Below are 144,179 nucleotides of genomic sequence, written 5' to 3'. Positions count from 1 at the left end.
AGGGAACCAGGCAGATATTATAGCTGGTTCAAAAGAAAATCCAAAGAATGGACACATTTATTAGATCAGGAATATTGAAATGATTATACAAATGGAGGCAAATTTGTGTTGTTGTTTTTTCAGGATGGTGGAGGATTGTCCATTGAACCTCTACTGGACAGGACAGAATTTGCATGTATAAAGACAAAAATTATTTGGCATGTCTATCAGTCATCTACAATTTATGAAGGTGTAGAATAACTTTCATAATTTTCATAGAATCAGAATCATGTAATCCAGAGGGTGTCCTCTAGTCTCCACAGTGCAGACTTTTCCATGGAAGCACAGATTTTTCCTTACACTTATGTTGCTCTAGCTCCTATTTTTCTTTAAATTCAACAAAACAATGATAAATACAGAACTGAACACTGGTATAGTCATAAAACTGCCATTTAACATTTTAAAAAGTTTCTCCATATTTGCAAGGATTAATAGGATATCTCAGTAAACACCCAGGTTACCTTAACTTACTTACGAAAAAGAAAAGGTAAGCATTGAAAGTATGTTTGATGTAAATGAAATTGACGTCAGTGGTTTGCTAACCTTTCCACCTCCCTCAGCCCTACCTCCACCAAGTTTTCAATCTTATATAATCTTTGAATTTATTAGTTCCAAATCAGTTAATAAATTCAGATTAATTCAACAAATGCCAACTTAATTCACAAACCTGCTATACGCATGAAAATAAAAGTAAAAGTATAGAATCATTTGCAGAGATATTATAGGCTAGTTGAACAGGGCAAGGGGAATATATGCATAGACATATAACAAGGCAAAACATAACTCATTTAAAGGTGAGTACACTATTGAATTTTTTAAATTAGTTAGTATTTTAGATTGGAAGAGTCAGATATAAATTAATGGGGATATTACATTTTCACAAATTGTAGCAGAGTATAGAATACTCATGGAAAATAAAGCAAAAAGAATAACTCTTAGGTTAGAATAGTTAGAAATATTTCTGGGTCATTCAAGGATGTTGAATGACAAGGGGAAGAATTTTTATCTAACTCATAGGTGAAGGAAAATCATGGGAAGTTTTGAAAGTTTCACTTACATGATAACAGCAGTGTTAAGATTAAATCTAACAGCTGTGAAGAATGTTGCAGAAGGCAGACACTGGAGAAAACTTTACCTCCACTAAAGTAAAATGTATACAACTTGGCAGCATTTTTGTGTGTGTGTGTGATGGGAGAAAGTGGGGATGGGAATGGACACTAGAGAGAAAAAAATATGATTCCATGTATTAGTTTTCTAGGGCTGCCCTAACAAATTACCAAAAGTTGTTGGGCTAAAACAACAGAAATTTATTCTCTCACTGTTCTAGACATCAGAAGTCCCAAATCAAGGTGTCAGCAAGTCCATACTCCCTCTGAAGGCTCTAAGGAAAAATACTAGATTCTTGTAGTACCTCTGTGTCTCCTTTTCTTTTTATAATGACAAAAGTCATTGGATTTTCAGACCCATCTTAATTCAGTTTGATCTCCAACTATCTACAAAAAAAAAAAAAATTCTAAATAAGGTATCATTCTGAGGTTCCAGTTGGATGAGAATTGGGGGGAGGGGCACCATTCAACCCATTGCAGGTAACTTGGAGAAGGGCAGAATCATTAATGCAAATAAATGTTCCACCTCATCTTCTTGGAAAAGCAATTATCTGGGAAAGTAGATTCAAGTTGGAGTTCTGAAAGCCAGATTTGTGAATGATAGAGGCTGGAAAAGGCTGACTCTTGGCTACAAAATGTAGATCCAAAGATGATGATGATTTAAAAAAAAAAAAAAAATAGATGGAATCAGCAGTAAAATTAAAATTGTGGAAAAAGCCCTGGCTGGTATAGCTCAGTGGTTGAAGCCTCAGCCCCCGCACCAAAGGGTCTCAAGTTCAATTCCCATTCAAGGGCCTGTACCTGGGTTTTGGATTTGATCCCTGGCCCATTTGGGGTTCATGAAGCAACTGATCAATGTGTCTTTCTCACATTGATGTTTCTCTCTCAATCTTTCTCTCTTCCTCCCTCCCTTCCACTCTCTCTAAAAATCAATGGGGGGAAAAAAATCCTCCTGTGAGGATTAACATAAATAAATAAATAAATAAATAAATAAATACATAAATAAATACATAAATAAAGTAAATAAATAAATTTTAAAAATTATGAAAAAACAGAAAACATTTTTAAACAAAGATTCATTTTAAATTAGTGAGGCAAAGACAGGTGTCAGATAAGAAATATATAGTTTCCTGGCTGCCCAAATACTACTGACATGATCTATTGGCATGGCAAGACCATGTTTGATGCTTACTGTGTAAGGAAGAGCTCCACCTCCACAGATCTTTGGGAGTGTCTGGAAGCAGGAGAAGGTAAGGTCAGAGTTTATTGACAATGGGAAGTTGGTTTAAGGTGTAGCTTTCAATTCAGGGTCTTGATTAGGATTGGGTAAGAATCACATACAATGTCCAGGACTGCTGGAAACAGTAAAGATTTTGAGGAGAGAAATTTAGAGGATCTTAGGGCTCAACCTATTGATGCTGTCCGTTGAAAAGTCGATGGGTCTTTTCAGAAAGTTCTTGTAATGAACCAGCAGATTATGTGCCTGGGTAAGAGTCTCCAGGAAAAGTACAGTAAGGCTAATAAAGACAGTAAACTAGCGCATTGCTGTTAATATAGAGAGTGGTTTCTATTTTCAGTGTCCTTTCTGAATATGAGGGTAGGTAGCTTCAGTTCTCCACAGCAACCAGATACCAAATCATAACCAGTAGGTTTAGAACTGAGGAGTCAGAAAAAGAAACTAGATGAATTCTATGAGGTTCGAACCACAGAAGCTGAGGTAACTTTCTGTTTTTGTTTTTTTTTAAAAAGGTGTTTGCAACCTTGGCAGAGGTTTAAAAAGGATTTCCGAGTGTACCCAAATTTTGAAACAGAAATAGTGCAGAAAGAAAATGATAATAAATTGAATAAATATAAGGCATTAGGAAAGTATTGTTATATTTAAAAATAATCAGGTTGGTTTCAATGCAGCGGTATGGTAAACATGACCAAAACTTCCCAATATCCGACTCTTTTCTTTCTGGATTTGTGGAACACTGTACTTACCAAATCTCTTGCAGCAAAGCCATGAAATTAGTTATGACCAGTGAACTCTGAGCAGAAATGACTCCCGTGTATCACTTCTGGGCTGAGGCAATAAAAGTCTGTGGCATGGTCCTCCACCTTGCTCCTTTCCAACCATTGTGATTGTGGTGGCTGTGTATGAAGATTCTAGTTGGAACCCATCTAGGTCCCTGACTTACTTGAAGGGAGCTACTCTGGAGAGCAACTGGCTTGTAGCAGACCTTCACCAGGAAAAAATACACTGTGTGTGTGTGCATGTGTGTGTGTGCATGTGTGTGGGTGAGTGTGAGAGAAGAGAGAGAGAATCCATACCTGTGGTGATACTATATGAAAAATTGTAAGAGTGACAAAAATTAATGTCATAATAAAATGGGTGAAAAAATCATAAGATTATTGTCTGAGTAACTTTGATGATGAAGAAAAAGAGAGAAAGAGGGCAGTTTTCAAGGTCTTAAGAGAAAAATGTACATTTGTGATGTTTTATTTCATTTTCTAAAATTTGGATAATAGAGCTGGTTTAAGAAATTCCAAATTAACATCTTGGATTTTTAGATCATAAAATTAACCCCCTTTTAGCAGATAAGGTCACTCTTTACCTTCCGACTTGGTTGGAAACGCCTATTAGAATTCACACATTTGGTGATTTGACAAGAATTTGACCTCATTGAAACAAAGACCGACATTAAGTCACATTATTTTTGCCAAAAATATTGTCTGCCACTGTATCCTCTAGATTATTGAAATACATTTAGGTAGCTTTTGCTATTAAAAAACAACAACACTTTAAATTGTTTTAAATTTATCATACACAATTTTCTTGGGAGATTGTTTTTATACCTCTCCCACCAATTGCCTGTTGAGCACAATGTGTTCTCATAATTCCAGGAAGTAGTGCTATGGCTGTCAAAAATGATGTGTTGCATAATCAGTAACAGTAAATAGGCTAATTCTTTGAAGCTATTCCTGCTGGAAGGTGTAGAAGACTATCCACTGGAAAGTGCCAAAGTATACCTGCCAACAACTGAAACCCAGGAGTTGAAAGAGTTAGTGAGATAAATAAGGAAATGTGCTGTAACTGTCTTGAAATATTGAAATATTGGACTGGGAAGCATTGTGAAAGTACACAGTGATCCCTTGTTTTATGTGGCAAAGTCTTCTGGTGGGAAAAAAGTTATCTAGTATTAACCCACTTCTGCTGCTGCATCCTGAGAGGGTGCTTTGTAAATTAATGGCAACATGGAGGAAAACATACTTTCTGCTACCAGATGCCTGGCCCATGATAGGCACTCAATACATTTTTGGTGATAAAATGATGAAAGACTAAGTTTAGTCACTGAGCAATTGTTTTTAAAAATGAAAACCTATGTTGCATAAAATTTTTAAAAGGCCTGAAAAATTAGGGTTCCAGTTTATATTGTCAAAGCTTTAGACAATGGACAATCTCTCCTCCTGGAAAAAATAAGGGAGCCGGCGTGCTAGGTTCAGGCTTGAGTAGTAACTGACTGAGCTAGGTTTGGAAATAGGGACAGGACCTCTTGACTGCAAGCTTCAGTGACTGAGCCAAGATGAGGCTGCGATTTGAGTGGCAGTCTTGAGAAGAAGCCAAATCAGAAGTAAGGCAAGTGTCCAAAAGAATGACCAGAAGTTCTTTTTTGAAACAAACAATAAAAAAAAATCAGGTTAAGGCGGTGGAGCAGAAACCAGGAAGAAAGTGGAGGGCCGGGAACCAAACAAATTCTTGGAAATAAAAGGTAATAATAGCAGTAACTTCTAAGAAGATAAGGTGAGCGTGCTGTTGCGGAGATTGCTAGCAGTATCTCGTATTCCCCCCTCCTTTCTTAGTAATAACAACCTTGATGTTTAATGACACGCTGCAGTCCAAGAAAAAGTCTGGCCATTCTCCATCCTCCCTTGCAACTAGTTATGGCCAAGTGGTTACATTTTGATGATTGAGCTGTCGTAAAAGGGTTGGGCTTTATATATACAAAATCTACTTTAAAGGATTTGGATATACCTTTCCTGGATTTTCCTCCATCCTGCTATGGAGATGCAAATGTGATGGTTAGGGCTCTAGTGGCCATTTGGATCATTTGATTGCTATATAGAGCAGAGAAAAATTATTTTTTTTCCTATATCATGGTGGGGCAAATTTTATTTCTTATTATTAATGTTTTAGAAATGATTGTTTCAGATTTTCCACTTGTTTTTGGATATATGCCACAAATTTTTAGGATTGTAATCATACTTCAGAAAACCTCCATCCAGTTTATTTCAAATGTGAGCTGTATGATTTTTAGGATATTTCATGTTTTCTTGCACCATGATTCATACTCACCTTATCCAGAACATCAGTGTCACTTATGACAGTGTCAATGCCCTCAGTGTAGTGGCATTATATGAATTGTATGTGTATATATATCTTATTGATGTTAGTGTTTCATGTGCAATCAGCAAAAAGTGATAAAATCCTGAATAGTACTGACAAGGGTAAGCCCATTCTGGGCCAAGGGAAGTGTGTGAACAAAGGTGTGGCCTGGCAATAGTAAGGCACCCAGGTAGACTAGCAGATCGTGCAGAGTAGAGCTTCATTAAGCAATTCGATCATAAAAGTGTGTTGGGCCAGGTAGGAAGGTGGAGCATAGTATCAACTGCTGGTAAGTCATTTGCGAATAGACTGTATTGCCTATAAGTTAAGTAATTAAAAGCCTGTTAATAGGTCACAAAGACAGCATAAGCTAATATAATACATTGTTAGGATTATGAGAAAGTGAAACATGGCTCCTCTGGCAGCCAGTCCATGATGTTCCAGGCTCACATAAACAATGCTCGGACGAGAACAGTTGACTCTGCAGCCATAAAAGGGACTGAACATTCCCCCCTCCGCACTAGCATGAGATGCAGACATTTCTTTACAAGAATAATTCTAGCCCCACTTTCACCCTCTTGCCTCCAAGATAAAAAGAATGAAGATGCTTGTGGCCTCCCCGATGGTACACCGCTCAGACCTCCAGCTGCCCATCTCTGGGATACATTCATGTGAAATTTGGAAAGTGGCTCTGTGACAGAAGCCATTGTCTTACTGCTATGTTCACTTGCACAGAAAGCCTCAGCTATGTTGGGGTGTAAAGATAGCTGCAGCAGCTAGACTTGATATTCCAGTGTCTTGGGGACCTAAAGGCAGCCCGAGTAACTTCAGGAGCCAGGTCGGCCTACCTGGGTCTAGCTATCAGCGCCAAGCGAGTCTTTGAATTCGACAGACCAGGAGCAACCCAGTTATCTCCTCCCCCAACCTTTCTGTCATCTTGTAAGCTTTCAATTTTCAGTGTTAACCCTTTTCTGCTTAAAATGCCTGTTTTCTACATGAAATTCTGGCTGACACAGCATGGTCAAAGGCAGAGAGGTAGGAAAAAGGTCTTGTGGGCAGGGAATAACTGGCTGCTAGCTTGGTTGGAGCCAAAGCTGGGTAGTGGTAGAAAATACGGATGTAAGAGTATGTTTTGCAAAGCTTGTGAGCATTTTTAAGTTTTGTTTCTCGCAAATATTTGGCATCTAGCAGATTGTCATTAACTGTCAATCGTATGAAATTATTTTTAAAACCTTTAGACTTTGGTCTTTGTCTTATAGGTACTGAAGACATGGTATAGAAGATTTTTACCTAAAGGAATAATGTGATGGGATGTGTGCTTCTCATTTATCATTCTCTGTGGATATTTTAGGTAAGGAGTTGGAAGTGGCCAAGCGTAGAAAAGTTGTCACAGGTTGGTCTGTAGCTTAAATGAGGCTATTGAACACAGGTTCATAAAATCAGTCACATTTTAGGCAAAGTTTATTACGGGATTTTAAATAGTTAAAATATGAACGATGTCACACTTTGAGATATTGAGGATCTGAAGAAATTAAAAATAGTTATCAAGATCACATACTTTTAAAGCTACCAGGCAGAGGAATCTGTAAACTATCTTAACATTGTTGCAATACGGTGGCACCAGTTTGGCTGGTAAATAAGCCTGCTTTCCATTCATATTGTCAGGATCATGTGGATTTCTTATGGCCTGTAGGTGATTTGGGGATATGGGGCTGCATTTGATCACATAATATCATTATGTTGGATACTTTTATATCCCTTACCAGTGTCATCTGAAGGTCATTTGTAGTAGTGGCATTATTGCATTTGCTAAGTAACTTGTCCACAAACTTTGGAATGAAAGTTAAATGTGAGAAAATGCCAAGAAGGTTAAATGCCATATGACTTATCTTGCTAATTCATTCAAAGGGGAGGCTTTAAAATATTGGACCTAGGTTGAGAAAATGAAAGGGAAGGTTCAGGCAAAAAGTTGCTGAAATAGTTGGGAGAGTTACAATATCCAGGACATACTTCCTCTAACTTACATTTACTTTTATGGGAAAATTAGTAGAATTATGTAAATTTTAATTTAAAGTCTTTGGGAACTCCTCTATTGAATAAAATGTAACTTCTCGCATGTACCTCTCCCATATCACTTACCACACTGTATTTTAAATATTTTCTTATAGGACCATGTGATAGAGAAAACACTGTGTTCTTTATCAACCCATTTCATCTCTTCCTGGCCAAATACAAAGATTTTATTTAGAGTCAGATCGGGACCATATAATGTACATAACAAGTAGGTTTGGCTATAAAACCCCTTACACAATCTCCTATATTCTGTCTTTCTTTTTTCCACTTAGAGCAATTTTTAAGAGCTCATGTTGAAGGTGATGGATCCACTACATAGAAAGAGCCTGAGTTTCTGAGTCACTGCATGGAACACCATTCCCCTTAAGAACTTCTACCCCCTACCACACACAAATCAATCCACATTAGCTGTGATATAAACTGACAATTAACTTTTGCTATGTTCAGCTGCTGAGATTTTGCCATTGTTTATTATAGAATTAAACCCACTTTGTCTCATTACGCTGTGTGTGCTCCTGAGCTCAGAGGCCTTGCTTCATTTATCTCCACCTCTAGTTCTTCTGACATATCTGGAACAATGCCTAGCAAGGAGTAAGTACTCAGTATATGTTGAACAAATAAGTGAATGCATATTCTAGGCAAAAGAAAATAGGTACCTTTAACTAAGACAATGGCAGAACACAATTTGAGTAACTACTTAAAGATATCTTCATTTTAAATTATTTTTTAAAAAGCATAATTAATTTTTAAAATGTACAGTTCTTTAGAGAACAAATTATTTTTAAAATATACTAATTTTAAACACATAGCAAATACTGTGTCAGCATTAACACTTTTAAACTTTTTTCTGAATGTATCTGGGATTGATACAAAAGAAAAATTCATGTGTAACAAAATTTATTATCATTTATAATGTGGAGACAGCTCAATTAATTTTAACTCATAATGCCATATGTTGTAACCTAATTAATTTTCTACACAGCTCTAACTTCTTAAATTATTTTTCTTAAATTAATGGACTTTAATTTTTTGAGCAGCTTTAAGTTTACAGAAAAATTGAATATAAAGTACAGTTTTTATATACTTCTCCTTTCCCCACAGTTTTCCCTATTATTAACGTCTTAGCATTAGTGTGCCAAATATTACAGTATGCAAGACGTGTATCACTATTTGTTATAATTGATGAGCCAATACTGATACATTATTACTAGCTAAACTTCATAGATTACATAAAGCTTTGCTGTGTATTCCTGAGAGTTCACTCCTTTTGTTGTGTTGTAAATGTATCCACTATTACAGTATTATACAAAATAATTTCTCTGACCTAAAAATTCCACCTGCTCTGCATATTAATCCCTCTCTCCCTACATCCTTCTAAAACCCTGGCAACCGCTGATTTTTTACTGTCTCCATAGTTTTGCCTTTGCAACTTGTCATATAGCTGGAATCATACGGTATGTAGCCTTTTCAGATTGGCTTCTTTCACTTAGCAATGTGTATTTAAGATTCCTCCATGTCTTTTCATGACTTAACTAAATTCTTTTTGTTATTTAATAATATTCCATTGTATGAATGTACCACAGTTTATTTATCCATTCACTTATTAAAAGATAACTTGGTTGCTTCCCATTTTAGCAATTATAAATCAAGCTGCTTTAAATATTCATTTGCAGGTTTTTGTGTGAACATGCATTACCAAGGCAAAAGATTGCTGGATCATATGGTATGAGTTCAGTTTTGTAAGATACTATCAAACTCTCTTTCAAAGTGGCTGTCTCATTTTGCGTTCCCATCAGAATGAGTGAGAGTCCCTGTTGTTCTACATCTTTGTCAACATTTGGTACTGTCAGTGTTTGGATTTTAGCTATTCTAATAGGTATGCAGTTGTTCTTAAATTTTTTATTTCATGGTGCTTAATTCTGTCATTTGTTTTTAGACAAAAGCTCTCCTTCTTACATATGAAAAGTGGGAGAAAATGGTAGAGAACTGGGTTTTACTTCTGACAATCCAGGTTTAGTTTATTTGGGTCTCAGATCACCTTTGAGTCTTAGACTAAACTTTTATGAACTAGAGGAGACTTCAGGTGGACATGCCTCCAATAATTAAAATCCTGTGCAATTGACTTCACTCGTCGCTCCAGTATTTTCTGGCTCCCATCCAAGTGCTGGTCAAGCCTCTGCGATGAGTGAACGAAATGGCACCGTATCCCCGAAGAACCGAGGAGACAGTCCTAACTCTGGAACGAATGGCCCCACTGTTTGCTTTGGAAGTAGTCATGCATACCTCTCCTTGTAAATCTGAGCTTGTTATAAAGTGAACAGGTGGGACACTGACATCAGCAGCTGGTATAAAATTCCTTTAGAAGCAGTGAATCTTTTACGTGTACCCCTGCAGTTATGAGGCCTGACAGATGGGTAACATAATGGTCACACGACGCTGAAGACGAGGACGCGGCCACAAGGCTAATGGCACAGATACAGTTGCTGGCTGCGGAGCCAGAGATCTGTTAACGTTCTGAAATGACTATCAGGTGCTGAGTGAGACTTTTAAAGGTGCCGAGAATGGATAAGCTAAATTCCTCTCGGCGGAGAAGCACATTCTGCCGTGATTCACACTTCCCTTCTGGCAGTGAGCTCCAGGATGGCTGAGCTAAGTTTGACCCTTGTACATAAATATTATTTGAAGGATAGAGGCTAACAATTTTATATAATTCAAAAGAATTCCAAACCCCCCGCTCCTGGTGCTGGGAGGAGACAATAGAGGGTGGGTAGTGGTCATGTTACAGAAGAACTTGTTTTTCTTCCTTTCCAAATGGAAAGTCAGGGTAAAGCTGGTTGACAGGCAGCCTCATAATATTGTGGTGGGCAAAAGCCAACATATTTGCTAAATATATTTCAGTGCAGCACTCTGGTGATTTAATGATATTGAAATTTGTTCAAAAGGGTCATAAATTCACTTTTATATGTTTTGACATTTTATTTTACATCAAGAAAGTACTGTCTCTTCTCACTGGTATCTTAATCATGAGTAACACGTGCTGTCCCAGATATAAATATCACTATCGCATGCTCCTTCACTTAAGGATATGTGCGGTAGAAAAGTTGGTTCACTATTTTAATAAAGACACTTATAGAGACTAGGAATGTTTCAGCTCGGTTTCAAAATAATAAATAGTATATTCAAACTGTTCTGTAAAAAACAGAAGCAAGATATTTTGGCTTCTAATTATTAGTTATATATTATGGATGCTTATCTGTCACCCTTTCCTTTCATGGATTTACATCTTAGGAAGGACAGTTTAGTAACTATGATAAATTGTATTATTTTTTCGCAAATATTTAATGTTCTCTCTTGCCACTGAGAGAAATTCACTTTTCCGTGCTGCATCGATGTTGGGCTTGGTCGTGTAACTTGCTTTAGCTAATGGAAGGTGGCAGAAACAACCTTTTGACAACTCTGAACTTTAAAAGACAGTACAGGTTTCTGCCAACTTGCAGACGACACGTATCTAATTCTCAGCCTGAAGCACAGCTGCAGAGCACAGTGACAGCCAATGTCAAGCAATGTGAATAACATGTAAGTATCTGTAATGCAAGTCACTAAGATTTTGAAGTTTTTTTCTATTATTATTATTATTTTTTTGTAATGGAGCATAATGTACTTGTTGCTGACAAATATCGATACACAGAAGTGAAATATTTTTCACAATGACAACAAAGAAATGGATAGATCTGGCAATGGCTTGGGGCTGGTTGGTGTGTGGCAAAGAAAGTTACAGGTGTCTGGAAAAATGGCAGATGGCAGCCCCTGTTATGCAATAAGAAAATATTTGGCTGAACTTTTGAATGAAAATATGTGGGAGGCTGAGAACATACTTAATAACGTATTTGGTGTTTGAGGTTGGTTGTCATTTGATATATTTCTAAAGCTAATACAAGAAAGAACAAGCTCAGAAAAGATCTACACTGTTTGCAAGGGAGCATAGACTCTCAGGACACCTGGAAGATTGGAAAATGAAATGCTTTCTCATCTCTAGTTAGTCAAAGATAAAACTCAGAAATCCCTTGAGCCACAAATGCCAATTAATGCTCATGACACAGCCTCAGGGAAAAAACAAATCAAGGTTGTGACAATCACAGATTTTTAAAAGATTTTTGATTGGATTCCTGTGGCCTCCAATTCCTTTCTTTTGGATAAAATGCCCCAGGACCGGTGATAAAGGATTTTGTCCCAGGGAGAGCTGATAAGCAGAGTACTTGTAACCCAGTCTAAGGAGAGAGACATGACTCAAAAGGAATTTTGACATGGCTACAGCCTAGAATAAAAACATTAGTCAACAAACTTTCTGAAAGAATTGTATTACTAATGGTTCAAGTCTAAAGGGATGTGTAGTCAGTAGTAGAGACTATTTCTCCAACAAAAGAGTGAAAAAGAATTTGCATTTCCAGCCATCATATCCTCCCCCCCACCCCTTATAACACGTTTTCACTCATCCACATCAATTAACAACCACATTAAAATTTACTTACACATTAAAATTCTTGCAAGCAGCAGCTCTGCCTTATCGTAATTGGGTATCTGTACTAGTGTCTCTGAGATTTGGCCCATTGTATACGCTCAGTAGTAAGCGCTGAATAAGTTCATGAAGAGTGACATGTATATATCTTTGAATTTTTCCCAAGGTTCTCCTCAGTGCCCAGATTTTAGATGCTCAATAAATTTATTTTGAATAAATGAAGGAGACATATATATCCTGTATAAAAAGTCTACATAAAAGCTTACCAAATTAATGTAAAATGTAAATGCATACACACATAATTTTTTTACCACGTGGGTAAAAGACTTTCAATTGAGACGCATTGAAGAAAATAGTTGGAAGTTCCAGTTTTATCTTTCAGTTTTATACACTCTTTTGGCCAAAATAGATAGTGACTTGAGTCAATAGTATTTCTGACGAAGGGTAGAAAGTACCAAACATTTCAACACTTAGGAAAAATGCTTTGAAGATAATCTACCAATAATTTTTTTTTATAGTGTAGCCAGAAGTACAGAAGAAAAGGTCTCTTAAGAAAATTCTTGAGAAAAGTTATTATGATTATACTTATTGAGAATTTAGGAATTTTTTTCCCCCAAGTTTACTTGGTTTGTCAATATATTGACTTACTCTTCTGAGTTTGCATCAGTTTAAAACTCAGGGGATGTGAAATAAAAGTGCCAATATTGTGTCTACATATTCATGCAAACCAAATGGAGCTTCAGTCTTGTAATTTGTAACAGGACTAAAGGAAACTGAACTTGTTTCTCCCCCTGCTCCTGTCACCACCAGCTATAGAATGAGCAGAAAGAACTTAAGGCTTCTAAACTAAATTCCAATCATTTTAGAAATTCCTTCCTTATGTATTAATTACATATTTTACTTTGATGCTATGTTCTAAATGTAGTCTCACTAAAGAGACTGAAGATGTTACAATCCAATTAGAATTCTGTCCAGAAGTGCCCTGGCCAGTGTGGCTCAGTTGGTTGGAGTGCATTCTTGTACAGGAAAGGTCGCAGGTTTGCTTCCAGGTTGGGGCACATGCCTGGGTTGTGGGTTCGATCCCCAGCCCCGGTCCAATCAATGCTTCTCTTACTCTCTCACTCTCTCTTCCTCTCTCTAAAATGAATAAATGCATGTCCTGGAGGGAGGATTAAAAATACACATATATTTTAAAATAACAATTTTATCCAGGAGAGATAAATCCATTAAAAATGAACATATATAAAAAATACATTAAAAAGTTTTTTAAAATTTATATAAACAAAAAAATTTTAAAACATTGATTATAAGACTAGAAGTGTGTCTTTCCAATGCACAGTTCAACATCCCTTTCATTGTTATTCATGAATTTTATAAATTTCCTTGGCTTTACATGTACTAGTTTCACCTTTTTTTCCCCTGGACCTGTGTGAAAAATTAACTATCTTTCTATTATTTTACTGATTGTAATTTATTATTCAGAGTTTAATCCCCATTTTGTGTATTTACTTGTATAATTACATTTATATTAAAATATATAGGTCAAAATCTTCTTAATTTACAAGGAAATTAACTGTTCACTTATATAATATTTGAGATATTTAAATTTGTTAGAATTCAGAGGAGTTCAACTCTTTTTGAATGACTCAGTAAAAATACTTTCAGAATTAAACTTCAATCTTAATCAAAATTCTTATTTTAATAGAGACAGCAGAAGGGGGGCAGATTTTCTAGTAAAAATAAGACTTTTCTGCCAGTAGTTTAAATAATTAATGAATTGAAGTATTTTCTGCTGGAAGCTATCAAATTAGAATAAAAGAAAAGAGAAAAAAGGAAAAAAGAAAATCACATCTAACTTTATGAAATACCAGTTTCTAAAACTGTAAATATACTTAAATGTGCCTTAGAAGATCTGAGTGTAAAGTTGATAACTGCCTTCATATGTTTTTGACTTGAAAAAGAGCAAATCACATTTATCAATTAATAAATATATAATGAAAATAGTAAGACTGATTTGTATCACCATGGAAAGAAGGCACAAGGAAGGGAAATCATGTAAGGTTGCAGAAGGCATTTCATGTGCCCTGTGACGTATGGACATCTGTAAGTGGAAGAATAATAGTGGTGGGAGGGAGGTGTATGGGAATAATTCTCTGGTTTTTCCCAAAAGCCTGTAGGCAGTCTTCTGTCTAACACATTTGTATTTTTAAAGTGTTTATTGCAGATGACATTCTTGTATATATCTGATATGAACTTTGTAGTGATAGAAAAAAATACCATAATATCCCTTGGTTTCTAAAATTTTAAAAGGAAAGAAGCATACATTTAAATGAATAAATTCAGACAATTACATAATATTCACAATATTAAATTGATAAAGTGTTGTACATTCTTTAGGTATATCTTCTTAGAAGTTTTATAAAATTAATATTGTAAAATTAGATTTCAAAAAGAAGACTTAGAAATTGGCCACTGATGAGGATATTGTCTAATTATAAATTTCTATCTTTTTAATTAAAAAAAAAAATCTGGAGTCAATACAGTGAGCTAAAGTTGAATAATAAATAGAATGGAACATTCCACCTAGCTAAAAGTTGAACCACAGACAAAGGCCAGAGATTTTGAATAATTACAAGGTTCTTCTCCCTCTATGTTACCTGCTAACACCTCTCCTTCCATACTGTCTTTAGGCACTGAGTCTTGCAATATTATATATATTGTAATATCAGTGCCTTTCTGGAAAATCTTACTTGTGAGAGGACTTTAAGTGGTGGACTTACTACAATTACAGATTTGCAGAGATTAGCGTAGTGAGCATTTGCCACACTTTCAGGCACCCATCATTTGCTGATGGTCTTCCTAAATTTTGAGATGTGATCCTATGTTAAAATGTGAGGCCGTTCCTAGCTGCATTGCCTTCAGGCATGATTCCCTGTGTATTTCGCTGTCGCAACCAAGAATACTTTTTTCTTCTGTATCTCTATCTCTCTAACACACACACTTGACAATAAGAGGAACACATTAGCAGATGTTGATTTACTTAAATACATAAGTTTTATATATGTTTTATAGCATTTTCAAAAAGACATAAAAATTTCTTGAGTAGAAAGAATTATAAATAAAAAATATTTCACCATTCATCAAAATTAACTCATTTTTTCTTCATGTGCTAGGCAGTGGAGTTTGATAATGGGGATAAAAAGAATTATTTCAATGGTGAGGCCAATATACAAAATTTTTTTCTCATAATGCTTCATTTACTTACCAAATATCAAACTGGATTAATTAAATCCCGATGTGATTCCTTTAACACATACACTCATTACTGAGCAATTTCTGACATTATAAAGAGCATCAGCTGCGTTGAAAATGAGTGACATCCATTCTGCAACAGAACCGGCCGACATGCAGTATTTGCAGAGTGGTCTGTGCACCATTTACAACCGAACCGCTCAAGGTGCACATCTCTGACCTACTAAGACAAAATCGCCAAGGCATGGAGCTGAGAGATTTTTATTGTTAATATTCAATCTCTGGATGATGCTAAAGCACACCAGTCAAAATTTGAGGGTAAAATGTAAATTTCTTTTCATAGAAAACTTAACTCTTAAAATGAAAAGAGTTAGGATGACAACATTCTCCCCAACCAACAGAGAAGAAAACCATGGCAAATGGAAATTGTTTCAAATCGGAGGAGCCCCAAGATTAGAATTAGAATACAATGCTCCTAAAATTCTAGTTGTGTGCACAGTTTAATTCAATTTAGATTGTTTAAACAACTTCCCCCCCCCCCCCAACAACGTCATTATGTCAAGCTTCCACAGTGAGGCACAGAATTGGGGCGAGTATCTATGAGACCAGTGTGCTCCATCACCCCAAAGTGTCTCCATGCTCTATTTAATTTGACTATGACAACTAATCCAGCTATAAAATTTCAACAAAATGTGAACAGTTACCCAGAACCATATTGTGGGGTATCTCAACTCCATTGCAGCATGAAACTAAATACTCAAAAGCATACTTTATTATACCTGTTTTTGGTAGGTTATGCATATACCTCAGTCAGTCCGAACTTTCTCACAGGCCTGACCTTTGCTATACTATTTGTCCTGGTTGAGAATCCATTTTCCAGTGTTAAGTTCTGCTTTATCTTATTGAGAAACACCTGTGTCTTTAGCTCCTTAACTCACTACAGAGCATAATTAGCATTAACCAGCATTACAGTTAACCGTCCAATCAGGCAGACCAATTCACAACATTTCCCTTCTGACTAATGCTACTTATCTGCACACAGAATCACAACTAGTGCAAATGAATTAAGCAAGTATCAGAAGGCCCTGAAGAGTCAGTGGGATGGTTTGGGGTTTAAAGTGTTAGAGATTAGGGGAAATCCTCCATTCTGGCTTGGTAATATATTCACTGGGATCATGTCCAAATCTCTCCTCAGAAAAGGCAATTGTAGTACCAACTCTTAACCTATGTTTTGTTTGTTCAAAAGGTTGATAGGTGACATCCTTTAGAATAGTCATGTAATGCACCAACAGCATTGAACACATTCATTCTTTTGCGTATTTTTTTCCCAACCACATCTAGTCTTTGAGGGTGATCATTTTTGTTGGCTCATTAATTCAATTTTCCTTTGTTCAATAAAATCCCCAAATTCTGATGTTGAATTGCCCGGAATAAGAATACTGATGATAGAAATGGCACCAGAGAAATCATTGCTATTCTTGGCCACAGACATTTCCAGTCTGAACAATAGCTGTTTTCTTCATAGCTTTCACCAATGTCATATTTTAAGCAAGGATTTTGTGAGCTCACACATGAATGGAAAAGGCTGTAAAATATGTTGCAGAAATCTTTCACAGGTAGGCAGGAAGTTTGGAATAGATTATCAGAACGGAAAGTTATAAAGAAATTTCTAGGTCAAAAGACAAAGTAAAACTGCTGAAGTGTGTGCTTTAGAGTGCAGTGTGATTCAGTCAGCAGCTTAGCTGCTATTTTCCCAGCTGACATTGAACCCTTTGCTATATGGAGAATCAAAGGATGGAGGTCAGAAGATTGGGCTATTTGAAGATTTAAAAAATATTAAGAATGCAAGATTCATAAGAATAGAACTATCTTAAAGTATTTTAATTTATAATTCAATGCTATGAACTTCTTATATTTTTAAATGATAACTACTTTAACCAAATTTTTCACAGATTGCAAATATCCAAACAGAGACTGAATTCTAGATTTTGATGGCTATGAATGATAAAGAATTAGAGAGGATAGAAGGAACATGCTCATATTGTTGTTACCTGCCTTTCCTGGCTTTTCTATCAAAGCAGGAATGGGAGGTAAGACATGCAAAAAACAAACAAACAAAAAGCACTATATCTAATTATAAAAATAGAAATGCAGAGTAATAAGAGCTTTTCCTGAAAAATACCTAAGACCTGGGGAAATTTCCTAAGTTTTTTCAAATCTTCATCTTTCCTTTTTCTCTCCAGAACAAATCTTCCAATCTTCTAAACCTTTCAATCTTTTAAACATTTCTCTTGTTTTGTTTTGTTTTATACTGTTCTTTTTCTCTTTCCTCTTTAGTAACTTCTTTATTATGTGAATCAAGATAATCTTTCATAGACTTTTTCCTTTAGATCAGCACCATTACTCCTAGCAACAGAGGTACAAGTAAAAATCATTATTATTGGATGATAATAGTAGTGGTGGTTAGTCTGGGGGGAGCAGAAAGACAGATTATATTTCTTTTTTATCTCAATATATAAGTAAAAATTTCCTGGCCTAAGATTTCTACCTCTCGAGACTCTTAAACACAGACCAAACTGAAATATGTTCCTTGTTTTCCTCCTTGTGTGAAATTTTTACAAAATAATTAGTGTTCCTCCTTTTTAATTTAATATGACATGTGATAACTGTTGAATAATATGCCCTGGAATGAATTTCATATTATGAGACAAAAATATTAAAACTGGATAAGATATTTGTGTTTAAATTAAAATTTATCTGAATGAACATCTATAGTATACCAGTGAATTACACACTTAATAAATCATAAAATGTGATATAAAACTAATTTATTATTTTGATTTATGCCTTTTTTTCCTATGTGTTATGCAAACAAAATCTTCAACTTTGGATATAACTATTTCTAATAATAAATTCGATGATACAGAGAACAATTAGAGTCACTTTTCATAAAAAAAATTTGAGAAGAAAAGAAAGAAATATAGAATATAAATAAGCTAAGGTAACAGCACATTTTTCTTCTGTTGGAATAAATACTATGTTAAGGGAACTGGGTCATGTTCATAAAGCCAACCAGGTAAATTCAGTAGTTGGTAAAGCCACTAATCTGTGAATCTCATAGACGGCCTTTTTCACAAAGAAAACAAAGTCTTAGAGCTACATCAATCCTAGACATCTCAGTGCACATCTGTCCTCAACTCATCACGTCTCATTATTGTCATAGGCTGTGGTGTCCTGAAGTCCATGCTCACGAGAGCCAATTACTAAACATTGTTAGATACTTTGTGAGCCCATTGTTAAACAAAGCCATTAGCAAAAAGCTAATTTATAATAAACCTTATAATTAAATAAATTCTATTAAAATCAAATGCAATAAATAATTATAACTCATTACTTTTTAATTATTTTACTGCATGGCACCATTATTTATTTTTTTGAGGAAATGAATGTCTATTGTATATTCACGGTGGAAATACAATAGAAATTGGTAATATCATACATCTCTTCCCAATTCCATAATCAAAGTGTGATGTCAGACATAGAGTGGGACTATTTTATATAAACTATTAAATGCTATAAATCAGAAATGTTTCCCCTCAGAAAGCTGGTTTGTTAAACATTTACTCGCACCCCACTAACTATAGGTCAACATTTCTGTCAGATTTCCGTAAGAACATGATGACAATGACCTGCATAGAATAAGTCACATCCTCATCTATTCCAGAAATTATTTTTCCTCTGGGCCATAGTTAGGAAAACACCACTCAACAGGCCATCCAGTTACAATGAGGGAATGGAGATTCCCACGTTTCTTTTCACGATGCATGAGAGCTTTTGCTCCTCGCCACAGCGCCCACTGACGTGCAATTCTAGCTCGTTGATATTCCAAGTTTAGGTTTCTTCCGCATGAGAATCTGACTAAGTGTGCTTTTGACTGCACAGCCAGAGCATGTTACACAAAATCTAAGTTTCAACAAGGAGGTGAGCATCTTAGTACTGACCTTATTGTGTCTCAAGTACATTTAAGTGACAAAAAATTGCAACTGATATTTTAATTTTATTGTTAATGTATCTTGTGACGTTTTTCATAAGTCTAGACTAATTGAATATTCTTCCTGCCCCCCTTATATTTTGTTTCTTCAATGGGAAAGTGAGAAAATCTCTGGAAATTTTATTAAAGAAATCCAGTCCTACTTAGAGTAAGTGGCCTCCTAAAAGTGTCAGAGAGTGAAATTCTTTGGTAAGTGATTTGAAGACTTATGAAATGAATTAATTAATTCAAATAAAGGTACAAGTTACCATAATTATTACTTTAGATTTCTCTTTCAATATTTTTTTAGATATTGTCTCTCTAAAGAGAAAAATTAAATTCAGTATAAATTCTCCTAATAAGAGAAACTAAACACTAAGGAATAAGATTGTGTCTGATAAGACTGGTCTTTGGGAACCACAGGCCACTGTCGCATCTATGTGTTTGTTATCTTTGCCTCACCTCAAAAGCCCATGTTCCTCCTGCTGAGGGCAGGACCACCCGCGCTGAGAGTGCACATATACAGGCTTCATTCTGAGGGCTTACCTCGAAAGGTCAATTTGTTTCCCTAGTTTAGAAAACATGCTTCTTATTAGAGAAAGCTGCTTATTCAGAGACATCACGTACATTTATTGAATTAGATTTGAAACTTTCAGTTTTCAGACACTGTTTGATGTCTAGGGTTATCGTATTCACTTTTGGAAGTCTGGACAGCAGTGTTCAATAGATAGTCACTAGACACATATGGCGATTTATATTTAGTTTACATGAACTAAAATTAAAAACTCATTCTCACCTGCCACAGTTCAAGTGCTAAGTTGTCAACTATGCCCTGTCCCTATCATACTGGAAAGCACGGATGTACAACATTTTTCTCATTGCATAAAGTTCTGTTAGAACTCTGTTCTAGATCATCCTACTCAAATCGTGTTCCATGGACCAGCCATGTCAGCCTCATATAGGAGTTCATTAGAAAAGCAGGTTCCTGGGCTCAACCCCAGCCTCACTGCGTCATAATGTGCTCTTTTCACAAGATACCTGGACTTTCACATGAGGGTCACAAGGAAGGCACTTTTGAGTCTGCCTTTGCACATTAATGTCTTTGCAGAAACATCATATTAAAATGTGCCTAACTTAAATTCTTTTTGTTAAATTTACTGGGAAGACATTGGTTACAATGTGCCTAACTTTTGAGATGTAGAGGTCAACACTCTGAGCTTTTACTTTCTATTCAATGCCAGAACAATAGTTAAGTCATTATAAGTTTAAGGAAAAGATAATTATATGTTTATGATTTTCCAAGTTGTCTTATTTAATTAAACAAGTTAATCATGTGCTATAATTGTCTAAATACACACATCTTTTAAACTTGGAAACCATGCATATTTTATTAGACCCTTGGGGCAAAAAAAGAATGCAGCAAAAAGGAAATCACAGACAAAGTGCTCCTCATTATGATGGGACACTTTTTTGAATCATAAAAATACTTTGGCCAACACCTAACAACGGCAGCTCTCTGGGAGTGGAACCAGGTATCCAACTTGTAACAGTAAAATGTAATGGGCTTAACCCAATTAAAAAAACACACATTAGTCTGAATCCACCATTACATATACAAACCCAAAGATATTTAATATGTTTATAAAATCCTAAAAAAAATTTCAGTTCTCAAAGTTGCAGAACCACTCACTATGGCCTCCTTTAAAATGAGAAAACCTTGCTTCATATATATTGTATGATAGCTCTTCCCTTTTTACATTAATAGCACATTGTTTTATTACAATAAAAATTCTTAACATGTCAAATATCAGAATTATTACTGCGAGTCTTTTTAGATAGATTATCGAATATAATTATGTTCTACATATTTGTTCTTGAAGAGGAATATCCATTTCTTTACAAAAAGCCAAGATTCAAAGATAAGCAGTTCTCATAAAGATATATAAGGCTTTGTTCAGGCTCCGAAGATAATTAGAATGTTTCACAAATGGGCTGGCCCTGAATTCCAACTCTTGAGATAACCAGGAATCCAAATAAAATAAGCTAATCTGGCTCCAGTTGTATAAAATCATGCCAAAATTCCATCTTTAACTGGTTAAAAATACAATATAGTTTGTGGTGGCCAAACAAAAAATAATCACATTACTTTATGGTAAAGACTATCGTCCATGTCTTTCTTTGAAGTGAGATTAAAATTATTTTTTTTTCTGGCTCAGCTTCCTCAGTTAAAAGATGGTATTTTGTGTAGCTGAATTATTGAAGAAACCGTTCAAAGTGAAATAAAAAATCTCAGACTCTAAACTCATGGACCCTCACGAAGATCTTTCACTCACTCTCACAGAGGTCTCTCCCCTCTCGCTATATCTGATACTACTTTTCAAAGCTGAAAGGCAGGATATTAAAAAACATATGTATATATGATAAAACTCAATGTACCTCTTTCTCCTGGCCAATTGATTCCCAATTGGCACGCTGCACTAACTAAAAATTCACCGTTAGGAATTTATTACTTTATCCCAAGTCACATCATCTCTAAACATCAGTTTTTATGTCGTGAAGTCCTAGGGTAGTTTTCATTTACATTCTACTGTATGAATTCTTTTATCAGATTACTTACCTCTAGCTGTGACAGGCTGCTTGGGTTTTAAAGAATGTGACTGGGAATAAATGGGACAGACAGGTAATGCTAGAGCATAGAGCACTACCTATGGCTGACAGGTGTGGCCAGGGACTAAGAAAATAGCCTGAGCTGCCTGGTGCTCTCAGATGCCGTGCTGAAAAGCAGAGTAATTAATATAGAGAGAAGGTGAGGGAACAGGCTCAGATTTTACCTATGTCTCATTTTGCCCAGGACTATAATATTGGGAAAATATTAGTTGTGCTAGAGCTTCCTAATTCAGTCAAGGACCCTGTATTTGAAGTCTGAAGCTTAGTGAATTTTAAGGACTAAGCTTATTAATTAAGCAGATAACATTTTAATTCAAAGGTTGTGCCAAGCTAAGTACACAAAACAGCAAAGGCTTTTTATACACCAATAAAGAAAATTTAAATAACCACTCTATTGTTTTTCTATTTTGGATATTTGTGAGAAAATAATTTTTGGTGTGAATTATCTGCTGATAATTCTCTTAAACATCCACTTCACTGTAAGCAAGTTCATGGCCCAGGATAGTAGTTGGGTTATAATTCACAAACTTCGGGACATAATAGAATAGTAACTGCAGTCTCACCAGTGACAATATCACAGTAAACCACTTTAATAAGGAAATTAAATCAAAGAAAGAAATATATTTAATAACTGAAAATTAGAAACTTACGCTGTTCTGATATGTTAATAATATTACAAATTGTTTTTGTAAATAAACAACTGCTTGCTATAATTATTTATCCTATTAGTTTAGAAAAAGAATTCTTTTCTAAAATCTCAGAGAATAACACATATAAATAAATGCATAAAGAATAAAGTGACTGAATAAACATGAAAAGCAGAACTGATAGTGATATAAATTCTAAGAGAAGACAAAATAGCCTATAAAAATATTAATAAAATTACATTTATAAGAATCACAAAAATTTACCTGGGTGAAATGTAACTATATATGTGTGTAAATATATATATAGTATATGTCATGATACTTAAAGGCTATATAGATTCCTGTCTATAAAACCTTGCATTTGAAAAACCCAACTCTCTTTCTGTATGTTTATGATATAATGCATCAATATAACTACCTTCTGCAAAAAGTTATTAACAACAACTTTGAAAGTAGAACTGTTTTTATAAGTAGTTCCAAATTAATATTGTATGCTGTTTGTAAATTAATAGAAAATTTTAAGCATTTATTTTATTCACTGGAGTTATTAAATTCTCCTGGGAATCCTTACAAAATACATACACTGTAAAAAGTACATTAATCATTTCTAATTAGCACAAAAACATATACGCTTACGTAAGCATTTTTAAAGTGTCATATTTATAGATAACTAAAACTTGGCTAGTTAACATTCTGTTCTTTGGATTCCAAAACTATTTTCTAGGGAACATAAAGATATTTTAATCTTTACAGCCTCTCACAATTGTATAAATACTTTAATGTTGAAAACAAAAAGTTATTTAAATTATATTTTGCATGGGTACTATTAAAATATACTGTGCATTTTGTACACATGTTGTATAAATATTTTCGACACAGTACTTTACACCAAACTCATGTGATATACTAGTGAACTATTAAGATCTTTCAAGGATGTTTGACGGGACCGTATTTCTGTTTTGCACACTACTTTAGAATGTAATTCTGGTTTAAGATATGTCATCTCTCACGATGAGTTATTTGTAACAAAGTTTATTCCAAGAAAGGTAGAAATGTAGATGCTAAATCTTCCAATCATCTCTCTCTCTCTCTCTCTCTCTCTCTCTCTCTAGTGGTAGGGAATTCTGATTTTTATAGTATGAAATTCTGAATAATTAAGAAAAACGAAGGTCAAGTCCTTTTGACGCGGTAACCTTATCTGTCGGGGTCAGGAGCTTTTAACTAGGAGAGATTTAATATAGGAAATTAGCTCCCAGGTGTCGGAGGGCTTGGGAGCAAGGCGAGCACTAAGGCCACCGCCCGAGCTGCGGAAGCGCTTAGGGGACCAGCCGAGGCAGCCCTGGGGACGGCGGCCCCTCCGCAGGAGGCGCCCGGTGCTCAGACCAGCTGCCATTGCTGGGGGGATGGTGGCAGGCGCAGCAAACAACCAGAAACAAAGAAGCCCCCAGCTCCCAGTCGCCTCCAGTCCCTCCTTCCCACAGACACCGCTGGGAAGTCACCGGGGAAGAGCCGGGGACGTAGAACCTCCAGAGGGCCAGCTACAGCTGGACAGTGTTCGCCGCAGGGCAAATTTGGAACTGAGATAAAAAGCCAGCCCCACCATCAAGCAATAATTGACAATGCTTATTTATTACATCTTTTGAATATACCTATCAAAGTTCATTTTGCTCTGATTACAAATCATATTTACAACAAACTAAGCCATACTAATAAAGTTGTAGGGTTTTTTGCTATAAAGCTACAACCCTGGTACTTAAGTTAGACTCGAATTCATAGACTGAAAACTTGTATATATTATTGATGTTTAACTCTACGTTTCATTAAGAGTTATTGACATAGCAAAATCAGTGGAGATTCTGTCTGTCAGGAAAAGAGAAGAGTCTGCTAGAGTCACAGGCTCCCTCTTGGAAGGCCAATGCACAAAATTTCATTCCCACCCACTCACCCTGGGCCCTGGCGGAGAGAAGGCAAGACAGACTAGAGTTGTGTGAGGAGAGTGTGGTGTTTGTGACTCTGGGGAGAGAGCTGAGGGGACAGCTGTCAGGGCTCCTGTTCTGAGTCATTCTCCCCTACAGCAGATGCCATCTTTCTTGGGTGAGCACTCCCTCCATACAGCAGCAGCCTGGGGGAAAGAAAGAACCCTATCCGCTGGACTCCCTCTTGCCCCACCCTGTGGATCTTATGCCCCGCTGAGGAGTCAGCTGCCTTGGCTGGGGTGTAGAAGTCTGGGCAGACTCAGGGGTTATCAGTGATTGAGTTGTGTGACTTTGGGGCGTGAGGACATTCACCCCACTTTCCATGAACCTGACTGGAGCTCCTACCTCACTGGAGATATGATAGCCTTCCCCTCTGGGCTCCTAGTGGCCCCTCCATCCCAACTGCTGGTGGCTCCCCTTGCTGAGAGCTGGGCAAAATGCAAGACAGAGTTGTGTGGCTCTGGGCTGGTGGCCACATTCCCTACCTTCCTCTCACTGGAGATCCACTAGCCCCATTCTCCCAGCTCTCAGAGGCCTCACCCTGCTGAGCTCTGGCTCCTCCTGGCAGAATCTGGGACAGACTGACTTGTGTGGCTTCTAAAATTAAAAATGGAACTTCCTTATGACCCAGCAATTCCACTTCTGGGAATATATCCAAAGAAAATTGAAACACTAGTTTGAAAGAATATATGCACCCCTATGTTCATTGCAGCATTATTTTCAATAGTCAAGATTTGGAAGCAGCCCAAGTGCCCATCAGTAGATGAGTGGATAAAAGGCTGTGGGACATTTACACCATGGAGTACTACCTGGCAGTGAAAAAGAAGGAAATCTTACCCTTTGTGACAGCATGGATGAACCTGGAAAGCATTGTGCTAAGTAAAATAAGCCAGTTAGAGAAAGACAAATATGATTTCAATCATGTGGAATTTAATCAACAAAATAAACTGACAAACAAAATAGAAACAGACTCAAAGATAGAAAACATACTGACAGCTATCAGAGGGGAGGAGGTTGCAGTTCTGGGTAAAAAGGTGAAGGGATTAAGCAAAAAAAAAAAAAAAAGGAGAAAAAACAGCCTCATCGACACAGACAACAGCCATGGTGTTTATTACCAAAGGGGAAGAGGGTAGAGGGAAATAGAAGAGGGTATGGAGGGGAAAAATGGTGATGGACGGAGACTTGGGGTGGTGAACACATAATACAATATACAGATGATTTACACCTGAAACTATATAATTTTATTAACCATTGTCACCCCAAGACATTCAATAAAATAAATAATACGTAAAAATGAAAATCTAAAAAAAATAAAATAAAGAGTGCCTTTCTTCATAAATGTTATGATATTGGGGGGGATACCCATTAATTTGAAAATTCAGTGAACAGAAACTACTGAATAATCAATTTAGAGCATAGAAAGGGATTGAGATGTAGAACAACTTAGCATTTGGAAATCTTGCCAATTTTCTGAAATGTTAAAATAAGAATCAAAGTGACATTAACCAAAAATTGGTTTCTAAAGCAAGAAAAAATATACTATTAGTAAATTAACCAACTAGACAAAAATATAAAAGAAAAACCTGGAGTTTCAATGCTGAACCCAAGCCATTATGATTCTGGAATTTATTAAAAGGAATAATTCATGGGACATTTGGAAGTAATCTTTCTGCTATATTATGCATTCATGAGCTTCTTATTAGGATATTGTGGCTACTTTTGGTCACTACAAGTTTTAAAAGATGTGGATAAACTGGAAAAGATCAGGGAAGAATGAAGAAAATGTCTAAAGGGATAGAAAATAGTAACCTGAGGAAATGTTTGAACAATTGTGCTGCTTATAATAGAGGAGAAAAGCCCACAGGGCAGTCTGATTGTTGTAATTAGATATGTGAGGTATTTCCACAGGATTATAACTGATTATTATTTTTTTTCTCCACACGAATGTTAGCTGGAACAAAAGAGAGGTGTGTAATTAAAGAGCATTTTATTGTATATAAAATCCCCCAATTAAATTTGTGTTTATTTTTCCATTTCTTTGATCTAGTGAGAGAAGTGCTGGAAAGCTACCTCAGTAATCCTTAGCAAGATAAATTTCCTTTGAGACCTGAAAATAGATCGAACCTTCTTTCTGAGAAACAGAGCCGCTTCGTTGGTCTAGGAAGGGGCTCTACAGGCATCTTCTGTGTTTCGGATGCTGTTGGTCCAGGACATTTAGTCTGACAGTCCTTATGAGGGTAAGTGGGTGAACTGGAAAGAAAGGGGCCCTTGGAGCTTTGAAAGTTATAAAGGGCAGGCTCTGGGCATGTTCAGAACTGCAAAGATAGTTACTGAAAGAATCTTGAAACAGGACTCCCAGAGTGGAGGCAATGGTTGAACGCAGTTGAGAGAAACGAGCACAGCGGCTGGGTTATGCCAGTGAGAGCCGTGAGGGCCCTCGCTCCATGCAACTCTCAGAGCAGCCTCCTTCCTTGGGAATTCAGGGACTCCACTAGTTATCAACAGAGACACCATGTGGCGGGGGGAGGCAATGGCAGTAAGAGGAGGAGGTGTGAAACCCAGCTTTCCCTCAGTCCGGATAGTGGAACCCCACTAATGAGAATAATAGGGCTTGCATTCTAATATAGATTGGCTTCCTTCAGACAGTGAGAGAGATGACTGCGTTTACAGCCCACCTCGGGGGAGTAGCTATGTAGAGGACCAGCTATCTCAACAGAATATTTTTAAAGATTAAAGGCATAATTAAAAAGTATAAAGATCAGTTGAAAACATTTAATTATTTACAAATGTTATGTCCTCACTAACGTTGTCCCTAATATGCTGAGATGGGATCAAATCTTCCCATAACCAACTCTCAATGCACCATCAACCACTACTTAGAAATTATCAAAATTGAAATTTTATATTCATTGCTATATTATTGGTAGGAGTTTACCTCCCCTTCTAGAATATACATTCCACAAGAGCGGGCTCACCGTCTCACCCTTAGGCTCACATGGTCACCACTACATCATCAACCTCCATCACAATGGTCCATGGCATACATTCAGCACATAATCTGCTGGGTAGCATACGCTCCATAAAAAAAAGATTGCATATCATTTTTTAACAGTCTAAAAGTGAAAAGTGAATACATTATTACAAAAACCCTTCTCACAGTAAAAATCCCAGGCCCAGAAAGGGTGTATCACTGGTGTATCTTTCCAAACATTTAAAGAAGAAATGTAAATAAGAAATGACACAGGCCAGATGTAAATTATTTCAGGAAATAGAAAAAAGGGAATGGCCTCTGGGCCTATTTATAAGAATAAAATCCAACTCTTGATTCAAAACACTGTCAAGGAAATTACAAGAAACATTACAGACCAATCATGAACCTTGGTGTGAAAATCCTTAATAAAATATCAGCAATTAGAATTCAGTATATCGATATATATTTATATATAGATATAGACACATGCATCATACCAGGTGGAGTTTTTCCATATGTAAGGGTAGTTTAACATTTTTTTTAAAAATCAGTGTTATTTACCACACTAAACAAAATGAGGTGGGCAAGGGGAGAAAAAACACATAATTATTATTATAGCTTTAGAAAAATCATTTGACAAAATTTGACACTTACCCATCATAAAAAACTCTGAGAACACTAGACATAGAAGGGAAAGACCTTAATCTATAAGTAATCTATAAGAACATTTTAAAAATCTCACTCAAATATCTTACACAATGGTGAAATATTAAAAAGCTTTAAAAAAAAGATTTTTTAAAAATTTAGGAATAGAACAGGGATTTCACTGTCAACATTTCATTCAACATTGTGCTGGAAATTTAGCTGGTAAATAGGGCAAAAAAACCCCAAGACATACTAATTGGAAAAGAAGAAATAAAATGATCATTATTCATAGACAGATGATAATTATATGCTCAGAAATTATAAAATGCTTACAGACAATTAGAATTAATAAGTGAATTTAGCAAGCTTATTGGATATGTGTTCAATTTAGAAAATGTGTTTTCATTCCAGCAACAGAACAACAAACAATGAAACAGAAATAATATCATTACAATAACTTCAACAAATATCAAATGTCTAGGAATGACTTTATCAAAAGACATTCAAAGCCTTTACATTAGAAACTAAATTTCTTATTAAGATTAAAGAAGACTAAATAAATTAAAGGATCATTTATGTACATTGGAAAGTACAATATTGGAAGGCACAGTATTGTAAAGATAGCAATTTTCCTCAAAGTATAGATTCAATGTAATCACAACCAAAATCCCAGTAGGTTTTTTAAAATAAAAAATGATAGGCTTATTCTAAAATGTATATGGAAAGGATCAACAATACCAGTAGTGAAGACAAAAACAATTCTAGGCACTACCAAATATGTCAAGACCTACATTAAAGCTACAGTAATTAAAATAATGTGATATTTGTGCAAGGATAGAGAAGCTGAGTAACAGAACAGACTAGAAAGACCAGAAATGACCTCCATATATTGTCATCTGATTGTGGTGGATGCTCTGATGTGCAGCTCATATTAACCTTAATAAATGAAAGAAATTATTTGAGCTACTAGGAATGGTTGGTTCTCAACTCTCACACTTTTATGGGAAAAAAGTGTGGCCTTGACTGAAGAAAAGTGGCTCCTTTTCTGGGTTTAGTCTGTATCTAGTTTGATCAGCACAGGGGCAATAAGGCCCAGCCTCCTCTCCCTAACTCAGGCCAACTCTGCTTCAGACCTCTCCATGGAGCCCACAGAAGTTTTTGTTGGGACAGCATTACAGCTCAGCTTCTCTTTCTGTCCAATCCTGTTTCCTTTCTCTCTCTTCTACAGTTGTGAGTTCCTAAGAGCCTTCACAAATGTCTGGCAAGCTAATCTTTAACTTAGAGTCAGCTTCATAGAGAAGCCAAATCACAGCAGTTAGTGCCAGGAATATTCCAAAAAGCAGATGCTAAGATGCAATTTCAGAGCTGGATCATCTGCCTGACTGGAGGATGACAACGGACCACTGACTGCAAAGTCAACCCAAATAGTAGTCCAAGTTGCAGCTGCTGGGCCAGATGTGATTATCTTTGCTAGAATTGAATAACAGGTGCATGGCCATCAATTTAATAAATGTATTCATTTCCATTTTTATCAGAAATAGGATCATAAAGAATTCAAATTTACTTGGAATAGATAATATGTTTATAGACATTTAGAGTTTTGTCCTAGGTCTAGGTTAACTCCCTTGTGCTATGCCATGCTATAGACCAAAGAGGTCTGTACCTTTGGATATCCCCCAGAACATCACATCAATCCACTAGATTAATGCCATCACTCTAACTGGACTGGATAAGGCAGAGTGGCTAGTAGATTGGAGGCCTTGATAAGACCCAGATATTCCAAAGGGTGAGATATAAAAACCTACAAAGATGTAGGGATCCATCACATCAGTAAAAGTTTTAGGGGTCCAGGGATCCTTTACTCTTCAAACTAACAGATATATTTTTACATTTGCACCACTAAGAAGGAAGGACAATGTTAGGTAGGCGCATTTGTGTATGGAGGCACCAGGTAGCACCTTGGGGAATACTGCTGTGCCTTTTGTACCTTGTGACTAAGTGTCAGCCACCTTTCAATAGGCCACTTATTGATATCTTGATGTTCTCCACCTGAAATGCCACCATTTTTCTTTCCCTGAGTTTTAAAGTAATGAATTTTAAAAATAAAGAATTAAAAATCTAGGCCAAAATTATAATATCTATACTTGAAGATGTATCTTGAGATAACCAAATAGGTTTACTACTTAAATCCCAGAATTTGGCAAATGACCCACCCAGTCACAGTCCTTTCCTTAACTAAGGGGACACAAGAGGTAAATACATTATGCTTTTCCCCTTATTATAATCACAAAGCCCATAAAGAGAGTTGCACCATAAAAGCCATGGCATGAGATGCCACCACTTCAGTTTCTCCTTTCACAATGCATTGTCTTGCATGAGAAATGCTGCTCCCTGCAGAGATCCCTTGTAAAGAGACCCTTTTACAAGATTGTTCAGTTTCCTACTTCTCCCTAAGACGTATCCTTTGGCCCCAACCCTTCAGCCTAAGTTCTCAAAACACACACATACACACACACACTACCAGAGAGGTAATTTTTTAAAAAGAAGATTTATTAGTAACACAGGAAGCCAGCTTTTAGAATCTCCTGTTAGTTATTAACTTTTTCCACCTTCTCAAATAACAAAAATTAGACAAAGTAACTCTTTTATATTGAAGTTTGTTTAAATACAGAAATTTATGCCTAAAGAAGATCGAATAATTTTTATATTTTGTCTTTTACAAATAAAAAAGATCCTAACATTTGAATTAGCTAAAGTAAAGAAATATATTTATTTCTGTGTATTAGGAAAGCTCTTCAATTATTATTTTGTGCCTGGCCAAGCTAAAGTCCTTAAATCAATAATGTCCTATTTTTCACAAAATAATTTTATCCTGATAAATTGTGGAAATGGAGAGGCCTATTTCTTGAAGTGTATTTTTGCTTACTTGTCAATGTGGAGATAATAAAATACATTGCTTCAAACACAATGGAAAAAATATTACATTTACTGAGTTTTATTCACATGTTAACATTCCTATTTCCTCTGTCTTTCTTAAATTTTGGCATACTTCACCCTTCTTGGCTTTTTTCATCTTCTTCCAGATCCAAATTCCCATTTGGATCTACATATTTGTTAAAAGCAGCATTTAAGTGTTCCTAATGAAATCAGTGAAACTGCACTAAGTGCCACTTATTGTAAATTTTAAAATATATTCTTTCACTAGCCTAATAAAACCACTATTGTTTTTAGCTGTTCCATCAATAACACTGTACCCGGTTTTGGCATCTGGTTGAGACATCTTCTGCCTTGCTTTTCAAATGGAAACAATTAATTCAATCAATTGCATGTAGTTTCCCTAGGAATTACACTAACCAAAATAGGATAGCAATAAAGGATTATTTCTGGAAATTCCTATATTTCTTTTGACAACACACTAAAACACAAAGAAAAACCCATAATTTCCTAAGAGGCATAGACTCAAGGATCATATTTACTTCTTTTTATGTACTTGTTTTCCTAAATATATATCATTATATTCTATATATTTTTTTAAAAGTAAGTATATCCTTATGAAATTCAAATAAGCGATTCATCTGGAAATTTTCCAGAATCCATGGACAGAGATTTATATTAAATAGTTAGGAATTCTGACCTTATTTTGTTACAGATTTCATGAAAACTTAGGCAGGTGAAATCTTGAATTCATAAATTGAGTGGGAAAGATTCCCTAGGGATGCTCCAAATCTCCAGTCTCAGACATAAATGACGCTCTTCCTCCCTTTTAAAAATTCCCAGTACAAGCCTGTCTACTACATGCAAATATATAATCCCCTTCCTTTTGTACGCTTGCCTCCTGTACTTGTATCAAACTTCTAGTGGTTTAGCAATCTAAGGTTACTGTCACAAGAGTAGAGGTGGAAGTTCCTTGAATAACATTGATTTGTGTTAGAGCAGCCTTTCTTGCCAATACCATTTTCATTTTCATTTTTTAGGAGGACAGTTATTTAACAAACACCACTTGGATAGAGCTAGTTATCAATTGAAAATATAGATTTATTGACACTCAAGTTTTGTACAAAATTAATAGAGCAATTTAAATTTCTAAAAATTTTTTTATAAATGACCACTTAAATCAGTTTTACAGCTATTTAATAAAAACACCAAAAATGAATTAATACAGTGCAAAACTGTAATAACCAAAGTGTGTTATTTGGGAATCAAAATAAGTTACTTTGAAAGAGATTTACTCTCAGGACAAATTCATTGCATTGTTTGCTTAATCTATTTTAATGAAATTCTTAAGTATGTGGAAACAATTCAAAATCAACACGTTCTTTTGCTAATCACACTTCTTAAATGCAAATCTGGTCATGTTTTATCCCTTACTTACAATCTTCAGTGGTTCTCCTAGTCTTCAGAATAAAGTAATAATAGCCTCTTAGCATGGTATTCAATGTTCTTAACGACCTGATCTTATTTACTTACTTCCCTGGTTATATCTTCTTCCATGTTCCTACAGTGTTCTAGCCATACTGTAGTTTTGAATACCCACCAGCTTATATTCAATTCAAATGCCCATATAACATCCCGGTCTGTCTGTTTAGAAAAAATATCTGCACTAGAAGGAGTTTTATCCAGCTAACTCCTAATTATTTTACAAGGTTCGCCCCAGTCGTCTCTTTTGGGAAAACTTCATGATTGCCCAGAACGCTAGGGGCTTCCAGAGTGCTCTGTACACACCTACGTGATAATGCTTGTCTACACTATTTTTTTAAAAGTCTGTTTTCCCTACTTTGAATAATAAATCACTTTAGTGTAGGTACCATTTCTTACTTGTTTTTATATTTCAGTTGCCTATACCAAGTTTGGCCCATAGATATCCAAAACATGTTTCTATTCAAAGAAAAATAAAGTAATAGCAAGTATTCTTTCAGTCTCAATGAATAGTTTTCTTATTTAAAAAGTACTGCATAATGTTATTGTTCTAAGTCTCCATCATTTCCACCTTCGTAAACTTTCAATTACCAAATCCTAGTTTTCATTAATTTACAAAGAAACTATAGGAAACTGAGTTTAATTAATTAGAATTAATAAATTTAAAAAAATTGAACCCAAGAATAAGAGATAAATATTTATCAAAAGTTCAAATAACTATTTTTGTCTTGGGATACAAACTTTTCACTTGGGACTATCAATTTTAACTAATGCACTTCATACACACTATGGAAGTCTCTTATTGGCGCTTGATGACCTACATATGATGTTGAAAAATGTCAAACTTTGCTTTCTATTAATGACCTATTGACTTCCCCCTTGGCTTTCCTCTCCCTGCCAAGCCAGCCTCAGAACTGGGTCTTTATCTACCAGCCCTCACGTCCTCTGCTGACGCACCACCCTAGCACAGTGTTCTCCTGCACCAGTACACAGGCGCGGCAAAGTAGGTTTACAGTTGTAGGAGAAACACAGTTTATTTTTATTTATTAATTATTATGTTATTTTCCATAGGAGCAACTATAAACCTATTTTTGCCACACCCTGTATATAAATTCTATTGCTAAAGTAAGTTTTAAACATTAAGTTAGAGATATAGACTCTTTAAAATCACAGAAAGATTAAGCTACTTAGTGATGAGCCTAATTTGCTTTGTGAGCTTGATTTTAAGGTCTCATTTCAAAACCATAATAATTAGATAAATACCATGGTTTTATTTCTATAACTTATTTTTAATATTTGTAGGACCATTATCCAGCCACTTGCTTATTCTAAAATTGCTTATGCATAAATGCATACCCTGTGGACACACAATAGTGTGGTGAAGGCCTGGGGGAGGGGTGGGTGTGGGGGTAGAAGGGGTCGGTGGGGAAAAAAGAGGGCATCTGTAATACTTTCAACAATAAAGACAAATTTTTAAAAATTGCTGAAGTAGAATAATGATTTTTATTCGTAATCTCTAATGCCATGTACATAAATTATAAATGGAGTTTATTGGTATGATAAATATGAAACATTTCCCATAAAGACACAGATTTAGAATCCATCATCTGCCTGCTTGGGACTTTCAGTTGGTCTAGCTTGATACTAGAAAACCTAGAGGAATACATTCTTAATATTCTCCACAGATACTACTTCTCCAATATTAATTTTTTACCTAAGCTTTAGAAAAAAAAGAGAAAAAAATCACCATTGGATTGTTCACAAGGTTTTAAAAGAAAGATATTTTGGATTGCTTTCTAAACTGATATTACATATCTGCTTTCAACATCAGAGGAACAGAACATGTTGTCTTGAACATTTAGCCTTGAAATCCTGGCTGCTGGAAGATATGACCTCTCCCCAGATCTGCAACAAAGCCAGTCGGCAAATTCAAAGCTTGTCAAAATTGGTGACTCTAACTTTGTTTAGACTTGGTAAAAACGGCAAATACTTTTGGAAGAGATTCTGTTTGACTGGAAGATTTGTGGCCCTGGGTTACTAGTCATCTGCTTCTGCCACAATAACTCATTATTGCTTCAGAGGGAATGTTTGGCTTTGAGCAGTTCTGAATGACCTGACGATCACATGCTAACCATAAAAGAATTAATAACTCACACGAACAGATCTGTGGATGACGTATCTATAATATCTGTAATATCTATCTGGACGTGAAGAGTTTTGGCTAAAAATCAGTGATTTTGATGTAATTGATACTGGACTAGCCTTATGTCATTAACATAAAGGTGAGTCATTTTCTCTCTTTTTTTTGCTAAAGACTTAGGACATATGTTTAATTTATTTAAAAGCCGTATCATATCTTGTGGGTGCTTTTGCAGCAAATACTCTGAATAAAATGTCAAAATCTTAATATCTATTTTGAGCCCATGCACCTCCAATCACAGATAGTTCCTCCCCACGGCAGTAAGGGCTGATGGTGGGTGGCAGATGGTACACTGGGCCTTTGATTGTTCTGACCTGTTTCCTGCAATGCTCATATTCATAAGTAAGAAGAACTTATTTATATCTCTTCTCTAATCTTCTCATAATATTATCACAATTAACGTGTTTTGGTTGCATATTAATGTAGTTCTGGGTGTCATGAGATATTATTGAATGAACAATTTACAATCACATGAAAAAATATTTTAAGAGCTCACTTTCTTAAATCAGAAAAACTTAGGTGCGTAGCTCCCTCAATCATTTATTAGCAAAGTGACTTTGGAGACGTTATATGATGCTTCTGGACCTTTATCTCTAAATTGTAATAAGAATAGTATCAACCCCATAAAATTGTTGAGGAGATAATAAATTTAATGTGTTTTATGTAGTATCTGGAAAATAGTATACACTCAGTCAATAATGATGATAACAATTATTATTGGTATTATTATGTTGAACAGAAAAAATTAAGTGAAAAATAATTCACATATTAGTTAATCTTTTGGGCCAAATTGGAGTTGGGAGAAAGGGCCTGGATCTTGTACTAGAACAGCCTCTTTGATTTCAATTTCCTAATCTGCAGCCAGAATTCTGTACAAACCATGTCTATGTCTACAAACCTAATCTGCTTTCACTCTCCCATGTATAACTAGAATCAGAGTCTTAATGTTGTGATAGGACATTAAAGATGAAACTTTCTCTTCCCCTTCCAACTCTATTATCCTGGATAAGTTAATTGCCCTTTCTTAACTTATAGTTTCTCATGAGAAATGTGGGTATAAAATAACTTCCAATGCAAAGATATCTTGAAGATTTTAAAGTATAATATAAATTACATTTATTGCAAGTAGCAAATAATCAAAAAAAGGTAGCTATTATTATTTAAAAGTTTGTTTTAAAATAATTAGGATATTGGAGAATATTTTAAGGATAATATGTTGTGTGTGAAAAACACATGGAAGTGATTCTAGGTTATAAAATGTTATTTGCATTATTCTAATACATTAAGACTGGCTATTCATTAACATTTCCCAAAACAGGTTTTGCTGTCTTTTAAAATTTATGAATAGTACTTAACAGATGCCAAGTAAAAGACCCATTACCCTAATCAACCTCAGTAATCTTCTCTTTATTTATATTTACATTCCAACTGTTTATTTTTCGGACATTTTTATTTTATTTTATTTATTTATTTATTTATTTTATTTATTTATTTATTTATTTTTTTAAATATATCTTTATTGATCTCAGAGAGAGGAAGGGAGAGGGAGAGAGAGAGATAGAAACATCAGTGATGAGAGAGTCATTGATTGAGCCCGCAACCTGGGCATGTGCCCTGACCAGGAATCGAACGCCGATCTCCTGGATCCTAGGTCGACGCTCAACAGCTGAGCCATGCCCGGCTGGGCATATTTTTCAGACATTTTTAAAGAGGATGATTTGGGGGAAAACTATCTAAAACAGGTGAACATGCTTTTTAAAAATATATTTGATGGGTATAATGGCATATGGACTGAAGTTTCAGTGAAAAATCATGAATTACTATTAAAATTCAGGCCATAATTAAAGAGTAAATATGATTCATATACAAAGAAAATGGAAAATAAGTAAATTTACATATTTAAGACTAATGTTTTCTAGCGATATAAACAGTAAGCAGCAAGAGTGATAAGTGCTTACATCATATGAACAAATGATTTGGTGAGACTAACCTCTCTTCTTATAATGTTAGATTTCTTAATCTAACAAGATATTTAGGACAGTATTTAAGTTTCATGAACAAGTAAAATAAAATTAATATATTATAGACCATATGAAGCTGAGGTGCATAGAAAATAGGTCTCCTATTGAGTGTCTTGAGATAGGCCTACACAATGTTTCCACATACATGTAAATAAAGGGAAAAATAAAAAGAAACAGAGAGAAATGTGTCAGGATCCTATTAATTAAAAATCTATAATGTCACTAAGCAAACAGAAAAAAATAAAGACAGGAAAGGTAATTATTTATGGCCCCTCTTCTATATAACAAATATTTAACATAAATTAGCTGTTCAGTTCTTAGAACAATTCTGCAAATTATGTACTGTCATTTTTATTTTACTAAAACAAAAACATGAAACTTAGAGAAATTAAGTAGCTAGGCCAAGCTTTACTCAGTTATTCAGCACTATTCCAGGTGCCTGGACATCAATGGACAAAAACAAAAATCTCTTCTTGAATTGAGCTTAAGTTTTAACAAGAAAAAGAGGCAACAAATACATGAATAAATTGTATAATATTTTAGAAGATAATAAGTACTATGAAAAAGAGAAAATGCAGTCAAGAGGGGATCAGAAATACTTGGATGGGGGATTTAGGGCTTTTAAACAATATTTGCTAAATCTCCTTGAGAGGGTGACATCTGAGAAAAAACTTAAAGAAGTTAGGGAGTTAGACATGAGGCTCTTTAGGGGAGCATTTCAGGCAGAGGGGACAGCTGGAATGAATAACCTAAGGTGGGCTCCTGCCTAGCACAGGCATGTTGGAGAAGCAGCAAAGTGGCTGGAGCAGAGAGCAAGGGGCAGGGGGAAGGGGGGAAGAAGGCAGAGCTATTGGGAGGGGGGCATAACAATTGGGACCATGTAGGCCATGGTGAGCACTTGGGTTGAGAATCTGAGTGAAACGGGGATTGCTGGGTTTGGGGCTGAGGATTGACATAATCTGACACATGACATTTTTAAAAGGTATCTGGCTGCTGTGCTGAGAACACTAGAGGATGCAGAAGGCAGTGGAGGAGGCGGGGGAGCTATGGCGATAATCCAACTTAGAAATGATGGTGGCTCAGTCCAGGCTGGTTGCAATAGAAATAGTGAGAAGTAGCGGAATTCTGGACATGATTTGAGAGTAAAGAGGGTTTCCTTACAGATTGGACGTGGGAAGAGAGAAATCAAGAACAACTTCTAGAGTTGTGGCCTGAGCAACAAGAAGACAAGTGTTGCCATCAACTAAGAAGGCTGAGCGTGGAGCAGAATTTGGGAAGAGCATTAGTTCCACTTTGGATATGTTCTGTTTCAAATGTTTATTGACTATGCAAATAGAGGTGTCAAGAAGGTATTTGAATATGAGTCTAGAATTCTGGACAGAGGTCTAGTGTGGAGAAATAAATGTGGGAGTCATTAACATGGTACTTAAAGCCATATGACTGGATGCAATTACTAAGGGAGTGAATGCAGATAAAGAAAAGGGACAGAAAGCAGATCGACATTTGACAGGATTGGAGAAAATACATTATTTCATGACATTATTTGGAAGTTTCCCCATTGACAATATAATATAAAACAGCTAAATAAATATAGGTGAGTGGATTATCTTCACAGAAAATATTCAAAATTTGGAACTTCACAGCTTCACAGGCCTGGAAAAAGTCATTTTAGGTCATCATCTGTATTTCCTAATCTTTGGGTCAAAAAGCAAAACCAAACCAAACTCATACCCATCCAGACAACTGGATGCTTTTCTTATGATTAACCTAAATCTCCAAAAGAGTGTCCATAGGGGGGATAGTTAAAAAGAATACCAGGAAAAGTTAATTTTAGATAATTTCAGCAGAATTTTAGACCTTCATTTCATAATGTCATGAAATAATGTATTTTCCTGAGTCCTGTCAAATGTTGATCCTAAGATTTTGGAAGTAAAAGATAAGTCTATTTCATTATGTGAATCTGAACATCCAATTATTCTGAACTCTTAATAATTCCTTGATTATATGAAAGCTAAGTTTAGGTTTTCTTCAACATTTAAAGTCCCTTGGTTGCATGAAACATTGTTTTATCATTCCTTATATAACTTATTCTCAAAACTTATATCTTATAAAACTTACATGATCAATACAGTTCTCCTTTGTAAACCTTTAAAACCCAAAGTTATATCCTGATCCGATTTGAGTCTCTAAGAAAAAGACAGCTCTTCCGATAAAGTAATGATCAATTACTAATCTCAGGGAGCAGAGTACCTTGTAAAGCTTACAGAACATGGTTATACAGACAGCCCCCATTTATGAGGGTTTGACCTAAGATTTTTTATCTTTACAATGACGCAAAGCAATGCAGATTCAGTAGCAACTGTACTTAGAATTTTGAATTTTGATCTTTCTGGGTTAGCGATATGCCTTACAATACTCACTCACCATGCTGGGCAGTGGCAATGAGTCCCAGCTCTCAGTCAGTCACACAGTCATGAGGGTCAACAACCAATACTCAACTGTGTACTGTGTTGCCAGTGTTTTTTGCATATTTTATTTTGTGTTTTCACATCCCATCATATCTGCAAAACATCCATCTACGTCTCCTGCTTCTGGCGAGGAGAGGCAGGCAATTACTGTATCCAAGCAATGCTCCCTTCTCTGCCTACCACCGGGGTTGAAAAATCGATTAGTGGATACATCTGTGGGTCCAGAACACAGTGCTAAGTGATGCTCACCTGAGCCCAGGCTTTCTTAATAATAATAATTATTATAATAATTCTTATTATAATTCTTATTAGGCATACTGTCAAGGGAGAATAGGAAAGCTGTGTTATCTAAGAGCATAGCCAAATGAAGGACCACTTTGTAAACAAGAAGCTGAAATCGTGTCTGGCTCAGGAATGTAAAATCAGACTTTGAGTCTCTGGTAAATTCCATTCAGGATACGTGACCCCGAGTATGCCCCTCAGCACATCCGAGCTTCATTTTCTTCTCTGCAGAAGGAGGGCGAAGCCCTACGCCTGCCCGCGGAGTGTCGTGAGGAGAGCTAAGGGGAGGACTCAGCGACAGGGTGCGAGCCCTGCGAAGTTCTGCGCGCGTGGCGACTGGGTGGCAAATGTGGAAGCATCAATGTGGAAGCACCACTGCTTGCGCGATTGCATGGCCTTCGGCATTTTGGCCAATTCCAGGCTGCGTAGGAAGGCCAGGCTTTTAGAGATTAGAAATAAAACTCAGAGACCAGGTTAGATGCCAGGAGTCCGGCAAACGAGGAAACCACAGGTTGTCCCTTTGGGTCCAAGAAGGTCATTTGTTATTTTATTGCTTCTTGTTACTAGTGGTCACAAGGTCTTGGAAAGGGTTTGTTTCTGGTGTTGTTTTTTCCCTTCTTGTACCAACACCGTCCTTCCCGGACCCCAGCCCTCATCGTCTTCAGTCCCCTAAAGGGGGGACTGCATTTCTGCCCCGAAGCCCTCCCCATGCCTGGAGGGGAGGGCGTCGTGGCCCCCACGCCGGGTCGGGGTGCCGCTTCCCGCCCCGTCCCGCCGCCCGCGCTCGCAGGCCCGGCGCCGCGGCCGCGGTCCCCGCGGCGGTCACTCGCAGCGGCGCGCACGGCGCAGGCTGGGGCCCGGAGCGGGCGCGTCCGCGGAGCTCGGCGGCGGCGCGGGCGGCGGGGACGCGGCTGCCCCGCTCTGCGCCCGCCGCACGCCCCGCAGCCGCCGCCGTCTGGGCCGCGCGCCGCCTCGTCCTGGCCTGGCGGCTGGAGGCGGGGGCGCCTAGGGTACGTGCGCGGGGCTCCCCGGAGGAGGGGGGGGCGGGGAGCCGGGGGGCGGGCGGGGGCGGCGGTTTGGGGACCGGAATGCCTGCCTCTGCGGAAAGCCGGGGTCCAGGCTGGGGTGGCGGGGGCACCGGGAGCACTGCGGCGTTCAGGGGACGGGGCGAGCGCGGTCCTGCGAGGGGACAGGGGCGCGGGTAGCTGCAGCCGGGCGCGGGCGCGCTGGGGATGGAGGGGCGCGGGGGCCGGGGGTCGCTAGGGATCGCAGATGTGCGGGGAGGGCTCCCGGCGCTGCGCTTCTGCGGATCCTCCAGTCGCCGCAGCTGTCCCCTCGGAAAGGTTGGAGGTGACGGCGGGGGCCGAGCGCGGAACGCCTGCCCGCCCCTTCAGACCCTCAGGACGGCCCCGGGGCTTCCTCGGGGCGGGACGCGCGGGTGGGGAAGCACCTGCTGCTGGGCCGGGGCGGGGGCGGGCGCCCGCGGGGGGGGGGGCGCGGGGCCGCAGGTTCGCGGGGCAGAGCCTTCTGCATCCCCGCCGGTGCGGGGCAGCCCTGCTGGCTCCATCATAGAGGACCTGGCCTTCCTTAGGGGGGAGGGCAAATGGGGAAGTAATTCTGGGGGGAAAGGGAGATGAAACACATGACATGGGAGAAGCACGTTTATAAGGGTCAGATGGGAATTAAGTTAATTTTGAGGGACACGATAGGTCTCTCCCTCTGCAGAAAACAATGAAGGAAAAACAATTTATGGTTTGGAAATGAAGGCCGCAAAAGAGGTGTAAATATGTGTTGGGGGGGGGGGGGGTGTGGGTGTGTGTGGGGGTGTGTGTGTGTGTGTGTGTGTGTGTGTGTTAGCAGAGGCTTAAAGTTTGGGTTTGTTTCGTTTTGTGTTCTGTTGTTTTTTATGCATCAGACACTGGCAAGAATATAATTCTCATTTCAGCATGGAAAATGTTATTAAAATATGGCTAAGAAGATTATTTGGAAGAGTCTGACCATACTTGGTATTTTATTTTATATAATTTACCTAGAATTTCTGGAGCCAGAAATCATCTTTAGGTAATAAACATTAGTATCAAGCAAGCAGGAAAGCCAAAAAGTACTTTAAATCCACATGCATCTTTTTTTGGGGGGGGAGGGGTAAAAGGTAGCTTGCAAATTTAGTGTGTATAAATAAAAATACAATGAATTTAGGGTGCAAAGCTCTTTGATGCTATTTTTTTTTCTTTTATCTGTCAATTTTTAATACTTAAAATTATCTTACTTTTAGTTTGTTTATGGAAAATCTCCATCCAAAATTAAAGCAAAACAAAAATTAAATAAGAAAACAAACATTAGTTCAAATGTATAACCATTTTAACACTGTGATAAAACATCCTTCCAGATATCTGTCTAAACATAAATTGACATACTGTGCAAATCAATATCAATTTACAATTATATATAATTATAGAATCAGAAATATTACATGGTTATCTTTCATACCTCATTAGAATTTTATTTTCTACCATTATTTAAACTAATTTTTACTGCTAAATCATCACAAAATATATAGTGAGGTATAACCACCAAGGAATGAGCAACGAGGACTTGATGTGCAAATGTCCACCGGATAGTAATGATCGTAATCCTAAAGAGTCGTATAGGTAATAATTTGCTTCAGAAATATAAATGTTTTCTTGTTCTTTCTTGTAGATCCATCTCCTGAAATTTAACTGTTCAAGATGAAGATTTTGTTGGCGATTACCTTTTTTATTTTAATTTCCTTGTGGGTTGAAGAAGCCTATTCTAAAGAGAAGTCTTCAAAGAAGGGGAAGGGGAAAAAGAAGCAGTATCTATGCCCATCGTACGTTCTTCATGCCTTATATTCTCATATGGAGAAATGTTTTTGCATTTTTATCTAAGTAAGGTGGTTTATTGAAGCACACATCAGCAGAACCTTTCAGATCAGAATAGATATTCGTTTCATAGGTAGAAAATATAGGCTGAAGAGAGGTTTAGAATGTGAAAGCTAATTCCCAGTATTAAAGGTAAAGTTTTATAAAGTTTTGTTTATGCCCTGGACTTAGACATTTATACATTTTTTATAGAAGCAGAAAAAAGTTACTATTTCTTACCTTAATGTGCAAATTTAATTGGATACTGAGATTGCATGCTTTGAATAATGAATACCAGTTCAGAAGTTGATTTTTTAAAAATAGTCCTAAAAATAAATATTCATTAAAGAAATCAAATAGCTGAACTATGATTTTAAAGTCTATTTAGTTTATATTGATGGATGGCACAAGAAAATTCACACGGTGGATCAGTTTTCTATTTCAATTTTTTTTTTTTGGTAAAGGACTTATATTAGGAAGTTAGAATATTCCTCAAAAATATGCCATTAAATTTCAAGTTACACGTTAAAACAAAATCTAAATCCAAATCAACCACTCACCCCTGAAGAAACATCAACAACAAAGTTTTGTGGTTTGTACTTTTTTTTTTTTAATAGGAAAGGTAAACATAACTGTTGAATAATAGCAAATAATATCTAATAGAGCAATTGAACAGTATATCCATAAATAACTTCCACATCATATAATGTGCTTTTAGGTAATAATGTAACATATGCAGTGATCTGAAATAAAAATTATTTTGCTGTTTTAAGTCATTTTTCAATTAAGATTTCTTAAATGCCATGTTAGGCAATATTATTTCATCATCATTATTTAAATGTAGACTATTATAGTTTTATAAGTGTTCTAGAAGAGATATTAAGGTGCATTTTGGGAAGTATATTTTGTAAAGAAAGGATATTAGAATTGGTGTTTTTAACTGCATATATTTATTTATTTATTTCCCATCACCATTTATCCCCTCTACTCCCTCTCCCACCTCCATCCACACATATCCTACCCCCTGCACCCCCGCCACAATCACCACTGTTATCCATGTCAGTGAGTAGAATCGTATTTTGGAATGGGTATTTGTGTGAGACTAAAAGTCTGGAGGCCATATCATAATCTACATAAAGTCAAACATTAGATTAAGCTTTCTATTAGGAAATATCTCCTAGTTTTCAGCTTTAATAGTCCTGCTTATTCCAGTGCTACACAGTCTGATGTCTGGGCCAGATTTCTGGGTGTGTGGTGGGATGGCCCTGAGTTATATTCAAGTGTCTCTCCTTGGCCATCTGACCAAATGGGTATAAAGTGTCTGATCGTGGCAGGTTCAAGAATAACCATTATCTGCAACTATCACTACCCTTCACTGTTAGAGCTTCTGTGCCACAACCGAGAGACTAGCATTTGAGGGAACTGGACATTGTCAGGCCGTACTATTCCCAAGCAAAAGGACATATTCTCGTGTTTTAGGTAGTCTCTATCTTAACTTTTATTTGATGAGCGTTGACATATTGACACAAACTGCCGTATATGTTTTACAGTCATGGTAATTCTATGTGTGGGGTCAAGCCATCATTGATCAGTTTCTTTATATGAGAAAGCTGATAGGCTCTTATGTTCTTCCCCCTGCCCCATTAAACATCATGAATCAAAGAGTCCTGAAGATGGCATCGGCAAGCCTTATAACTATGATGTATCTCACAAGAGTCTTTTACAGGACATTCTATCCCTTTTCAAAATTACATTATTAAAATTGCCTCATATGCAAACTGCTTGCATATACTTATGGCGTCTATAGTTATTTAAATAGATTTTTAAAGTTAAATCTAGTAGATAAAGAATGGAATGATAAATGTTCTCTTTTGGTAAATATGGACATCTTCAAGTGTCAGGACCTACATACACCTGGTAAACCTTATCACAGTATTTTAGGTATGTTGAGTAACTAATTGAATGTTATCTTTGAAATTTTCTACTCTAGTTTAAAATTTTATTTATTTTTATAATTACTATTTTTATAGTAAAGGTAAATCTTTACTAACAGTTACCATAGTGATACTGCCAAAACTCTGACTTACTAAAAAGTAGGTCTACCTTAGAGAATTAGATATGCATTTTTTGGTTTGAACATTTTATTAAGAATTTTGATTTTATTATCACTGAATTGTGAACTTCAGAGGACTAAAATTTTCTCTGGCTGTGATTGGATCTATTATATTAAATTTCTTTGAACATCCAGATTAAGAATCTCAGCTCTAATAATGTGCTGTAAAAGGATATGCACAGTATTTGTACCTTACAGGATGATACAGTTTTCCCATTTTGTGTAAATTGATTAAATATGAAATATCTTGAGTAGGAGGAATATTTAAGGTGATAAAACTTGGAAATTAGGCACAGACTGTCAAATAGTACTTCTCAATATGGTGAAATTCCTGCCCAGTGACACTTTGATTTATTTGAATTTTTAAAAAATTTATCTTATTGTTGAAAGTATTACAAATGTCCCGCTGCCCACCCCCACTGACCCCTTCTCCCCAGCATACAGCCCTATGAACAAAATAGATACAGAGATATTTGAGTTTTTTAAAAAGTAGTTTATGAAGCAATGGGTTTGTGTAGACATATGTGTTAATGGTTAATGTGTTCTTTAAGTGCAGCAAACATGAGCAAAATGTCCCATTTTATTGTTATAACAATATTTTCTTCAAAGCCTATACATAAAGGAAAAAATGTTTTAAAATGTAGAAGAAATAAAGGACCTAGGGTCCTTAGTATTCTAGGGTATAATTTTGATGTTGAGCTTGAATCCTATAAACTTTTCTTGGGTCTTTACTATTTTTTAAATACATTGTTTTCGGGTGCTACAAAATCATAACTATATGCTATTATTCATTATTTTGAGTGTTTAAATGAAACAATAGTATCACATTGACAAACTACCTCATAAATTTGCTTTCATAAATTTTGAGAAGTTTAATATATGTTAATAAATGAGAAATAAACTTTAAATTAGAAAAAATATTTTAGATTAAGTCTTTGGGCACAGCTTTCTATTTTACAGCTTGGCTTGATACTGACCTTAATCTATTGGCCTTTCCTCTGATTTTCTATTCATTCTGCCTGAGTGATTTTGTCCAAATCCATGGCTGTAACTACCATATAGTCACTGTTAATTCCTAAGTTTCTGTCCAGCGCAGACATCTCTGAAGAATGCGATGGTATAGGTCCAAGTCCAGTAATTCTACCTCACTATCCCACCTCAACCTCTGGCTCAATTTAAAATGGTAGAACCTGAGCCCAGGAATCCTCCCACCACTCCCAATAAAAATAGTTTTATTCCCCAGCAAATCATAGCACCACCTCTTTTGTCATTCACATAAAAATCCTGGGGATCACTTTAGACCTTCTTTTTCTACCTCAGCTTCTCAGATTCATTGGTCACCAAGACTTCTCAATGCAGAGTCTTTCCTGTTACTGGAATGCGTCTTTCATTTTCATTCCCATGTGGACCCTGCTTTATTTACTCCTCCCCATTCTTTTTGGTGAAATTGTTGTCTCCCTGCTACTTGTCTTCCTCCATCATTTCCCTTTCCACACTGACACTACAGTGTATTTTCTAAATACTTGATATAGTCAATTCATTCTAATGCGTAATCATTGAAGGGACTCCATAGGTTTCTGAGCGAGGTCCTGATTCCTTGACTGCAACCACAGTTCTTGCTGAACTAGCCTCTGACATCTCCAGTACCATCTTTCCATCCCAGCCCCCACCCCACCCCATCCCACCCCAGCTCAACCCACACATGAGCCAGGTCTCACACACACTTGCTCTTTCACACCTGTGCAAGTGTTCCTCCCTTGATCTAAAATACCAGTGTTCTCCTATCTTCAGTTAACAGCCACCTTAGTGGTCTTGTCCAAATCTATAGCTATAAACACCATTTACTGTTGACTCCTAAAGCTACATCTGGCTCAGACCTTTCTGAAGAACATCACACCCACACATTTAACACTTTAATCTGTCCCTTAATGACCCTAAACTCAACTAAAACCTTGTCTCCTTTGGGAAACTTTTCCTAATTCTGATATTAGATAAACACACTCTGTGCCTCCACAGTACCCTAATTGCTTATCATATTTATAATACCATATGGTAATTATCAGTTGTAATGGCCTGCTGTCCTCACTAGGTTGAAAGTTCCTTGCGAACGGTGTCTTATTGACTCAATCACTAAAGATCAACATAGCACACACACACACAAACACACACACACACACAATAAAAATTTGTTCAAAGAGTGAATAAAAACCTAATGATCTTTGGCTCTTATAAGTCATTATATCTGAATTGGTTAAGGCACTTGAAAAAGAACTTATATAGTCCCTATGGACAATATTTAGAAATATAGTCTCAATATTAAAACTAGATGAGTTAACAACTGGGCAATTAGTGGGAAATCTTCCACCCAGCTGATGTTTCCTGGTGAAATTTTGGCCTTACTGTGTTTAACATTTTATCGATGACTAAAATAAGACCATCCATAGGCAACATCCAAACTGAGAAGAGTATATATACCCATATATTTAGAAATCAATTTTCTGAATTATAGGGTATAAGTATATTAAACGTTAGAATATATAGGCAGTTTTCCAACTCTATTCCCATCATTCATGTGTGAGAGTTCCAGTTGCTTCACATTCTTGTCAAAACTTGATATTATTAGCAGTCATTTTAATTTTAGCCATCTGATGTGAGTATAAGATATCACATTGTGATTTTAATTTGCATTTCCCTGATGATTAAGATTTCTGAGCACCTTTTAATATTGGACTTTTAGTCATAACTCTTTTGCAAAGTGCTCACTTTTTTTGTTTGCCCACTTTTTAAAAAATGTGTCCACTTTTTTCTTATTATTGATATGTAGAAATTCTTTATACATCCTACAGAGAAGTATTTGTCATACATATGTATTACAAATCTCTTTCCAAATCGCTTTTTCTTAAGTTTCTTTTGATGAATGAAAGTACGTATTTTTAATGAAGTCTGAGTCTGATTTATTAATCTTTTTTAATGCTTTTGTGTTCTATTTAAGAAACATTTCTCTACTCCAAGGTCATGAAGATAGTTTGCTGTTGTTTTTTCTGCTTTATTGTTTTATGTTTCACATTTAGTTCCATAACCTACTTCAATTTATTGTTTTGTGTATGGTGTGGGATAGGGTCAAGATTCATTTTTAAAAGCAGCATATGGATTGAAAAGCCACAATTGACTAAATTACAGTTGTGTCTTGATTGTAAATCAGTTGCTTCTCCAATCTGTCCCACTGGTCTATCACTAATCACCTGGTGTCAGTAGCACACTTTCTTAAGGCAGAATGCCTGCCTGAGTATCCTCTAGCTTTGTTCTCCAATAATACCTTAGCCATCCTAGGTCCTTTGCATTTCCATCTGAATTTTAGAATTACTTGTTCTATTTGCATACATATAGACACAAAATACTGGGACTTTTATTGACATTGTTTTGTTAGCCTAAAAACAAGAAGCCAAATGAGAGGGACCATTGTTTATCTGAGGTCACAAAAGTGCAATTTGTGGGCACAGATTCAGGCAGACACCAAAACTGTGTCCTTATCAAAAAGGAAAGGACTTTTTTTGTGAGAAAATGAAAAGGAACGATTACATAAATAGAGGAAAGGACTTTCAATTGGTGTTAACAACCTGAGTTACTCTTTAGCTACACGAGACTGGTTACTAATTCTGTCTTCAGGAGGAATGTCCATAATCAGCAGTTCTTGTGCTTAGGATGCCTGCTTTCCTATTAGTTTTACAAATAATTCTTTTTTTCTTTTTTAATATATCTTTATTGATTTCAGAGAGAGGAAGGGAGAGGGAGAGAGAGAGAGAAACACCAATGATGAGTCATTGATCGGCTGCCTCCTGCATGCCCCCTACTGGGGATCAGGCCCCCAAACTGGGCATGTGCCCCGAACAGGAATCTAACTGACAATCACTCTGCATGGGATGACACTCAGTTGGAGCCACACTGGCCAGGGCTGAGCTACAGCTTTTTTTTTTTTTTTTTTTTTTAGTCTTTATTGATTTCAAAGAGAGGAAGGGAGAGGGAGAGAGAGAGAGAGAAACATCAATGATGAGAGAGTCATCAATCAGCTGCCTCCTGCATGCCTCCTACTGGAGATCGAGCCGCAACCCGGGCATGTGCCCTGACTGGGAATCGAACCTCGATCTCCTGGATCAAAAGTTGATGCTCAACCGCTGAGCCATGGCCAGCTGGGCACAAATAATTCATTATAAGACAATGTTGCCTTGGCCAAGTGCAAAGGTTATTTCACTTAGTTCAAACATTCCGATGGTTCAGGGAGCAAGACTTTTAAGCAGTTCCTCTGGAATGGCTGCTCTAGCTCTTTTTAAAAATGGCTCCACTTATGTCAACTTTTCATAATATAGACTCAATTTTGTTTCTAATTTGTATTTAAACATTAAATTGGACAGTAAGCAAGAAAAAAAATCACACATGGGAAAAAAGATGAAGCAAACAAACTAATTAGGAATGAAGATATTTAGCATGACATTGGAATAAGCACCTTTTCTTAAATGTGGCTAGGTCTGGGATAATGGTTATTTAAAACCATATCAAATTCAAACCATAGCCCTGAGTAGAATTCTTTAAGAATGGGAACTAGGGACTTTTTGATTGTTACCCTGTGGCCAATTACTCCATGAATCAGGGGCTGAACGCCATTGGATGCAAGTGCTTTTGCATGTTTTGTTTGCTGGTATTTTCCCAGGGCCTAAAAATAATGCTTGGCTGTGGTAGGCACTTGTTAAATATTTGTTGAATGACTCACTAAATATTTGTTGAATACTACATATGTAGTATATTCAGAATTTGTAGTTCTATTTAAATATGAGTTTTGTGAGGGAGAAATAGTTTTAAGTCTTGAAAATTTACATTCAGGGAACATTCCCCCCCCTCCCCAAAAATAATGCTACCAAAATACAGGTGATAGATGATATCAATCATGTCATTAATCATTGGGTAAGTACTGGATGTGATATCATAATACCTTTAAAAATATATTTTAAAATTAGTGACATTAATTTATTTTTGGTTGCCATTAAGGTTCTGAAATGTTTTAAAATACAGTGTAGCATATTTTGTTTTTTATCTTCTAGGTGTTCATGTAAGAACTGTTACATTTTGGCAGATATACAAGAAAATTGTTCTGGGTTGTTGGCCTGTGATCCTGCCTATATTGCCGTCTTCCTCTATCTGTTTTCTCCTTAGTGTAAAGGAGCTCTCCCCACATCTAAGGCTTGTTTTACCCATCATTTAAATCTTGACTACTATTTTGGGGAGGGGAGAATCTGAAATTGGGATAGACTTTTTCTCATTCAACTGGATCTTTTTAATCCACTTGGGTTTTATATTATGGACTAATGTACAAAAAAATGCAACATGTCTCTGAAACCCACGTGTCCCTAGTCACTCTTTTTCCTTTTCTAGAGTTCTTATAATCAAACTCTTCATTTTGGGGTGGAGGGGGTGTAAAAGTAGATTTATTTTATTAATTTTCAAAGTTGAAGTATTTAGGAGCTGTATCCAATGACAATTCATCCTGCTGGCGTATACTTATCTCTTCATGTGCCAGATTCTCCTTAGAAGGAAACCAATAAATTAAATTTTGTTTCCAAACAGTAGCGATGCAAAGAGTTTAAGGAACAGTCATTTGGTTCAGCCAACAACAAATAAATAAATAAATAAATAAATAAATAAATAAATAAATAAATAAATGTAAATTAATTTAACTAGTTTTTTTCCCCTAAATTAAATTGAGCTATAACTTCAGTTAAAACTCTCTGTATATGTACATACAATATGGCCTTTCTTTTTTGAGGGTTGTCTAAAAATTTTTATTGTGGTATGAATACTTAACATGAGATCTATCTTCTCAACACATTTTTAAATATAAGTTTCAATGTCGTTTTCTGTAGGCACAATGTTGTACAGCAGATATCTAGAACTTATTCATCTTTGGCTAACTGAAACTCTACCTATTAATTAGCAATTCCCCAAGTCCCTCTCATTCCAACCAACCACCACTGTATTCTCTGCTTCTGAGTTTGACTATTTTAGATTCCTCATAGAAGTAGGGTCATGCAATATTTGTGCTTCTGTGACTAATTTATTTCACTTAGCATAATGCCTTCAGGGTTCATCCATTTTGTTGCATATGGTAGGATTTCCTTTTAAGAGTAAATAGTATTCCATTGTATGTATATAACACATTAAAATATCCATTCATTTGTCAATGGACATTTAGGTTGTTTCCACAGGTGGGTAGCTATTGTGAATTCAATGAGCATGGGTGTGCAGATAAAGGAAGGAGCTAGGGGTTACAGCCCAACTGCTGTGCATTGAAGGCATGGGGTTGGAGCTGTGCTGAAATTCTGCTTGTTCCAACAACTGCTTGGTTCTCTGTAGTCCCCAAGGGGCTGGCATATACTGGGCCCCATCCTTGCTCCAGAACAGGTAAGATAGAATCCAGTCTCTAGAGTAGCATCTAAAAAAGCTAGGATGTTAGATGTGGGGTCAAACCCCCCTCAGGGGAAAGTTGGGAGCTGAAGGTGTCCTCTGCCTGGTATTGTGCTGTGCTATTCTGGGCATGGGAATTATGGTGACAGTGTGTCTCCACTTTCACTACTGGTTTCATTGCAACTGGTTGGGTGTAGAAGCCTCTCTTCTAGTTTCTGGATTTCTGACAAAGGGAAAGGTGTGCCCATGGGGGGAAGGAGGGTCCAGATCTTTCTATTCCATCTTGTTATAATCACTCCTAGTCAAAATTTTCAATAGATGTACTCCCTCATTCCATTTCCTTTCTTACTAACTATTCTTTCCACTCCCATCTGAATCCTATTTCTTTCTCAGCTCAAAAACAACTCTCCTTTTTGCTAAATCCCACGGAGAGTTCTCAGTCCTCATCACAACGTCGTTGTGACATTTGGTCCTGTTAATCAACCCTCTCATAAATATGCTTTTTCTTGAAGTTCTGTTGACACACACTTCTGGATTTCCTCCCTCCTCTTGGGCAGCTCATTCTTTGTCTTAATTGTTGGCTTATTTTTCCTCCATCTGCTCATGTTTTAATTCCATGTCCCTTTTTCCCTATAAATTCTCTTTTCTAGCAAGTGACTATCTTACCACTGGAATCGTCTGAGGAGCTTTTAAAATTCTGATGCCTGAGCCTCAACTCAAACTAATTAAATCTGGAGGTGGCGGGGGGGGGGGGGCTTGGCATCAGAAGTTTGCAGAGCTTCTTAGGTAAATTCAGGGCACAGCCAAAGCCGAGAATCACTAGACAAATTTATCTGAACCCACAGTTTTAAATATCACTGTTATATCAGAATAATCAGCATTAGTGTTGGATTCTTAGATGCATAACCAACTCATGGCACTGTGCATGACATATGTGAAAGCTCATGAACTTTGTTAAATGAATTCAGGAATGACTCACGTAAAAGGGTAAAGTTGCACATTGATAGTTGTGTCAGATTTTGTTCTTTAAGGAATCTTATTATTTAGCTGATGTTGTAGATTGTGTTCTCTCCTAGACAGGCTCTGAGATGAAGATTTACATGCAGAGATGATTGCTTTTGGAACAACACCTGTGTGGGTGAGGAAAGGGAATTCAAACACAGGAACAAGGCAGCTGCTCCTAATGCATCAGTTGATGCCCCAGGGAGCCCTGAAGCTGGGATGCCCTCTCAACATTGTCTCTGTTAGAAAGGGGCTCTGGCTCCCCTGTATTCCCATAACAAAGTTTTTGGATGTGGGGTGCCTCCAGGCCAAGACACTTTCCTTCAGATGAAGGTTATTCAGGAAGAGACGGAGCTCAGATGCCTAAACAGCTAGCATTCCTGGCAAGAGCCTCAGTTCTGAAGGGACCATCTGGGGGATGCAGCACCACAGCATCCAAAGCAGGTAGAGCCAGATTATCAGCTGAATGGGATCTTCGAGATCCCCTCATTTAAACCTGTGGTTTAAAGATGAGGACACTGAGGCTCAGAGAGCGTAAGTGATTTGCCCAATATCACGTGGGAATCTGACAGTCTGTCTGGGCTAAAACACCAACCAGTCAATTGACTGTTAGAGGAGTGTTTCTTCAATTATACCCACAATTTTATTATGTGTGTTAGTGTGGGTTTATCTTATTACCAATTCTATTAGGCCAGAAGAGAAACATTTTATATTTGTGCTACACATGGAAAATTGAGAAAAGATAAGTACTATTCCAGCTGTAGCTAGAGCAGGGTTAGAGGTATTACTGTGGATTTTTATTTGCTGGGCCAGGATGTAATACTATTTCTGCAAAGTATGGAAAGTAATTGCACAGTAAACATTTGGTTTGGATTGAGGTTTAAGTTTAATTCCTTATGAAGTGAATTTTGTAGTGAATTAACAAACCAATGAAAAATAGTGAGAATATATAGTGTTTTACACTATCTGAGAAACATACCATATAAATAGAAGATACTTTAGTACTCATAGGACAAGTTATCTCACATGTGATATGAAGTTAAAAAAGACCATAGCCTTTGATGAGATTTGGAAATTGCTAGTATCTAAAATCCAGTGTCTCTCCAAATAGATGTTTCTACTTTGTGAAAAAACATTTTTCTTTCAGCCATGGATGATGTAATTGCATAATTGAAGTTAGACAAGATTTGAAAATGTTTCTACAGAATCCAAAAGTTCCCTAAGCCCAACTAGGGGGGATAAATAAAATGAATGTTGTGGAACACTGTTCTTAATTATGATTCTTGGCCTATAATAACATAACAGGCTTTGCCACACACATACATATATATACCCATAAACACATTCTTTTCAAATAAATATAAACTAATTAAACTCAATTAATGATGTAAAAGGTATTACTTGCTATAGTCATAAACCTTCTGTTCACAATTTAATGTGTAAAAACAATGAAAAAAATACAGAAGCTGTCAAGAGAGGCAATATTAAGTTATACTATAGTTAGGAAAATACAAAACAGATAACCCCTCAATTATCTGGATTCATAAGTAACTATTAACTTAGTTTGTTACCTGAATATGTAAAATGCTTATCTTTATATGACTGTTTATCCATCTGATTATCTAGAAGAGTATTTCCCCTGCCCTAAAAAATCTCTGTGCTCTGCCTGTTCATCTCCCCGCCCCCAACAACTCCTGGCAACTACTGATTTTTTCACTGTCTCTGTATTGCATTTTCCAGAATGTCATATAGTTAGAATCATATAGTAGGTAGTCTTTTCAGATGGGATTCTTTCACCTAGTAATATGTGTTTCTGTTTCACCACGTCTTTTCATGGCTTGATAGCTCATTCCTTTTTTGTGCTGAATAGTATTCCATTGTCTGGATGCACCACAGTTCATTTATCCATTCACCTACTGAAGGACTTCTTGGTTACTTTCAGGTTTTGAAAAATATAAATAAATCTCTTATAAACATTTGCGCTCAGGCTTTTTGTATGAACATTGTTTTCATCGCCAAGGAGCAAGATTGCTGGATGAGATGGTCAAGTGTGTGTAGTTTTCTAAGAAGTTACCAAATGTCCTTTCAAAGTGGCTGTACCAGTTTGCATTCCCACCAGCAGTGAAGGAGAGCTCCTGCTGCTCCTCATTTGTGTCTGGTGTCAGTGTTCAGGTTTGTAATAGTGTATCATTGTTCTTTAATCTGTATTGCCCTGGTGACCTATAACTTGGAGCACCTTTCATATGCCTATTTTTCATCTGTACATCTTTGCTGAGGGGTCTGTTAAGGCCTTGACTGTCTGCCCCTCCTCCCCAAATACACTTTTTATTTTAGAACAGTTTTAGATTTGTAGAAAAATTGCCCAAAGAGTACAGAACTCACAAATACCCTGTATTTAATTTCCCCTATTATTAACATCTTATATTAGTGGGCTACATTTTTTTACAGTTAAAGAACCAATAATGGCACATTGTTATTAACTAAAGTCCATACTTTGCTGAGATTTCCTTAGTTTTTACCTAATGTTCTTTCCCTGTTCCAGAATCCCATTCAGGATATTTCATTATATTGGTCTTTTTTCTCCTTAAGCTCCTCTTGGCTGTGACAGTTTCTTAGACTTTTCTTGTTTTTCATGACCATGCCAGCTTTGAGGTGTACTAGCCAGGTATTTTGTAAAATGCCACTCAGTTGGGATTTGTCTGATGTTTTTCTCATAACTCGCATGGGGGTATGTGCTTTGGGGAAACATAAATCTTTATGGATTCATGGATTTTATAGTTTAGAATATAATCCAATGCTACTTTATTTTATTGCTCAAATCATTTCAGATTTGACCATTGGGAGCTCTTTCGGCTGGCTTCTGTGTCCCTTTGCCATACTCTATTCTCATCTTGTGTTTTTTTTTTTATTCCTCTGAGCTTACTTCTGTCACTACAAGATATCTGATCTTATTTTTTAAATCACCTCCTAGATTAGGATACCAGAATTTGTTTTCATGAGGGAGTTGTTTCTTAGCTTGTGGTGCACAGGTCCAGGAACCCTCAGCATCGCAAACTTGGTGTATATTTTTCAGGGAAGAACATAGCTTTTATCAAATTCTCAGCCTTGTCTATAACCTAAAAAGGAGGTAAAGAATCTCTGCCCTAGAGTAAAGAGGAGAGATAATACAACCCACACATTTTACAAGCCTTGCTCTTCCTTGCTGCTCTGTGCTTCTTTCATTCAGTACATGTCTAGCCCACAGCTCTGCAGGTCTCACGCCCAGTTTGCTCATGCTGACATATGCCATACTGCACTCAGGCCTGAGAAACCTTTGACCATTGTAGTATTTATAACTCTTGGAAAAACAGAATAATCCCTTTGGGCACAGATTTCTGGTTTGAGGGAGGACATTAAGACCATATACTCATACACACCAGTTCTGAAATGAAACTGTGCAGTGTGGTCACTAAAGGGTCGTGTTAATGGAAAACTGAGCTTTCCCCTTTGCAAAGAAATTTCTGGATTTTTCCTTTAGCGCTGGAAAACATTACATCATACAGCTATACAACCCGATGCATTCCTTGCATAACCTTGCATATTAGTAATGAAATTGGTTCAAGTTTAGGCAAGTGAACAAAAGAGGACTGGTTGTAAAAAAGCTTTTGATATAAAACATTATATTTTCTAGTCATTTGATCACGTTGCCTGAGTAGAGTAAGTTATTTTCTTAAATTAATATCACATTTTCATGAAATAAATCCTGTTTTGCAATAATATCATGATTGTTGATAGATTTCTCGAAATAAAACAAAATGGCATATTCAGATGGATAAAACATTGGACTGAGATTCAGAATATGAAGACTCTAATAGTGAAAGGCATTAAGTATGTGACCTTGTTAAAATCATTTAACTCTCCTTATTCACGCTTATTTTGTATAAATAATGCTGGTATCTTTCCAAATTAAAGGTTATATATAGTAAAGTGCAGATATAGGAAAATATGCTACATGGAAATTGTTTCAGCTCTTTGGAAGACAGTGGCATAGGTATCTAGGCACTTAAAATGTTTTTTTAATGTTTAGAGATGACTTTAAAGTTATTTTAGTATTGACTATGCAAAATATATGATTTTTAAGGCATGAAAATCCCTAAATTTATGCATGTGAATATAAACTACATGGGATTTCACTTAAGTTTTGAAATGTCTCTGAAATGTTAATATAAATATTTGTATCAGGTTACCTGCATCAGAGACACAAACATACATATTGACACAAATAAAAATAAAAGGGGCTATAGCATATTTGGTATGTTCCCTTTTTTTATTTCAAGAGATTTTTTTGTCAACCAACTTTGAGATTTTGTTGTTAACAAATAAATGTTATTTTTATTTTATTTTTTGCTTTGGAGAGAAATACAAGCATTTGGAGATGGCTAGAGGGAAGAATGACACTAATAAGTACAAAAGGGCAAATTCAGATTTTTCAGGACTAATGATTTTAAAAATCATTAAAGGTGAAATATAATATAGATTATTGTCCTAAAGCAATATAAAGCAATGTATGAATGGATGGTAATAAGAAGATAGATAATATTTCATTATGGCAAGCTTGTGGTCCAATGATAACTAGGAATCTGGATTATCAGGTTTCATTCTTGACTCTACTACTTAAGAAAACTGTCTTAACATTACTGTGCCTTCATGTCCACCGATACCACATACTCACCTACTTGTTCCCTTTCCTACCAATCTGGCTTTTCTCTTTCTCTTCGCTGGAAAACAGCTCTCTGTGTGGCTAATATCTCTCCTACTTAACCAAGCATTTGTGATTATCAAATAAAAGAGTGTAATGGAAAAGATGGTTCATTCTCCAATCTCTATTTCACACCAGACTATGATCTGAGCCAATCACAGTTGTTTCTTCCTCCTGGCCAGTGAATGGTTCAGTGACATCCAATGCTGGAAAACTTCTGAGAAAAAAAATCCTCCCTCCTAAGAGGACACCACAGGCAGAAATGCTCTTCTTTATCTGGAAATGAGTGTAACTGCTACATGCAGCACACACAGCTATCTGGAGGCTGAAGTCTACTAAAAGAGCTGGCAGATGGGAAGGGCTTAAACCTGATGTGTGTTTGATACTATATAAGCTGTACAGGGTTATTACAAAAATGTAGAAGCCGTGATTCCCTCAAGAATTGTACTGTCTACATCCAGTCTTGTTGGTAAGATACATGAAGATAAGAAAAGCAATACAATAATTGCCAAGGTATGTTTATCAATTCGTCTTCATTAGAGTAAGGCGAATGATTGAGGCAAGATTTTAGAAAGTCAATCTTGGGTTTAGATTAGTACAATAAGGAGTGGAAGTTATAATATCCCAGGAAGGGGGATTTAGTCTGAGCCAGTGAATGGAGGAAGGACACAATTGGTAGTGAGTTAAAACAGCTAGAAAATGAGTTTGATTGACACAGCTCAGAGCTTAGAGCTGCATCTATTAATTGCTGACCTGCTCTTTTGAACCAGAACTCGCCTGTGTAGCCGGCTACTTTTCCCCACTTGAGTATTAAATGAAAGCATCTGAGTAAACTTAAATATACTTTATTTTGTTATATATTTATAGGGAGTGCCAAAATAAGTGCCGAGCGATGAAGTGGCTCGTGTCTTGCACCTCTTATAATCTGAGCCTAAACAAAGATAACTAAGAAAACAGTCTAGAGTCTCTTCTAAAACTCTGCATTGCTTTCAGACCTTAAAATTACTTAAATTAATGTAAATGCAGACCTGAGTTAACTTGTGACCAATCAGCAAGGTGTTAAACTGGAAATAGGCAAATTAGCAGGAGAAAAGGTATTCAAACTTATTAATTTTTAATATTACATTAAATATGCACAGGGGCATCACAGCAAAAAATTTGAATACCCAAAAAGTAGTGAGATTTGAGAGCTTATATGTCATCTTAATAGGGGGAAGGGAAGAGGGATGTAGGCCACTTAAGGGAGAATAAATGATTTTTAGGAAAGATGAATGGCCTAGTAAAACATAGGAAAATATGATAGTTTATGACAAAGTTTGTCTGGTGTGGTGTCCACTTCTAGTTTCCTCTCCTGTGATAAAAGTCAGTCTTTCCTAGTTGGCGAAACTCTTAGGAGGGGATCTGTGACGATTGAGTTCCTTTTGGAGGATCTGTTTTTAGGCAGATAAGGGGAGTTCAGAAAAGGCCTCTCCCTGAATTTGCTGTTTTGCAAATGCCTTTAGCTCAAAATAATCCTTGTGCCAAAGGGATATATTGTAGGGTGGCGTATTCTGCCACTCTTCACAGCTAGAAGGAAAAAAATCAGGCTGGAAAGTTCTCTACTGCAAGAACTAGTGTTAGTTATCTTTATGTTGTCTTGCCTTTTCGTTACTTAGAAGGGAGATACTTATGAAAGATTTTATATCAAGAGGCACAGTAATGGCATTCCTTAATTAAATCAGTACAGGTGTGCTTTGTAATTAATCAATTTTATTTTCATCCCATCAATAAGAAACCTTGTAAATGGGTTTGAACACTAATTTGCATCCTAATATCCAATTTTCCCACATACCCTCATTCTCTTTAGAGTTTTCTATCCTCGATAAGGGATGACAGTTGGCTTTAAAGAGGTTACAATTTCACATACAATGAAATGAAATCTTATTACCAGTCCCTACTCTGCAACTGTGGTATTGGAGCTGATAAGACCATAAGAAACAATTTTAAAATACTCTATAATCTCCTGCAACTTTAGGAGGTTTAACCAATTGATTTTCATTTTTTCTTCAATGTTTTGGACTCTGTTTGATAGCTACTTGAGAAAGGTTGTATCAATTCATATTATTTTTAGAGTTTTCATAAATTTCTTAATATTGGTCCTATCTTGCCTCTAGTGGTTGTATCTTATCAGCAGATTGTATGATGACTCAGAACAGAATTGCCTGATAGATAAAAGCTGGGATTTCAAAACAAAGCCATGGCCTATACATCCAAGTTTGATTTACACAAATTAATATTATCTATGAAATTGACATTTTACCATAACAATACAGAATGGACAGTGCTAGATTCTCCAGATATAGTTTTAATTTTTCTTGTGATTCTCATGGATTTTTTTCTTTGTATTGAGAAAATGATTATATAATAAGACTTCATAGGTGGTAAAACAAACCCAAACAAATAATAACCAAACATTTTCTAATGGCTTCCAAGGACGTGTGTGTGTTTTTAAGTATTGCCAAGCAACTATCAATTTAGTCAAGATTCATTGTTCAAAGTTAATTGAAGTAAAAAAAAATATAGCAGTTTTCCCTCTGTAATAGTTGACAGCAAACAGATAATAGAGATAGTTGTATCTAATAGCTCTGTATTTTTCCTGTTTAATTGATTTGATAACAGAGAAACTTCTTTTACCAATTTGCCTTGTCATCCTCAAAAATAAAAACAGCCAGTTATTTTACTGGCAATTGAATTTATTTGGGAATAGCAGAGAATTGCAGTTTGGGACAAGGGAGCTATGGTGAACCACAGGCAAGTCCAAAAAGACAAAGGGAAGGTTAGCTTTTTTTTTGTTGTTAGGTTTTAGGAGGAAATCGGGGAGGGTTGTTTATTGTAGAACAAAAGTTTGAGGTGGTTTTTCATAGGCTGCAAGGGGTGGTTAGCGCATTGCCGCTGGGGTAAGGAGAGATCTTCCTTCTTTTTCATAAAAGCAGATCAAGTTCCTGTGTGAAAAATGTTCTCCCTCCGTCCTGCTGGTTTTGTAGGGCAAGCAGTGGTGCTTGCGGGAGAGCTCCCCCTGCAGGGCTTCTCGACTCCGTTTTAAATGAGGTTTCCTCCCCTTCCAACATATTTAACTGGATGAGAACATTCATTGTGTATTTCATGGGCAGTATCATTTTATAAATATCAGCATGATTTTTTTTTTAATTCTTAGACTCTCTGGCCATCTTATTTTATGGTATTCATATACTCCTTTGCTTAGGCAAAAGGTTAATATTACACTTCATTACTCAAAAACTGTTGTTTTGCTGTTATCTCACTGTCTGCACTCCCCTTGTGCTCCTCGAGATTTCAAATGCAGGTTGCTTCAGGACAAGTAAGATGTCTGCTTAATTTTACTTAAAAGAAAGCTTGAGTATTTAGGACAGTTTTTCATTCATTTGGTAAACTGAAGTGCTAAAATACCTTTTTGTTGGTTTTATTTCTCATGGCACATATATTTCGACCTACTGACAATGTCTACTACTTCTCATTTACCTCTTCGGAGACGCCATGCTGTAACTGTAGATTAGTCTCAAGAAGCCAAGTCTTTTCTCCAGTTAAAATTACCCATTCCTGTTGATTGCCATTTCTAAATACTCATTAGGATTTTGTTTTGTTTTTTTCTCTTATAGCCAGCAGTCAGCAGAGGACCTTGCCCGAGTCCCTGCCAACTCCACTAGCAATATCTTGAATAGGCTCCTGGTCAGTTATGATCCCAGGATAAGACCAAATTTCAAAGGTTTGTTTTTCACCCTCAACTATCTTCATTCTTTGCAGTTTAAAAATTAATTTTATCTGTATGAAATCATTCAGTTGTAATATTAAAAAACAATAGGATTTCAAATTGATATGTAACTGTCCCATAATGTACTTAGATCCAGACTAATTTAATGCTAAGCATGTTTAAAAAAATAAGCAAAATAGTAATTCTAATAGTTTTATATGTTTCTTAGTTTTTATAAAAGGGTGTATTGTGAATCAATAGGCTAACCTTTATAATGAGTACTTAGTATTCTTAACCTTAGTGATTAAAAATCTAGGCTCTGGCTACAGAGCTGGCTTTCATTCACAGACAGCAAAGTTATAGTTTGTAGGAAAGTGTCCATATACTCATTTAGGGATAGAGAACAGTTCGGATTTGTATTTAGATGCTTTTTTTTTTTTTTTTTTCTAGCCTTTCACACTGATAAAAGAATTTCCTCTGCTCTTTTGCTGAAAAAATTTTAAAAATGGCCATATGGTTTTTAAAAACACATTAACTTGTGTGAATAAAAGTGGCTGTTTTCTACAACAGACTGATTTTATTTCAACAAAATGCTACCGTTTATCACGCCTTTCAAGAACAAAATCCATACTTGCTATATAAAAGTCATGAGAAGATTGTATAGTTGAGCAAACTTTTTTTTTTCTTTTACTTTTTTTTTTTGTCCTCTTGATGAGTTAGGAAAAGCTATATGAAAAAACCTCCTCTGGAAAACTGTAATCCTAAAGACAGGTATTAATGTAGATCAGATTAACATTATAAAGCTTGATTTTTTTCCTTCACAGAAAAAAAAAAAGTCTGCAGCTGCTTCTAGTCAACTGAAGTTATACAACTATGTTGTAAAAACAGGGTTTTTTGTTCATTACCAGAACCTATTCAGTTACTTTCAACAACGACCATGGTCTGGATTGTCACATGTCTACTATATATTGATTCGCCACCTGTTTTTCATCAGTCAGTGGTTATGTGGCTGAAAGGCTAAATTCACATTTTCCCTTTGTTAGTCCAACCAGCAGCCCACAATGAGTAAAGAAAAAAAAACAAGAAAGAAATTTGCAACATTATACCTTAGTTCTCACTCCGTGAACTTTCAAATTACTTTCCAAAAGGTCAGGCAAAATCTTTATAATGACTCTGTTATATGTCTGATTAACTTTGCAATTGCATGAATTAGAAAGAAAAATCTAGTAATTGTAAGTGCAATTTATTGAATATTGCTATACCAACTCAAGTAAGAACTTCAGATGATTTATACAAATTCAAAAAATTAAACCATATTTTTAAGTGATGTTTAGTAAAGAACAATTTACATTTTCTTAGAGTATGCATCAACCCAATTTTTGAAAGATAAATGTATTTCCTCAGAGTCTTTACAATTTAACAGATAAATATTTCTGAAAAAAATAACATTATAAAATATAATTTAACTCATTTTTTATTTTCGTTATGATCCTTATTTAGAAAAATAAGTTAATATAGTAATTGTGAAGATAGCATACCAAGACCATTGATTTATAATTTTACATCACAGGTGGATTGGGAAAAATATGAAAACCAAATGCATAAACTATGAAATATGTAGATTCTGACCAAGTTTTTTATAGCTACTAAATATATCCTTAATTTTTATTCACAGGCATTCCTGTTGATGTCGTAGTCAACATTTTTATCAACAGTTTTGGATCCATTCAAGAGACAACAATGGTAATATCAGAATTAATTTAATATTTTAATTATCAAAATTTAAACTAAAGCATAGTGAAAGTAATGTTAAAACTGAAAAATATTGAGTAACTCTAAGGAAAAATGCATGCTTTCCCTGGTATAAAATAATCCAATTCCAAGGTTTTGTTAAGTTAGTGATTTCAGTGCTTATGAAACTTTGCAATTCAAATTGAGCCTTAATACTGCATTAAAACTGATAGACTCGGTAAAATTACCATACTCACTCTGAATAATTAATTGGATACCACCTGGGGAAAGGATTTATGCAATTAATACTCTGGGGCAACATTCCCCCCCCCCCCATATGCTAATATCTATGAGTATTCAAAAAATTTAACTGTTGACAGGTTTTTTTTTCCTTCCAATTTCCTGTGGAGAATCTTTGTTTTTTCTGTCGTGCTAATTTTGTGATGTGTGGAGCAGAGAATTGTAAAAAGCAATACTGATTTTTATAAAATATGGTTATGGAGCTCCCTGAAAAGATTATGTAATCTGGGGAAAGAGCAAGGAAAGGCAAAGGAAGAGTGGGAAGGAGGGACGTGCAGGATCCTGTCTTGAAGGAACAGAAAAAGATTTCGGGACTAACTGCTATCCCCTATGAATTGCATTTAGGGACAAGAACAACTATATAGTATGGTTAGATTTTCTGAGTGATGTATGATGTCATTACCCCTCAGCTTCTCAAAACACATCCAGTAAGGTCTACCTGCTTTTTGATAATCTAGAATATAGATTTGTGCCCTTTTTCCCCAGGTTCTTTGTGGGGTATTTTTAGATACTTATATTTATAAGGTGTGTATTGAAAACCTAGTAATAATGGTCAGAGCACAGTATAATTATTCAGGGACTATCTCAGGCTAGAGAAAGAATAATTGACACTATTACTTTATTCCTAGTAGCAGTTTAGAGTGTTACAAAAGCAGTTGCATATTGCATTTACATTATAACGCCCATTTTTAATCTCTAATTGTGATGAGAATGCCATTTCTTCATTTTTATAGAAGCACGTATTTAGCCCCTGAGTAATTGATTTTCTTAGACAATCTGTAAATATTTGTAAAGAATTCTTTAAAAGAAGATTTTGGGAACAAGTTCAAAATTCACTTTCAGTGACGTTTTAGTTTACCTAAATGACAGACATACAGTACAGATCAGTAGAATACAGCTCTGAAATATAACATAGATACCATATATCACTCAGGAGACAAGTATAGCACTCATTAATTGAAAATATGATTAGTCTATCAAAGCACTTCACTTTGCAAGAGTAAGAGATGTCATTTTCTCACAGTGAAATTTTAAGGGGAGCTATTTGGTCTCTAAGCTGTACTCTGAACACTGTTTTATGTTTCATGGCACCACTACACTCACCCTAAAACACCACTATCAAGATGTTATAGCCCCCAGGAAAAATCCCCAACTTTCTTTTGCATTTGAGGACAACTAATGCAAGGATATTTTTCTCATTTGCATAAAGGCCACAGGTGTCATAAGTTAGTATGTACCATTAATGTGTCTGTTATTTAATAAGTACGGAATGCCTTCCAAATATCAGACACCTAAACTTCTCTAGGTCCCATCAGTAGATCAAGTTGAAAACATCTGGGAGAAAGGAATGTTAGAAGAAAAGGGACAACTTTTTCACAGATTGCTTGAGGATTATAATAAAATATTTCATAATTTCTAACATATTTCATTTTTTGCTCTGCACAGACTCATCACAGTAGCTACCCCAAAATATTTACTGCTGGGACAAGATTCAACCAGTTCCCATAGGGAGTTTTGTCCCTACTATTTTTCCCTGATCTTCATCTATCTTCAAATGAGAGCCTTTTATGGCCGCTCTGACTCACTTTGTGCCCTCTTTTCAATCCACGTCTTTCATTTCTATCATTTATTTGTTAATGAAACCTCATAGCTTCCTTTTTTGTGTATTTTTTTATTCTCTAATGGACTATAAAACCCTTCATGTCAGAAATAATGTATTATATTTAATTTTCCATAAGATACAGAGGACAATAGGCACTCAATAAGTAGTGAACACATAAATTTAAAAAAATTTCTTATACTAGCTAATATTGATTGAATAGTTGGACAGATAAATTCTTCTATTTTCCAAGCGCAAAGTGAGTCAAAATAGCCATAAAACAATTGTCAGAAAATTTTTAAACAATAGATCCATGTTGAACATTTGTTTGGTTAAGTAACAGACTGAATAATGTTATTATTGTAGAGTGTTAATTTTGGAAATTTTGGAGAGCTTTATCCATAGCACAAAATTATTTGTATTTGCCGTTCCTTTTGCTGAAATAATCTAGAAGAAAACCAATCGGCCATTTAATTTGTGCTGTGCAGACACAGTCTGAAGGTTCAGAATGAGAGCTATCCTTATCAAGTAGACTTATTTTACCATAATTATTATTTTTTGCTTTTAGCAATGTTTATTTCATGCATCCCTACAAAACAGTGTTATATAGAGATGTTTTTTGAGGCTGTCATATTTTACAGGTTTGGTCAAACTTTTAAAAACAAATGGCCTGACATTTGTTGCTTAATAGTTAGGAAAGTCATAAGCTATTATATAGCTATTAGTTAACATTAAGATATCTTCTAAGAAGAAAAAAAGTGGATCTAAGGTAAAACTTCATGACCTGCTACAAACACTTGTCAACAGAGATGACTTAGGAGAGTAACTAAAAAGGTATACATGAATGGATAAGAGTTATATTATAAGAGGATATTCTTTTTCCTTCCAATCACCTAGGGTAAGCTTACTGATTTTTTTTTACAGACTTTTTGAAGTATAGCTGACAAATAAAATTATTATAAGATATTTAAAGTGTACATGATGTTTTGATGTACATCTACATTGTGAAAGGATTCCTCCCCACATTAAATCAACACCTCCATCACCTCATATACGTACATACATATATATATGATATCATTTAAGTTCTACTCCTCAGCAAATTTCAATTGTACAATTCAGTATTATCAACTGTAGTTGCGATGCCATACATTGGATCCTCCTCAGATATTATTTCTTTTACAATTGATTTCCTTAAAATTTATCTTAGTTGTATTATTCCTTGTATTTCATTACTTTTGTTATTAACTTTCCAGCATTATTTCATTTATTATGGAAAAATATTAGACAGGGTGGGGCAAAAGTTGATTTACAGTTGTGAGTACATGAAACACAGAGTTTTTCTTGTATTATTACTTATTAATTATTGCATTATTTTCCTTGCAAACAACTATAAACCTACTTTTGCCCCTCCCTGTATTTGTCCCTATTGTTTGTTTTTTTCTATTTTGTATCTTAGATACACAAGCCTTAAAATGGTTTTATGTTTATTTTTTCTCATATTATTTATTTTCAGGGTATGTACCCTGTGGTAGGCTATGTAATGGTCCCCTAAAGATGTCCTTGCCCAGTTTGGGGAACCTGTGATGTCATTTTACACAGTAAAAAAGACTGTGCACGTGATATAATTAAGGATCTTGAGATGAGGGAGATTCTCCTGGTTATCTGAGTGGGCCTCATATAATCACAATGATCCTTATAACAGGGAGGCCAGAGGGTCAGAGTCCGTAGTAGTGAATCCTGTGAAGACAGTATGAAGTTGGATGGTAAGAGTTAGAGGCCATAAGTCTTGGAATGCAGGTGGCCTCTAGAAGCTGAAAAAAACGAGAAAATGTACTCTCTACTCAGAGCCTCCAGAAGGAACCAGCCTGAGGATGCCTTTACTTCAGCTCAGTAAAACTGATTTTGATGTTCTGAACCATAAAATAATTTGTGGTGTTTTAAGCTGCACAGTTTTTGGTAATTTTGTTACAGGAGCAACAGGAAACTAATACACATGCTGACAAACACTTGTTAATTTTTTCTCCCAAATTCTGTTGGAGGATTATCTGATTACATAAATGTGTTTTCCAATATATGAAAATGCCAAAATAACTACTGGCTTTTTCTTCAGTGATTTCTGAAAACTCTCACTCTTTAAAGTAAATCACAATAAGAACAATTTGCAAGAGAATCTATGTCGTTAGTAGTTAAAAACATTCTGTATATCTGTCTCTTTTGTCAAAGTTATTTTTTTAGTGTGTTTGCCTTAAAATGAAGAATAACATAATTTGTTATTCATACCTTCCTTTTTTCTCCTAGCTTTATTATTTCAGAAGCATTGCTAATTAAACATCACAAGTAAGGGTATTGTATTAGGCAATAAGGAAGGATGAGAAATGTCCAAGTTTTATTTTTTCCTTCCAGTCAATTGTCACTCTTATCAGTTGATATAGGAAAAAATTAATAGTGTGACTAATACTAGACACTAATACTAGACAAATGCCACAGAAGTAATTTCTTTATTCCTGCATTTAATACAAGTATGTTGGACACTTCCTATATAGACAGTTCAGCTGACTGCTACTCTCATGGAATGTAGAGTTTAGTGTGGCACCATAAGATGGAATATTAGCACAGATCTATAAAAATTTAAATATTCATAACTTATCAGTAAATAATATTTAAAGTGTTAAAATGACATATTGAGAAGGACTGCTATAATATAATTTAGGAATTTTTACTGGTATTTTGTTATTATGCAATTTTTACACGAAACTTCTAACCTCACTAACAACTACATTTAAATTCTTTGAAACCAGACTTATTACAGCTCTGTTGATAGAACTGTAATCATAATGCTGGCAGATGCTGTGAGAATTGATCTCCTTTATTTCCTTGAATACTAGTTTTTTTTATCAGAATGTAAAGGAAACAAATGAGTTAAAGGTTGCATATGAGAGAGTTAATTAAAAATTACAAGTAGCCAGAAGAACTAACCTAACAATACTATAGAATACAGATAAACGGTTCTTAATATTAAAATATCATCAATTTAATGTCTTGCTGTGAAGTGTTTTATTGCCTTGAAAAAATAGTTTCATTTTGGTGTTAATTGGTACTGAACCTTTTTGAGACCATCCGTTTTTCTGATAATAACTAATAGTGTGGTTTGGAATGAACAATGAATATAGTATTTGTCACCAAATTCTTGAAAAACAATTAGGTAATTTGCCATTGATAAAAGAAGTCTCCTTTTGATGGGAATTTGTTCATTGAAAATAAACCATAGAGCTGTAATTATTGTAATTGAGTAATTGAAAAGGAAAATAAATAGGTTTCAAAGATAGTTATCTTAATATAGAGCATTTGAAATGCAAATAACCACCAATCAATTAGAAATGCTCATAAAACATTAACCAAAGCATACTAACTAATGAGCTTTTATCTTTTAATGAGTGTTTAACTCAAACTATTAATTTAAATTGTAAAATTTTAAAACAATCTTAAAAGATATATAAGCTTGCTGCAACTTGTATTGAATCATAATAGTATTTACCTACATAGCTAATAGAAAAGCATTTTTGAGGCACTTTCATAATGAAATAGACATAAAGATCAAGACTGATACAGCACTCCCAGCAGCAGTGGGAACTTTTCTCCACAAGCTCTCCAACACTTGTTATTGCTTGTCTTGCTGATCACAGCCACTCTAATAGGTGTGAGGTGGTATCTCATTGTAGTTTTGACTTGCATTTCCCTAATTGCTAGTGAGGCTGAACATCTTTTCATGTATCTATTGGCTACTACCACTATGGAAAGCAGTCTGGCGATTCCTCAAGAAATTAAGAATAGAGCTACCTTACGACCCAGCTATCCCTCTCCTGGGTATACACCTGAAAAATTCAAAAACATGTACTTGCAAATATGTATGCACCCCTATGTTCATTGCAGCATTATTCATGGTGGTCAAGACATGGAAACAACCAAAGTGACCTGTGATAGAGGACTAGATAAAGATGTGGTATATGGACACAATGGATTACTACTCAGCCATAAGAAAGGAGGAAACACTACCATTTGCAACAGCATGGGTGGACTTTGAGAATAGTATACTAAGTGAAATAAGTCAGTCAGAAAAAGCTAGGAACCATATGATTTCACTCACATGTGGGATATAAAAATGAAACTCATGGACACAAACAGCAGTGTGGTGGTTGCCAGAGGGAAGGGGGTGGGGGGAAAGGGGTCCTAATATATAGTGGCAGAAGAAGATTTGACTGGGTGGTGGGCACACAGTGCAATATACAGATCTTGTAACATAGAAACCCCTACCTGAAACCTCTATGATCATATTAACCAATGTCACCCCAATAAATTTAATTTAAAATGTGAAAACAAGAATGATACAGCAAAGTAAGCAATTACCAATTTTTTGGTGATGATCATTGAAATATAACCTGGAGTTTTTCTAAACTATAAAAATTTTAAAAGGATTGCAGTAAAGACTCCAAGCTTATATTGAGCTTATACCAGTGTGTTGAAAGCAAGAAGAATTCAGGAGATGCTCAAAAACAATACTTTAGCACTGTTTTAAGAATTGTGACCTAGGAGTAGATTACTGTTAGAAGTAACTTTAGGTTGACGCGCATAGTACAGAGCAAACTGAATGAGTTACACTATATGCAGATTATTTTCTGAGGCAAAAGTATATTTATCCCTATTACCAACATTATAAAAGAATGACGACAAAATAAAGAATGTACCCTAATAAGAAGAAGCATTTGTTTAGCTCTTAATACTGCAGTTCATGGACTTTACATATATCTCATTTACTCCTTATAAAAACCCTATGTATTATTATCTCCATCCCATAGATTGGAAACTTTGACCTCTATTTATTTATTAATCTTCTGTAATATTGCTTTTTTGTTATTTATTAAATTTATTTATTTATTTTTGTTAATCTTCACCCAGGGATATTTTTTCCCATTGATTTTTAGAGTGGGAGGGAGAGAGCTGGGGCAGGGAGGGAGGGAGAAACATCCATGTAAGGGAGAGACATCAACTGGTTGCCTGTCAAACACACCACATGCCCTGACTGGGGCTGGGGATCAAACCTGCAACCGAAGTACATGCCGTGCCCTTGACCAGGAATGGAACCCGAGACCCTTTGGGGCATGGGCCGACGCTCTAACCTCTTAGCAACACCAGCCAGGGCAATATTGCTTTTTATATGCCATTCTACCAAAATGTTTTTGCTAAAACCTTCACTCATTTACCCAGCGCTCAGTTTGATTGCATTTGACCCCCTATGGCACTTGCTGCTCTTGGCCATCTCAGAGCTTTTGGTAAACCCTTTGCTTTGATGAAATCACATTCCAAGGATTTTCTTCTTAGTCTTCTAGCTTGCCCTGTAAATTTGCCCTCCCCCAGGGTTATTTTTTATTTTTATATTTTGCGTACACTCTAAGTAGAATATTGGACAAACTCTTCCTTAGTGTTGATTTTTTTTGGTAATGTTTTCAAGGTTTCTTCGTGTTGTAACATGTATCAGAATTTCATTTTTTTAATGGCTAATACTCCATTGCATGTGTGTGTATATATATAAACATCTTGGTTATTCATGAATCTGTTCATGGATTCTTGGGTTGTTTCCACCTTTTGCTTATTCCACGATATTGCTGCTATGAATATGAGTGTACAAGCGGAGTCTCTGCTTTCAGTTCTCTTGGGCATATACCTGAGAGTGGAATTGCTGAATCATATGGTTATTTTATGTTTAACTTTTTTAGGTTAAAGTATAATTTTGTAAAAGTTAAAAACATATAGCATGGGACATGTCATTGGTTTATGTAACTCATTAATGAGGGGACCAGCAAAAAAGTCAAGTTGATTGGAGAATTTAGGAGACTATAGTAAAGAAAGAATGCTGAACTTAAATTGCTAAATTTGATGCACTTATTAATGTTCCATGGGGCAATAAAGGCATAATCTTTGGGATTATCTTTATACCTGACAGAAATCATTTGCATCATTTGTAATTTATCAATCTTCTATAAGATATATAACTTTACAGAGTCTAGTGTCTAATCAAAGAAAATGGAAATTCAAAGAATGTTACATTTTCCTGGAGAACCATCCAACCCTGAGGTGGGCTTGTTGGACAATGTTTTAGTATGACATTGGAAAGACAAACAGTGATCTTCTGGCCTTATCTCCAATTTTTGGATAATTTTTTCTTAGTTTTGGGAATATCCTCTCATTTTGCTTATAGCATATTTTGTATTCACTTTTAACAGTAGATTTTATTTTTAAAGCAGTTTTAGGTGTACAGCAAAAGTGAACAGATAGTACAGTTCTCACATACATCCTGCTCCCACGCATGCACAGTCTCCCCCCATTGAAATCCACACCTGTGTGGTACATTTGTTATGATTAACAATCTCTCACCTATTATTTTATTTCTTTTTGATCTATCCCTACTTTTGGAAATAATTTGTGGTGTATGAAAATGATAACAAAAAATACAATGAAATAGTACTAAATGTGTAAGAGTCATAGAATGATAGTCATACTAGGATCTGAGAGATAAATTAATTCAGTTGGTTATGGGACTTAGCTTTCAGTTCCCTAGCTGCCAGACAGAAAAAAACACACGATGAGATACTTAAGTCTTGCTCTCCAGAAGTAGGAAGCATATAGGAACATCAGGAGAGCCTTTTCATAGTATAAACTGAGGAATAGTTGCATTTTTGTAAAGCACTTAGGCCGAATATGACTAACAATGGTAAATACCTCTAGAATGATATTATGGTAGTATACCTATAAACAAATGAGAAATTAAATAAAGAGAAATTCATCTGGAGTGTTTTCATATAATGGTCAGTGACCAAAATAAGGGGCCATGGCTATAATAACAAACTTATAAAAGGTAAATGGGCAACCTCCTCTAGTTATTTTTTCATTTTTAAAAAATATATCTTTTATTGATTTCTGAGAGAGGAAGGGAGAGAGAAATAGAAACATCAATGATGAGTCATTGATCGGCTGCCTCCTGCATGCCCCCTACTGGGGATGGAGCCGCAACCCAAGCATGTGCCCTGACCAGGAATTGTACTATGATCTCCTGGATCATAGGTGGATGCTCAACTGCTGAGCCACACCAGCTGGGTTCATCTAGTTATTTTTTATACTGACCCGTGATAAAAAGTTAAAGACAGTATTTTATCATAATATTGTGAATGCATATTTTAAATATCACAGTTTAAAGACATAATTGTGATGATTTTCCTTAATAAGACACAGTACTTAGAGAAGGTGATAAAATAGTTTTTAGTGTAAATATATGTTTAGAATATCAATAATTTTGACAGATCATTACAAGAAGTTTTTTAGCCAATAATTTGAAATGGACTACTGTTGAGTGCTCAAAGTAATGTCAAGTGGTTACCAACTATGTGTGTTAGCTAAGGTAACATAATTAGTATTTTATTAGAAAATGATTGAACCTAGTGAGTCTTCACAAGTGAAGGGCCATGCACGTTTACATGAAATGGTCAGAAACTTTTGTCAGGAAGCCCATCCTGTCTACTGGAAACCTCACCATGTGAGGTAGATAGGCCTTTATCTTGGACATATTGGCGTTAATTTTTGTAGTTGTCACAATCAAAATCAGATATAAAGTAATCATTTAAGTTCACTTGAAATTATGAATTTCAAGATATGTGTATATTTTGAAAAAAGTTCATGTAGCTGTGCATGGCAAGTCTCCATTTTCTAGGGATTTAGGCTTCTTTTACTCCCTCTTTAATTCCATGTTCATGTCATTGGGAAAATGTTATCTTTTTTTCCCCAGTGGTGCAGGTATGTTCAGTGTCAGCTTATATAATCCTTAATGTGTTTGACTTTGTCACTCCAAAACCATCTGCATATTATTTTTAAGAATCAGTTCATATTATATGTAGAAGTTTGTATAAACATCAAGTTTAGAGAGACTATGAGATGTAGGTAAATTAAATCTTCTTTCACTGTCTGTAATTTGGTAAATGTTTACTGTTATTATGTGCCTTACCCTCTCTAATTACTATATGTTGTCTGAAGATCATGTGAGAGAGAAAGTAAATTGCTCAAGTTTTTCTAGAGTCACTGCTTATTGCTTCTGCTTTATTTTATATTTGATACACATATAAAGTGTGTATATATATGTTACGTACCTTTCCATACATGGAAATATATTAAGTCTTATTTATAAGATGAACTATCATCTCTTCCTGTTTAAGTATTTGAATTTTGATTTGAAGTTTATGATTTAATTCATACTGATTATGTCAAAAGGCTATGAATAGGTAGAATAGCATCTTATGAATTTTGAATGATTGAAAGTAAGGAAGCCCAATACAATTTATAACATTTTTGTGCACATTCTGAGTTCAGTATAGAAAATTAAAATCAAAAGACTTGAGCTTGATGCCTCAATGCTCAGTTTCACTGTATATACGAACAATCCAATTTGTCAAACTCCATTTCACTGACAAATATATAATGTATTAAAGTGTTAAATATGTTCCTAAATTCACATATTCTTAAAATCTATGTCTCTTGATATAATTCAATTTTTACAAAGTTTCAAAATTAAAACTTTTGGAGATAGGCCAAAAACTGAAGTCTAATTAGTTATTACTGAGTAGATTTCAAAACATTTTTCTACCATATTTGAATATAACATAACATTTTGCATGTTCTCTCATCTCTTTTGCATAATTCAAATCTCATTTGATTTTCTCATTTTCTCGCTATAATCATTTACATTTATGAGTAGTCAAGGATAGTCTTTCTTTTTCCCTCTGAAGAATATATTATATTATGTGTTATATAATGTACATAGTTATATGTGTATAATTTTTGTAGTTTGCTACTTACTAAGAGACAAGCAGAAATATTTTCCCTTGGCTTCTTATCTATTTTAACTAAATCTTATTATGCTTTTTGGGAAGCATAATGGTAATGTTCAGCAGTTCTCATGGTTTTATGATAACACCACACAACCAACTGGCATAATTTGTGTTTGTATAAAGGTAAAGCAATTATTGGTAAAGTCATATTCTGATGTTTGAGCTAGCAAGTGCTGCAGAAATGCCTGTAGAGAGTAATTGAATAGACACAAGGGTCTTTGTGTACTGCTGATGGAGCTCTTTATTCTTAGGGACTGAGCTGTTTCAATCCTGGTTAATGTTAGAAGAGAAAAAATATTTCTGCTGCTAATCATTGAAGCCTTTTTTATTCCAGCAACTGAATATAAAATTGGCAATAAACACACTCCTGTGCACTTTTTTTTTTTTTTTTCCTAGGACTATCGAGTTAACATCTTCCTGAGACAAAAATGGAATGATCCCAGGCTGAAACTCCCCAGTGATTTTCGGGGCTCGGATGCCCTGACAGTAGATCCCACAATGTACAAGTGTCTGTGGAAACCTGATTTGTTTTTTGCAAATGAAAAAAGTGCCAATTTTCATGATGTAACCCAGGAAAATATCCTCCTCTTTATTTTTCGGGATGGAGATGTCCTTGTCAGCATGAGGTACTCTTTTATCTTTCATACTCGTACATTTCTATTTTCCTTTTAAAATCAGTTTATCAGAGAGAAATGTATTTAATGATCTCTGCGACCTCTGTTTCTACTTTCAGGTTATCTATTACTCTTTCATGCCCATTGGACTTGACCTTGTTTCCCATGGATACACAACGTTGCAAGATGCAACTTGAAAGCTGTATGTAAATCGGACCTTAAATGACTATAGACATAAAAATGTTTAAAATTTCTAGGCAATGCATTTACTAATATCTTAGATAACAGTGGTAAAAACTACTGTTTTTTATTACAAATTGTCATTAAAATAATTTGTACTAAAACAAATCCTTTTGGCACTAGCTTTTTATTTCAGTTAAATTAATGCAGGTATACAGTTCTTACTTATTCCAGTTGTTATCTTCATTTGAATTAGTAATGTGGGCAAGATAAAGGAGGAAATGTAGTCCTAGTAATTTTTTTATGTTAAAACCACCTTTTTAGAGCAGAAATTTGAAAAACATTAAAAATTGTTCTCTAAATGCTACCAAGCATTCACTTCCTATAGATGTATAAAAAATTATTTTTTACAAAAATTGGATTTCCCATGTTTCTACAATCACATATTTTTCATATTATTAAACATGCACTAATTTCTTTTTACTAGTTGTATTAATTGAAATGATTATCTCTAAAACATACTAAGTTGCTATGATGCTTCCCTTTTGAAAATAAAAGTAGGAAATAAAACAAAAAATTAACACTAATGTAAGGAAACTTTAGCCTAAATACTTATATATCATTGCCTATTTCTGCAGAGAGTAAATAATAATGACCTGTAAAATGTCTTGCATATGCTTGCTGGATTATATGCTTTAAAATTAGTGATTATTTGCTGTGTGTTTTTTTAAGTTACTGAATCTAGATATTAAATTTGGATAATATTTATTTTTTCTAACTATTAAATGAGATTTTGCAGATGTAAATGTATATTGTCCATGTTGCTGTATGTGTTATACATATGTATGCCTGCCTATTTTTATAAAAATTACAAATATATTTATATTCAATTCTATTACCAGAAGAACTAAAGTATTGCTTCAAAAATATATGTACTTTAGAGTTGAATGATGGGTTACCATATGCTGTAAAACTCCGTATGATCCCTGAATTGTAGCCACAGTACTTAAGCCCAGAATGTGTGCTTCAGTATGCCGTAATGATGGCCACTTGAGGGGTTCTTTTATTGCTCTCCTGTGGTAATGCAACTCCTTTAGGGAAGATTGCAGTTACTTCTTAAAAACAAAGGTTTTGGTGCTTATATTTCTTTAAAAATTTATAGGTAGTATATTGCATGATTGTAAAGATAGAAATTTAGAAAGCTAGTATGACTTGCTACGTTTTTTATTGATGACATTTCTGACATTTCAGAATTCTGACATAATGTACTACTGTATATGACACTCCAGAAGTTTAACTATTTATAATATGCTGATTATTTTAACTTGTTCTTTCTTTAAGCCAACTGTCTTTAACTTTTGTGCTAATATTTTCATTAATGGCTATAGATTTCACCTCTTTACATTTTAAGAACAGTTTCATATATCTCTTTTCTTATCATTTTGATGTTTAATACTTGAATTATTTGAAATTTTAAGAAAGCATTAATAATTACGTTTCAAACTAATATTTTTTTAAATTTTTGTTTATAGTTGGTTACACAACTGATGATTTACGATTTATCTGGCAGTCAGGGGATCCTGTTCAGTTAGAAAAAATTGCCTTGCCTCAATTCGATATTAAAAAGGAGGATATTGAATATGGTAACTGTACAAAATACTATAAAGGCACTGGTAAGTAATGCCCTTTAAATTAAACAAAACTAAGTCTGATATCGAAAATTCGTTTTAAAATTAATATATGCTAAGGGCAGAATAAAAGAAAACTAGTTAAAAATAAGTTCAGTATTTATAAGTAGTATATGTTTACATTCATATATTTAAATATTTCATAAAATCACATTCACTGATGTTTTTAAAAATGTTTTATTACTAGAGAATTTTGCTTTTCTTTATGTAATTCTGGGAGGGAAAAGGTTTTCAATTTTTTATTTTAGGGATATGAACTTTGCTAAGCAGTGGCTTTCTTAAATGTTATGAAGAAATTCTACTTTTGGCAAGATTCAATTTAGGGCCAAACATTATGGATATGAGCAATGTAATTCATATACACTCACTTATTTTCTTTTGAGCAGTTTTTATTTATTTATTATTTTTTAAATATCTTTTTGATTTCAGAGAGAGGAAGGGAGAGGGAGGGAGAGAGAGAGAGAAACATCAATGGTGAGTCATTGATCAGCTGCCTCCTGCACACCCCCTACTGGGGATTGAGCCCGAAACCCAGACATGTGCCCTCACCGGGAATTAAACCTCCATCTTCTGGATCCTAGGTGGATGCTCAACCACTGAACCACACAGGCCAGACTTGAGCAGTTTTAGATAGTGAATGACCTATGTTCTTAATTGTAAAAAACATTGATCTTCATGATGTGAAGAAGCAGTGAGTGTGTGAAATAATTGGACATTAGTCAATATTCTTGTATAATATTACTGGCCTAGGTTATGGAACAGCCAATTATAAAAATCACAACAAATTAACCTCATTCATTAATTACATTAAGCTTTCACAGAAATAAAAATATAGTAATCATTACTTAATACTTTTATAATATGATTAGTATTAACCTTTGAGTCTCTACTGATATATGTTACTGAGTAGTTTTATATATTATATATAGCGTTATTTTGCTTAGCAATATAAAGTGATTGAATTTTAATCATTACATTAATACTAATAATCAGTTTGACTCATAAATAACACACAATTCTCATTATGTTTTAGGAAGTAAATCAAGACAAAGATATTCAGGAAAAATATAAAGTTTACATTTATTGCAACACCTATGTTGACTTTGCAAAAATAAAAGTGTGTAGTGTAATATACAGAGTTTAGAAAGGTCAGATGTTTGAGCTAAAGTGCTGCCATGATGACATCATCAAGGATAAAATATAACTTAAAACATTTTTGTTGATACTAGAATAAAAATTAAAATAAAAGGTGGAGTGAACATTTGCATATTTAGAGTGTTTTAATAAATGCAACACTAGGCAACTCAGAAATAAAGTTAGTTTAAGCATCTGTTGTTGTTAACCTTCAAATAAATTAACAGTCCTTAGGAACTATTTGCATATAATTGGTATATAATCTACTTGCATATAAATGTTATATAATTTGTTAATTTAATAACAGATTATTAAATAGTCCTTAGGGAATATTTACATATATTTGACATAATCTATTTACATAGAAATGTTATATAACCTGCTAATTTATTTAAAGGTCAACAACATGTTTAAACTAACTTTATCTCCAAATTGCTTAGTTTTGCATTTATTCTAACTCTGCCAGAGGGGAGAGTGGGAAAGGGGAGAGGTGAAAAGGTAAAAGGGCATAAGATGGGCACATTTCTGATTATAAAATCATCAGGTCAGGGGGATATAATGTACAGCATAGGGAATATATCCAATAAAACCGTGATAACTTTGTACTGTGACAGATGGTTACTAAGCTTATCTTGGTGATCACTTCGTAAAGACTATAAATGACAAATCATTATGTTGTACACCTGAAACTAATACAATATTGTATGTTAACTATACTTTAATAATAAAACAGAATTACCAAGTTTTTTGATAGAGTAAATTGAGCTTTTAAAAAACATTGATTATACAAATACTCAATGAACAAATCTTAGATATATAGAATTTTAAATTGAAAGAGACCTTATTGATACTGACATAAAACAACTGAGGTGCAGGGTGATCGAATGACTTACAGAATGTCACCAGGCAAATCAGAATCATCCATAGCACTAGGCATAATATTCCTTCTCCTTTCTATACTCCTCATTCAAATTAAGGAGACTGACTACAGTTTTAGGATTTTTACAAATCACCTAGTAATAATAATACAGTAATAAAAAAAAAACCTTGAAAGTCCAGAAAAGTCCTTTGAGATTGTTGTGTAGACATATATTTAGTAGATGGCCTTTTGAGTTCTGGCTCTATGGTAGGCATTGTTTTAACTGCTTCCCAGGAATTCTATGACCTAATCCTCACAATAACCCTCTAAGTTCATTACATTTATTATCCCTGTTTTAAACATCAGGATAATGAAACAAAGACACTGCCCAAAGTCTACTGTCACTAAACGATGAACTGGGATAGTGAGTCTGACATCGGTATAAAGCCTACGGAGTCAGTATATTGGAATTTGAAAATACCCACATCCAAACTGTGTGCTTAACATTTCAAAATAAACAGTCTCTCTGTTGTTTTGAAAAATGTGTAATATGTTCTATTGAAGTTTTAAAATTCATCAAGAGATGAAAATAAAACTAGTAAGTTTATTTCTAATTTTAAATAATAGCATAAAATTGTGGAGTAGCATTGAAAATTATGAGGGTATTACTTTAATTTTTTCACCTTTAAACCCTCCATTTAAAAGTCTCCATTTGGGGACTCAACAGTGAATAAAAGATAGATCCATGTCTTTTTTTAGATTCATACTCTAATATGGTAAATAAGTAAACAAATAAATACAGTTCATTTTAGTTCTGAGAAGGAAATGAGAAGTTATGTTGTGGTAAAGAGTATTTGGGGAATTACTCAAGATTTATGATAAGTAAACCGTTTTGTAGAATTTTTGAGTTGTCATAAATAAGTCCCTGATATCTCATTAGTTACAGAAAAAAAGACAACAGAAAAGCTTATGGCTAACATAAAAATAACTGGCACTGTGTTTCAGTAAACATGCTTTATCAGCATTCACATGAATCATTAATATAAGTAAAACATAAAAGTATCTTTGCATAATATTTAGAAATGTATTTAGAAAAATAGAACATTGAAAATATGTGGAACACTTAAGTAGTGAAAAAAGATAAAGAAGACAACATATATAAAATAATGGCCAACATTTTTTTTAATATGTACAGAAATATTGGAACTAATGATTTGGCTTTAAGTTTATTAAAAAATTGTTTTTTATAATTGTATAAATTGCAAGGGTGGAGAAATGTATGGGAAAACAAGTACACAAAAATACTTAAACTGGAAGTTTGAGTGAAAAATAATGAAATGAAATCCCACAGGAAATAGAAAGTAAATTGAATTTGCCAGTGAACATTTATATCAATTAGCTGCCCACCTGCCTCTCATAAATGCAACAGTACCAGGAAAAGATAAAAAAAGATCAAGAAATGTTTCTCATAAAAGTTTATGGAGCAAATCGCGATAATATCCAAGCCTGTGTTTTACTGCCAAACGCGTCCAAAGCTTGGGAAGCTCCCCCAGAGGTACCTTCCTAAGGGGATGTGGTGGAAACTTGCTTCAGATACAGGACTCATGCTATTTCATCTGTCATATAAACATGGTGGGCCGAATGCAGCCTAAGGTGAACAACTCTATAGTAAATTGCTGTCATATCTGTGACCACTTAGGCTGCCGAAAAATACATAAGCACATGCGGTTGGGCTCTTTTTTGCACACACTATGTGAATATAAAATTAACTTAAGTGATGCTATTACAAAGCCAGGTACTTCAGAACCACTTGTAGAAAATACCATGAGCTTCTTAACCACAGCATATTAGATTTATATGAAAGATTATATTTTGAAAAATTTGCATGTGATTGTTAGTTAGAAACATATGTTCTTGTTTGTTCAGGCAGGGAGCTAGGTTGTGTGGCTGGGAATAGAAAAGGGAGGGACGTTTTTTATTGTTTTGCTTTTTGTATCTTTTAAAACCTGTATACAATGTAAATACATTGCCTAGTTTTAATGAAATTAAAACTTAAAACGAAAAAATACTCTGCATTTATTGTGTTTTGATATAACATGAAAACATTTGGCATAATTAGAATTTGCTTCAATTCAAATCAACTGTTTGTTGTTCTTACATATTAGCTCTAATTTCTTTCTAACCTCAGAAATAGCAATGATTACAATTCACTTTGGAAAAAAGATTTCTAATCTAAGTTATTTGACAAGAAGATGTGAATAGCAATCTTTTCTCTACATTTATTAAGAGCCTAATGATGGCAAGTTTTGTTTTAGGCACCATTAATGAATAAATATAAAGATTATTCTAGTGTCAGAAGTATATACATTCTTCCCAGCCAAGAAAAATAGGTAAATATTACTTTTAGAATAAAAAATAGTAAAAAGTAAGATTGTCCTTTACCTAGAATTATTTCATTTATTCATTGTTCATTTATTTGTTTCAACACTTATAAATAATAATGTACAGTTTAAGCTGAACTGTACATTAACAGTTTATTTGAAGATATTTAACTTTTTTTTAATACATCTTTATTGATTTCAGAGAGAGGAAGGGAGAGGGAGAGAGAGAGATAGAAACATCAATGATGAGAGAGTCACCGATCGGCTGCCTCCTGCATGCCTGCGACTGGGGATTAAGCCTGCAACCCGGGCATGTGCCCTGACCAGGAATCGAACAGCGATCTCCTGGATCCTAAGTCAATGCTCGACCGCTGAGCCACACTGCAGGGCGATATTTTAACTTACTTATGTTGAATGGTAAATGACATTTTCATTTAAATTAACTGCCTTAGGCATTAAACACTGCATTTAGCCCGGCCGGGTGTGGCTCAGTGGTTGAGCATTGACCTAGGATCCAGGTGATCAGGCTTCGATTCCTGGTCCGGGCACATGCCCGGGTTGCAGGCTCGATCCCCAGTCGGGGGCATGCAAGAGGTAGCCGATCAACGACTCTCTCATCATTGATGTTTCTATCTCTCCCTCTCCTTTCCTTGCTCTGAAATCAATAAAGATATATTTAAAAAAAAAAAAAAATGCTGACTGAAAGGACTAAAACATTTAAAAAATAAACTCAAACATCTGGAAATATTCCAGTGCTTGAAGAATATTTGTGTCATTTATTTTCTGTCTCAAGTCAGCAAAAGCTATTATGAGGCTGCTCATAATTTTTGATTAATTTGGGGGACCAGTTGATGTCATGGCAGCTCTAGAATTATGTTGTAAAGCAATTTCTGCATTTGTCTCAGCTTGTGAAAATGAAGTCCCTTCCCTCGATTAGACTACGTTTGAGGGCCTGGAGCGGAGGAAGAGAGAATTGAGAGGAATCTCAGATGCTTGCACTTTACAATATTTTATCTATATAAAATGAAACACTTATTTCTTATTCTTGCTAATGTTTACTTCCAATACTTTCTTAATTTTTAAGGCTTAAATATGCATATAAGCTATCGGAGACTGACAGCCTTTCTAGACAAGAAGTGGTACACATGGCTGAAAAATTATGCTGACCATTTGTGGTCCGGGAGTGTTTCTTTTTTGGACTTGTTCTCCTTTGATTTACTGCTTCCTGTATGATTCCTTTAGACCGTTACTCAGAGAGTGCCCACGGGTAATGAAAAGTTTAAGTCCATTGCAGATTCTCTGAACAAAGGCTTATAGTGACATCGTGGAGTCACACGTGGTACCCATTTCTCAATGTCATAATGAAGTTGTGAAAGGTCAGGTGAAACTGGTCCCATAATGTCATCCTTTTAGATCATATCAATTATATATATTTAGAGAAAAAAACACACCACATTATTTTTGTGGAGTTGACTTTGTGAAAATGCCTCAAATAGAAGTGACATAACTTATAGGTACCTTATTGATTTTTGCAGTTGTAAGTGGGTGAGAGCCTCACACTTTTAATATGTTTGTTTCCAAAAGGGTACTACACCTGCGTGGAAGTCATCTTCACCCTGCGGAGGCAGGTTGGGTTCTACATGATGGGTGTTTATGCCCCAACTCTGCTGATTGTGGTTCTTTCCTGGCTTTCCTTCTGGATCAACCCAGATGCGAGTGCTGCCAGAGTGCCACTGGGTAAAGTGCTCCATGCTTCCCTCTCATGTCAGGAATGTGCTATGTCTTTATATAACTATATAGTCAAATATTTTGAAATAATGAGTTTGGGAATTGATGGCAAACTCTTTCTTCCTTTATTTTGACTTCCTTCAAAACTTGACATTAGACTAGATTTTCTCAATATTTATGCACTCTATATAATTAAGTTTTTTCTTTTTGTATCCCTAGGGTATTTTCAAGAGTGAATCTATCCTATTTTGATTTTCATGAAATAATTATTAATAAGTGACATTCACAGATAACTAAAGTCTAAAATACCCAATAGTGACAAACTTAAAAACAATAATTTTTATGAAAATTTTTCCAAGAAATATTTTATACTATCTCATCTTCTTTATCAGGGGATGTAAAATCCTATTTATTTTAAGAAATGACTAAGTATTGCTTTCCTAAACATCAGTTATTTTGTGCTATATCATCAGCATTGGCTAGAGAGTAAGGGCTGGTTATCTATTCTCTCCAATTTATTTTTAATGCTCTGTGACACAGAAACATCATTAGCAGGACTTGAAAATTGTGTCGGTATAGGGGTTAAAAAAGTCTATGCTTGGGAAAATAAAGAACCCTTCATATAGGTAATGTGAATAAACTTCAAAATAAGGATATTGTAAACAGTTTGATTATTTGAAGGGTTTTAAATTTTTTCATGACTGTCTCTGTGTGTGTTCTGAATATCACCTGGAACTTACATAGGTAAAAATGTAACATATCTGACTTCTCGGTCACTGGTTGCAGCATTAGGGTTTTTTCTTCCATCAGAAAGGTCTTGTGAAAATCTCCCCCCTGATTTAAGAGGGGAGGGGAGAATGAAATGAAATACAGATTTTAAAAAGAAGGAAACCAGGAAAGCAGCAAAGAAAATGACAATTTTGTCCGCATAAGAAATTTGGTGCTTTACATCTAATGAAAACCACAAAGAACAGATCTATATCTTATTAACCAAATATGTAGGAAATCTTATTCTTAGGGTCATGTATTTGTATTGAAGATAATGACAACTGATAGATGAATTGTTTTAGAGGATGAAAACTAACCATGTAGTACAATGTTCTGGGAATAAAACACCCGAAACTAGACAAATTTTTAGACTTGTCAAACACATTATGCTTTTCTCCCAAATAGTCAATATTTTTTTTTGTTTATTAGAAATATCTTACTCTCATGCAGTTATACAGGGGTGGGCAAAAGTAGGGTGCTGTTTGTTTTTGTTTGTTTGTTTGTTTTTGGCCATTGTGACATTCTTTTGAGTTAATAAATCTGCTGTAATCATCATAACCTGCATGTCTTTTTCCATACAAACAACTGTAAACCTACTTTTGCCCACCCCTGTATAAACTGAAATGTCAGTACATATATACAATGGAATACTACTCAGCCATAAGAAAAGATGAAATACTGCCATTTGCAACAACATGGATAAGCCTTGAGAATATTGTGCTAAGTGAAACAAATCAGTCAGAAAAAGCTAAGAACCATATGATTTCACTCCTTTGTGAGATGTAAAACTGAGACTTATAGACACAGGCAACTGTGTGGTGGTTACCAGAAGGAAGGGGCAGGGAGGGGTAGTAAAGGGTAAAGGCAACCAAATCTATGGTGATGGAATATTATTTGACTTTGGGTGGTGGGCACACAATGCCGCCTGCGGATCATGTGTCATGGAGATCTACCCTTGAAACCTCTGTGTCTTTGTTGACCAATGTCACCTCAATAAATCTAATAAAAATATAATAAAGAAATGTCAGGCTCCCAAGGGTACTTTGGATCTAGCTTTCCATGTACACTGTTAATATACAGATAGCAGAATTTTGTTCTTTCCTTTAAAACTGGAATCATTTGTTTTCTCTGAAATAACCAAGAATGTTCTCTACTTTGTCTTTTCTATTATATTTTTAAAAATGGTGACCCTTATCAGAAAATTGCTTTATGTGTTCTGTTCTCATTCTGATTTGTTCATGGAATCACATTCAACTCTATAACTGTCTGAAAGAATGCCAAAAAATGAAATAAGCTTTGTGGCTTCCTCAGAGATACTATCGAATAGTTTTAGATAGCTATTACTTAAATCAGCTCCAAAATGTGTTTTTATACCTTGTTTTAAATATCTACTTTTTTGTTTAAAATACTGAGTATTTACAAACATCCCCAACCACATTGAATAATGGTTACATAAAAAGTATTATTTCTTCTACTCTTTGTGATTTAAAGAGACCTGATGAATTGTTCATGGGCCTTTGGAGGTTACTGGAGAGGGATTTAATCAAAGAATAATGATTGTAGGACATTTTTTCACAGGGCTAAAGAGCAACTTTAATTCCCACTTCTGTTTCTGTAGGTATCTTTTCAGTACTCAGCTTGGCCTCTGAGTGCACCACCCTTGCTGCTGAACTGCCCAAAGTATCCTACGTAAAGGCCCTTGATGTGTGGCTCATTGCTTGTCTTCTCTTTGGGTTTGCTTCCCTTGTGGAGTATGCTGTTGTCCAGGTGATGTTAAATAACCCCAAAAGAGTTGAAGCAGAAAAAGCCAGAATTGCTAAGGCTGAGCAAGATGGAAAAGGTGGAAATGTGGTTAAAAAGAACACTGTGAATGGTACAGGGACTCCTGTTCACATTAGCACTTTGCAGGTAAGAATGAGATTATCAAACGAAAAGATTTCCCCCCATCATGGCTCTGTGCAGTGTCAGGAGAGACATACTGTTCTGTGGATGTAAAGGTTTAATAGAATTGGTATTCACTCATTATTTTCTCATAGATGAAAAGGAACTAAGTACAACATATTTTTTGGAAACAAATAGCAAGCACATAGGTCACAAACTAATTAAGAAAAAAAAGCAACACCTTATCAAATTTCTGGAAGACTTTCTACTGAGTTTAATGATCTACCTCTGCTTTGATGGTCACCATCCAATGTGGAGGTCTTGCCAGAACTACAGACCTCCTTACTGTTTCTTACTTGATAAGACTTACTGAAGGGCTGAAGGACTGTTGGGGAAGTTCTTACCTACCTACAGTGAATGCTTAGGGAAGCCATGCTCTTGATTAAATCCCCTACATGTCCCCATCAGTTTAGAGAGTTTCACATAGAACATGACACGCAGGCTACTTGCTCATTGGATGCCTTACCCATAGGGAAGCTATGCCTATAGTTTGGGATCTGTCCAGCCCAGCAGCGAGTACCTGGAGAAGAATTGGACAGGTTTAACCCCTTCACGTTGTCTTGTAGTTGGCCTAAGGTCTAAGAATAGTGGTCAATGTTTATAGATTCAGGTATTGATAAATCCTGGAGCAACAGGCTGCTTCATGGATTAGGGATAGCTGTTCACTTTCCCCAAAGTGTCTCTGATTGATGTCCTCTGGTTGGGAAGACAAATAAACTGGGAGATAATTTCCACTGAGCTTAGCATGGCAAATTCTCCAAGAGACTAATAGGTCAATAGCATCCTGCAACCTTGAAAATTTTGCTTGCTCTGCCTATATTCTAGCCCCATACTGCTCTATTAGTTTGTTGACCACTACCACTCCCCTTAGTTAGAAAAGAATATAACCCCATCCATTTACATCTCCCAGTCTTTTACAACTTCCTCATGTTTCCAAACAATGAATCCTTCCACCCTCTAACTGGACCCTGGTGAAGAGATCTGGGGATAGAAGCAAAGATGTTCTACAGAGCGGGTGTTGATTTCCAGTAGTGCTACAATCAGCTCCATTCTCTGGTGTGTGCTGGGACCTCAATAACAGCAGAAATTCTCTAGTAACACAGAACAGCAGTGTGCAGATGAGCGTGGAATATTAATATATTCTGTGGAGTATTGAGGGAAGGAGACACATGAGAACCATATTTTCAGAGTACTGTAGAACATATCAAGTTTACTTATGAACATAAGTGTAAAGAATAAATAGGATCCAGAATATTAGACTGAATTATATTATTTTAAATTCAGCATTCAAGCACTGAAATAATTACCTAATGAATAAAAGTTCAACATCTTTAAGAGCTTCTGTATTTTAATTCTCTATGTTCTCAGTTGCTATTAGAAACAGACCAGTGTGGATACTGAAATTGCTATGACATTTTGCTACAAAAGTCATAGAGTGATGCTTAGAGAGTGTAAATGTTGACCAGAAATTTTAATATCCAGAAATAAATGTAAATTACTCATTTCTTACATGCCCAAATGCAATTTCCAAAATTAAAGTTATAAGTATGTAATATTTGTATCCTCAGACAGGCTGCAAAATGATGTGTCCAATAATAAGTTAGCTTAATGTACACATCAAAATTACAGTAAATTAGTAAGCCTGATAAATTTATAAGACTGTTACACACTGACATATGAAAGAAAGTATAAAAAAAAGACATTTAAAAACATTTGCCTTTTTAATTTAGTGGTTTTGCTGTAAAAATGTACTTACAGTTTTGGTTTCAAAATGTATTTGTTCTAGTGTATTTTGTGTTTCAGAACACAAGCTTTTGTTGAGAAATTTCAATCAGAAAACATGTTATTTACTTTTAGACAGAATAACAATATTTATTAATGGAAGCATAATGAAATTTGGGTTGTAGAAAAAAATAATGCTAATTTTTAAATAATATTTCTCTTGCTAAAGAAAGGAATGATTAAAAAGTGTAAGAAAGATCAATGATTATTTAACTTAGCATTTAATAAGTTTTCATAATTTTGACTACATACAAAAATATAGCATTATACATTTATAACTGTCTAGGTTTTTGCTCCCAAAATTTTACTCCCTCAACCATTTTAATATCTTGGTTACTAATTTGTTCACTCAGGTATTTCTTTTTTATTCATTAAGTACAGTTGAAGACCTACTGTTGTTAATATCATCCTATTCTCAACTCCTAGTATGTGCCATGTGCTATTTACAACAAATGTATTTTGAATAAAAAACAAAATAGTATTCATGTCTATGGATTTAATAAATTAAAATATAAAAGCTGCTGTTCACTCATGAATAGGATAGTTGTTTCTTTATGGGGATATGTTTTTAAAGTTAAGGGTTGGTTTACATTTTGTGTAATATATGGAGTTTATTCATTTCTGAGCATATTTTTATCTTCTGTAGAAATACCATTATCACATTGAGATCATGCCTAAGTCTTCTGTTCAAGAAACATCATATGAGGTGATTTGCCTTTAACTGTGTATAGATGCAGACTGAAAAGGACCAAAAGGAAAATCTTAGAATGGGTCAGTGGGGAGAAAAAGGGACATCTGTAATATTTTAAACAAAAATAAAATTTTTAAAAAAAGAAAGAAAAAAAAATTTGAAGCATTAGGTCGTGTTTAACCGCATTTTTTATATATATATATAGTTTCATTATGATACTACCTCATTTTTGCTACTACTAAGTTTGAGAAGCGACAAGTTTATGTGAAAGTGAGACACATATTCATATGAGAAAATTATCCATTAGAGATTAATATAACCAAGATCACTTTTAAGAATGTGTTAAGTTAGGGTTACTGTTTTATTTACAAGCAGTTCATTTAATCCCTCTTCATGTGATATTATAATTGTTTTAAATAGTATTTATATTGTAAACTCTTTTGTACTTTCATGTATATATATGATAGGATACTTATGTGCAGAGAGTAACGAAAAAAGAAAGTTGTCTGTGTAAAATCTCTGATGAGTGGGGCAAGATGAGACCAGGCAATTAGTTAATGAATCATGAGCTATTTAAGGAACCTGAGGACTTCTCAGTAGGAAACTTAATCTTATACCTTATTTAGTTGTGTCACATCATTAAAAATTACTTCTGCAGTAAATAGAGATTCTCTCCACGAATGCACAAACACACACACACACACACAGCTCTACTGGTTTGTAATACAATAATTTTCAAATACATCTCTGGAAAAGGTTTTAATAAATAAATAGTTAAAAATTTAGTATAACCAAATTGAAGCTTTTTGGAGTGCTTTTCCATGTTCTAGTGTTACCATTGACGAAATTTTTCTTCTCTTACTGATATGTTTCCTATATTTAAATAATCTCTCTCAATAAACCTTCTATGCCTACATTTAAATAAACGATATAAATAAAATTATAATATTAAAATTGCTAGAAGAATCTAAGGATATGTTTATGTAAATTAAAGAATATGTTTGTGTAAATAAAAACAAGTAAAATTTTCTTTTATGTAAATAAAAATTTTGAAGTATTTACGTGTGACAAGTCATAGTATCATATAAATGTGGCTTCTTGTTTAGTTATTTACAGATACTAAAACCACACCTAAAGTCACATACAAAATATGACTTATAGTAAATGCATTTCTATAATAAATATATTTGGCCTTTTTTGTGAAAAATAAAAATAACTGATAAGTCATGCTTTCTAAGTTGACAGCTAGAGTTCTTTGTTTTGATGAGTGGACATAAAGCAAAGTTAGTGCATCTAAAGCTTTTAGAGTGGAGAATTCTAAAGGGAAAAACAGTGGGATACCCACAATGTTCCAGGTTTTGACAACTGCTCTGATAGTTTGAGGATCGTGCAAATATTTGGTATGTAAATTCTGTTCTCAAGTGGATTCCAATCAAGGTAATTATATACTCTACAAAAAAATCCACTGATACATGCTGAGACTCACACATTCCTCAAACAGCCCTGGACACCTAGAACTTTAAATGTGGTTTTCTGTCTGAAACAGAATAATCTCTGTAACATATAATCTGGCTGAACTCACAATTTCTTTAGATTCGTTGAGTGTGGTTGGCTAATTCAACTTTAGCCAACAAGTTAAAAATGCCTTTCACTAGCAAATCTTTGGTTCATAACTGTGATCATCTTTTAGTTATTATTTGTGAGTGTGGTTTAGGGACAACAGTCTGTCCCATTGGGGTGATAAATAACTTTATCATTTATAAACCGCCCTACTTGGAAATAGTGTCCATAAGAAAGTCAGTGGTTAGAAGTACGGGAAGATATCCATATAGTGTAGTAATATTGTCTGTGTTGTGGTTAAATATTGGATTTTCATTCATTGATCTTTCAATTGAGAACTCACAAACCTGGGAGTACCTAAGATAAGTGTTTATTTGCACTTTGATCCCTTAACATAAAATAAATTATCAAAGTTCATTCCATGACATAGCCCTTGTTATATAGGCCACATTTTAGAGTTAAATGCTCATGCAATCTGATCGTTTAATCAGTTGACCATTATTTTTAAAATACCCTTTTGAAGAGATGTGTTTTATAAATAGAAAATCCTACATACACTCTGTGCTTAATTTTCATTTCCAGGTTGGTGAGAACAGATGCAAAAAAGTTTGTACTTCTAAGTCTGACCTGAGATCTAATGACTTCAGCATTGTTGGAAGCTTACCAAGAGATTTTGAATTATCCAACTATGACTGCTATGGAAAGCCTATTGAAGTCAACAATGGACTTGGGAAATCTCAGGCAAAGAACAACAAGAAGCCTCCCCCTGCCAAACCCGTTATTCCAACAGCAGCAAAGAGAATTGATCTTTATGCAAGAGCGTTGTTCCCTTTCTGCTTCTTGTTCTTCAATGTTATATATTGGTCTGTATATTTATGATACATTGTTTCCATTTCTATTTAAAAAATCCCATTTCATTGTGACCAACCTCATTCATAAATGCCAATCTGTGAAAATTTTTGCATTTTCATAGCAATATATTGCATTTTGGATGCCATTTGATTATAAAAAAAATGTGGCACCTTAACTTTGAATGGCAGCATGGTCTTGTTACATCTGCTCTAATAATGATGTATATAGGTATAGCAAACTTATTGCTCTAGGAATAAATGGGGGATAAGCTCACTACATAAAGCTCAAACAATTCTCTCACTTAGTGTAAACTGCAAATACTTCAGATAATTCTGATAATAAAATGACATGCACGCTGAATCCTGCTATGATCACCATTCTAATGTATGTAGTATTTCAAATTTCCTTCCTTGTAACTTTCAGAGAAAGCCATCTTATTCTTGTATAATTTTCGATGGTATTATCAGAGATTAAGCAAAGTTATATTACACATTGTTTAAACTTTGTAAGTAGAAATATATCAGCTATAATTATGTGGGCACTGTGGAGAAATAAAGTTCATAAATTTACCGATTTATAAAATCAGCTCATTTTAAAGTGTGCCTGTGTTGTCAAAATTCCACATAAAAAAACAGTAATCATTTTTGAAGCAAAGGGATATCTAGACTTAATGTAAATTCATGCTGAATTCTGGCTTCTGATAAAATCAAAATAAAGGATAGATACATTGATTAAATATTTCTGATAAAAGAAATTGTATTTAATCCACATTAAAACCTAAATATATTTTCATGGACTTCATTTTGCTGATACAGAGTATGCACAATTATTGTGCCTTACAAAGAGTGATATATATTTTAAATTGGAATATAGTAAAGGATATGTGATCTCACATATTTAAGAAACCAAGAGGAAAATACCTTATTACCAGAAGTAACTTGAGTTGGGGCGAGGGCAGTGGGGGGAGCAGAATCATTTAAGGATTTTAACTTCTTTATTTTATTAAAATGCTTACATATTTTTAAGTAAAATTAATTTTTTTTCTGAATTCATTTATTTCTTTTCCCTGCATTTATTTAAATATGTTTTAAAATTTGTTACAAAACATTTAAAGATTAAGTAAATATTTTGTTTATGTTAGGCCTAAATTCTCTTTGTATTTCCTTTCTTGCTAAAAGTCTAGACTACTTAGATTTACTCATTGTATCTTGTTCCAACCTGAAAATAGGAACTTTTTAGTCTCTAAGACTCCCATTTCTTAGTAATATCACAGCCAATGTACCTTTTTATTTATCCACAGCTGAAATTAAAACTATCAGTAATTCACATAACATAAACGTAAGACCAAATAAATATATTTACATTGTTTAGAGAGTTTTGTTGCAGCTGAGAGTTTGTATGGTCAATTCTATAATAAAATATGTTTAAAGATTGTTTATGCAAATTGTGATATGTAATTTAATGCTATTTTATTGAAGATTTTAATTTTTAAAAGATGGCATATATTTGTTTGTACTGTTTTTCTTACAAACTTTTTTATTTCTTTGGTGTCAATTGTTACTTCTCTTTTATTTCTGATTTTATTTGGGTCCTCTCTTTTTTTCTTGATGAGTCTCATTAAAGATTTGTTAATCGTATTTATCTTTTAAAAAAACCAGCACTTGGTTTCATTGATCTTTTGTATTGTTGTTTTTTTTCCTAAGACTCTATTTCATTTATTTCTTCTCTGATCTTTATTCTTTCTTTCTTTTATTCTACTCACTTTGGGCTTTGTTATTCTTTTCTCTAGTTCCTTTAAGTGTAAAGTTAGATTGTTTATTTCAGATTTTTCTTGTTTCTTGAGGTAGGCCTGTAATGCTATGAATTTCCTTCTTAGGACTGCTTTATGCTGTGTCCCACAGATTTTGGGTTGTTGTGTTCTCATTTTCATTTGTTTCAAGGTATCTTTTGATTTCTTCCTTGATCTCATTGTTAACCCACTCATTGTTTAGCAACATGTTATTTAGCCTCCATGTCTTTATGAGTTTTTCAATTTGTTTCCTGCAATTGATTCCTAGTTTGATATAACTGTGGTCAGAGAAGATGTTTGATATGATTTCACTCGTATTAAATTTATTGAAACTTGTTTTGTGGCTTTACATGTGGTCTATCCTAGAAAATGTTCCATGTGCACTTGAAAAGAATGTATATTCTGGTGCTTTGGGGTGAAATGCTCTGAAAATATCAATTAAATCCATCTGATCTAGTGTGTCATTTAAGGCTGCTGTTTCCTTGTTGTTTTTCTGTCTGAAGATCTGTCCATTGACATGAATGGATGTTAAAATCCCCTACAATGACAGTATTACTGTAGGTCTTTCCCTTTATGTCCATCAAGGTTTGCATTACATATTTAGGTGTTCTTATGTTGGGTACTTAAATGTCTATAAGAGTTACATCCTCTTGTTGGATTGCTCCCTTTATCATTATGTAGTGTTCTTGTCTCTTACAATAATCTTTGTTTTAAAGTCTATTTTGTCAGATATAAGTATTGCTACTCCAGCTTTTTTTCCCCATTTCTTTTTGCATGAAATATCTTTTTCCATCCTTTTACTTTTAGTCTGTGTGTATCCTTCATTCTGAGGTGGGTCTCTTGTAGACAGTGTATATGTGCGTATTGTTTTCTTATGCATTCAGCTATCCTAAGTCTTTTGATTGAAGCATTTGAGCCATTTACATTTAAAGTGATTATTGATAAGAATGTATATATTGCCATTTTATTCTTTTAACTATGTTCCTTGTTTTTTCCCCCCCTTCTTCTTAAAGAAGATTCTTTAACATTTCTGGTTTGGTAGTAAGAAACTCCTTTAGCTTTTTCTTGTCTGGGAAGCTCTTAATTTCGTTCCATTTTAAATGATAGTCTTGCAATAACCAAGATTTGGAAGCAGCCCAAGTGCCCATCAGTAGATGAGTGGGTAAAAAAGCTGTGATATATTTACACAATGGAATATTACTCAGTCATGATGAAGGGGGAAATCTTACCTTTTTGACAGCATGGATGGACCTGGAGAGTATTATGCTAAGTGAAATAAGCCAGTCAGAGAAAGACAAGTGCCATATGATTTCACTTATATGTGGAATTTAATGAACAAAATAAACAACCAAACAAAATAGAAACAGACTCATAGATACAGAGAACAGACTGAAAGCTGTCATGGGGGTTGAGAATTTAGTGAAAAATATGAAGGGATTAAGTAAAGAAAAAAAACTCAGACACAGACAATAGTAGAGTGATTACCAGGGCAAAAGGGGAATGTAGAAGATAAAGTGGGGATAGATGGTGATGGAAGGAGACTGGACTTGGGGTGGTGAACACACAATGCAATACACAGATGATGCATCATAGAATTGCACACCTGAAACCTATATAATTTTATTAACCAATGTCACCCAATAAATTCAATAAAAATTTTTAAAAAGGTTTCCAGTGATTACTAAATTTTTAAAAAACTGGATATAATCTAATTCTCTGTAATTCTTCAGAACCCCATAGTTACAGAAACTTAGCCATTTGAATAGTTTTTAAATGCTACAATAACCCTCTTGATAGACTTCAATAACCTGTGAGGACCTAGGCAATAACATTTTAATGGAACTGTGATAGGAAAAAAATGTCTTGAATAAGATTTAAACAATTTAAAATTTTTCTTTATAATAATTATATTTGCTTATAATCTTCTTTACACTTGCAAATTTTATTCATATTAGTGAGTTTAATTTAGATAGAGTTTTAAATGGGAAATGTACCATATGGAAAATAGGCCTCATTATATAAGAATTTATTTGTTGAAAATAATGTGAGTGGATTTTTTTTTGTAATGTAATATTATTTTAAGACTGATTTTAATACTTAAATAGATATAAATAGCTATCCCAGGGTTAAGTGTGTATATATAAGTACAAATGTTACACTAGATGACGGTCATAACAAAGAAATACAATCAGTGTCCATTAACTGTTGCTTTATAATTGTTATCTCATGGATTTAGTCACATAGCCACAAGGTGTCACATAGCCTCAAAAATTGGGTAAAGACTATATGTTGGGGGATGAAGATGCCATTCAGATTGTGAGGAAGTGAAACATATCTTTCTAGGATCTACCTGGATATCAGTATGTCAAATTCAATGTCTCCAAAATAAAAATTACCTTCTCACAAGTCAGGAGGTTCTCTTATTTTCTATTTCTGTCAAAGCCATCACTATTCCAGTCACACACATTAAAGCTTCCTTTCTCACACCGTATACCCTTTCAAGTACCACACACTAATATAGATTGTCCCTCTTATACCTACCACCTTCTATGTCTGCTGACACTACCCTAATTCAGTTTCCCGTTCTATTACAGCAGTCTACAATCTCACTCCGCTATAACTCTGTTTTTGAACTAACTTTGTGATTTTTATTTTTTAATTGCACAAGTAATACATGAAGATCTTGATGTATTATAAAACAAACATGTATTTAGAGTAAGCACTTAAAGTTGATGAAATAACCTGTCTTCAAACTCCTCTCTTTTGCCCACAGCTCACCCTGTCTTGTATTTATCCAGACCTTACCCTAGGCATTTACAATCTCTACCTAATTTTAAATACAATCATCCAGGGTCTCTCTGTGAAATACAATCCTCAAAAATTGGGTAAAAACCATATGTTGGGGGATGAAGATGCTATTCAGATTGTGAGGAAGTGAAACCTTTCTCTTTGTCTATCTGCTGGGCCAACCCCTGCAGCTTTCCCTGGGACCAAGCACCCAAGCCCCTTCTGGCTATGGCAGTCACTGTGTCAGGATAAGGGGAGGAAGCTAGAGGTACCCAAAATGGAACTTCAGTTGTCTTGATGTCACCTTGTATGTTGAACTCCATAGCCAGCTGGCTATGTACAAAAAAAAAAAAAAAGATAATTTAACATAATGGGATTTAACATAAAGTGGATTTTACCATCTGTGTAATTTTGCAATTTATTTTTCATTTAATATGTCTTTATGTATTTCTGTGAGAGGACATATTAGATGTTCATAAATTTATCTTCTGCCTCCTAATATTCTATAGCATGAATGTGCCTGAGTTGACTTCTTTATAAGCACAAATTTTTAGTTTTTCTTTTCTAATACAAAATAGTACTACAGTGAATATCTTTGTGCACATGTATATCTATTTCCATGTGGTAGATGCCAAAAACAGAGCTTTTGAATAGAAAGATGTATACATTTCAAACTCTAACATGTTCTTCCAAATTTCCCTCCAGAAAGCTCCTAACATAGATTCTCACCATTATGTAGCAAGCCCTCACAGCCTAGTCATTTCTTAACCTATTTTATGTCGATGGCATAGTTTCTATTAAAATGTTTTTTGACATTGCTTCAGACTTTTTAAAAGGTTACAAAAATATTACACAGAATTCCTGTGTTTCATTCATCCACAGTCCCCAAATATCCTATTTTATCACACTTCCTTTATTTTGCTCCTCCTACTATGCGTGCAAGAGACATTTTTTTCCTGAAACATTTAAAATGTAGTTGCAGATATGATGTCCCTTTATCTCTATCTCTACACACTTTAGTGGCTGTTTCCTAAGCAAGGGTATCCTTTCATAACCACAAGAGTAGTACCAGGTGTCCACAGCCAGAAATTAACACTGATAAAATACTATAGAGATATTCAATTTGCCAATGGCCTACCCATATACTTATATAAATATAGTTTTGTTGTTGTTGTTTATACAGGATTCAATCAGTCTAATACATTTCATTTAATTGTCATGACATTAATTTCTTTAAAGCTGTGATCATGGCATTCTGCTCAAACATCTTTAGTGCCTTGTATTGCCCGATGAACCAAGTAAAAGCCTTCTAACATAAGATTTTCTTACTAAACGTTTAATTTATCTTTGCAGCTGCTTATCACAGTTCTCTGATCACATCTTAAACTCCAACTAAACTGCTTTTGAACTTTATGTATCACATTTAGCAGTGATAAGAGCATTAAGTTCAGCCAGGTTCTTTTCTTTCAGTTAAGTGGTAAATTTTATGTTTTACTATTTCTGTTGGATTAACATGTATGTCATGTCTTCAGATAGTCATTTTACCTCGTATGTTATTATTCAATGTTAAGTATTTTTTAGTTATATGGTTTTTATCTCTATTAAACAATAAAGTTAAAATATTCCCCATTACATATGAGTGCTCAGATTAAGTTGTCCTAAATACAACTCAATTTATTATCATCTATATTACTGAAAGTTTCAGTTTACATAAGTAGGTGGATATAAAATTTTAAAGTAGCAAGCCTAAGACGAGAAATAGTTTTAAATATTTTTATAACATTTAATCAAGGCTTTCTTGATGAATATTATTACCTTGCTTTATATCAGCAAAACTTCTTCCAATTATACTTCAAATCAAATGCGTATGTTTACACACTGTATCAATAATTTATCATTCACTAACTTCCACTCTTTTCTTTTTATGAAGCTAGCCTTAACATTTTAAGAGGCTAATGTAAAGATCTTTCAAAGTATCAGCCACATCAGTGGAGTAAAACTATTTTATGGACTTTCGTGTAATTAATATTAATGGACAATATGGATGTAATACTCAAGGTTTGTTACACTCTTAGTGCGTGTAAGTGCATACATGCATAAACTTGATATTTTATGTTTTTATACATTGTGCATTCTCTCTACATATGTATACATATGTATTATATACACGCATACATCTTATTTTATTTTGTTCTTAACCAAGAAGAACAATGAGAAAACTAATGAATTCCATTTCGGTTGGAATTTTTGTACTTCACTAATAAGTGCATTCTTACTGCCATAAGTATTTTTAAATTTCTCAAATCTCACATATCACACCCAAAACAGTTCTTTCTAAGCCTTCTCAGAGTAGAAAACTAAACAAAAAAATGTAAATCGGTAAATACTTGTTAAGTATTTAATATGTTAAAGGTTTTGTGTTAGCCAAAAATTGTAAAGAGGAATAAAACATGAGGCCCACTCTTAAATAACAGTCAATAGAGTGAAAACGAAAGATACGTTAAGTATGCAAATCACTATAATGCATATTTAAAAACACTAAAAAGAGCAAACTAAATCATTTGTCTAAAAGAAAAACACCTGTCTTAAAGAAAAATAAATAATACTGTAATAAAGCTAAAGAAAGGTCATTTTACTGTAGATCATACAACTTTGAAGATAGATGTTAACTAAAAGAAAAAATATGAGTTGTAAAGAGTAGAAATATTGTACTAGAAAAATATTAAAGCACTATTTGAATTTTTTTTCTAGTGAATGGAAACAATGAGCAGTAAAGCAAATTTTTCTTAGCTGATGATGTAATGCATTTTACCTAATGTTTGTTTCTTAACTAAAACTCCCATCTGATTGTAATCTTATAACTTGAAACAATTTTCAGTAAATCCCAATGTGCAGCCTGAGGCAATTGCAGTGCAATTAATATCATTCATAGTGAGGCAGCCAAAAGGAGGCAGAGCCCTCCACAGTTTAGCAAGAATTGCAAACTACACGTCCTTTCTCAATTACTTCATCAAACAGGGATTTTATTAGTCAATTAGCATTGCCTCACCCTATGCCATTGTTGACACGTAACAGAAAGACCATTTTGTGAAATGGTAAACAAGATGTAGAGGCAAATAATTTTAGCCTTTGAAAAGCTCAGCCCAGTTTATTGTATATTCTCAGGGATTTTTTTTTAAGTGTTTATTAGAGTTGGAAATGTAGCAGAAAGAAAATGTCATTGGCCAGTAATAAACATCAACTGCTTCAATCTCGTGCCATCTAGATTTTAGAAATCTCTTACTTAGGACACCAGTTAGGCACACAATGGCAGCATCTTATCTGCTTGCTTTCCTAAAAAATGGAAGCATTTTTTAAAAAATTAAGTCAAAATCTACAGGTTTGTCAGCTACAAAGATGATCTTTAACTTACTAGCTGAGAGAATATTACATGGAACTCATTAAGAGGGAATACCTAATAAATTCTGCCTTGGACTATTATAAAGCCTCTTTCTAAACACAGCTGCACTTTCCTGGTTCATTCATTTGTATAGTCAAAAGCTCTTTCATTCAAAAATCACTAGTTTCCAATAAGTCCACTGGCATCTTAGCAGCTTTCAAATTTCTAGATGAATTAATTTAAATGTCCAAATATAAATGTGAAAGTTTCTCAGTAATATATGTGGAACATACATTAAATAAAAATAATCTAAGGTTCTAAAATAAACAAAAAGCCAATATTGTATATAAACATATTGGAAAGCAGGAGAGGGTAGTAGAAAGACCCTTCCCTTGGACTGGAAAAATAGTACCTGGGTTATAGTTCTGGGTTAGCTGCTTACAACATGCAAATTCTGTCAAAAAATCCTTAACTCAGTTATCCTATTTTTAAAGAGAGAATAAAAATAATATAAGAATTACCAATTACAACGTGTAAGTCTGTCTTTCATAGTGGTTACAAGCAAGGACTTGGAAACATCATCTAGGCTGGAGTCCCACTTACTAGTGTAAATCTTGGAAAATTATTTTACATCTGTGAGTCTCAATTTCCCCATTATTACCCGGATAGTAATGAAAACCTCATAACCTTACTGTGAGGATTTAATCTATTATTAAATGTAAGGTGCTCAGCAGAGTTTCCAGCACATTGTAAGTGGACAACAAATTATAATTATTACCTCATTTTACCTCTTATTACTATCACTAATATACTATTTCTAGGACTACAACTACTTTTAATGATGTTTAAGTTTTTCAATTATTTTAATTAATTTTGGGAGTTAAGCTAAAAAAACACACTGACATTTTGACAACAGATGCATATTACTTCTCCCCTTTAGGTGTCTCAGCATCCGTCATCATTAAGGTCAATTTAGAATATAAAATAATTTAAAGATAAGAGTATTAACAGGAACTATAAATTGCATATTGAAATACTCTTCAAATGAATAAAAGAGTCTTTGGAATATTTACCTGGTGATACATAATTTAAAAATTAGGTTGTGTGCAATGCAATATATTAATGCTCTAAATTCTGAATCTACATATTTTACTTTTTTCCTATAAAACACAAAATGAATAAATGAGAAATTTCAATTTTTTAAAAATAATGAGAAGAATTTCCTAGATATGTAAAACATGCTGCATAAATTAAACTCAATCTCATCACTCATGCATGCTTGGTACCAACAAAAGACAATTAATGCTCATAATAGTTATCCCGGGAAACTGCATAATTCTGAAATTCTTTCTGAAACTGAAGAAATGCTAAATATGTTCAGTAGAATTGTAGTGCTAATACATTTTATTATATTCTAATTCTTTGAAGATAGATAATGCAACTATTGAACAGAATGGTTATTCTCAATTAATCAAAATATCCAAATAATCTGATTCTGTATAAATAATAATGTGTTTCATTCTGAACACATATTAAAAATGTATGTGGCCAACCTCTAGGTAATAAAATCATATTTAACTCTCCTTAAAGAAATATCTGTAAAATACTTGACACATGACAAGTATAATGCTGGGAAGGAACTAAAACAAATGTGTATGTATGAAATACATATGTGTGTGAATAGGTATAGGTGAATATATATATAAATATTTGTATGTGTATTTGCATATGTACATATATAGGCACATATAATATAATAAAATTAATTGGTGCTTTATTTGCAATTAAGACGTACTATATTTTTGCACTTTGGAAGGCCTGCTGTAGGGTACCTATTTTATGTATATATGGAACAGTTTCACATTAAGGTTATATTAGGAGCTCTTTGAGAGAATGCCTGTTTAAAGATCAAATAAAATGTGTGTGCTAATTGATACAAACCAGATGGCCCCCAGAGAAAAACTTAGTCTCAACAGATTGTTCCATTTATTTATTTGTATGCTATTCATTGAGAAACACTCTCATTCTTGTATATAACCCAGGTTTACTCTGACCCCACCTCATAAAATGAACTACACCCTCCCTCACCCCACCAGTCTATACATCAAGAACAACTCCTGTTCTCTCCACGCCAAATGGTTCTGAAAAGAAACACACCCAGTCACCCCTACTCATTTAGTCTAGTTCTTTTGGGTTTACACACAATACAGGCTAAATTTAACTTTCCACATAGGCCAAGTCACTCCTGTCCTCCAGGGGGGTTTGCCACCTGCAGAATATCCTATCTTAGTATCTATTCATGAGCCATCATTGATCACAGCCAAATCCCAACTCTTCTTGTCTTTTCATCCTTTCATCCCATGACGCAACCCTCCCCTGGTTCCCTTCTTTCCATTTGTTTCCTCTGGGCCCTCCGAAATGCCCTTGCCATTATAAAAGAAACTCCACATCCTTAATTACGCTTTATGCACTTCATTCCTTCCCCTGCTGTGCCTGTACTGAATCAGAACTCACCAGAGAACTGTTTAGGTTAGATATCAAACCATGAACGAGATATGAAATTGTATCTATTTCAAGTGGTGGCCCATGTTGAGTTTTCCTCTCCAGACATGGGGTATGGAACTGAAATTAGAAATTTCTTGCTCCCTAATAATGCTCCAAGAGTTTTTTCTACTTATGTGTCCTGGTCAGTTTGAGCTGCTATAACAAGCTACCCGAGACTGGGTGACTTAACAAACCATTATTTCTCACAGTTCTGGAGGCTGGTGGTCTGAGATCAGGTGCTAGCATGGCAGGGCTCATGATGAGCTCCCTCTTCCACATTTACAGAGGGCTGTCTTCTTGTGCTTTCCTCACATGCTGGAAAGAGATCTAGCTAGTTCTCTGGCCTCTTCTTGTAAGAGCACAAATCCCAGTCATGAGGGCTCCACTCTTATGACCTAATTACCCCCCCAAAGGCCCAACTCCAAATACGATCGCACTGGGATTACGATTTTGACATGAATTTCGGGAGGCACAAACATTCTCACCATTGTACTATGCAAAATACTTTTCTTTTGCAGTGTGAACTAGCTTCCTACATTATGCATTTAAATGTGTGTGGGTGTAGGTGTGGGTGTGGGTGTAGGTAAGATATTGAGAGAGAGGTAGGTATGGTGGGAGAAAAAAAATCAGAAGTATGGTCAAGGAAATATAATAATTACCTATATTTCAACCCTGAGAATTAAATCACTTTAACATTCTGGCATATTTTATTTGAATTTTGTTTATTTTTATTTTTTTATCAATAAGTAACATGTGAATATTTTATCTTATTTTAAAAAAACTAAAACCTTAAAGATAAACTTGAAAAAATCATCTCATCCAATTTTTTATTTTGATCCTCTGCAGTTATACCTAGAGGCAAGTATGATTATCAGTTTGTATCCCCCCAAAATTTCTAATATTATAAAGGAAAATTTACAAACATTACTTTTTTAAAATTCCATAAATGATATCTACCTATATGTATCACTCACAGCATCAAGTTTTCTGAGAGCTTTACACATAAATAACCAGATCATTTCATCATATGCATGTATCAGGATTGCCAACAGTATTCTTTTCTTGATGGAAATTGTGATATAAGCTACAATATAGAGGAACCTTGAGGACACTATGTTATATGAAATAAGCAGGTCACAAAAATATAAACACAGTATGATTGTACTTACATGAGGTACTTAGAGGAGTCAAAATCATAGTGACAGAAAGCAGAATAGTGGAATAGTGGTAAGATGCAGCTGGGAGTGGGGGTGGGGCATAAATAAGAGGTTATCATTTAATGGGTACAGAGTTTCAATTTTACAAAATAAAAAGTTATGGAAATGGGTGGTGATGATAGTTGCACAGCAATATGGATGTATTTAATATAACTGATACACATAAAATTATTAAAATGATAAATTCTGTTAGGATGTGTTTTCACCATAAACATATTGAAAAAAGGCAGGCATCAGGTGAAGGAAGGAAGGAAGGAAGGAAGGAAGGAAGGAAGGAAGGAAGGAAGGAAGGAAGGAAGGAAGGAAGGAAGGAAGGAAGGAAGGAAGGAAGGGAGGGAGGGAGGGAGGGAGGGAGGGAGGGAGGGAGGGAGGGAGGGAGGGAGGAAGGAAGGTCTAGAGTAAAATCTGTGTCAATTCCCGCATATTTGTAGACCCCTGGGACTATTGGTTGATGTCCAGTGTAATCAGACTTGCAGGTATGGATTCCTTTCCAATTGACATCAGGCACTTTCTGGTTGCATTAGCCATTTCATCAGATGCCAGATGACATGACATATCTCAATACATGAGTGCATGTCTTGAATACCTACATGCTCACATATTCATGAACTCATAAGCTCGCCATATTCCTACCTTAATTTTTCCATCCCCTTCTTAGATAGTAACAGTATTTTATTGGTGGGCATCTACATGACCCAGTTTATTTCTTTTTCTAAATTCCCACAGAGAATTTTATAACTTATTGCTCCAATGTTCTTTATTGTTCAGTTCTCTGGAGCTCATTTGCCTGAACATATAGCAAAGGTCTTTGGCTACAGCAATAGTCTATAAATATTCAAACACTCTTTAGGAGGACTTGAGCTTTAATTCTTCTTTCTTTTAATTAAACATCTGTTAGTTCTGTCTAATGTGTGAACTTGCCCTTGCTTCCTTCCATCAGAATTTTACCATCTGCTGGGCATATGGTGACTGATTTCCAAATACCACTATGGCCCTAAGACTGGGGACTTCGTAAGACTTGGAACTCCCGCCAATGATGAAGAAACTTACTTTTGCTCAGCTTGGAGAAAATAAGGTTCTGACTATATAATGATGACAGTAAGGAGTTCCTCAAAGGCCATAAGATCTATGCGCAATGAAACAGTCTACTCACGCATGTGGTACATCCCACTGAATTCCCCCTACCCTTGTGCTGCTCTTAAATTACCATTTCCATTTTATGAGTGAACTGGGCTGTGTTGCCCTCTCTTTATTAGAACTTCTCTGATATTACCTAATTCATATTTGAAATTTCTGGTCTTAGATTGATCTGCTACCTTCTTTGGTGGGCAAAGTTTTGATTAATATCCAATAATAAGCCATCAATATCCTTACAACGAGGCTAGAATTAACAGCTTTGTTAGTTCTCAGACCCAAAACTGGTGAGGCCTCAGCTGTGTAGCTTTATTAGAATTTTGCAAAAGGTTCTAATCTGTGTGTATTCTAGTTGCAGATACCTCTAATATAATATGAGAAGTTAGGTCCCAAGGGCCCGGTGGAATTGCATGTGACACCACTCTCTGTAACTATATTAATGCCTATCTCTTCTCAGGGCCCGATTCAAATTCAGATTTCCCTCTTTTTCTGTGTCCTTGAGTTCCCTAAGGTATCAGATTCACTCTGGGACTCACCTGAAGTTGCACCTTCTTGGTCTTGCTCTCTTTCCCTCTCTGGCTTCCCTCACTCCCTTACTGGTTTCTCCTGAGTTCACTTCATAAATCACTTGCATTTGAACCCTTGGTTCAGGTTCTGCTTCTAGCAAATCTGATTTAAGACACCTAACTATTAATAGCCAATTCTTGTCATCCTTCTGGGTAACTTTTGTGTTTTAGAAGAGGAATGGCAAATAGGTTGCATTTTCCCACCAGGTTCCCCTCCTACTTTCATTGTTGTAACTTATTACCTTCATTGCAGGTGTCATGGCACCGTTCCTGCTGTGCAGATGTGGCTTCAGAATTCCCTACAACATGCTTCAGAAAACTGCAGGTAAACCTCAAATGTTTTAACTTTTTAAAAATATATATGCTTTTATTGATTTCAGAGAAGGAGGGAGAGGGAGAGGGAGAGAGAAACATCAATGAGAGAGTATCATCAATTGGCTGCCTGATGCACGCCTCCTACTGGGGTTCCAGCCACAGCCTGGGCATGTGCCTGGAGGGAGCCAGACGGTGACCTCCATGTTCATCCATCAATGCTCAACCACTGAGCCACCAGGGGGGCAAATGTTTTAACTTTTTAACCTCAATATAAAACAACAACAATAAATAGTAGCACACCTGTCCTTTTAAACACTCAATCCCTACCCCCACTATTTAGAGAATCTTTTATGTTCATCAGATAAAATTCATGCTATATTCTTTGCTGCATAGTCTACTTATAAGTAAGTACACACTGATATTTCCTTTTCCATTTTCATCAAGGAGTTTTCAAGGGATTCTGCAGCTATGTGGTCAGAGAGTAAAAGAGCATGTTATTTTGCTATGTGGTGGATCATTGGGATATCTGAGAACAATGATCAGTTTATCTGGAGTTTTCCTCTTGCTTTCTGAATTACGTGAGCACTAAAATTGACTGTGGAAGTAAGTGCGTTGAAAGATGTGGTTCTTCCTTCTACACCTTCAGATAATAGCTTCAAATTAGCTTCCCTGGTGACCATTCTTTGAAAGTCAGTTCTCTCTTTATCATAGCCTCTGTTTAGTTTTTCTTTTATCATCACAATTTGTAGCTTTTTTGTAAGCTTGTGTATTAACTTGTTATCATTGGTCTTTCTAATTATAAGAAAATATTAAATAAGAATTTGGTAAGAACAGGGACCACATCAGATCTGTTTACCATTCATTGTATTTCCCAAAGTCCATTGCCTGGCACAGAAAAGGAAACTCAACAGATAATTGGTGACCAAATTAATGATAAATAAAACAGTAGAGGAAGAAACATATGTGATGGCTGGTCTGGATGGTAGATTGCAGAGGTAATTCAGAAATTGAGAAGCCCACGCTATTCCTCGCTACTACAATTTTATTTACACTGTAGAACAGTGCATCACATAGGGTTTTAGGAGTTGGAGACAATGTTGTGTTTACATCCATGGTCTATTACTTACTAGTTTAGGGCTACTCAAATTGCAGGACCTAGTTTGTTGCTCTTTAACATTATGTGTAATAGGGTTACCATGAAGATAAAATGAGGTAAAAGACTTAAATATCCACACATAGTAAGTACTCAATAAAGAGAGCTATTTCAGAACTTTCAGCATATATTTTCCTTTTTATATATTAGGACGATAGATGGAGTGGATTAGCACTATGCCTATATAGAATCCAATTATACAGTGACTTTTAAAATCCAGCAATGTTTTAAAATTATTTTATAAGTTGCCAAAGGAATATGAACAATGTCTTGACTGATAGTCTTGAAACTGTCCAGTGGAATGATGGGCTGGATGAACTCCAGTCTTTTACATCTGATTTTAGAACCAAGATTTTATTATTCAGATAAACAATTTTCTGACCATCAAAGCTCCATGGAAATTGATATACCATATATACCACATAGGAAATACAAACACCATTTAGAGAATGCCATGGGTATGTGTGGCTCCTTTAAATCCAAATTCTCCTGCTAATCTATGAAGAAACTTGAGCTGTATAAATTGTATTCTAGTTAACCTTAGCCTTCTCCCAGCTTGTCTTTATCATTAACTGGAAAGCAGTAGTTGAACTGGTTTCTGTGTATGTCTGCATTTGCAGAAAATGTTATTTGAGAAAGTCAGGTGTGTCTGTGCTCTGGCTACGTTGTTCCTACCTATTTGCTCTCTCATTAATTAACTCTAAAAGCTGCTTGGAAGCCAGGCGTGCTAAAGGTAGCCCATATCTGAGTCTGTGATTGTTTTTAGCCTAATGTAATATATTCTGTTTACATCTCATTCTGTTTCTACATTAAAGGGGGTTTTAATGTTCCCACAAGCATTTTAGTGAAGTAATTATTTTCCTGTCCCCTATTTAGAATTTGAAGATGGAAATTATTTTAATATTTAGAAATACTGCAACTGAAAGAGAATTTTGATGATTGTAGCACTGACCAAAGGTATAATAACAAATAGATTTTATTCCCACTCATGATTGTACGGAAGGTACACAGTACCCTTATTTTGCTAAATTAAATTAAATTAAATCTGACTCCATGTCCTCATTTCACCAGGGTGGTGAGAAATTCAATTTTGTCTTTTCTTAAGGGACCTTTCCTTTTCCTAGGGTCACATGGAAAACTGGAAAACTTAGTGATGCCTGGAAAATGGAAGACAGCACTCTAGATAGCCTCCAGTGCACCCAGTGGTTTTCTGAGACTTGTGATTTTCATATGTGAGCAGGTCTATCCTTCCACGCGAGCATGAGCACAGAATCCTTTGCCCAAACACCAACGCCATGGTTCTGCAGATCCTCCATCTCTCTGACTCTACACAGCACCCATTTTTTCTTCTATCAGCTCTTAAATACGTTCATATTTTCCCATGTTTTGTGAAGAACCCTTATAAGAAATCACCAAAACTAAAGTAAACAAAACACCCATCGCTAGCCTTTACCTTAAAGAAACTGCCTAGGAGATTAGGCCCTTCAGCCTTACGTTTTCTACTAACTTCAGAAACACACCCTTCAATTAGTGACAATTTAATCCAAAGCCCATTATATCTGACCCTAGGGCAAGGACATCCTATTGCCTCTAGGATTCAAAGGCCCACAAAACATTTCAAAAGGGGTTAGTGCAAGAGAGAAAATAGTTCTCATTCTTTAAGATTATTTTATAACAGAAGGAACAAAGCATCAATTATTTATCTCTATAAATTGTCTTGCCACTAATGGTACCAGGACTGCTTGACATTAAGATATGCTCTGTAATGCATTTCAATGGAATGTTAATGGCCCATCAGAATTAGGCTTTCATGTTTAATCTGACAGAAGTATTTTTCTAAAATTAATAATGAATTAATTATAAGATTGTGCAAATTTATAATTAACTTTCAAAATTTCAGGTGGTTGGTAAGATTTATTTGAGGGTTTTTTTAATTTTAATTTTTTTTTATTTTATTTCAGTAAGTAACTTTGATCTTTAGGTGAATGTACTTGAATAAAATGTACCCTAACTAGAATTTTTGCTTTAATGTCAGCATCTGAAACACATTTTGGGTTGCAACTTTAATGCATTCATCCATCCGAAACCTGTCATTGATTGTATACCAGTTAGACACTACTGCTGTTTCAGTGTTGGGGTGGAAGGAAGCAAGCATAGAAACAAAAACCAACTGAATGACAAAAACAAAAATTTATCTTTTTTGTTATGATGTAAGAAAACTTTATTTTTATTTTTTTAAATTAGCTATCCAGCCATGACGTATTTTTGCACAGTCACATAAAAAAAAAACACTAATTACTGTTACCAAAAGAAGAATGCTGAACAAGGATGTTTGTGGGCTAAAAATTCTTTTATGGAACTCATTAGCCGTATCAGACACAAAAATATTTATGACGTTATAAAACCTCTGAAAACAGAGGGTGTATTCAGTACAGTTCAGGGTTTATTTGGGCCTTCAACTACTTTCATGGCCTTGAAATTCTCTCAAGTTGTATATGTAGTGGCAAATGATGTTATTCTAAGTAAGTTTACAGTGTTACCAGAATTTATACAATGTTCAGGAAATAGCCTTTGAAATGAGTAGAATGCTATAGTCATAGCAAATTACATCTAAGTGATCAAATTAATTTAGAGGTTTCTAGATTACAGTAAGCATGTTTCTGCATAGAGTCATTGAAGTTTTTCTTTATTACAATTAGCCTTATATGTATCCACATCTACTCTGCTAGACATGCTTCTCTCTGCTCAGCATTACTTTCTCCCTCCTCCCCCAAATCCCACTACTGCATTCCTTCTCTCTTAGACATACAGATGGATTAAAGCTGGCCATGTGACCTAGGTCAGCCAATTAGGATAAACTTGGGAACATCTCACTGGAAAGTTGCAATCTAAGTGCTTTCTTCCCAGCTAGAAAACACCAGTTGCTGCAAACATAACATGAATTAATCTTAACCTTAGGCTAAAGTTGATCAAAAGAAAATTAAAGTTATTGGGTCATCCAAATCCTACTATAAGCCTAGAATTATGGTTCTATGAATCAATACATTTATTTCATTTTTAAAGCAAAAAAAGAAGAGATGCTTGGTAGAGCTTGGATTTTACAACAATGTGCACCACATTTGGGCATAGTGTTCTGACACATTTACTAATGTTAACATATAAGGAAGCCAACTTGACCCAAGCAAATAAACTACAATGGCAAGTTCAGGCTAGAGTGCAAGCTAACACTTGAGTCTTGAGACCCAGCAGACCCAATGGTATTTGAAGTACCTGGGAAGACACAGAGGCTAATATGGAGACAGTGGCAGAATCCAGTAAGGGAATCACAGGACTGATGCTTAGAGTTTGAAGTAAGACCATTCTCTTCTGGCAACCGTCTTCCATTTCATAAATAGCTTTTGACTTGCCACCAAGACCTGGTATATCCTAAGCTTCTGTCCAGAGGATAACACACGATTCAACAACCTGATCATTGCACCCTAAAGAAATGCCACTATCTGATCCATTGGACCATAAAATTGTACATACAAAGCAGCACCTATTATAAAATAGAAATGATATCCTGGATTGAGAGGAGGGGAAGTGTGAAATACAATACAGAAGTGAGAAATTTCACTATTCACTACAGTGCCTCTTAGAAGGCTCTTGTCCAGACAAAAGAAAACTATAAAAAACCCAGAAGAACGTCAAGAACTCAGATCTTGCAGGAATGGGTCACATACACCAAATAAAGAATTCTATCTAAAGTGCTGACAAAAACAATGTGGATATGGAAGGAGTGTTTGAAGAAAGTGGCTCTGATTACCTATTTAAGTCTTTTAGTCATCTATAAATGTGGAAACTGTGTAGCTATGTTTTATGCTATTTATTTATTTATTTTTCTCCTTTTTGTCCCGTCTTACATTATATGAAAAACAACAGTGGAAGAGTACTTTTGACTAACGACTTGCCCTTGAATTTCTGCTGTCACCCCTTCAGTAAGAGTCAAGTGTATTTTAAAAAAAGAAACACTTTATTACAATTGAGTTTGATAATGTTACTATATAATTTAGTTAAAATATGTTGTAAATTGATAACATGTGAAAAGATAATTGTCGAAAACTATGTTGAATGTTTCTGGAAAGGATCAGACACAAGTGGGTAAAAAAAATTTTATACTGAGTGAGCAACACGATTATCAAATACTAAAAAATCTTAAAGTTTAAAAAACTTATTGTTCAGATCTTTTCACAAATATTTTTAAATTCTTGTTCTACTTTAAAGAGACTAAAATGGGGAACTATATAGTAGACAAATGCTCAAGAAACAGCCTGGTACCACTTCAAATGAGTGGATAATGATTGTACCTTTATCAGTATTAACTGAAATCAGGACTTTTAAGGTATTCATGTGTCCTCTCTCTTTTCATTTATTTTTTTGCTCTAACTGACTTTTCAAGAAATAGTAACTATCATAAAACCCCACAGGCTGATGATTCTCAAAATTAACATCCAGATAAGGCCTCTTCTCTGAGTATTAGAATCAGTGTCAAGTGCTAACACAGCAGCTTGAGTGGATGTGACCCAAAGACCCTGAAAACACAACATGAGCAAAACTGAACACGTCACCTTGCCTACATATCTATTTTCTGTACTCTCTACACATCGTCCTGAGATGAGACGACACTGTCCTGGACACTCGGCCTCGCACCCTGGGAGCAGGCTTTGTCTCACCCGAATCCTTTCCTCCATCACGTGCACGTTGAAAAACAAGTTCAGAATCAACATGGCGGGTGGGTAACAGCCGCACCCGCCGCCTCCCGCAACCACATCAACATTACAACTAAAACACAGAACCAACGTCACCCAGAGCCTCCTGAGATCCGGCTGAACAGAAGCCCCACAACCAGGGAGCTGAAGAAACACCGAGACCGGGAGGAGGGGCGGAGACGCGGCCGCGGGCCCACCCCCGGTGCCGCGGTTTAGACCCAGGAGGGAATCTCAGCGGTGGGGGTTTCCCGGAGGACGGAGGGGTCCCAGCCCCACAGCAGGCCCCCAGCCCAGGGCTCCAGGCCGGGAAGAGACGTCCCCACAACTCCGGGCTGTGAAACCAGAGGGCACTGTCCCTGAGGGTCGCGGAGGCTGCGGGAGCCCCAGCAGCTCCTCTAAAGGGCCCGGCACGGACTCACTCGGACGCTCCCTCTGAGCCCAGCGCCGGGCAGCAGCCTGAAAGGACCCGGGACACTCGGGGGGAACTAACCTGCCTGGGATCCGGGCGAGAGGCGGAGGGCGGCTTCCTCCCGGGCAGAAGGGCTGGCGGAGGCCATGGCTCCTGTGGCGAGTCCTCCCCGCACACGGCCGGCAGGCAGGCGCCATGTTTGAATCGCCAGCACCTGACTCGCACCTTTGGCCCCGCCCCGTGATTCCCGGAGGCCCCGCCCCTCCCCACCTGCAGCTCACCCAGGCCATTTCCAGGGGCTTTTCTGTGCAAGTGGCCTCTCGAGCCTCATGCTTAGGACTTTCCTAAAATCTCTCAAATAAGCAGCAGCGGGCCCCATATGGCTTGATAAGCGGCCCCAGGCCTGGCACTAGTGGCAGCCTGCGTTGGCTCATAGCTTGGCCTCTCCTGGACACCTCCAAGCCCAGCACAAGTAGCAGCCAACTACGGTTTGCTGTGTAGCTCAGGCTGGGTGGCCCTGGGCAAGGCACTGGCAGAGGCTGACTTTGCACCTCCCCGGAGGCCCCAGCGACAGTGCACCTGGTGGTCAGACTCGACCACACTGGATTACAGCCCTACCACATCCACGAGTGACACACTCAAGGGGCGCACTTGGTGAACACCAAAGCTCCGCTGAAGTAAATCCTGCTCCATAGGGGTGTCTCCAGCACAGCAGCTCTTTGGCTGTAGTTGCAGCTGGTCCTCACAGCTGATTGACTGGGGGTCAGTTCCTCCCAGTGACACCAACAGCAATCAAGGCTCAACTACAACAGGACAGTGCACACAGCCCACACAGGGGAGCACCTAGAAGGCCCAGCTCAGGTGACTGGGGAGGCTGAGCCACTGGACCCTACAGGACACCTACTACACAAAGCCACTCTATAAATTCCAGCGACGTAGCAGCTCTACCTAATACATAGAAACAAACACCTGGAAGCAGCCAAAATGTGGAGCCAAAGAAACAGGTCACAAAGGAAAGAACAGAAGAAATCTCTAGAAGAGGAACTAAATGAAATAGATCCAAGCAAGCTAACAGATACAGAGTTCAGAATTTTGTTTATAAGGATGTTTAAGCATACTATTAGGGAAATAACTGAGAAAATCGGTAACATTTTAAAGTACCAATTTGAAATGAAAGCTACAGGAACTGAAACGAAGAATAATTTACAGGAATCAACAGTAGAGTAGAGGATGCTGAGAATCAAATCAGCAAGTTGGAACATGAGGAAACAAAAACACCCAACCAGAAGAGCAAAAGGAAAAAAGAATCCAGAAATATGAAGATAGTATAAGGAGCCTCTGGGACAACTTCAAGAGGCCCAACATTCATATTATTGGGGTGCCAGAAGGAAGAAAGGGAGCAAGAAATTGAAAACATATTTGAAAAAATAATTACAGAAAATTTCCCCTACCTGGGGAAAGAAATAGACTTACAAGTCCAGGAAGCACAGAGGGTCCCAAACAAGAGGAACCCAAAGAGGCCCACAGCAAGACACATCATCATTAAAATGCCAAAGGTTAAAGACAAAGAGAGAATCTTAAAAGCAGCAAGAGAAAAGCAATTAGTTACCTACAAGGGAGCACCGATATGACTGTCAGCTGATTTCTCAACAGAAACTTTGCAGGGCAGAAGGGAGTGGCAAAAAATATTCAAAGTGATGAAAAACATGGAACTACAACCAAGATTGCTCTACCCAGCAAAGCTATCATTTAGAACTGAAGGTCAGATAAAGAGCTTCACAGATAAGAAAAAGCTAAAGGAGTTCATCACCACCAAACGAGCACTACAGGAAATGTTGAAGGGTCTTTAAGAAGAAGCTAACGAACAAAAGGATCTGATGAACTAAATAGATCCAGAGACATTGATGCATGCAACAGACGATCATATTTCAGAAGAAAGAGGGAAGGGGGTTGGAGGGAAGGAAGAGATTAACCAAAGAAGTTATATGCATATATGCATAACCCATGGACACAGTCAATAACAGGGTGAAGGCCTGGGGAAGGGGTGGGAGCAAGTGGAGGGGGTCAATTGAGGGGAAAATGGGATACCTGTAATACTTTCAACAGTAAAGATAAATTTAAAAAGAAAACAACAACAAAAAACAAGTTACTAAGTTTCCACCCTAAATATTTCCTGAAACCAACCTTTTCTGCTTATCTGTACTATTACTCCCTTAATCCAGATTTCATCATCCCCACCAGAAATACAGCCTCTTACCTGACCTCCCTATATTCAACATGGTTCCCCATGCATATATTCTCCAAATAGCCTCCCATATGTTCTATCTAAAATGGAAATCTTAAGTTCTCACCTCTCGACTTAAACCCTCAAAATGGTTCCCTTTTCCTATAGTATAAACTACACATTTATATCCATTGTCTGGCTTATTCCTTTACTCCTTGACTCACAGTTCCCATTCTAGGAATACTGTGCTGCTTGTAATTCTTAGACAACACACGTGTTTTCCCTGATATCTTTGCATTTAAAGGAAGTATCCTGGGGTCAACCAAGATGGTGATATAGGACAAACTATACTACAAAGCTATAGTAATCAAAACAGTATGGCACTGGACTTTAAAATAGACACATAAATCCATGGAACAAAATAGAAAGCCAAAAATAAACCCATATATATAAAGTTAATTAATTTTCAACAAATGATCCAAGAATATGCAATGGGGGAAAGGATAGTCTCATCCATAAATGGTTTTGGGAAAACTGGACCACCCATTTGCAAAAAGAATGAAAGGACCCTAATCGTATACAATATACAAAAATAAACTCAAAATAGATTAAAAACTTGAATATAAGACATGAAGCCATAAACTCCTAGAAGAAAACATAAGGAGTAAGCTCCTTGACATCAACCTTGGCAATAATTTTTTGGATTTTACACTAAAAGAAAACAAGTAGGCCTCCATCGAATTAAAAAGCTTCTGTACAGCAAAGGAAACTATCAACAAAATAAAAAGGTAACCTATGGATAGGAGAAAATATTTGCAAATAATATATTTGATAAGGGGTTAATATCAAAATATAGAAGAAATTCATTTATTATAATAATAAAAATAAATAAATAAATAAACAAATAAATAAAACAATGGGCAAAGACCTTGAAGACATTTTTTCCAAAGAAGATGTACAAAAGGCCAACTGCTACATGAAAAAGTGTTCAATATTAATAATCATCAAAGAAATGCAAATCAAAACCACAATGAGATATCATTTCTCACCTTTTAGGATGCTTATTATTAAAAATACAAGAGATAACAAATGCTGGAGAGGATGGAAAGAAGGGAACCATTGTATACTGTTCATAGGAATTTAAACTAGTATAGCCACTGAAAAACAGTATGGAAGTTTCTCAAGAAATTAAAAATAGAACTACCATATAATCCAGCAATTCTCTCTCTGGCCATATATCCAAAGGAAATAAAACTATTATCTCAAAGAGGTATGTGTACTCTTATGTTTATTGCATGTTCACAATAGTCAACCTATTGTGTTGCATGCTAGCTTGTATAGCAACAACCTAAGTGTCTGTCAATGTATGAATGGATCATTAAAATGCAGTGTACACATGCAACAAAATATTATTCAGCCTCAGTGTGGATGAACCTAGAGGGCATTATGCTAAGTGAAATAAGCCAGACAGAAAGACAAGTACTATATAGTATCACTTACATGCAGAATCTTCAAACAAACAAACAAACAAAGTCAAACTCACAGAGAGTGGAAAAGTGGTTGCCAGGGGCTGGAGAGTGGGAAAATAAGGAGGTTGGCACAGGAGTACAAACTTTCACTTATAAGATGAATGAAATCTGAGTATCTAATATACAAAATATGGTGACTATAGTTGATAACACTATTGTATAACTGAAATTTGCTGAGAGTAGAAATTAAATGTTCCCACAAGCAAACAAAAAAGGGTACATATGTGAGGTGATGGATGTTTTAGTTAACAGGGGTAATTCTTTCACAATATATACATATAGTAAATAACCACATTGTACACTTTAAATATCTTACTGTTTTGTTTATCAGTTATACTTCAATAAAACTAATAGAATTTTAAAAAATGAAGTGTTCTCAGTAGCTATACCCCATCTCTTCACCTAGATAACCTCTACTTGACTCAATTTAGGTGTCACCTTTGGTGACTCTCTTCCTTCCTGAGCTCCAAGATAAAATGTGCATAATAGATTTTTCTTTGCCTCACCCTATTATCTTAATCACATGACTATTTGTTTTAGATATTATTGCCCTTCTCACATGGTCTTAACATTTGCTTACTTGGATAAATCTGGGAACTTCTTGAGGAAGGCTTCTGTTATGTCCATCTTTTTATCCACTGTATCAAGCACATTATTTGGAATATAGTAGTCCCTTATAGTTAGTTGAATTAATTAATGAGTCAAAACACTCTTTTCCAATAAATATTTCTGGTACATGATTGCTATCTATTGGGATAAAATTCATATAATCAAACTATAATTCATATAATCAAAACCCCTAAAAATACCTAAAATGAAAACTTTACTTATTTTGATTTTTGGACTTTATTCTAAATTCATGTAAAACTATACAAAAGTCTCACTTTAGATAGATGTTTTGGGTCATGTAATTGATCTTACTGAATCAGTGATTTAAAATTTTGCTGCACAAAAAATAATATTACCTCAATCTAAATAACTATTTATATTGATATTAATCTTTATCTTAAAGAACTAAAACTCACCAGAATGAATCTTTCTTCCATTTAAATTTTTTTCTCTTTCTTAACCAATAGGGTTTCAATTTGGGGACCTGGGTTCCTTCTGCAGGAATTGGTAACTCTGTTGTCCTCTGCCAAAATTTGCATGGATTCTCCTTTCCTAGTGTGGAGTTGCATCCAGGCCTTTCAGATGGCCTACATTTTCACTGTTCCAGAGGATCAATAGGAAGGGAAATGAGGATCTCACTTTGGTGAGACTCCATCACTAGGAACTGTGGCACTCACATTTATAGTCCAATTTTGATAATGAAATCAGCCAGAATTTGCTCTGCCAGTCTTTCCAAAATTATCATCCCCACTCCCACACAATGACATTCCTTTATGCAAAGCTTTTTCATTATAGAACAAAAATTAAATCTGTGCAGAGTGGGTAAACATATATAAAATGCTCAAACATTTTAAAACAGATTTAAGAGGAAATTATTTCCTATATTGAAACAAAGATTGAGTAAAACAGAAATTGAAATTTTACATATATTTCTAGCTTTAATGCTAAAAATTATATTTAAGCACACACAGCACAACAACTGTAACAAAAGCCAATCAAACAAATGATAGGGTCAATAATATTTTAATTGCTTCCTTTTTTTTTTTTTTTACTGTAATTTACCCCTTGCTTCAGAAAAAAATACTTATATTTTAGATAATTACCAAAATTGAACAGCAGAGGGCAGAAAATAGCAAACTGTTTCTTGGAGCACACTGTTCTATTTAACTGTACTCTTAGTGGCTTTGAAATTTTCAAAATAGATTTTATTACTGACCAATTTCAGATATGTTCTTCAAACAAAAGGTTTCTAAACATTCAAAATAAATCATAACATTTTAAATTTATTTTCATGACCATTTATTTCAGTCCATTTAAATTTATTACATTTATGTTGATAATATTCTGTTTGAAAAATATAAGCTATTTAAATATGATAATTTTGAAAAAGTTATATGAATTATAATAGCAATACAATTATGCTAGTATTGTAGGAAATGTACCCAGATATATTGTGAAATATACATACATAACTACCATGTGAAAGACATTAATAAAATAGTACTTGAATTACAAGTAATGCCTACTAAATATTTTATTTCCATTTTATATATGAATTATAATTTGTCAGTAAACAGTAATGTTTTCCCTGAGTTCTTACATATAGATTTCCTAGGGAAAATGCTCTATGATTCATTTTATATCATTGATTTTATATCATTTGTTTCTATAGAATGTAATTCATCATTGCCCTTGACTAGAAATAGATTTTGAAACATCTTTTTTTTTTTTTTTTTAATTTACATTGAACTACACTTTAAACATCACTGTTTCTCCACATATAAGCTCCTCTCTCTTTTGCTCTGTCACTTCTTTGATTCCAAGGTACTTTGTAAAAAATCAAAGGTTTTCTTATACAAAAATTAAATAGAGAAAATGATTGAAAAAGTATTTTCATTTTGCTCTGAGCTGTTATCCATTATTATATTTAATATACATATTCAAGTTTTCAAATTGGAAATCAGTTCATATCATTGCTGTGCCTTACATCTCAACTATGGATTGTGTAGGTAAGATTTGTTAAATTCTTTTAAATTGCATAAATATGTATGTCTCTCTTACTATTTTTATTCTTATTTAATTCTTAAGAGGCTAAATGCATTTTAATTCACAGAATCCATTTCATATACAGTGTTTATTAACAGACTAAAATAATGTACTGGTGATAAAATTGGGAGGGTTTTTTTTTTTTTTATCTGAAGGACATAAACTTAGTAATAGATTATAAATATTTGTACTTCCTGCTTAAGGGATATATATCAAAAACAAAAACAGGGAAAACCGTATGTTGAAATCACAAGATTTGGAGGATTTGAGAGCCCTAAAGGCCACTTTTCTCATCTTTCTCATTTTTAAAAGGGGGAAATAGAGGCCCAGGGTGATTAAGGACCAAGTATTCGCTAATACAGTCAACAGGAGGCTGCCGCAGGGATGCCAGTCATCTGACGATCGCACAGGAAGGCAGCGGACAGGCTGACTTTCTTGGCGTCTGAAATACCAGCAAGTTACTCCTTTACTCTTGTGGACTCCGATCTGCCTCCTGGAAACAGTCCCTTGTATTCAATCTTCCTTTTATTTCTTTGCTTAAACCACAAACCCCATCAACTTTAGTGACAGTTCTCCGGGGCGGCGGAGGGAATCTGCAGAGCAGGTTCCCAGGGGGTTGGCAGGCAGCCTCACGCGCTCGAACTCCACGCGGGAAGGCCAGTCTTTGGCCCTCCCCACGACTCCCATCCCGCACGTTTTCGAGCCCTAACCTCGTCCTGCTTTCCCAGTGGTCTGGCGCTCGCGAGTTCCAAAGGACGGGAACTTGGCTTGCTTTCCTGGGGCAGTAACCTTTCCAGGCTCCCAGGCGAAGCGCGAGGGGTATCCGGTTTCTGTGTGTCTGAGAGAGTGTGCAGCTCGGCGGCCTTGCTGGACATGTTTCAGCTTCTCATTTCTTTCTCTTAACGAGCCTTTCCTTCTTGAAGCGAAGGGAAAGTCTTCTGTTTTCAATCCGTCTAGAGAAAGGGCGTCTAAGGAACCACGCCTGCCTGTCTCGTCGGCAGTGAAGGCGGTGAGAGGCTCCCGCACGCCGCTGGCTCCGCAAGTTGGCATCACAGCCCAGGGGGACACGCTCTAAGAGGCTGGATTTCCATGCAAAGTCTTTCAAAGATTCAGTCTCCATCTTCTCCTAGGCGGCTTTAGCCTCTAAACGTAGAATGTGGGGTTTTCCCTGGACCATGGCTATGTCACCTTTAGTTAAAGTTCACAATTTTGGGGACACTTCAGTGGGTATCTGTTGTGCTTATTTGCTTTTTGGCTGGATGCGGCGAGGTGCATGGCAGCGTTCCTACACGGCCAGGCGGGGTTCACAGGCTCCTGAAGACAGAAATCAGAATTACTCTGAACGCACGACAGCAGGGCCTGGCGACAGAACGCTTCCGTGCCAACAGCAATTAGCAGTTGGGCTTCTCTCTGCCTCGGGTCCGGCCGGCGCATCTCCGCGCCCGCCGCACCGAGGTCGCGCCAGGGCCGGGCGCGGGGCGCTGTCCTCGGTGCTGAAAGGCGGCGGCGAGCGGCGGGCGCGACCGCTCGCGAGACCCGAGGCCGCGCCGAGGGAAACCCGCCGCCGGGCTCCGAGCCGCGTTTTCTCGGAGCCGTGCAGCCGCCACCGCCAGGGCAGTGCGGGGTGCGGGATTCAAGGCAGGGGCGGGGGAAGGGGTGGGCGCGCGCGCCGGCAGCCTGCTGAGAGTCGCGCACGCGCGTCCGGGACGGCCTGCCCCTCTCGGTGACTTGCGCGCGCGTGTGTGTGTGTGTGTGTGTGTGTGTCTGTGTGTGTGCGTGTGTGCGCGCGAGCGCGCGCGCGTGAGAGAGAGAGAGGAGAGAGGGAGAAGAGCGCGCGAGAGGGTGAGTGTGTGTGAGTGCACGGGAGGGTGCTGAATATTCCCAGGCACTGGGACCACAGCGGCAGCTCCGCTGAAAACTGCAGCCAGCCAGTCCTCTGGACTTCGGGAGCTGGGACAGGGCGCAGGGAATCAGCAGCCACCAGCAGGACCTGGGAAATAGGAATTCTTCTGCCTTCGCTTCAGGGTTGTAGCAGCTCGGTGCTAAATTGCTGTTTCAAAAATGCGGAGGATCTAATTTGCTGAGGAAAACGGCCAAAGCAGGAAGAGAAGGAAAAGGGGGAAACAGGGGGATATTTTGTGGATGCTCTACTTTTCTTGGAAATGCAAAAGATTATGCATATATCTGCCCTCCTTTCTCCTGTTTTATGGGGACTAATTTTTGGTGTCTCTTCTAACAGCATACAGATAGGTAGGTATCCTTTGTGCTCTGCTTTTGAATTGTGCATAATTTGGTGGTAATCTTTGTTCACAGTGAGCAAATTAATTCATGTCATGTAGACTTATGTCATACCTTGACTGCATTCCAGATTTAAGCTGCCTCGACTATACATGTTTTTCTTAGGACTGAAGCAAAGGGGAAAGACGATGCCTTGATACTATAGAGAAAAAAATATCTTCTCATTTCTGCCTTCCACATTTTGTTAATCCTGCCTTAGCATGTTGCCGTTTGCTCAGGTTCTCTAGAGGTCTGAATGCAAAGCTTGTGGTTAGCAGGAAAGGCAAGTGTTTCTGGCCACCTACCTTGCCCTCAGACTCTCATCTGTGCGGTGACCCCTTTGGCTGTCATGTGGATGCCCGACCCCCTGCTTCCAGAGCCCCTCGATGTATTTATTCCGCTTATTAGCGTGAATAAGAGACTCCAGGGCTGCTGGGCACTAGCGGGCTCCTCTCCTTTCCCTCCTGGGCACTGACACTGTTCTCCTGCTTGGTATTTGTTCTTTACAGGGGGGCTATTTCCCAGGGGCGCCGATCAAGAATACAGTGCATTTCGGGTAGGGATGGTTCAGTTTTCCACTTCGGAGTTCAGACTAACACCGCACATCGACAATCTGGAGGTAGCAAACAGCTTCGCAGTCACCAATGCTTGTAAGTAATGAATATTCATGTATTTCAGGTGCCGCGCGCGGAAGCCAGCGAGTGTGAGCGCGGGGTGGGTGGTGTGTGCGTCTTTCAGTGTGTCAGTGTGTGGGTGTGAGTGACTGCACACGCGCGTGTGCGTGTGACAGCGTAGGGGGAAAGTGGCTGCAATCTCGGGGACCCCCGCTGGTTGAAGGGGGGGGGTGAGGAGGGAGCGAAAGGAACTGAAGAGTGTGGGCATTAGAGAGGCGGGTGGGGGGCTTCGTTAGGTTCGGGGATTTCTAGTTTATCTTGAATGCTTCCCCCTGCCCCCTTCTTCGCGCACCTTGCGAGCCTGGTGGCACCCTGCCCGCAGAGAACACGCTGTTCCCCAGGGCGCGCCGTCGGGCTGTTGGGTAGATCCCGCGGGGACTGCCGGAGCCGGGCTGCCTCTCCAGGCAGCTGCAGCCCTCGCCTGCGGCCCTGGCGCAAGTCTGCAGGCCAGCTCGGGTTCCCTCGACAGACCCCTGAGCCCTGTATTATCCCCCCGCCCCCCGACGGGCTGTTGAATGGTTCGGGAGCTGGGCTCGGGTCTGTTACATAACGCCCACCGGAGGGGCGCGGTGCGGTGCGGCGGGGCGCGCGGGGAGGCTGCTGCAGGCCCGGGGGCTGCTCCGCCAGGTACCCGTGGAGCCGAGCGCGGCAGTTTCTCGCCGCTCGGATGAGCTTCAGCCTTCAGTCGAAGGGGGCAATTCTGCCGGTGGGGCCGCGGTCAGCTCGCGGGCTGGATGCGCTTTGTTCTCAGGGAGCGCGGCTCAGGCCAGGGCAGCGACAGGGAAACGACCTGAAAGCGGTTAGATGCGGCCGAGTTTGAAAATCTGGAGAAGTCGCCGATCAGCCATTTTAGTCTTTGCAGTCAGTTATCCACGTTCGCCCGTCACTGCGCGCTGCGCTGCGGGGCGGGCGTTGAAGCTGCCCCGAGGCTACAAAGTCCTAGCGTCCAAGCAGCGCAGCCCCCGAGGGTCGGTGGACAGGCCGGCGGCCCCACCCGCGCGGGCTGCGCAGCGCGGCCGCGGGACCTGCTTGCCCTCTGCCCGGCAGCTGCCATCATCTCCTGCCGGCTGGGCTGCGCTGATCCTTCCCCGATCTGGTGTTTTTACTTTGTAGCGCCTAGTTAACAATTTAGAGGGGGCTTTGCAGATGGCTCACCTCCCACTTTGGCTACAGTGTAAAGGAGCTAGTGGAAAATTACCACAGAAAAAAGCCCCACGGCTGTCTCTTCCCACGTTGGGCAAACAACTGGTGCCATCCCACTTCCTCATATTGAGCCTTAATCATATATTCCATGGGTTAGCTGGATGATCGTGTCAGGAACATTCTCAAATCATTTTGAAACCAGCGTCCTCCAGATGAATGAAGAAATGAAACAGTTTTCTTTGACCGTTGGAGCAGGGTCATTATGATGATCAGATTAGATTAGATGTCTATAATTAAATTGTTTATAAAGACCCTATTTAAGAAGGTTTCAGGGCTACACGTTTTCTTCAAATGTTGATACCAAGTAAAAAAAGAAGCTGGGGGAGGCGGGCAGGAAAAAGAGGGGGGAGGAAGGAGAGAGAGAGAGACAGAGACTCTTCAAGTGGATTTGCAGCTTTAAAAAAATCTCCATAAAAATAAGAATATCTTGGAAAATTTATATAGACATACATACGTATAAAGAAACCCCTGTCATTTAATTTTTGAAGGCTTCTATACTTGACCTATTTACCCACCAGATTTAGATTATTCATTTGATTTGATATTGTTTCCAGTTTTTTTTTCTTGAATTATGACTGACATACAACTGTGCTAAGTATCTAACTGTATGTAATTATATCCCAGTGTGAAAATGCTTTGAAAAGTAACAAACTTAAGGCAAGACTATTATTACTGGAAATGTGTAGATTTTGAAAATGAGGTGAAAGTAATTGACATCTCTACACTTTGAAAATGGTCAATTATTAAGTTCACTCATTGGTGAAAATAATGAGAGGGCCTGACTGAGATATAAGATATAAAGGGTATGTCCACTGAGCAAAATGAAAATTCCTTGAGTCCAACAAATGTCGAATCACCATTGGAGCTTTGTAAAGATTAAAGGTTATGGTTAGTTTAGGTTAGGTAACTAGTTTAGGTTCCAAGTTTCACTATTTTTGAATAGGTTTATTTTTAATATAAACGTTATTGAAGTAAGATATGCAGACAGAAAATGTAAATATATTAAACACATATGTAACTCAAAGAACTTCCACAGAATGATACATAACGTAATGAGGAGACGGATTTCATTGAAACACGCACATACAATTCTTTTGACCACAGTTCTGAGAAACTGAAAGTGACATCTTCATTTTGCACAGATTTTTGTTGTTGTTTTGCTCAGAAAATAAAGCTGAAATTAAAACATACCTGTCTCCAGATCCTGAAATTACTCCTCCATGGATTAGTATTCTGGGACACTAAAACAAATGACGGTGAGGAACTGAAGGCATTTTCAAGGTTCCCACGTGGGACTTCAGAATGACGGCATTTGCAACACCCATGTCATAAGTAATTTTACTGGTTGCTAAAAAGAACTAGTGAGGCACTGTTACAGAAGAGAGCTCATTGGATAGAATTTTCTGGAGTTGGCATGGACTCATTGACCAGGCAAATTGTTTAACATTCTTGTGGCTCAGTTTCTTCTTTTTTTAGAATTTCACACTCCAGAGATGACTGCAAAATGAAATGGAGTGTTTGTATCCTTATTAATTTTATTTTTGCATAGAGCAACAGAAAATGTAAAAATTGTTTAACTCTTTTCAGAGAGAGAGAGGTGCTTATGCAAAACTACAATTACAAAGTCAACAGTCCAAAAAAGGAATGGAAATCTCTAATATCAAATTTGTCCAGATGAGCCTCGATCATTTAAATCCTGCTCAAATTTTTTTCTCCAGGGTTTAGCCTTTGTTTTCTTGCCTTTTCAGTCAGGGGAGCCCTTGATTCTCTCCTATATGAAGTGGAAGCAGCAGCAGCAAATATGTTGATAGCTAAAACCAAAATGACTTTCTTTCATTTCTTCTAGAAAGCTAAGGAAGTCTATTCTCAAACTCCATTGTCAAAATATGTGTCCCCAACCAGTGTTCACAGAGTAGCTTTTTCTCCTAGTTAAACCATAAAAAGCACACTGGGTTAAGTTTACGTATTCAGAAAGTAGAGTTTCATACTTTAATAATTTCAAAATAGAAAATATATTAGTTTGCTAATTTAATTTTATTTCTGAGATGGAGGAGTTTATTTGGAAATGCTGAGGTTGACAACGACTTAAGGATCCAGCAAGACTACTGAAGGGGTTAAGGTTATGCAAATGAAATGGAGTCATTATATTCTGAACCGGGTAAAATGACTGTGCATTGCACTGAACTCCCACATCCTTCTTTTTCACCATCACAGTGGGATAATGCAAGCACCTATTTGTTCCCATTTGTTTCCATGGGAACCTGGGGAAATAAAGACAGATTCCAATTTCTTTTTTTCTCTCTCTCTCCCTTCCTCTTCCTACCTCCCCCCTCCACCTCCTTCCCCTTTTCCTTTCCTCCTTCTTTTCTTCTTAGGTACAGATAATACTAAGCTTTTAAATTTTTTCCTCTGAAGGCTGTTCAAACATAAACATTCATTATGAGAAAATATAAACCATAACATTAGAGGGGGAAAAAGACTAGCATATGAGCATCTGATTGTTCAACAGTTGAAACCAGTGATGGGCCTCAAGAATTTCTTTCTCCCCACTCCCTCCCATATTTGAGTGCCCTCTAGTTGTCAGAGACTAAATGAATGCTTTTCTTATATTAATTCACTTTTTCAACCATTCCCCTCTATGCTCTTTTGAATACTTTTCAAAGACTTGTAGGCCTTGATGCCTCCAGTGTGCATTGGCCACTGTGGTCTTGTTTAAGAGCTTTAGTATGAGGATTGAAGATGGTCTAGTAGTTCTTATACAAAAGCAATTTATTGCAGTAATTAAATTTTTTTGTGAAAAAAATAAATTTGATGTTGCATATGTGTTTATACCACATATTATGTATTGTTAATAAAATCAACAGCAGATTTTAAAAAAATATTACATACTTTTATGTTCTAAAAATTTTTTAATAAACTTTAATGCTGTTCTCATCACTAAAACTTATTAAAAATAAAACTGTCAAAATGGGCTGTAAACATGAGTCTTTGATCCCATAGGGTTTTGGAATTAAAAATATTAAATATTAGATTTCCTGTTCAAATCTTTCTATTTATTTCATGAATGACTTTGACAAATAGCTATTAGTCTATTTAAAAATAATTTAATAATTTTATATTTCAATTCCATAAAAATAAATCATAAAATATTAAATTTAAAGAAAGAGCAGATAGGAATCTACTTTTTCTCTAAGCCAGCAGATGGAGATGTAGGAGAAAATATTGTTCTTTCATAAAACTGTTGCGCACACTGAATACCCTTTGAAACATTGCAAATTTATTTAGGAAAAGAATTAAAAATATATAAATGGCATCTACTTAAAAAAAAAAAAAATCACTTAAAATGCTGTTTGAAAGATAATTCCTGACAGAATGCATTCAATTTTATTTTTAAAATAGATTATCTTAAATATTTTTATAAACTTGAATTATAAAGGAATTTGGAAACAGCACTGATTGTAAATGCTGTTGGAAGGGAGAATTCTAAAATTATATAACTTTTTAGTCTTTAGCTTTGATTCTCAAGATATCATTTAAAACGTGTATTTTTTATCATTAGGTTTTAGTCACAAATTATTGAGATTGTATATCTGTGTTCATCTAATTAATTAATTAATGTTTGCTAAACTTTTACTATGCTTTTAATCAATGCAACTTCATGTGTGTTATATATATATATATATGTAATATATGCATATGTATACTTATAATTATAGAGTGTATGTAGTTATAGATTGGCTGGGTTGTCATGTTTTGACATTTTTGTTGAGGTAATTACTAAAACCTAGAGTTACCAACTTAAAGATATGCAAAAATTTGATAAAACCAGAATCAACTTGAATGCTTTTAAGCACTGATAAGAATTCATGGTGTGAAGAAAACCATGAGCACATGTACAGTACACAATACCTTACAACATGGTGTTGTAAATATTCAGCCATATTCAGTCATATTCAATTGGAGATTGCAAAGAAAGAAATAATAGCTCTTTGAATGTAAGAATAATTAATTTTTCATTAGATTTTTGTAAACATTCATACTTCATTTACCACAAGAGAGTTTCAAGAAAATAATACATTATACTAAACAGAAATCAAAGAATGGCGTTGGTTGAAATATTTCCCCCTTAACAAGCAGTCAACAGAAGTACGTAATCTGCACAGAAAATGCTATTATAGGAAATAAAATCTAAATGGATACACATTAGTTTATTTTGTTCTTTAGATTTCACATGTGAGTGAGATCAGGAGGTACTTGTCTTTTTTGACTGGCTTGTTTCACATAGCAGAACACTCTCCAAAATGATCCGGAGACACAGAAGCACGAACAGACGGACGAATCTCAGAATCTCAGAGGGAAGCCGGGGTGGGTGGGTGGGAAAAGATTAACCAAAGAACTTATATGCGTATGTGCCTGGCCCATGGACACAGGCAACAGTGTGGCGAAGGCCGGGGGGGGGGGGGGTAGAAGGGGTCAAGGGGGAAAAGGAGATGTCTGTAATACTTTCAACAAATTTTGAAAAATGGATATACAGAACTATTTTTTTTAAGGGAGCAGAGGATACATTTCACAGAGCTAAAATATCAGACTTAAACATTTTATTGGGATGTTACTGCTACTGATTAATATATTTTCTTTCTTTTTTAACTGGAATCGACAGAAGATACTCCAGCTCTCATTAAAATATTAGCTTTTTTGTTATATTTCAGTCAACATTTCAGAGGTTTTCTCCAATGATCTGAGTAACAAATTGCCAAACCGGTGATATGACTGTTTCTTCGATACAAAATGAAAATTAATTGTTGAATTCAAAGTTAAATTTCAAAATCACCCATGATTTAAAAATTTTCCAACATCCAAATGTTTTCAGAGAAAATTTTACTAATTTGAATAAAACTAAATGTGGTTGTTACATTGGAGTTGATTAGGAGTCTAACATCTGTTATTTTTCAGTATTACTCAATGTAAAGTATTTTGTCATTTTTGATCATTTTAATGTATAGAATGAAAACATTATGCATTTTAAAGTTAACTTGGAGAATGAAAAATGTGACCTTCTTGAAGGCAGGACCCTGCCATTGTTGTCTACATAGCTTTCACAGACCCTGGCCCAGTTCTCAGTGCTTTGAAGCCCTTAATGATTATTTATCTATTAAACACATTGCATATTATATATTTTCTTATTCATACTTTTTAAAGTCAGAATTTTGCTTTTGCTCTACATTTGGATTTCAAAAGAAACAATTTATTTGGTATCTGCCTCAAATACTATTTAGAGAAAGGTGTAATATGTTTTTCATTTTCATCTACAAGCTAGATATGTTCAAAGTTATTATCAATGTTCTAAAGCTACATTGCTATATGTTAAAGTGATTTACTGAAAATATGTACAATATACATTTTTAGAGGATTTATAAATGTTGTTAAGATAGTGCAAAAGCCATGTTACAAGTGATTACAATACAAGAATCTGTTATAAGGGCCCATACAGTTATGGGTGTGTTCAGCTTCCATTTTAGTTTTGCATTTTCCACAAAATGTGATTATAAATATTTTTTAATGGCAACAAAATTGTCATAGTCTGCTCCCCCCAAACACCTCAGGGTATTATACATCACAATTTCCCTTAATTCTTTCAGTGAATTTTTTTAAAGTACCATATGACAACATATTTTTATAGTGAATATCTTTGAATGAGAATTTTAAGGACACAGTTTCTGGACACAGGCCAATTCTTCTAACATTTGCGCTAATATGTATGATTTTTAATATGTATGACTTTCTTTTTGCTATTTTTGTACGAGCAGTCTATCTTTAGGATTTGTTTTCTAATAACTTAGTTTTGTCCTATTTTTATTCTATTGATAATTTGCTTCAGCAAAAACCCCAATTTGTTATTATAGTTTTATTTTTATCCATTAACATATCATAGAAAAAGTTATACTACTGATAGTGTGCTTACTACTAATTTGTAGTCTAACAAAGACAGTTTTAAAATTTAGACTCTTTATCCTTATAAATAAGTGTCTTCAATTGAATTGAACAAAGAGGTTTGGGAGGTATGGGGTCATTACAGTAAGGGAATTTATGAGGGAATTCTTAGATTGTTTTAATTTTCATATCTCTTCACATTTCTCAAATAAATAAAATATATACCCCTCATAGTTTTACTATTTAGATTGTTCTTCAGAATTTTACTTTATAGTTTTATATAGTTTATTTCTTGGTACGTTAATTCCACATTTTTTCCTGATTATTTCAGTATTTAAAATATGGATACGAACTGGGTTGAACTGAGAAAGTTTTAGTTTGTCTTTGAATAGGGCATCATGTTTCCAGAGCATGTTTATCCTTCATATGAAATGAATTGCAAACTATAAATGCTATGATATTCACTTATTTTATGGTCCACTGATACTTTCACTGTGATTGAATTTCAGTCAACCTCAGAAGGTGCCCCTTCAATGCAATTATTTTTAGTCTAATTGGTCTACATGACCAATTATACTGATAGAAATGATAGAAATATGTTTATATAAACTGAGTATACTCTATGCTTATTATTAAAATATAGTGAAATAGTATCTGATTTTTCATCCCTATAACAATATATGGCTTTACTCAATCATTCCTAATTTCAGCATGAATTTAATTGAAAATCAAGTTATACAATTTGATATAAAAACAGGTTTTCTTAGTCCATAAACCTTTTGCCGTTGGTATTAGGCTTTGCATTAAAATATTATTGTTTCAGATTTAATATTCATTTTACAATTTCTTTAGCATTAGTGTTCAGTCCGTTGAACAATATGTCAGCAATTGAATTACATATTTTTAAATTTCTTTTGCAAGAATTAAAGGATAGAACAAGCATTTCAAAATAAGTATTTTTATGTCAAAGGAAAAAAATTCTCTATTGCAGATTGAAATTGTCTGATTTCTTTCTTTTTATTGCAGACTGAAATTGTCAGATTTCTTAAAGGGTGGGAAGGGGGCCATGGACACAGGAAAAGCTCCAAGAGGCAGGGTAACTTGGTGCCTAGTCAGGGCAGTGGGAATTTGGAACTGGGAACTCTTTTTCTTTCCCTTATTGTTTAGGCTTCTCCTTGACTTGGTGTTGCTTAGTTTGCAGGTCTCTGGTCAGTCTTCTTCTACAGTAGCATTGAGCTACTGTGAAATTTTATCATAAAATTACTTTTCACAGTTATAAATTATTAACTACTTCCAGAGGAAGACACAAAGGAAAAGAAGCAGTATGAATCCCTCTTAGGTAAAAACACCAATTTTAGGTGCTTATTACTCTCAACTGGCAGATAATGTCATCCTTGATAATTATGAAATAAAATATTTTCTGAAAAGTTTAAATATATGAGAGATACACAATGTATCATAATAAACTTTATGTCTTGCTTGGGGTACCTGAGACCTATACCTGGGGTACCCGTAGCAACTAAAAAACTGCATGATAAGTGCTGATAAAAGGGATTTATTGGTAGAACTCAGAAATATTTATCTTTTAGTCTATGTTATCTGGTGGTAATATATCCTATTTCTTTACATCTGAATAATATTTTAAAAAATCTTTGATATATTTAAAAATATGTTAGCATGTCTTAGAATATTTAACAAAATTAATGATAACTCTTGAGCAATATGCAATTTTTTGTCATTAATTATTCAAAAATTATTAAGGGATAATTTGAGGCTGAAATGCAGGACACAGTGAGCACTTTCAGCCTGAAGAATAAAGGATTATAAGGGTTAGGGCAGTCAATTTCATCAATATATTTGAAAACATTGTCATATACATATTAGTAGTTCAAATTTCGAACATTTTAAACGTCCTCAAGAGCTTCGTGTAAGCTATTTATGTGAATTACAGATACTTAAAGGGACTATGTTTTGAATGATCCAGCTACCACAGAAATAGTTCCTACAAGTCTAGAGTGGGAGAAGGGCTTCTCTTAAGAAACAACAAGCAAATAAAACACACACACACACCTCATCAGAAGTCTTTGGCAAAGAAAGTTCTGGAAGTGACCATCTCTAGGGGCAGTAGGAAATGTGTGTTTTACTATTTTTTTGTGGAAGATACATTTCAGTTTATGTCATTATTTTTTTTTATTCTTGTCTTGTGTTTTTGAGGACTGAAAAATTTCAATCTTGTTTTTAGTTTATATATGAAATGGAGTTATCGAGCTCTGTAATTCCCAAGCACTTTCACAATTTATAGCTTTATCTGTTTTGCCATTTTTAAGTTTTTGCTAGTTTACAGTGTTATTACTAAATTACATTTGGAGAGGAACTTTTAGGAACACAGGCAATAATTTAAAAGATTTATCGAGGAGCTTTATAGTTATAGTTATTTGATGCAATAGACCATAAATTCTCATCTTTATATCTCAGAACACAGACAAGTCAAGGATTGCCATCTTTAATAGTACAGGCACAAATGTTTTGTCTATGAAAATGTAAAACCTTGATTCACTGATGTTTACAACCCTGATGTCCTGGGAGGCAGAATGGCATTGGCTAAGAGTCTGTACTTGGAACTGAGTTCCAGTCCTGCAATTAAATGTGTGACATTGGATAAGGTGCTTAACCTACCTAAGTCTCCAGGTGTCACCTTTATAAAAGGGAATCACACATGATGGGATTGTTTTGAAGCTCCACAATAGGCAGGGAACACGATGTACTATGCTTGGCCCATCTAAGTGCACAAAAATTAGTGAACTTCTATTATCACTTCTTGTGTTAGGAACTTTGGATAGTTTTGATAGCACTTGGTATGAGAGGCAGAGAACAATAGAAAATGCATTTCTAGTTCCTTGCTAGAATCTTTCTACTGCTTGTGTATCAGTGCAGCACATATGGTGACAAAGAGGAGACTAATACAATAAACCACATAAGCCACTTAAAATTATGTTTAGTGAGCTGACGTATGAGAAGATTTTTAAAGCTGAGGTGCTGAAACTGGGGTAGTTCTACATCTTCCCCATTGTTATTCAACATTTACATTCAACATTTACATTCAACATTGTTATTCAATCACGTACATTTAAGATGCTGAACAGTTTGGAAATCTCTTATCCCTGGTAGATCTTTCAAGCACATAATTAAGATATCTTAATTGGTCTAACTGTGCACATTATGGACTCCTAGTGTTTATTTCACTTAATTGATGGAATTATATTTATTTAAATGAGAAGAAATTAAGAGAACACCTCTCATTGTTTTTCCTTTCTGTGCAGTGAGGCTGTTTCTTCATCCTGCTTGATAATATTATTAGGAATTTAAATGAGAAAATAAGCATTTTGGTTATTTTGTCATAAATGAGCCAAATGTTCCCTTTTTCATTGTATCTCATGCCTTAACTATGAACTAAACAGCGTGCTCAGAGCCATGGAGGGGACTGAAGTGGAAATCCTTGCCTTCAGGGAGCTTGTACATTTGATAGCTTTCTATTTATGTATCACTTTTATCTTTTTAAAACACTTTCACATCTGCTTGGCCTTCACTGTAGCTCTGTAAGGTTTATAGGATAAATAGAATTATTATTATGCTAATTTTCCAGATGAGAAAACAGAAATCTAAGTGAGCCGCTGTGGCCTTGGGGAGGAGAGCTTGCCTGGAAACCAAGCCCGCTGGCCCCTGGCCTAGAGCCTTCCCGTCCCAGGGGCAAGGCGGCCGGCGCACTAAGTGAGCAGACACGGGTTGAAATCCTGGCTCCAGCATTTACCGGTTGTGTGACTTTGTGTACATCAGTTAAACTTTATAATCCTTTTACTTCCTCTGTAAAACGGGGGCCATTATGATACTTGCCTCATAATGCAATTGTCAGATCTAAATGATTAATAGTTGACCATTATAATATAGTGACGAATGTCGTGAATTTCAGTGAGTCCAATTCCCCTAAGTGCATATTAGTCACATATACTTAGTCCGTGCTTTTAGGTGCATGGAAGAGAAGGTGTTAAAGAAAGCTAACATAGCTCTCTGAAATTTTCCAATAATTAAGCTTTTATAATACAACCACTCAAGCAAATACTAGAGCGTAGGCTTTTACTTTATTATAATTTTTAGAAAACTGTTAAATATAAACATTTTACAAGAATTTTAGTGTAGCCTTCATTTACAGTCTTCTCCCCAAAATTCTACATACAGCTAAATAGTAAGAGCTGAAAATCATACATAAGGTTAAAAAATGTTAATTCTGGTTGGCATTAAGTGTGATATCTGATACTGTTCAGTTAACACTTCCGTCATCAATACATTTGAGCCAATTCCATGAATGGTATGTATTTGCCATGGCTAGGGTGACAGTGGACATGGGACACGTTCTCTGTGATGTCTCCCCTGTGGGGCAGGTGTCTACATCTTGCTGCAGGTCGGTTGGGCCGTTGTAATCTTTTCCACGAGCCCCTTGCTTAGAATGAATAAAGAGGCTCTCTGCCTGTTTCTATTCTGTTGGAAAGGTCTCAAAAGTTTGAAAAATCTTGAAATAATTACTTATCCAGAGATTACTTCCTTTGAGGAATAAAGAGACACTTTTTGAGGGGATGTAACCCTTGATAATGAGGAAAAATAAGGAAGAATGAGCAAATTTTTTCTTTGTTTTTAAACATTCACTACCTCATTCTGTGTTGACTTCCATTATTCTGATGGTATGTGTGAACTCTTTAATGTAGCATAGTAAGAATCTGGGTCAAAATTATTATTTTAAAGCAAATCCACATATTTACATGATAAAATTATATTTATTACTTGAATGTGGGCCCAAGGTGGAATAAATTGGATAAAAGTCAAATATTTATCTTCAAAATACTTAAGTCTACATTGTTTGTATTCATCCAAAACTTATCACAGGGTTTTCTTCTTTCTTTACTTCTTTCCTCAAACTTTCCCTAGATACCTGTTCTATGCCAAGCCCTTTGGTCATGTCTGAGGTGACAAAGAACATGATAAGATTTCTGTGTTGGAAATTATACATGGTGCAGAAGTAGTTAATCTCAGTCAGCTAGATGATTTCCTTATTATGTTAAAATGTGTAGTAAAATTATTGTTTCTAGACCATTTATAAATATTATCTTATACCTTGGAACTAGATTTGAATCAAAGTATCTTAAGAGCAGAAGTGGTAATTCCAAACACTGTGGAGAAATCATAAAAAAATGAATTGATGGAAAATGAAAATCGTTGTATTATATACTGACATAGACTATATTATTGAAAAACTGGGTGGCCAAATGAGGAACTAGTGATATTAGCAATAATGTGAATTGCAGATCTTCCAAAAATAATTTTAATTTTTGAATGATATCTGGAGATGACAATTTATATTTTATTTTGCATGATTTTCTTTTTTTCTCTGCCAAAAGCAATTCAGTTTGAACCAGCATACACTATAGAAATTTCTGAATAGTTCTGATGTAAATTAACTTTATGTAGACTATATTATTTAATTATTATAAATACTACTTTAGCTTGTTGCTGAAGGGGCAAGTTGCAAGTTTTAGAAGAGTATGTTTTATAAAATATTTTAAAATGTTGATGCATATAGTTATTTCAAATAATATAAAAGACACTAACACCTTACTGGTTCCCTTGTAATGTTAAAACAGGTCTTATATTATCTAAACTTTTATTATTGTATCAGTTTAAAAATTTCAGGTGGAAAATCATGATTATCTTAAAAAAGGATCACATTTAACATAGAAAAATATATTTAAAAGTTAAAATGTTTGTTAATAATAGCATTTTGGCATTGTAGATGATTTAAGCTTTAAAATATGCAATGCAAAAAATAAGAATTTAGATACTTAAGGTTTTTATATTTTGAGTTTTAAAAATTATGATGAAAATAACTCATATGTATGGTAATTTTTAAACACTACAAGCAGAAATATAATATTATGTCTTTTCTCCCCCAATTCCACTTGTCTCAGATGATCACCATCAATGGTGTCCAGATATACTAGTATAATAAACACACTGTTCTTTCTTTATCTTGATTGTTTCTAACCTAACATAAATTGGACGACTTCTTTTATTTGCAGTGAAGTTTCGCTGTCTTTGTAGTTATCACATGGTTTTCTGTTGCTGTTTAGCCTGTCTCATGTTGATGACTGTTTCCAGCTTCTCCTGTTTATTTTAATAATGTGTGCAAATAGGCTGGCAGAATAGATTCATATGAGTGGAATAACCAAGTCAAAACGCGTTTGCATTTAAATTTTTCCTAAATATCCAAAAAAAGTATATGACCTTATAACCCTCTGTAGTATATGTGTGCTTATTTCTGCTTACTCTCACTAGTAGTGCACAATATTAAATTGTCTAAAGCTTTGGCATTGGTATTTTATTGCTTATATTTACAGTGATAAGTGCTGACTGACGTTAAATGTTTATCAACACATTATTTGCATTTCTTTGTGTGTATGTGTGTGTTTATGTGCCCGGGCACCTGTTCATATATTTGCCCAGTATTTTATTGGGTTGTGGGTCTATTTATTACTTATAGATACATATATTATAATAATGCATACTTTGTCACGTTTTGCAGCTATTATATCCAGGGTTTTTTTCCTTGTAACCTGTTCATGATTTTTTAGAATCATGATTTTAGTTCATAATTTTTAAGAATACATATATTTTTAAATTTAGAAATTGTTTATTTTATTGCCCCAGGATTTTTGTGCCTTGCTTAGAAAGACTTTCCCACTTCTGTTTATTAAAAAACACACACTGCCTGTCCTTTTATTTACTATGCATCGTAATTTGGTTTCATGATCCAAAATGAATCTGATTCATCTGGATTTATTTGGTATAAATACTAAAGTAGGGATACTTTAAGCTTAGTAAGTATTAAACTAAGTATTAAATTAAGCTTAAATTTCCTATGCATAGCCAATTGTCACAACGATTGTCATCATATGTATATATATATAATCCGTCTGTCCTCATTGATTTAAGATGCCATTAGATTTTCTTCTTGAGTTGCTCATGGAGTTAAAGACAAACAGGGAATTTGCCCGGAAAGTGAAATAAGCAAGATTAAAACTCTATCACAGTAAAGAATGTAAAGTTATGCAAGACACTTGTTTCTCGAGCAGTGCTATTTTTATAAATTGTGCTTTTGTGTCACGGGGGTCTCAGATCAATAAATGAGGAAGCCAGATTTGAACATTAACTGAGCCCAGAGGGATAAATAAAGGATTTTGTTATGTTTCTTGGCTTGTGTCACAGCACTAATATCACTTAAGGGCACTGCTAGTTTTGCATATTTCTTAATCTGTGTTAAGGTTGAAGTAATGGGTTATGATTATGACTTGGTTTTTGAATAACACTTTGAAGTTAATTCAGTGTAACAATCCGTATGTGTTTACAAAAAGAATATTAAAACTAAAGACTGCAATCTGTATGCAGTGAAGATAGGTAAGGGGAACTCAGATACACATGGTCTTATTAACTAACAGTTTCATCCTTAATTTGTTTTAGAAAACAGTTCTGTGCTTGCTCTAAAGACAAATATAAGCTATTTATGGCATAAGTCTAATTTAAACTGGAATACTAAATAAAATACTAAAATGCTTTTTGCATCAATAAATACTTTCAGTTTGCCTTCCAGTGTATGATACACACTGTGTATTTTTGGTCAAACATCAGAAAAATTTCTAATTCTTTAACCAGTACATTTTGTGGAACTCTGAACTTAATGTGGTCGTGAAGTGCATTTTCTAATTCACTGTCTTTCCATGCATTAAAAGAAAGATTTTTTTACTCTCAAGATGATGATTTTATGAAATGTATTTAATTAAATTTCTGCAAAATTCTAGACATCTGTTTATATTTTAATATATCTTCTGGTGAATACAAACATTTTAGCTATGTGAAATATAAAATTTATATCAGTGGAACTACAGTGTTAATAACTTTTTATGCTAACACTTTTTAAAAAATTAAATATTTTGCAAATAATGGCTTAGTCTCATTTCTTCCCCAACTCACAAAGTCAGAAGAAAGTGAGTAAGAAAAAGCCATTTGCTGCCACTCTACTAAAGATGGGTACCGTCCTGGCTGGTGTTGCTCAATGGTTAGAACATCAACCCTGGAACCAAAGGGTCTCGGGTTCAATTCCTGGTCAAGGGCAAGTACTTGGGTTGTAGGTTCTGTCCCTGGTCCTGGTCGGAGGGCATGTAGGAGACAACCAATTGATGTGTCTCTCACATTGATGCCTCTCTCTTTCTCTCCCCTCTCTCTCCCCCACCCTCCCTCCCTTCCATTCTCTCCAAAAATCAATGGAAAATATCATTGGATGAGGGTTAGCAAAAAAAAGAAAATGAAAAGGCAGGTACCACTAAAGGGTGTGGGGAACACAGTTATGGTATCATAAGGGAGCAGGATGAAGGAAGACTCAAGAGGCAGAATTTTCTAAATGACCTCATGAAACACAGACCCTGTTCTCTTTCCAGGGATTGTTTCTGCTTTCTTTTTGCCATATGGCCACTTGTGTTTAAACTGATATTAATATATGTCATAATGACTTTTTGTTTTGGTTTAAAACCTCAAAGTTCACATTAGCTTTTCATTTACTTTTAATCTTCTTTGCCTAATTTAGATTTCAAAGCACTGTTTAATCGCCATTGTTTTCCATTTTTATTTATTGCGAAGTTCTTTTCAAGACTTTTGTACATCACGTTTCTGCAGTGAATGTAACTCGATAAGTTTATTAAAATATTCCTTCATAATTAATACAAAAACTTTCTGAAGCTCTGATTAGAATGTTTTTCCTAATTATAAAAGTAACACATTAGAGTAAAAAATTTGGAAAACACACAAAAAAATAAAAAGCATCACTCATTATACCCAAGAAATAATCACTTGTTAAGAATTCCATGTGTTCTATTTGAGTGCTTTTGTACTTGGTGTCATACCTGAAGCATTTTTTCTTTTGAAGTGGGGCATCTGTTCAGTATGAACAGCTCCTTAGAAATGTCTTAGTCAACAGACAGTTTTTATGCCTGCAGGGACTTAAGGTCTGTTGCCTTGTGAATTGCCCTTCAGGCTTCTGATATTATAGTTAAGTTATATTTCAGCATCTTCAAAGTGTTGCTTACTTGGTGTTGAAACTGTTTTCTTAGCAATGCATCTCTCAGCGTTGGCTTTAAACCTCTGTTCTGGAGCTCAAGGCCTGGGCGGGCCTTGGCTTCACCCTTTCCTTCCTAGTTCTACAGGGCGGGGCAGAGTTAGCTGCCAGCCGTGAGGAATGAATGAGGTCCTCCCTGAGGCCATGTCATCGAATAGTCTGCTCAGAAGCCAAGGTGCAGAGAAATGTGACATTTAATTTGCTCAGTCTCCAATTTGTTCTCATTGCCTTGGTCAAAACATAATCTTCTTTGTTGCAAAAAGAGCTACTTAAAAACACAGAATACCAGAACGGTTGTCATTTTTTAAAAGTATATATTTTGCTCGATTCGTTTGTCTAATAGACAAGGACAGGCATCTACACAGTGAATGAGGTGAGTGTTTTCATGCACTAATCGGTAGCAGGCAGAGTGAAGTTATTGCTCTCAGTACATCAGGCCCTTATGGAAGCTGTAATTCCCACCTTAATCCTCAGAATCAATCCAGGTAACAATTAAGGTAGCATCATCGACTTCAGGGTTTGTTTACGCTGCCAAGTTCAATCTACGTCCATGGAATGAACTCTGCTTTTCTTGTGAAAACAACCCTGTGCCTTCCTTGACTCTTTATCTGACTGATAATAGCCTTGGAATTACATGTCACTCAAAGGGGTAGAGTCCAGCCCAAGAACAGGCCTCTTAGATCTTCTCCTAGGCGCCTCATTTGGATATTATGCTTCCGAATGGCTTAAGAACACGGTTTCCTTGGGGAAAACTGTTAAAACCAAATGATTTTGTAGAATGGAAAGATTAAGAGGTTTCATTGTATTACTTAGAAATATGATAAATGAGATGAAATCCAACCATAAACTATCAGGACCTCAGAACCCCAGGATGGATGTCATGCTAATAAGAAGGCAATAAATTATCAGTCTTTAGGGATGCTTTCTAGGGAGAAAGATTTTCAGATCTCTCTTGATAGTCAATTTAATCACAAAATAACTCTTCATGTCAAAAAGTTCTGCATTAGGTCAAACTGAATTTTATCCTGTTGCAAATTAAACATTCTTTCATTTAATCAGCCCTCTAAGAAACACATAAAGGTCTCTGCTTCTTCAGCATGGTGGGACTTTATATACCTGAAGGTAGTAAATAAACCATTCATTTATTTTCTATGTAAGGAACTCACAGCACATGAGTTTATTCTCTGGTTTATTTTACTTAGTATATATGAACTCATTTCACTTTTGTTTTATTAAAAAAAAAAAGAATTAAGGCCTGCTAGATGCAATAATAATAATTTCTAGCTAATTTTGATGATAGTAGATGTTTATAGTTAAGATAATTTATGTCATTTTTATTTTTAATGTAGTCCAACATTACATTTAGTTTTGAAATGACTTTATATATTGATGACATACATTCAATAGGTAGTCCATCATGCTCTCTGATCTTTTCTGTTGTTTTAAATGTTTTCCTTTACTCTTCTTATTACTCTTGTGTTTTGTTAAGAATCCAAACTCTGCTACTTGTTAGCTATGTGATATTAGACAAACTACTTAACCTTTCTTGGCCTTAATTGCTTTCCTTGTAAAATTTGAATAATGGGATATTCCCTCTATAAGTGTACTTAACATACTAGGTATATAGAACATGCTCAACAGATGCAAGTTTTCTTCCTGAGTACATTTTAGTTTTTATATGTATTATATGAAACTAATACATATATTCATATATAAAATGTTTGTTCAACCTTATCCTGTTTTTAATAAAGAATTTTTATGCCATGATTAGGCTACCTCTATTTCAGTTTCATACCTTAGGATATCCCTCTCTTCAAACATGTAAACTACTTGATCCAAATCAGGTTCATGGAGTTTTGTTTGCTTTTTACTCAGGAACCTATTCAGAATTTATTCTTCCAAGTGACTTTGAGCTGCATATCTCATTATGTACTCTATAATATCAAATATTGAAATTAAGATGATGTTTTCTATAGTTGATACGCTATCTTTTTGTAGTTTTGTAGAGGTTTTTCACTTCTGGGCTTGGGGCTGATTTTTTTCTACTCAGAAATATTGAGTAGTTTTAGTTTTAAATTTTCACTCTTTTACTTAAGTGTTTTAGGAAACATTACCACATTCTCATATAAAATGTACTATTAAAATACATATTAAGTTTAAATTTAATTTTTAAATTTTTTCTCTAATTTCAATTTGGATTTCTATATTTTATTACCAAACTAGTGATAAAAATGGAAAGCTACTTCTTTTTATAATTCTAATCTGAAATTATATTAAGTATGCTTTAATTAATTTTTTTTCACTAGTAGATCAAGACATTTTTTTTTTTCTGGGCTATTTATTTTATTTTGATTCATCCCTATAAAGATGAAAGTGTGTTGTACTTGAGACCTATTGGGCAAGTTTCTCTTCCATCAGATGAACACATTATGCCTTAATCAGCAAATACTTTCCATGTGTATTTGCTATGTCTTTGTGCCAAGATTTCTGAAGAAAACAAACCCAGATTCATCTGCTCCCATATATTGTAAATATGTGAGGAGAAAAGCAACAAACACATTATAGATTTAAAGATGGGATGCTGTATGTCCTTAGATATGTGTAGTACATAGATTTAGAAAGTGCAGAGATCATCGTGATTGATGCAACTGTGAAATATCTTTGTATTTTGTGTAAATGTGGAAGTAGAATAAAAGGGGTTATGGTCATAACTTGTGACTCTTAAATTAGCATGGTGCCCAGAAGGATGTGAGATGAGGCGCAAGGAACGGCTACTTCTGATTGTGTGGCCACATACATAATTACAAAAATGAATGTGTCACATTCATCCAGGACCAGGACCTGGGCCGGGAAGGGGAGCAGGTCACCTGCAGCAGTGTGCAAGTTGGATCCTGACTGTAGGGTTATTTGGGGAGGCGGGTGGGGAGTGTTCAGGGCACTTGCAGTTCTTGTGAGCCCTGGGGTCAAAGCTGAGATCAGAGCTATTCAACTGAAATGGAGATTTAAGTACAGTTCTGATTGAAAGGGAATTTCAGGTTGAAAACCAGAACAGGAGCACAAACTTTATCTTCATATGAAGGACATAGAAATCTTGAGCAAGAACCACCAGGTTATTGTTAAGGCCTACTGTCATTGTGTCTTTATGATAAAGAATATTTATGATTTCTGAGCCTTGCAATCGAGCAATGGGCATGTGCTGGGGCCATTCTTCTAGTAAAAATGATTACTGATTGTTTGTAGTGCAAAGAACTGACTGCTGTGATCTACAAAGCCACCATTACGCAGCCACTCCTTACGCTGGAATCGGTGATTATGCAGCAATGGGACCGCCAAGAATCATTGCATCCTACCAATCGAAGGAAAATGGTCTCCTTTTTGTTGACAGACATTTCAAGCTCTAACCTTTAAGCTATAAGTTGAACTGCTTCAATATTGTATTCCTTAAGGAAAGGTATGGTCCATGGGAAGTAAAATTAGAAGCATAAAAATCTATGTTATTAGTACTTTATTGCCTAAAGAATCTCATTGAGTTGACATGTATCTAAATTTAAAGCATATTGCTATGTTTTAGGAGACTAGGCTCAGGAAAGAGAGTATCAGGCTGTGCTTTATCCCATCATTGAGAATCGGGGAGGTTAATCATTGCGTCCTAGGGTAACACCTGGAGCCAGGCCAGTTTTCACAGTTGAGGAAATGGGAATGTCATGGTGAGTCTTTCTTTCTCACTTGGACAATGCATGTGTTAAATAAATATCTAGAGACCCTTCCTTCTTATCCATTTTAAAGTAGGACCAGATGCAGTATTGAAGATTTTAGTGGGTCCAGCCTCTTCTAATGTTTTCAAGATACAGATCTACATAAGGCAAAGGTGATGAAAATGCTAAAACAAACACATAAGCACATCCACTCTCAAGTTAATCCCATCATTAAATCAAGAAGGCCTATTGTTCCCCAGTAAAAATAACAGATAATGAAAAGGATATGATAACTGCGATATATAATAAAATGCCTTCCCCACACCCTTTCACAAAAAACACAATCTTAACTATTCCCAAAGCAAAAATCCTCCTCACCTCACATACTTCAGGACCCTGGGGACATCTCAGCACAGTTACAGGAAAGTAAGGAGACAGCGCTTCCCATTATCCGGCGACGTTCCTTTCTTTTTGTTCTCTATGTTTCTGTCCCCTCCCTTCAGTTATCGTCTTTTTATTTTTAATTTTTATATCTTTTTTTAGGATAGTGGGGAGTGTGAAGGAGTATAGCCTTGGAAAAGGAAACAAAACTTTAATTTTCTCACTTGCCTAGCTTTGGTGCATTATGACAACTATAAAAAACCCTTACACTTAAAGGTTTATGTTTTAAAATGTCATTTTAAATGGACTGCAATAATCACTAAGAGAGTGTCAAACTCACGTCATTGCACCAAGATATATGGAGAATCGTAGAAAGGAGACATGCCATGAAAAATGTCTTAAAAAGTATTTAAAACCTTTAAAAATATTTCCTGATAGGGTGTTAATTACAAGAGGAATAATATACCGATATCCTGGGATGGGCATAAAAAACAATATGCTAGCGCTCTCTCTCTCTATACATCCATATGTATATATAGATATATATTAGAAAATTCTGTCAGTTAAAAACTTCACCTTAGGAGTTATTTTATTCCTGAAGTACCTTTTATTGTTTTATTGTTCTTAATTTCTCCTCATTTTTCTTGGTACTGGCAGCCTGCTGATGCTAATGTTGACATTATGAATAGATTTTGAAGTCAATGAAGATGTGTATCTTTCTAATAAAGAACAAACAGAGACAAATGCTCTTCTAATAATAATGCTAACAGTAGCGATTACTACAATGAAGTGTCCATTTTCTAAGATTATTTTTTGCTTCCTATAACTGTGTATGGAAATTCAGTGGAAAAGTCATATTCATTTTCATTTTAGGATTAATACTATCAGTAGTACCATTAGGCCAGAAGAGGAGTCCAGTGATTCTCAAAGTGTTGTCTGAGGATCCTGGGATTCTTGAAACCCTAAAGGGGGTCCATACAGTCAAAATTATTATTATAATAAAATCAAGACATTGTTTGTCTTTCCACTTTGTTGACTTTGTGCTGATGGTACAAAAGCAGCCATTAGCATGAACTAAGCTAGGGAGTGGTACTGAACGATACTAGGCAGTCACTGTAGTCATATTCACACACTTATCAAAAATTTTAAAAAAAGAAAAGAAAGGAAAAGAAATTATTTTTCTCTAGAATGTCTATCATAAAGCAGTGAAAACTGTTGATTTTATTGATTTCAATCCTTAAATAGACATCTTTTCATATTGTATGAAACAAAATGAAAATATGCATGAAGCACTTGATTACTTGTTTACTTATTTCATTGACTACCTTTTGACTTGAAGGAACAACTAACTAAAATTATTTAGTCTTGGTAATTTTGCTAATAGTTTTTGAGAAAGAACAAAGTAAATCTGTTACTTTAAGGAAAATAGCTAACAGTTTTGGGTGCCAATTTCAATATTCAAGCTTTTAAACTAAAAGTAGAATTTTGGAGAACATATCTGCCACGGTGAGTTTCTCACCTTCCCAATAATTAAAGACTTCCTAGATAAGGTGAGTGGTAATATTAAGGAACGTAAATTTTTTATATTGCAGAATGAGATATATCAACATTTGGAAGATATATTAACATCGTGAACTGGTATTATCCAAAATACCAAACGACAGTGTTACAAAATTATACCTGAGTGAAAGAGCCACTAAAGGAAAAGATAGAACATTAGATTTTAATGGGGCATAGTACAAAAAGTTCATTTGTATGATTTTAGACTCCACATTACAACTAACCTTTACAAAACTACCCTTACCAACTTTAGTGTGGTTTCAAAGAATAATATCCACATTTATCTGAAAAGGCAATCAAAATAGTTGCCACTTTTTAAGCCATATATGTATGTGATGATGAGTTTTCTTAATATATGTTCACCAAAGTAAAATAGAAGACTCTAGCTGTCTTTTTCTTTTAAACATTAAAAACACTTGCAAAAACAGAAAACAATGTTAGTCTTCTCATTTTTGAGGGTAATATATTTTTCATAAAATAGTTTATTAATATTAGCTTATGATAGGCTTACTTTTGTTGTTTTTAAATGAACTAATAAAAGTTTTTAAAAATCTCAGTTTTAATTTAAAATACAGTGAACAGGGATAAGTATTTACAATATCATGTAAACAGAGGTTCTTTGGGATTCTTGATAATTTTTAAGCATAGAAAGAAATGATGAGCCCAAAACTGCTGTCCTAGTCTATGAAGATTTTTCTACTGGTGGGAATTCAGAGCTTGAACTTGAAAACATAAACAAGAACTTACAAATTTAAACTTCAGAGTTTTTTTTGGTCCATCTCCTGTACAAAAATTTATTGAAATTACTATATTTGGGGAAAAATTAAAACTTTCAGTGAGGCCTATTGTTTACCCTCTTTCAGATCCCACAGAATTGATCCAAGCAGAGAATTTCATTGGAAATTTTAACCCAGTTCTGAGTCAAGTTCAATGATGCCTGTTACCATTCTCTCCCCCATCCCCCTGTGCCACTTTTAGCAGGAAACAATGTTTGTCTTATTCTAATCATGGAAAAAACAAAATAAGCACTAGAGAAAAATTCTTTTCATGTATTCTTGTAAAAGATTTGTCACATACAAGTAAAAATGAACCTATTTATCCAAAAGTCGTCTTTTCAGAAATACTTTACAATGAAAAGTGCACATGTACACCTTTGTTTTTCACAATGTCAGTCATAGGTTTAGACTAAAAGTGAGAGAAAATGTCTAGGAACTCACAACTACATATGTGTGATTATATGCTAAGGAAAAAGGAAAAGTTATAGAGTAGAAAAAGTTATATTAGTCTATTATTGATTTGGGACAACTAGATAATTATTTGGAAAGGCAACATAAGCTCTCCATGTCCTATATGCACTGTAAGAGCACATAGAAATCTTTTTATAGTCTTAGCTTATATCCAAAATGGTACTGTTGTAACTAACCTAGTTATGAGTAACTGGGAAGGGGCAAAGGGAAGGCCGAATGTTATAGGCATGTCGTTCGTGCAGCTTTACCAGGAAGCTGCAGTGTTCCACTCTCCAGGGAGCCCCCGGTCCATTCCCCACAGATCGCTGGGGGAGGGACGGGACAGGGAGAGAGCAGACACATGCCCAGGAAAGTCTGTGTGACTTAGGGAAGGTACTTGTCAGTCGCACCTGGGAACAGGTCATGAGTAGGCATGGCCACTGCAAGTTCAAGAAGATTGAGATGTTTAATCTCTGAACAAAGGAGTTAGCTCTCTTGCCTCCCTTGACTCCTGGCCCCTGGCTTTCTTGGCTCACACTCCCTTGGCTCCCCTGCATTCGCCCACGTGGGCCACAGCCATGCGGACCCTGCACAATGGGCTAATGGGCTGCGACTAGCCTGATGCTACACCGGACCCAGCTCCACCATGGAAAGAAACTGTGCACACTGGCTTTGCTTCTAGCTCGACTGAAGCCCCAGCTGCACATCTTCCAGGACTGGATTAAGGGAAATGGGACTTTAGAAACCCGGAGATGTAACTCCAGGAAAATAAAGCTCTGGAGTTTGCTCTCTAAACTGCTTTTTTTGTTCTGATGTCTAGAACTATTATCAGCTATAAGATTTAAATTACAGGTCATTATGAGTCTTGAGATATTTTTGTGAAAGCATCATTTTTGTAGTAGAGTTTTAAAATTAAAAACCTTATTATTTTAATTTTAGTAGGAGCCATTGAAAAACTAGTCCAAGTTGAAAGAAATAAGCTATAACATAAAATAATCATGTAGTATTTTCTATGAAGAATTATATATATATATATATATATATGTATATATATATGCAATATAGATATATGTTGTCATGTTCATTGTCAAATTAAATCTTACAGTGTATTAAATATTAATGTACTTTTATTATGCTATGTGAACTATTAAGTATTAATATGAGGCAATGAATTTGAAAACTGCAGGTCATAGTAGAAGGCAGCATATGAATTACCAAATAATTAAAAATCAGAGGAGCTACAGCTTCAGAGAAGGGAAGCATGGCATAATCTGGAACTTCAACATCAAGGAGGAGGAAACTAAGCTGGGTCTGGGACAATAATTAGGATTGAGTCAGAAAGGGATCTTGGAAGGCCTGGAATAGATTCCAGAAATTATCAGCAACTCTGTCATTCACTTATGAAACATTTTCTGTTATTTTTGATGAATTAGAGGAAAAGATTTGCTACAATGTCCCTGATAATATTTGTTACTTTCTGAGTTTTTAAGCATGTGTGCCTTATGAATAAATGAATGAATAAATGGTAAACTATTATCCAGGCAAGTGATTAGTATTTACAGATGCTTTTTTTCTTCATATGTATTCCTTGTTTTATAGTAACAGTTCTTTAAAACCTTGTATATGTTTAGCATCTAAACTTATTTAGTATCTACTATCACCTGCTGTCTTCTTTTTTTTCTTATCGAAGCACTGGCATAGGTATTGTTACCTTCATTTTATGAATGAAGGGATTGAGGTGCAGAGAGGTTATCTTTCCTGGTGGCACACGCTCTAGAACAGCTGAGATTGAACCCATCACCCTAACATTCCAAGCCCAGTGGTCTTTTTACTGTGCTGTGCCACATTCAGATATATCTTGCGTTTTCTTCCTTCTAATGTTTATCGCTCTCTAAGGTTGTTATTTGTTCATGGAATTTATTTTGCCTTTCACACCACTGAAGGAAGATTTTATCTTTACTGCTTTGGAGCCTGAGTGAATGTGTCTTAAAAATGTAGCTCTAAATGCTTACAAAGATCAATGAGCCCTTGACTGCTTTCCCTAAATAGTATTTGCGGTAGATGTCTGAATTGGTTCCTCGACTGAATCACAAGAAATAGCAATGTGAAAAAGAAATGCATTTGTGAAAATCTACAGAATTAATTTCAAAAGTTTCAAAGTCATTCATCATAGGGCCTCTCAGCTTTACTCGTGAGACCAGAATACAACTTTCTTTTGGAATTAA

General features: G+C 35.6%; 2 protein-coding genes across 10 annotated transcripts in view; both read left to right on the top strand.

The window, feature by feature from the left end:
• Nucleotides 1-42,105: 42,105 nt before the first annotated feature.
• Nucleotides 42,106-91,586, top strand: GLRB (glycine receptor beta). 2 transcript variants are annotated; one of them, XM_016200318.2, is made up of 9 exons: nt 42,106-42,523; nt 60,514-60,620; nt 62,281-62,348; nt 73,566-73,795; nt 73,903-73,985; nt 75,496-75,636; nt 81,610-81,762; nt 84,140-84,429; nt 89,078-91,586. In XM_016200318.2, the coding sequence occupies exons 1-9, from the start codon at nt 42,402-42,404 to the stop codon at nt 89,372-89,374; spliced, it is 1,491 nt and encodes a 496-aa protein (XP_016055804.1). In that variant the 5' UTR covers nt 42,106-42,401; the 3' UTR covers nt 89,375-91,586. The 2 variants fall into 2 exon arrangements, with proteins under 2 accessions (XP_016055804.1, XP_016055805.1); XM_016200319.2 differs by lacking the exons at nt 42,106-42,523; nt 60,514-60,620 and adding an exon at nt 61,785-61,837.
• Nucleotides 91,587-117,651: 26,065 nt separating this feature from the next.
• The window catches only part of GRIA2 (glutamate ionotropic receptor AMPA type subunit 2), a 112,373-nt gene continuing 85,845 nt past the window's right edge, over nt 117,652-144,179 (top strand). For all 8 annotated transcript variants that reach the window (XM_016200320.2, XM_016200321.2, XM_016200322.2 and 5 more), the window contains exons 1-2: nt 117,652-118,046; nt 118,583-118,723. In XM_016200320.2, the coding sequence (XP_016055806.1) occupies nt 117,959-118,046; nt 118,583-118,723 (229 nt within the window). In that variant the 5' untranslated portion in view covers nt 117,652-117,958. The remainder of the gene's footprint in view (nt 118,047-118,582; nt 118,724-144,179) is intronic.

This window comes from Miniopterus natalensis, chromosome 4 (genome assembly GCF_054644295.1).
Source record: "Miniopterus natalensis isolate mMinNat1 chromosome 4, mMinNat1.hap1, whole genome shotgun sequence".
NCBI classification, from domain to species: Eukaryota; Metazoa; Chordata; class Mammalia; order Chiroptera; family Miniopteridae; genus Miniopterus; species Miniopterus natalensis.
Note: the sequence above shows the minus strand (reverse complement) of the source record. Positions and strands in the feature narration are given on the sequence as shown.

Bases quoted from the DNA above. Each gene is read 5' to 3' on its own strand.
- GLRB (XM_016200318.2), top strand. From the start codon at position 42,402: ATGAAGATTTTGTTGGCGATTACCTTTTTTATTTTAATTTCCTTGTGG. The intron at 62,349-73,565 runs GTAATATCAGAA...TTTTTTTCCTAG, and splicing joins CCATTCAAGAGACAACAATG to GACTATCGAGTTAACATCTT. The intron at 84,430-89,077 runs GTAAGAATGAGA...TTTCATTTCCAG, and splicing joins TTCACATTAGCACTTTGCAG to GTTGGTGAGAACAGATGCAA.